Source organism: Pinus tabuliformis, chromosome 7 (assembly GCF_031772625.1).
Source record: "Pinus tabuliformis cultivar Carrire ecotype Pingquan chromosome 7, CPIR1, whole genome shotgun sequence".
NCBI lineage: Eukaryota > Viridiplantae > Streptophyta > Pinopsida > Pinales > Pinaceae > Pinus > Pinus tabuliformis.
In genome coordinates this window covers 1244973345-1245117523 of record NC_142293.1, presented here as the reverse complement: position 1 = coordinate 1245117523, position 144179 = coordinate 1244973345, and positions in this window count along the sequence as shown.

Sequence of the window (144179 nt, the reverse complement as noted above, 5' to 3'; positions counted from 1 at the left end):
AAGAGAGAACCAACTAGCATGTATGGCCAACCACTCCTTCGAGGCAATCCAATGTAGGATGCCAGCTAAATCTTATGCTATTTACCTCAAATAACAACGGTTGTAGTTTTAGATTAGGACATTAGCACAAAGGGGAACCATGACATTTCATGACTACAGGAATTTTATTGATCTTTGTGATCAAAGTACACTAGAGGTTAGGGCCAAAACGGGTGAGTTTTATTTGCACAACATGACCCTCACAAACATGAATGTTTGGGACCCTAATGCCAAGCTAGGAGATCTACAATTAATGGCTTTGGAATCATGGATGAACCATGAGGAGTCAAGAGCTACAAAGATGAAAAGGATATTGGCCAGAGAGAAAACTAAACCTCTTTTGTTCATAGGTTAACAATCAAATCCAGTGGCCCTCATGAGTATCGATAATTTGATTGCAAATGATCCTCAACTGGCACCCTGTTATGAAACCAGCTCACAAAAAGATAGAAAAGAGAGATCCACGCCTTAGAATTCAGCCTCTTCGAGGGGGCAACCTCCTTTACATTACATAAATGAACAATTCTTGGATGATACAAATGACAAAACCTCCTTTCTATATATAGGAGTCTAAGGAGTCACAATATAATCCAGCCGACCTAACAATAATAATATAAAGCCACAAAAATAACAATAGAGGGATTCTATGGGGCACAGAAATAACAATATGGGGGTAATAGGGGCACAACAATATAAATAGGGGTATAACTACAATAGTAATGGGTAATCACTAGTATTATAGGGACCCAACATGCCCCTCTCCTTCAAAAAAGTGTTGTCCTCAACGCTTGAGCAGTTCTGGATACTTCTGCATAAAATTCTCATCCTCCCATGTGGAATCTTCAGCGGATAAGTTCTTCCACTTGATAAGATACTCTGAAATTGATCGATTTCGTAGCTGTCGAGTTCTTGTTTCTGTGACTGCTTCCGGTTCCAATATAATTTTTCCTTCCTCGTCAAGTTCTGGCAATATTGTTTGAATTGGGAGCTTGTCACCTATAACCTTCTTTAAACATGAAACATGGAAAACTGGGTGCAATCGAGAAGCTGCAGGAAGCTCCAATTTGTATGCCATAGTACCAATCTTTTCCAACACCTTGTACGGACCATAATACTTTGGTGATAATTTATTATCCTTCTTAGCTTGCTTTAGGGACATTTGCTTATATGGTTGTAGCCGTAGGAATACCCAATCACCTACATCAAAACTTCTTTCACTGCGATGTTGATCTGCCTGTTGTTTCATTCTATTTTGTGCCAACACGAGGTTATCCTTTAAGAGTTGGAGGACTTGTTGTTGATGTTCGATGTGATGTTCCACTGCCTGAACCTTAGAATTTTCTCTTAAATATGATGTGATGGATGGTGGTTGATACCCATAAAGTGCCATAAATGGGGTCATTTTTGTTGCTGTATGGAAGGAAGTGTTATACCACCATTCAGCCAGAGGCAACCATTTGACCCATTGTGTCTGTTTATCAGATACAAAGCAACGAAGATATCCTTCCAAACATTTGTTTACTATCTCAGTTTGCCCATCAGATTGAGGATGATAAGATGAGCTATGAGCTAACTGAGTACCAAGACAAGAAAATAATTTGTCCAAAAATTTCCAGTGAAAATGGGATCTCTGTCACTTACAATAATCTTTGGGTTTCCATGTAGCTTTTGAATTGTTTCCATAAATGCAGTAGAAACTGTACTGGCTTTAAATGGATGTGATAATGCACAAAAGTGTGCATACTTGGTAAGTCTGTCAACTACCACCATGATGACACTCTTTCCCTCAGACTTGGGTAAACCTGTGATAAAATCCATTGAAACCTCCTCCCAACGTTGGCTTGGAATGGATAAAGGTTGTAATAGACCCGGTGTCTTAATTGTTTCAACTTTATTTTGTTGGCAAACCAAACATTCCGCCACAAACTTTTGAATATCTGATTTAAGGCCATCCCAAAAAAATTCCTTCTTAACCCTGTGGTAAGTTTTTAAAAATCCTGAGTGCCCTCCTAAGGGAGAAGTGTGCAATTCCATAAGAATCTTTTGTTTTAGCTGGGAATTCTTACAGAGGTATAAGCGATCTTTGTACCATAACGAATCATTTTGCCAGCTAAATGTATCAGAAGTACTGGAATCTTGTTGTAGCTTTCGAATAAGTGCCCACACTTCTTCGTCATTCTTCCATTCCTCCCTTGCTTCGTTTATCCAATCTGGTTGGATAATAGAAATGGCACACAACAATGCTTCCACATCCTCATCCTTTCTTGAGAGTGCATCTGCCACCACATTTTGCTTCCCTTTTTTGTAGATGATTTCAAAGTCATAACCCAACATCTTTGTGACCCACTTTTGTTGCTCTTCAGAGGATAATCTTTGTTCTAAAAAGTATTTAAGGCTATCATGATCCATTTTTACCTTGAAGTGTCTTCCCATTAGGTAGGGTCGCCATTTCTTAAGTGCATGGAGTATTGCCAACATTTCCTTCTCATAAATAGCTTTGCTTAAAAACTTTCCCTTGATTGGACGACTTTCAAAAGCAATGGGTCTTTCATCTTGCATTAGAACAGCACCAATTCCATTTCCTGAAGCATCACATTCCACAATAAAGGTTTTTGTGAAGTCCGGTGTAGCTAAGACCGGTGCTTGGCACATTGCCTCTTTAAGATGTTCAAAGGCCTTTGTTGCTTCCGAGTCCATGAAAATGAATCTTTCTTCAATAATGTTGTTAGAGGTGCTGCTATTCTCCCATAATTCTTAACAAACTTGCGATAATACCCTGTCAACCCAAGAAATCCTCGCAGATGCTTTATGGATGTGGGGATTTTCCATTCCTTAATGGCTTTAATTTTGCTAGGGTCTACCTTAACTCCTTCATGAGATACAATATGACCCAAATATTCCACCTCCTGGACTCCAAAGAAACATTTGGATCTTTTTGCATATAATTGTTTCTCCTCCAATAGTTGTAGCACCCTGTCAACATGTTCAACATGATCCTTCCAAGACTTGCTGTAGATTAGTATATCATCAAAAAATACTAACACAAATTTTCTAAGGAATGGTTTGAAAATTGAATTCATCAAACCTTGAAATGTTGAAGGTGCATTGGTAAGGCCAAAAGGCATGACCAAAAATTCATAATGACCCTCATGAGTTCTAAATGCCGTTTTCGGAATGTCTTCAATCTTCATTCTGATTTGATGATATCCCGAACGAAGATCCAACTTGGTGAAGTAAATTGATCCATGCAATTCATCCAGTAATTCATCAATAACAGGAATGGGGAACTTATCTTTAATAGTGAGCTTGTTGAGCTCCCTATAATCTGGACACATGCGCCATGATCCATCCTTCTTGTGCACCAATACTACTGGAGCTGAGAAAGAACTTTGACTCGGTTGAATTATACCAGCCTCTAGCATTTCTGCAACCATACGTTCAATTTCACTTTTTTGGACATATGGATATCTGTACGGCCTGATGTTTGGAGGAACACTTCCTGGAATCAGATGAATAGCATGATCATGATCACGCATAGGTGGGAGACCTTTGGGAGTCTCAAATACCTTGGAATGATTGTCCAGGACTTTTTGGAGATCTGGAGAAATAGATGATTCCAATGTGGAAACATCTAGCGAACATAATTGTGCAATTACACCTCTTTGCTCCTTTTTTAGAAGCTTTGTCATGCCATTAGAGCTGATTATCTTTCCTGGTTTCCCTGCAATACCCCTTAATTCAACTTCCTTTCCTTCCACAGAAAATTTCATGAAAAGTTCTTGAAAATTAAAAGCTATTGTACCCAAGGATTGTAGCCATTGGACTCCTAGTACAACATCAGCACCTCCCATTGGAATGGAAAGCATTGGGCTAGTCAATACATATTCTCCCATGGATAGCTTGATATTATGGCACTTTCCAGAACAATTTATTGTTCCTCCATTTGCAATCATCACTTGACACTCTGGTGCTGGATATAGGAAGCAATTCAATTCTTTTGCTACCCTACAATGAATAAAATTGTGGGTGCTTCCTGAATCAATCAACACTATTACCTTTTTCTTCTTGATTTGTCCTTCTATCTTGATGGTTTGAGGAGTGGTAATTCCCGCCAATGCATTACAAGATATGGTCGGATTTATTTTTTCTTCATCTAGGCTTTGTTCCTGGAATATATCCTCTTCTTTTGACCTTTCTTGCTCCTTTTCTTCTTCCTCTTCACAATCTATGTAGAATAATTTCTTCTCAGCACACTTATGACCTTTTGTGTATTTGCTATCACAATTGTAACAAAGCCCTTTTGCTCTTTTTTCTTCCAATTGTTGTGGTGTCAACCTTGTAGGTTGTGGAAGACTATGGGCAACAACACTTCCGTCTTTATAGTTGTGAATGGTATGCTTCCTAGTTGCCATAATTTTGCTTTCCATTTTTCTTGCTAACCTGAATGCCTTCTCTAATGAATCAGGTTCCCAAAGGCGCACATCATGTTGGATATTATCCTTTAAAGACCCTATGAACACATCAATCCTATGCTCCTCTGGAATATCTTTTACCCTTATGTTCAATTTTTGGAACTCCTCAATGTGCTCCATTATTGAACCCTTTTGTTTGAGACTTATCAATTGGCTAAAAAAAGTGTTGCTTTTTGTATCCTCATAATGTGCTATCAATTCTTCCGTAAAAATTGCCCAAGTGATAAATTTTTTACGAGAACAAAGCCATTGATACCATACAAACTGATTTGGTTCCAAATATAAAGTTTCCATACGTACCTTTTGTGTGTTTTGCACATTATTGAGATCGAAGAATTGCTCCATCTGTAATATCCATGTGGCGGGATCCTTGCCATCAAACTTCCTCATATCGATTTTTGGAACATGGTGAGTCTTCGATCCAACATTAGAGTCTATGGAATCATGATTAACATTTCTTTTGTTCTCATCATGAGTTTCCTTTACTACCTTTTCACCATTAGTAAGTATTTCTTGTAGAAAATTTGTCAAATCTGTCTTCAAATCTGCCATGTCTGTCTTCAAATCTGTCATGTTTGTCTTCAAATCTATCTTCAAATCATCCATCTTAGCTTCCATACCCTTTATCTTAGATTCCACGTCATTTATCTTAGATTCCATGCCATTTATCTTAGATTCCATGCCATTTATCTTAGCTTCTGTTAGCTTTTGTGAGCGTGACATATGTTGCACTTGTTCTTGTAATTTTGATATATCATGTAGCATTTCTTCCTCTTCTTCATGAGTCATGCTAGAGCTTTCAGGTTCCTTACTAGGTGTTTGCATTTTCTTTCCTCGGGACATCAGTTACCGATAATAATGCTTTACTATGCCCTTTGAATTCCGTTAAACCAAGCTTACACAAAAATTAAAAAAAAACTACACACCTTTGTTCACTTTATAGAAGCCCGATATTGAATCTGATGTATCTCTGTAATTTCAGATCATCCAATTCTGAGGTTGCAACCTGTAGTAGCCTTCTGCGTCCTCTTTCCAATGCCACAATTCTGAGCCCAATTGGATTCTCCAAGGAAGAGTTATGTGAAATCTCCCACAGTGACTTTCTTTTAGACTGGTTCAGTAGAGCGAACTTGTACGACGTGCCACGAGTCACTGTTTCAACCTTTGAATCTGAAACACATAGACAAGAAACTACACTCTGTCCTCTTTCTGTACCTTTTTACGAAATTTCAATCCGATCCTCAGAGAGAGAGTTATGAAGATTTTCCCCAGATCACCTGTTTTGAATGTAATTCAGGAGTCTGCAAAAAGGCCAACTTCCTCAGATCATATCACCGAAAATATCACGTGAAAAGCTCTGAAATTTGGACCCGAGGTTCAGCGCCAATTATTCGCAAATGGGTTTTGTTTGCGACTTCTGAAACGTCACAAAAAAAATGTTATAGCGAAAATTCCACGATGACCTGTTTGGAGCAGCGAAACCCTAGAATCCAAAGCTCTGATACCAAATGTTATGAAACCAGCTCACAAAAAGATAGAAAAGAGAGATCCACGCCTTAGAATTCAGCCTCTTCGAGGAGGCAACCTCCTTTACATTACATAAATGAACAATTCTTGGATGATACAAATGACAAAACCTCCTTTCTATATATAGGAGTCTAAGGAGTCACAATATAATCCAGCTGACCTAACAATAATAATATAAAGCCACAAAAATAACAATAGAGGGATTCTATGGGGCACAGAAATAACAATATGGGGGTAATAGGGGCACAACAATATAAATAGGGGGTATAACTACAATAGTAATTGGGTAATCACTAGTATTATAGGGACCCAACACACCCAGATATCTTGCTACCCGAGAGCAAGCAATTTCACATTTTGAGGACATGTTTAGGCTACTAGGAGATGATAATATGCATGCATACCTAAGGAGATGGAACACACTACCACACAGCTTAAAGATAAGAGAATATCACTCCCTGCAAAGGTTGAGAGAGGCACTCAACATGACACCTATGTATAAGCAATATATGCAAAGGGTAAAGGTCAATTGGATAGGCCTAAAACTCAGTCCACCACTACTCTAAGGGATGCTAGAAGGGAGAAAAGAAGAAGAAGAAAAGAGGCAGTGGGAAGAAGTAGAAAAGAAAGCAGGATTCTATGGACAATAAGAGGATACCACAGCATAGGCATGGGATGTCAGAGAGGCTACCATAGCCATGAAGGATATGGATATTGACTAAGTTGCTCAGAGGATAGGAAACACTTTCAATAGGGGGTTGAAGATGAGCCTCATCATTCGGTAATCATATGGGACTTAATTCACCTCCTAGCTTAGTCAAACCAACTATCCTCATAACTTACTGCATACTTTTGATTATATTTTGTTTATGAGATGAGTTAGAGTTGGATATTTTTCTTTGTGGTCTAACGTGCATTTAATGCAGGAGTAAAGGATAAAAGCAAGGAATTTTGGCAAAGACCAAGGTAAAAACTTGAATGGGACAAGGGAGAGGGATTATAGGAGGTAAATCCTCCTCATTTACTACCCCTCCATTCAAATATTCCTCCATCAGCTCAAAGTGAAAACAACCAAATCATGAGGACCAGATGGCAGCCGATAAAGTGAAATACAAAGCACCAATTTATCTCAATTTTGGGAGCTGAGCCTCCCTAATTTTAAGGAATTCATTGCGGACTTCAGATGTATAAGTAGATAGGCTTAGGGCCTTAGTAAGATTTGGATTTTTTAATGTAAAGTTCTACTCTATTTCTAAGTTGCAAGACTTGTGACAATTTTTTATGTTATCCATTTTTTTGGTAATAAGAATGAGTTTTGTTTTGAGCCAAAACTGAGTTAACTTACAAAGCTGAAGCTCTTGGGTTAAGGCCCAACCCTAGCAGCCAAGGATCCTCTTTATTGTACATGTATGCTAGTATAGATTCATAGTTTAATTGTTCATTTTCTTAGTAGATGCATTTCCATTATAAAAATATAGATTAGATTTGTTGTGTGATAGTTTGCTTCCATTTGTGCCTTCTTCCAAGTAGTAGGTTATCAAGGAGAAAAAGGATCACCATAAGGTTGTCAGTAGGTGTCTCAGCCTCACATCCTCCCTCTGGGACCATGACTTAAGGAAGAGACCTTTCAACAGCCCCAAAAACAAAAAATTTCTAGTTCTTGTATGAGCTTTGAAGTTTGTTGTCTTTGATTGAGAATTTGGTTCATGTTGCAAGGCATATTTCATTGTCATCTTTTTCCATCTCCATTTCTGCAATACGATCTCACTCATGCTTTCATTCCCTTCAGAAACTTTCTTCATGCATAATATAGGCAATTGGTTCATGCTTTTCTAGGTTATGAAAATGTATCTTGTTGCATAGTTCTTGGAAGACACACATGTTTTAAGCAGAGTAGGTACTTCAGGAGGAAACCCAAACTTCATCACCAGTAGCCACCTTCCACTTCATCCACCATAGCCATCTCTTGTTTCACCATCACCCTCACTAGTTTTTCATCATTTTTCATTGAAATTCCCCTAGATACATTGAGCGAATCTAGCCATCTCTTATCTTGGATATTGACTCCTGAGTGCTCCTAGACCTTCTAACACCCCATTCCACTCATCACACACCTTTCCCAAGCTTCCCAACACCTCCAACACCTCACAATTACCTCTCAGTTGTATCTTGTAGGTTTCTTGTAATTCCTATAGGATCATCCTGTAGGTTTCTAGTACATCTTGTAGGTTTTCCTGAAATGGCCTGTTTTGAGGCCGAATTGATGGGAAACCTCTAGGAAGTCACAAAAAGCCTCCTAGGACCCTTCCACACCATCCAACCACTTCATCAACCTTCTAGCCATCCTCAATCACCTTCCATCCACCAGTCACATCGAGAAGAACAATTAATTTGCATACTTGATTTTGCCTAAAAAAAACCAAAAAGTGAAAACAAATTTATTTTTGTTTTTTCCTTGCACATTAGTATGGTTTGATGCTCTTTACTTCTCTAGCTTAGATAGTAGCATTTTTTTAGTGTTGATTTATCAACACTGCTTAGCATGGCTGCTTAAATGGTTAATTAGGATATTGTGTGATTTAGCACTACATGTTTTTTTCTTCATTACTGCAGTCAAGTAGATCTTTTAGAGTAGATTTTCCCTTCTTCCATCAAAGAATCAAGCTTCTTCTGACTCTATATAAATCTGGCTTGGAACCCCTGGGTTCGCACACTGGGCGAACAATGACAATAGGCAGGACCATCACTTTTACTTGTGCATACAGTACTCTCACCTCCAAGTTTGTATGAACCCCGGGTTGATAAGTAATGTTGGTAGCCTAGAAGTTGCAACATCCTTACTGAAATACTAGTGCTAATCAACTCATTAAAAATATACAACAAGATCCCAGTACATCTGATACATTTAGCTATAAAAATGTTTTATTATGGTACAAGGATTAGTTATACCTATGTAAGAACTCACAACTCAAACAAAAGATTATTATGGAATTGCACGCCTCTGCCTTAGGAGGGCACTCAGGATTTCTAAAAACCTACCATGGGGTTAAGAAGGATTTTTTTTGGGATGGCCTTAAATCGGATATTCAAAAGTTTTTGGCGGAATGTTTGGTTTTCCAACAAAATAAAGTTGAAACAATTAATACCCCGGGACTATTACAACCTTTATCCATTCCAAGCCAACATTGGGAGGAGGTTTCAATGGATTTTATCACAGGTTTACCCGAGTCCGAAGGAAAGAGTGTTATCATGGTGGTAGTTGATAGACTTACTAAGTATGCAAACTTTTGTGCATTATCTCATCCATTTAAAGTGGGTATAGCTTCTACTACATTTATGGAAAAAATTCAAAAGCTACATGGAAACCCAAATATTATTGTAAGTGACAAAGATCCCATTTTCATTAGAAATTTTTGGACAGAATTATTTTCTTGTCTTGGTACTCAGTTAGCTCATAGCTCATCTGATCATCCTAAATCTGATGGGAAAACTAAGATAGTAAACAAATGTTTCGAAGTATATCTTTGTTTCTTTGTATCTGATAAACAAACATAATGGGTCAAATGGTTGCCTCTAGTTGAATGGTGGTATAACCTTCCTTCCATACTGCAACAAAAATGACCCCATTTATGGAACTTTATGGATATCATCCACCATCCATCACATCATATTTAAGAGAAATTCTAAGGTTCAAGAAGTGGAAGATCACATCGAGCATTAGTAAAAAGTTCTCCAACTCTCAAAGGATAACCTCACCTTGGTGCAAAATAGAATGAAACAATAGGCAGATCAACATCGCAGCGAAATAAGTTTTGATGTAGGTGATTGGGTATTCCTACAATTACAACCATATAAACAAATTTCCCTCAAGCAAGATAAGAAGGATAATAAATTATCACCAAAGTATTATGGTCCATACAAGGTGTTGCAAAAGATAGGTACTATGGCATACAAATTGGATCTTCCTGCAGCTTCCCGAGTGCACCCAATTTTCCATGTTTCATGCTTAAATAAGATTATAGGTGACAAGTTTCCAGTTCAAACAATATTTCCAGAACTTTATGAGGAAGGAAAAATCATATTGGAACCTGAAGTAGTCAAAGAAACAAGAACTTGACAACTACGAAATCGATCAATTTCAGAGTATCTCATCAAGTGGAAGAACTTATATGTTGAAGATTCCACATGGGAGGATGAGAATTTCATACATAAGAATCCAAAACTACTCAAGCGTTGAGGACAACACTTTTTTGAAGGAGAGGGGCATGTTAGGTCCCTATAATACTAGTGATTCCCCCATTACTATTGTCTTTGTATCCCTTATTGTTATTGTTATGTCCCTATTGTCCCCATATTGTTATTATTGTGCCCCATAGAATCCCACTATTATTATTTTTGTGCATTTATATTATTATTGTTAGGTCGTATTTGGTTATATTGTGACCCCCTAGACTCCTATATATAGAAATGAGGTTTTTTCATTTGAATCATCTAAGAATTGCTCATTTGTGTAATGTAAAGGAGGTTGCCCCCTTAAAGAGGTTTATTTCTAAGGTGTTGATCTATCTTTTCTATCTTTTTGTGGGCTAGTTTCATAACAAACAATTTCTGTGAAAATTGTGTATATGGGAAGCATCATCGGGTGAGTTTCCCCTCTGGTGGTAAGAGGGAAAAATATATATTAGAGCTTGTGCATAGTGATGTGTTTATACCTGTGCTGGTTCCATCACTGGATACGTTTGTGTATTGTGTATCATTTATAGATGACTTCTCAAGGAATACATGGATATATTTCCTCAAGAAGAAATATAAGTCTTTGAAAGGTTTAAATAATTTAAGGCCCTAGTGGAAAACCAGACAAAGAAGAAGCTAAAGGTGTTGAGGACAGATAATGGTGGAGAGTTTTGCAATAAGGAATTTGAAGAGTTTTGTAAGAAGTGTGGTATAGCACGACAGAAGACTACTCCATACACACCTAAGAAAAATGGAGTTGCATAGAGAATGAACAAGATGTTGATGGAAAGGGAAAGAAGCATGCCCAGTGGTGCCGACTTAGAACAAGAATTATAGGTAGAGGTAGTGGAGACTGCATGTTACCAGGTCAACAGATCACCTTCATCAGCATTGGAGGATAAGACTCGACAAGAGGTATGGACTAGTAAGAAACCTTCTCTTTCACATATGAGGGTATTTGGATACGATGCATATGTACATGTTCCAAAGGAGAAAATAACAAAGTTGGATAGTAAATCTGAAAAGTGCATTTTTATTGGGTATAAGGATGGTTTAAAATGTTACAATCTTTGGAACCCAATAACAAGGAAGGTTGTGTACAACCGAGATGTGGTTTTTAGAGAGGTGAAAGATGTTATTAAACATGAATTCCTACCAAAGGAACCTGAGAAGATAGAGTTTGAGCTAAAGGAGGAAGAATCTAACTCTACAACAGAAGAGGAATTAGAAGATGAAGAGCCACAAAGTTCGGTTGTGAGAAGATCAATTTGAGAAAAAGTCAACGAAAAAGGTATAGTCCATCTGCTTTCTCTTCCAATTTTACTTTATCTATTACTGATGATGATCCCAAAACTGTGAAGGAAGCAGTAGATTCAGAGGATAGAAAACTCTAGAAAGAGGCCATGGTTGATGAAATGGCATCTTTGCACAAAAATGTGGCTTGGGATCTGGTGGAATTGATGGCTGGAAGGAAACCCATTGGAAGAAAATGAGTGTTCAAGAAGAATATGAATGCAGAAGGAAAGGTGGAGAAATATAAATCTCGGTTGGTAGGAAAAGGTTATTCCCAGGTGCGAGGAATTGATTTTGGTGATTTTTTTCCTCTTGTTGCCAAGGTAGCTTCTATTAGATTATTTTTAACTATTTTTGCTACTTTTGATTTTGAGGTAGAACATATGGATGTGAAGACAACATTTCTTCATGGGGATCTGAAAGAAGAGATCTCCATGAAACAACCTGAAGGATTTGCAGTGAAGCATAAGAAAGAACTGGTATGTAAGTTAAAAAGGTCTTTGTATGGGTTAAAATAGTTACCAAGGATGTTGTTTCCGAAATTTGATATATTTATACAGGGGCTTGGCTTCACTTGAAGCAAAGAAGATCACTGCGTATATTTTAAATTAATTGGTGACCGTGTTATTTATCTAGTCTTGTATGTGGATGATATGCTGTTGGTTGGAAATGACCAAGAAATTATCAAGGATTTGAAGACCCAATTGTCCTCCAAAATCGACATGAAAGATATTGGTGCTGAAAAATATATTTTGGGCATGGAAATTAAGTGAGATCAGGCAAAGCGGAAGCTTTGGTTAAACTTGAGGAAGTATGTCGAGACAATACTGTAGAGGTTTAATATGTAGGATAGTAAACTGGTGAAGGTTCTTGTTCTTGTAGGTGTAAATTTATCTGTTGAACAGTGTCACAAGCCACAAGAAGTGGAAGAGGACATGTCATATGTTCCATATGCAAGTGCAGTTGGTAGTCTGATGTATGCAATGGTATGTACTAGACTAGACACTGCACATATAGTGGGAGTATTGAGTAGGTTTATGTCAAAACTTGGGAAGGAGCATTGGACAAAAATGAAGTGGGTCTTCAGGTATTTGCATGGCACTAGTGATTATGGTTTGTGCTACCAAGGAAGACCAAGATTGGACAGAGTTTTAGACATATGTGGATTTGTTGACGCAGACTAGGATGGACATATGGATCAGAGAAGATCTACATGTGGGTATGTGTTTGACCTATTTGGAGGTGCAATCAGTTGGATGAGTAAGAGACAGTCTATAGTGGCACTACCAACTACAGAGGTAGAATACATGGAAGGCACTCATGCAAGCAAGGAAGTAGTTTGGTTGGAGAGATTGTGTTCAAGTATAGGGTTAGTACAAAGAGCTATAATGATAGATTATGATAGCCAAAGTGTAATTTTCTTGGCAAATAACCTTTCTTATCATTCAAAGACAAAGCACATCGATGTTCAGTATCACTTTGTGAGGGATATGGTAGAAGACAAAAAGGTGTTGCTGGTAAAGGTGGACACTTTAAAGAATACTGCATATGCATTGACAAAGTTTGTGAGCACTGAGAAGTTACCTTGGTGTAAATAAAAAATGGGCGTTGTAGGGCTAGATCAATGACTAAGCTCTCCTGTGGAAATAAAAAAACAAGTGGGAGAATGTTGGGTTGTGTTATATTCTTTCCATGACTATCCCTAGTAGTTAAGCTGGGGGGTCAGCGGAGGGGGTATATCCCCCCTTCATTGCGTCAGGTGTTGTGGTATCCCCCCTCTATGTGCCCTGGGGAATTTTTTTTCGACCCTATATTAGGTGGGTGGACCTACCTATGGTTTCGTGCATTGATTTCGCACATGGTTTTGGGCACAATGGTTTTCAGCCCATGGTATTTTATAAATATGGTCAAGGGAACTACTGTTATGTTCTAATCTAGGGTTAATGGATTATTTAGCATGTATATATATGTATTATAACATTGAAAGGAACATAACGAAAAATCAATCTAGTAGTACTGATTTTGAGATCCAGGGGAAAATCTTTGTATTTTCTTTATGTGTTATGCTCTTGCCATTATTTATTTTTATTTTTTAGATTTCGTATGCAGATAATTTATGTACGAGGTTAAAAACTAGGGTTTTTCCATGCATGGCATAGAGGATTGCCTAGATTAATAGTGGATTTGCCTAGCCTTTCCATTTCTTGATTAACCATGTTATTGTGGGTTCATTTCTTTATTTTTTAGCCTCGTTATTATGTTTCCTTTTGCTTCGGTTGACTTACTAGTTCCTAGAAGCCATGCTTTGGAAAATGCTCTGGAATCCCTATAACAAATTGGGTTAAGTTACTAGTCCTGGAAGCCTTGGATGGAAAAACACTTTAGAAGCGCCTGGTGGGTTGATTTACTAGTCCTAGAAGCCCTGGTTAGACAAACACTCTGGAAGTCCAACGATATCTGTGGGTTGGGTTACTAGTCCTGGAAACCTTGGTTGGAAAAAATGCTCTGGAGCCCTAGAAGGTTTAGGTAAAGACCAATCTGGTAATGATTTTGTGATGTCTGGCGCTGAGGTGGAATCACTATTTTATGTATTGAGGTGGTTTGGCCTCTGGACGCCCTCGATGGTTTTTGATTGGTGTGTTTTATGAGATCCCACATTCATGCTTGGAATATGGCACGGGGGTGACTGGATGAAGAGAGATTTGGCTCAACCATGTCTATGGTCGGGTGGATTGTGGAAGTCCCACAACTTGTTGGCCTTTGCATCATTAATATGAGATTATTTCTCCTTGTTATTTCATGGGTATTATACTTGTTTATATGTGGATCATATGGTTGTTGGTTTCTTGGTATTTGTATTGTTATTATGGTGATTATGAACATGTATTATGACAGTAGCTATGCATGGCTCTCATCATGTTTTAACTTGTAAATGATTGAACAATTTATCAATGGCCTAATGGATGAAACTGCAGCTAATGTGTTGATGCATCAATGCTTCTTAGTGATTCTTAGATGAGTATGAGACCCTTATGCTCAGATCTATTGTTTACACCTGTAGATTACATATTTGTGATACGTTTGATGAAATTTCCATCATGGCTAGTAGGGGTACATTCAAGGACTTGTTTAAGTAATTACATTGGTATAACCATTCCATTGTCATGTTTCTATTCTAAATGTTTCATTTAGTTCTCAGAAGTGACTCGAGCTCCAGGCCTTCAGACATGGCTCAAATCTCGAGGACATAGGCACAACACTGGGCAGAAAAGTCCATGGATGCTAGCATACCCATGCTATAGGAGTGTCCAGATCCATATGGACGCATGCATGCCCATATCAAGGGAGTGTCTAAGAGTGTAATGATCTAAGAACTCAGTGGAACCTAAGGGATGGTTACCTAAGAGGTTGGGATGGTTTTGTGAGAGTCTTATTGCTGATGTGGAAGTTCTGTATGATTTTGTTTCGTTAGTTCCACTTCCTTAAGGTGACTTAGGAGTTCAAATCATATCATAGTAACTTCTCGTCACATGTTTACCCGGGTTGTCCAGTTACATGGGTAGACGTGGGAGGAGGGTCTTACAACCCCTATGACCAAACTGTGACTCAGATCAAATAACACTCAATAAATAACCCTAAAGTTAATATCACACACAAGCCAAGAGATAAAGAAGGGATCTTCCCACAATTCGAGCCTACTTGATTAGGGCACAAGTTTATAGTGAAGATGTTGTTGGGACAGTTGCAAAAATATCTAGTTAAAGACCCTTTTAAACCTAGTTTAAGTACCCGTATTAACCTCAAGGTATCCTCTAAGAGGATTGACTGAGTATGCCTAAAATAGGCCTTGGGTATGGAGAGGAAAAATCCCTCCTCATTACCTTGTGTAGAAGCTCCTAAAGAAAGGCCACTATGGTTAACGCCAACAATAACACGTCTTGGCAAGATATTTTTCAGCCAAATTAACATGAAAGGGAAGGGAAAAAAAGTTTGAAACCCCCTTAAGAGATTCCCCAAAATGAGGTGTAACCCTCCCAAATGATCCCCAACTGTTACGATAAGAATTCTAGCAACACCAGTTGCAATACATCCAAATTCTTTAATCTACGCCACCAATATTAGTGAAGCAAGTTACGTCACTATGATAGTCTCAAGTGTGACCTCATGATTAACCTTTGTGTTAGAAGGGATTCCTAGACTGTATCACTAAAAATGGATTTATCCTCCCTACCACAAGATGATAAGTTTGTGTCCTGATCTTGGTGTGGTTTACCTCACACTCCTAGTCCAAGACGCTAGCCTAGACTAATGCTGGTGTTCTATCAGTAAAAAGAAAACATGAGCCAAATCAACTTTATTAAAGAATTAATTTTATGAGGTCGTTGTTTACTCAATAGGAAAATTACATGAAACTGAGATAGTGTGATAAACTATTGTTAGTAAAACCCTAATGTATAATTCACTTTTCAATTTTATGAAAGCTAATTATAGAAAAGTAAACATTATTTTTCCCATTATAGTGAAAATAACTTCTTTTAACTCTCTCACTATTTTTTTATGAAATTCACTAATTTTATAGTAACATAGACTGAGAAAACAATCCAAACAAAACCACTCAAAAGAGAGCAAAAATAAGACTCCCAAGCAAGAACACAGGACACTAAAATGCTCAAGACTTGGGATCTTGAAAAAAAAATAGTTCAAAGTTAATAGAAAAGAGAAAATGAAGAGAAAGTATTATGCAAATCAATTAGGGATGTAGCTCAATGTATAAGAAAAAAAATGAACTGTAAAGGTTAAATCCATAAACCGTAACTCGAGGACAAGCTAACAAGAATGAGAGAAAATAAATACTTTTAAATCTAATTGAAGAAACAGGTTCGAAATACTTGAAGAAACCTTTCTAGTGATGATTTTCATAGCAACAACAAGATAAGAACAAAAACAACACCAAATGAAAGAAAAATTAAGAAAAATAATCGCTTGAATTGGATGAAAACTCAACAAAGAGAAAACAACCAAAACAAAACTAAATGAAGCAATCAAATGCATATTTGATACTAGATATCAAGCGTAGGAAAAGAAGAAAAAAAAGAGCTAGAAAGAGAGACCCAATTCTTAAGGACAAGAACCCCAGAGACAAGCATAAGAAAGCTTCAAGGAAACCATAAAGTTTTACTAATGAATGGATCATGCTCACAATGAAGAAACAAGGTTGGTTCTAATATTATTATCAAATACTAATGATAGTAGTACATAGATCTAGAAGGATTAAAGCTTATTCAACCAACCAAAGTTTGAATTAAAACAAAATATGATTAACTAAGAACACTAGGACTCAAATGAAGATATATTAAATAAAAGGAATCAAATCTGAAATATAGTAATAAAATATCTATACTTAGAAAGACATTGAAAGGACATATCTGAAAGATCAGATCAATTTTCGGAAAGGAAGTACTAAAAAGGCCCAATTTTAGAGTATCTTCACTTTAACAAACTTAGCAACCCATCCAAATCATCGATCTGAGTATATGTATGACCAATTAAAGAATATTACATTTTTCCTATAAGCCCCTACAAGTGAGTGAATACATAAATTAAAATATAAAGGATATATCTAAGTGATATTAGGGAAAATTTAAGGTTAATTAGAGAAATAACAACCCAAAAATGTCACAATCAATTAGAGAAGCCAAACCAAGAAATAGAAAAAAATAGGCGACAAAGAGAAGGGATGTAAAAGATCCAGGACTTGCTCCCTAGTCAAGTTTCCTAATCTGTTATAGGAAAATTTCACTTGAATTAGCAAGCTACTTTTAACCCAATATATCAAATGATGATCTACCTAGATGCGTTTGATCATGGAGAGGGATCAAAGGATTTATCCCTAGTTCCTTTTGACATAAGCAAGCCATTCCACACTGATACAAAATGTTATAAAAGAATGGTTTGATGGTTGGTACTAGGCGCCCTCGTAGATCAGTGATGTCTCTTAAGAGTGATGAAAAGAGGAATCTGATCCTACTAGAAGATCTTGATTCTTCTTGTAATAATAAAAATCCCTACATACATGAACCACTAACCAAACCAAAAATAGCCTTCCACAATGGGTTGATCTATCTAAGAGCATCATGTAGAAGTATAAAACATCATGAGATCATATATATAGGAAAGGAACATTTATATATTAATAAAAAATGGTAATACAAAGAGCTTATCCATCCAAGCAAGAGAGTATTATCTTTAAGCCTATAGTATAACCTCCTTCTCCAACTGTAATAAAAGATATCTCGTAACTTAGGCTCAAGATCTTAGATGCGAGGAATTATAATTCTCTCAGTCTCTTTAAGATTTGAAACTCACAATTAGCTGACCCTTTGGAATCACTAGAATAAATAGGTCTATAAGCCTCCCAAGGAGGATGAACCTAGAGAGTTTAGATGAATAGAAGTTAAGAAGCTTCTTTAAAAATACACCCAAGCCAACTCAGAGATATGATTCTCTAAGATGATCCCATAGGGAAAGGAAGACTCTAGTAGCTTAGCCATCATCCCTAGGATGGAACAGAAAAATGTGGAAGGTTCTTTCTAGGATAACAAGGATTCCCAATGAAGACATATATATTCACCCTGATCAGCACTAGATCCCAGTAAAGATGCATAAAAATATATAGAAACAAGGGCCAGACATCAACAAAAGGGTCATCAATATAACGGCTCATGTATATTGACTATGAGGAGGAAACTAGGCTGGGAACATCAAGGTGGTCCACAACTCTTGAGGCACTGATGATAATGTCATACGTAATTGGGGGATATTATTCAAGCACAAAGACCTCCCATGCCATGTCACATCACAAGTTCAAGAGTGCCCAACATGTGCATACATTTGGAGGCATGTTTTCCATAATATTATGGGTTAGCCACATTGAAGGATTTATTACTTACCAATTATGTATTTTATTTTACATTTTTGTACCTTCTTGTCCCTTCCATGAACTAGGGAGGTGGTTGGAATGATTTGAGGAGCAAGTTAGACATTTGATACCTAACATATCACCATTGGATTTCATATTAGTGGATTTTCCCATTCTTTAGGTCTTCTTCTTATTAATGCTTCAACATTTGACCTTGGAGAGCTACACATCCAACTTATAAGAGATCTAGGAGGTTCAAAATTCATAAATTGAGAATATAGTGGTGTATCTACCCTCTTAGAAGCATTTGGAGGATAGATGTTGCATCTCCTAGGTCTATTTTTTTTGTAACATTGTACATGTGGTTGACCACATTTATTTATGTATTATTTATTAGCAAGGAAAAGTTTAGGGGCTAAGCTTCGTAGATGTGCTAATTTTCTATATTTTTCAAAAGAAAAAGATTCACCAATTTCCATTTTTCTATACGAGATTCATCCAATTTTTTAAGCATACAATTATTTTATCTAAATAATCATAAATTTATGATAGAGAAATTTTAAAATTATCGTAGATTTCAATAATTTTATAAAAATATCACGAAATAAAAAAAATATTTTGCATACTAGTGACTGTAAGATTTGTCAAGGTTTATAAACTTAAAGATAAATTTTAATCCTTAAAATTTTCCATCTTTATTAGTTCATTGAAGAAAATAGTTATTTACTCCTCCCTAAGCTACATATAGGGATTTCACATGGGATATTACTACTCTATTATAAGGTAAGTTGACCTAGACTCTATAAACAGTAGTGCTTCGTCATATGTACTCATGGTTGGGTTTTTGGAGATTTCACTTCATGAGTCTCAATTTACATATGTTCCTTGGAGCATATGGATGTATAAGTCTATTTTCTTTGTGAATGTTAGTTTCAATTCTTGAATCTTTTATATCTTGGATTCTACTTGGTGCATACATATTGATTGTGAATTTTGAAGTCTTGTACAAGATAACTAGAATAAACTTTTAAGGGGAATTTCTACTATAGGAGGGAATATATTTTTGGGTAACTTATCTCTTGATTCCGTTGTTGGTTTGAAAATTATTTAACGTTTTTATTTGTATATTCATTTTAGTAAACCTAGAAAGGGTATTGAGTATGTTTATGAAGCTATAGGAAATCTTTTTAGTGAAGGTTTATCCCTTGAGGAACATTTATTGTAATGCCTTAGTATTCATTATTAATATTGATTATATAAGAGATAATCTCTCCCACAGGACTCAAGTACCTTAATCCATATAATTAAATGAAATAAAGAAATTTTGAAGAGGTGGTTTCTTCTTGACCCTATAAGAACCCCTTTGATTCACCTTAACTACATTTCCATTTTCTAATTGGAAACAATATATACTTCCTTCCCTCACCTATTTTATATTCTAAATAATACAAGAATTATTATTTAGAAAAGATACTCTCATTTCATCTTGTGCCTCATTGCTGAGATTTAATAATCTTATTAGGCATAGCTACCTTAAGTAGGAGGAAAGCCATGTTGGAATGTGTCACTTTGGAAGGAAATAATGTTTAGTGTTATGTCAAAATAATTTATAATATTATGTAAAACATTAATCCAACTTAAATGATAGACTACAATACTTTTTTTAATCATTTATTAAAGTAAAAGGTGAAATTATATTTATCCCACATATATTATTGGGATTAAATTCCTCCATATCTCTTGGTACAGAGGTAAGAGAGACTCATGTATCATATATAAAAAAGCTAAAAGTGGTTATATTTGTAAAGGGTAAAAAAATTGGAGATGCTCTCAAGTGTAATACAATATATTTCTAAATAATAACGAAGACCATACCTTGCGGTGGATGTTTCCCCACATTACAATTTTACCACATATATTTGGTGTACTCCTTTCTTATCATGTATATTTCTTACTTTGATTAAATGTTGTTGTTATATGGATAGGAGGGCAGAATAGTAAAGTTCTTGTGTTTTAATGTTGTTGTATGTTTATTCGTATGTCTCAATATTTTAACATAGTATCATAGCTAGTTACAATGCTCTACCTCTTTTAGTAATTTATTGAAAACAACATTTTATTCAAAATGTTTTGAGCTCTTCTTATTTTGTAATTTTGACATCAAATATAGTATCTATTAAGGATTTTCTCCTACATCTATGGTTTTTTCTACAATATTGACACTTTTTTTTTAAACTAGGATCTTGTAATTATCTCTGATACAAAGGAATCAACTAATCTTGACAATTTTTTCATTAGATTTGGCTTTGGTTCACCTAGATTTGAATTAATTCTCCTAGCTTAGCCTACGAAACTTTTTTCTTAATAACCTAAAGTTTTTGAGCACATTTTTATGTTTTCTTCTTTTTACCAAGCCTATTATTTTACCATAAGCTAGAATTTCTTCTAAAGTTAATACCTTTTGATCGAAGAGAATATTTTCTGTGAAACCTTTTTGGTGGGTTTTTTTTTTTCCTTTGTTTAGATACTCAGCCCCTTCCCTCATTATATTCACATCATATCGACCTGTATATCTATGGAGATGAGTTTAGCCATCAAATCTACCACCTTTATTTAATTATTTTTATCCGACGAGCATATAAGTTCACATTTTGCAAGTGTAGTTCCTTGAGATGTAAGGTGGGTGAATTCCTCTATAATATCATCTTCTTAGGAGTCAACAAACTAAAAATATAAATTATTTTAATAATTTGGAATGGTAGCTTATTTCTCCATCTAATTAGTATAATGCCACCACATATTGAAGGATCCATGCTTGAATTAGAGGATGAAGTATAGCTTGAAATAGTGAATTATTAAGGTTGTACTTTGACACAACTTACTCCTTTGGAAATTTAATGGTGAATGATTTATTAACAAGTAGCACAACTCAAGTCCTTGGGTATTTGAAAAAACATGAGAGTCATGCTTGCTTGATATATGTCGTTTCATTGCTAGCCTCTTAGTATCTGATCTTCAACATATCCTCCCATATGTGAACTTTCATAATACTATATGTGGATTATGAGAATTGAGTTATCTGTGTGGGTTTTATCATTTCATAACAAAGTCATGAGAGCATTGTATAGAATTTTTTTGTGCTAGATAATTTCTAGTGTGATCTTGATATTCCAGAGTCTATGTAGAAAATTGTAAGTAGGGTAAGTTACTTCTATATTTCTCATAGGTAAGAAAAAATCATTTTATTCATCTCTTCTTCTAGTATATTTTTTCTTTATGCAATATTTCCTATTTTATTCATCATAATTACTTCAAAAATAACATTTCTTACTAAGTCAATGGGTCTTAAATATCTCCCATGGAAGAGAGATGATTAATATTCTTAGGAGTAAGAATCTATGGTGGTTAGTTAATGGTGAACATAAGAAACCTATTGATGCTAAAGACTTGGTTATATGAGAAGAATGATGTGATCATGAAAGAGGTATCATTGTTCAAATTGTTTCAAATTGTCTTTAGGTACATATTGAGGCTAATGATATCCCAGCTAAGATATTATAAGTGTTAATGTTTTTATTTGATAAAAATAATGATGTATTTCCTTACCACTTTCAAGATAAAATCCATGAGTTCAATCTTAAATATTTTTATAGGATAGAATATTTTGTTGTTGAATGAAAACCATAAATGAAAGGCTATATAATTTGGAAAATATTACACGAAGGGTGATACAACACTAGTAATTCTTCTAGAACATAAATTCCATATTATTTTTATATGTTCTTCCAAACTAGAAATAGAGAAATTGAAATTTATAAATGATCTATGACACCTAGCTTTGATGATTTTCATAAAGGTTTGATCAGTGAGAATTAGAGGTTTATTACTTCAAGACAATTAACTCATAATAAGTCTCTAATGACACATTATAAAGGAAAAAGAATCCTAGTAATGTTTGAAATAAAAATACTAAATCACATAGTAAAGGATCTTCCAAGAACTCTTCTAATGATACTTGTGATAATGCCAGTAGAAAGAAAGTTCTTAGTCCTTGTAAGTATTGTTGAAAAACCAAGCACCCAAAAGATATTTGTTTTAAATGAGATGTGATCTTTGTAAATCCAAGAAGAAATCCTCTATTGAAAAATAGGTTGCTCTTTGTGCCCATTTTGTTAAACCAAGTGAATATTGTTCTTTTATGCAATGGGTTATGGATTCTAGTGCATGTAACCATATGGCTAGTACTAATTCATCATTGCCTTCTGTTTTGTTGTACAACAACCCCCCATTTCATAAAAGTTTTCTTGAAAAATCATAATATGAAATGGGTCCCTTTTAAAACTTAGATGTGTGAATAAATTGGTATTAACCCATCTTTTGAAAAATACTCATCAAAAGGTCGAATGGAAATGATATATTATAAACCTTTTGATTAATAATACAATAGGTCTTTTAAATAATTACAAAGCTCTTTATTATTACGATAAAGCGATCGCAAGATTGCATATCGTAATAATAAAAAAACATATATAAAAGACCCATTAACTACTCCGATCCGAAAGGAAATCACTATAAGATATTAGGGAAAGGCAAAAACACATCGTATATAGAAAACACCTCTCCAATTCCTCCAATGCGATAAAAGGCATTGCCATCGGTAATCGGTCGTAACAACCCAATACATGACTTGTGACACTTTCAGATCCTCTGATGCGATGAGACGTATCGCCATCGGCGATCAGAAATTTTGCAATGACATAACTACCATGCCCGAACCCATCCCCGATTGTGATACATTAAATGAAGGCACGTGTTTCGAAACATATTTGAAAGGCTTGCATGCATTGTATCACCTTTTGGTGATCGAGGGATATTTTGGGCTATTATTAAAACCTTCCCATTCACGTTACCAATCATTGATTGCGATTTAATTCTGATTTTCCGCCAAAAATCTAAGCCACGGTTGAATGGATCATTCATCATATAAATGTTATGATGGGTATTTAAAAGCTTCTTTACCATGATTGACAGGTTAAACGACCAATTAATGAAGCAGTTATGCCGAGATTTTCCATTTAGATTCTATCTGCGGCAGTTTCACTATAGTCTTTGATTATTCGCTAATTGATATAATTCTTTCATATTGGCTCATACTACCTATTCTCTGTATCATGCTAGTTTCATTCTTTGTGCAGAATTCCACCGAAATAACAAGTTTTAAGCGAATGGGAAAGAAATCCAAGAGATCCGTGGCGGCAACGGCCCCTACAGTAACAGTGCAGCCAACCAGTGATCCAGGACCAAGTAAAAAAGGCCTAATCTCAAACACTACATGTCTCAGTCTTGGAAATACAAGCTGGCAAAGCATCTATAATTTAATTTAAGCAGAGGATCCTGAAGTGTCAGAAGAAGCTACTGTAGACTCAACTAATAAATCAGAAGCTTCCTTGAAAGACTTAGCTGACTCATATTTTCACAAGATAGTAGCACGGGAGAAAATTCCCTCATACATTGATGCAGTCAGATGGGTGGTTGAAGAAATCTCAGTTTCAAATAGAACGTTTTGCACAGCAGATGGAAGATTTTTTGGTTCATTTCAGCTTGATGACTTAAGGAAGATGTACCATTTACCCAAACCCAAGAAGAAATACAACAAAGCATTTTGGAGAAATTTGCAGTAGAGAATGAGACTGAGTCGGCCCCAATCAAACAATGGAGATAGAATCACGCAAAGAAAAAACATGAATCATTAGGTAAGTACTCTGTGGATTCATTATCATCTCCTTACTGTTATGCTGGGGCAATGATGGGGAATGCATGATTCAACAAAGTTTACTATGGAAATGGTTCCTTTAATGGAAGCGACAGTTAATAGTTATGTGATGGATTGGGCAAACATGTTTTCCAATAAATTAGCCACTGCAATTGTTGACTTCAGAACATATGCACGTAAAACCACCAGAACAATTCCCCCTTTTTATTATAGTGCTTATATTATGGATACACTTTTCTTTAATTCCGAATACCCGGTACTCGGGTGGAGATGGACTGCACAAGACCCTAAGCCAATCCACAATTATCATCAGATGTTATTGAAGGTACACTATAAAGAACACTTGTACCAAATCTGTAATAGTTTCATGTTACCTATCTATTATGCCATTTTTGATAAGCCTACCCCAAGGATTTCCAACGAGGCAACAATTGACTTTACTGCTGTAGGGAATTGGTTTGGGGAAGAAAAATTCACATATAAAAGGGTTTATGGTAGCCTCGCAAAACTCCATGTCCTTCCTTTGTATATACCTGATAAGCTGTTGGCTCAAGAGTTGGCCGACTAGATAACCACAGCAGGAAAATCCAAAACTCTTAGGAATTATAAAAAGCAGTCATGGCCTACAGTTCCTTTGAGGTTCGGTGTTTACACTCCACATGATTACAAACATGCAGAGAAAGAGACTGAAAAAATAAACATGCTCAATCTTGCAACCATCCCCAACAGGAAATACGACCCAAGGAAAGTTGCCTATAATGTGCTTGAACAAGCCAAACTTACAAAGTTTGACCATGAAAAAGATCAATTTGATGACCTGTTTTCTTCATCAGGATCATTATTTCAGGTAAAGACATTGGCCAAAATGAAATATAAAGATGAAGGACTGGTAGAATTTAATAGGCTCAGAGAACAGAGGTTGCAAAATCTACCTCTGGACTTATTAGCTACTACCCCAACAACTCATTCAAGCGAGCCTGAACATCAAATTATTGACAAACCTCACGCCACAGAGAAAACCCCTGAAAAGGGAAAAGAGCCAGAACACGAGACAGAGCAGAAGAAAGAAAAGGAACAGGACAGTGAATATATTGACCTATATAGGTAGATTGATCCCAAACTCCTCAAAGAGTGGCAACAATTTGACTCTATTATAATCAATCCTGAGACTTCACATGGGTTCGGCACACCTCAAGTAACAGTCGGTCAAGAAACAACAAAAACTACGGTTCCAATTGAAGGAACCAACGGCCTATCCATCAGAAAAGATGCAGAAATAATTCCTAAAGATCCATCCGATCAAATTGTTTTGCATATAGAAGACATACCACCATTAGATGTCTTTTACAGTCCCAAACACAAGGTTGTGTGAAAAGACAGAGAAAAAGGAGGAGACTTGATCAATATTCCCTTTTACCAGAACAAATAGAGATGCTTAATGTGGTGTGGAAGGAAGAATTTAACCCTTCCGATAACCTTACAAAACTTTCTCAGTATGATAGAGCTTATTCTGTAGCCACCATGGATAAAGCTTCAGAAGTAAGCAATATACTTAAAGAAAGAGATCAAACAATTGTTTCATTGCAGTCACAAGTGTCCGAAGCACAACAAAAAATAGAATAGTTAGAACAACAACTATCAACACAGCAGTAGATGAATAATCAATTAAATAAGCAATTGCTCAAGGAGAAGTAGAGGATAGACTTAAGTGTAGTACAAAAACAAAAGGAATTATCCGAAGCATTAGCTAGGTTGAAGACAATGAACAAACAAATGAGTAAGACTAAAGATGAGCAAATCACTCAACTGTCACACCAAGTAGAAAAGTTAAAGAGTCTTCCTCAGCCAGTAGAATTCAGGTCTGAAGCTCTGCAAATGAGTAAAGCATTGATTACATAGCTAAGACTGCTATGTCATAACATTTCTCTAGTTGAGCCCCTTTTTGAGATTACTACATCAATAGTTGACAAATCAGTCGATGCCAGATAGGATTTAGAACAGGCCTATGAGACTTTAACCAACTTTCTTGCTTGACAAGACACCAGCGAAGGGAAAGCCACAAATCTGCCTAAAATTCGAGAGTCACCCAAAGAAATCCTTTTTCTAGAATGGCAGTCACAACTGATGAAAGTAGAGAGACAAACCTCAAGATGTAGATTATCAACCAGTAACTTAATTAAGTTAATCAGTGACACTCTTTATCTATCTAATATGATTTCACAATTCTCTCCAGGTAAATTGGCATCAGCCAAAGCATTGGAAAAAACATGCAATCAAGAATTGGAGAAGAATGGAAGCTTAATCCCCGACATCCAAAGTTTAACTTGAGATACCTTTTTGTTTTTCTTAATTAAACCATACATTCAGAGGGCCACACTCAAATGTTTAACTAATGCCATCTTTTGCATGATTCTCGAAATCCATGATGCCACATACTCAGCTCAACTACATTCTCGGCTGAGTCACCCTCCAGAATTGCAACCAATGCTTGCTATCTGCCAGCTTAAGCCAAAGGGAGATCATCCAAAACAATGAATCATGCTGCTGACTGCAAATAAGCTGATTTTGAGGAGATACTCATAATTTAGTTGTACGAATTAATAGCATTTTTATTTTGTGATTAGTTAGCCTAATTAGTATTTATAGGCCCTTTCATGCATTTAGAAGGGGTCCACAGTTTTTGTATGAACTCAAATCAGTAAGTCACACTATTGTTCTTCTAATCTATTTTTATGAAGACTGGGCCAGTATTCTGAATTTTAACGAAGAAAGCTTTGATGATATGTTCACTATTGCCTTATTGTGGAAGTGTTTCTAAGTTAGAAGAAGGAATTTGAATGCGATTAATATCAGGAGTGATTCAAATAACATATGGTGCTATTATCTATGCTCTTGCCTCATTCTTGCATGTGAATCAACATTTATTTAATATTGCTATCATTGGATATATGTATGTATTTTAACAACAATCCTTATACTTATCACTATTGAATGTATAAGGAGTGTTATTCTTTCAATCATATTTATGTCTATGATATATATGAAGAATAGTGTAATAATGTTTTCTTGATTATTTTATTCAAATACTTGAACAAAGTAATTATCATATGAATAAATGTCTTTGTTTACCAATAGAGTCATCTATATGCCTGTTTGTGTATAAAGATCATCAAAAGTTACACTAAATCAGAAATTTCCCGGGATAGGATAGTTGTTCATAATTTTACTTTTAGATTAAATAATTAATCTGTTATCATTAGATATTAGAGAATCAACCACTTATCCATCCTATTTACCAATCATTGGGAAAGTAGTACCATTATTTCCAATCGGAGCCACCACACCAAACGGAAAAGGAGCTGCCTTTAAGGTCCGGACCGGGTGGTTTTCCCCAATGTTGTTGCAGCGATTTTCGAGGCATCAACATTTTTTGTGCTAGAAGGAGGGCATGAACTGTGAATGGAAAGCAAACCCAAACCTATAACCCATTCTGAGAGTAGATCTCCCTCCACCTCACCTCGGACCTCCCAGTTGCATACTGGAACACCAGTATTCAAACGAGAAGAAGAGGAGTCAACCACAACTACTCAAACCCGTCATACTTCAGAATGATTAATTCCTGAGTCCCCTGAAGTACAGTCTCTTATCCAGAAGCTTCAAGGCTTTTCAATATCACCACAGAAATCTGAGGTATCTCAAGGCAGTCAGACTTCGCAATTCAATCTACCTCACCCTCTCACCAGACTTCAAAGTGGAAAGCTCGGTATTGAACCTATGAGTTACCTTTACCCAAAAGGAAAAGGGTAAAAAAGAACAATGAAGGATCTGACAGTGAGACTTTCTCATCATCATCCTCCATCTCATCTTCTCCAGTGTGAAGTCAGTCGTCCACCCCTCCATTACACATTGTTGTTCAACAGGGATCAGGAACTTCAACATCTCAACCTCAAACCTCAATATCAACTCCTTCCCAAACATCTGGAACTTCATCAGAAATATCATCTGCTATTAGTTTTCCAATGGCTTAGAATCCATGGAGTAGTCCTGGTGCGGTCAATATGCCTGCACCACTACACCAATTGCCAGATTCTCCTGAAAAATGGTTGCCAAAATTTAATATAGATATAGGGACACCAGTCGAGGATCATATTAACAATTTCATGTTATCAGTTAATTTGAAAGGAGTAACAGAGGAAGATGTTTTCGCTAGGCCTTTCCTTTATACCTTACAAGGATCAGCTGGGTCCTGGTATTTTTCCCTGCCCTCTGGATCCATTACTAGTTGGAATATTTTCCAAGAATAGTTTCTGACTAAGTATGGCGATGATAGATCTTTAGCAACGTTAATTAATGATCTCTCGAATCTTAGGATATATTCTAAAGAACCTATTAAGGAATTCAACTCACGATTCAATAAACTCTTGAATAAGAATCCAACCGCCTCTAAACCAAGTGATAAAATTAGAAGCGAATGGTATATAATAGCCCTACCTTCAAATATAGCTATTTTTGTAGATAGAGCTGCAAAATCAACTTTAGCTGAGAACATGAAAGAGGCGATTTCTGTAGAAAATTGCATCATTGCTTTAGAAAAGAAAGCTACTCTTGAAGATAGAAAATCCAAAAAAGTTTCTTTTAAGGATGAATCAAAGAAGAAAGCCCCTAAAGATCCATATGATATGGAGGGTCTACAAAAAGTCCTTAAGACTATGTCAAATGAAATGGTTGAAATCAAAAATCAAGTAGCTGAAACTTCAACAAAAAGGCCATTTATAAATTTTAAGAAACCTGAATCAAAACCACCAAATGCCATCTCTAACACAGACTCAGATCCCGAAGGGGAAGAAGAAGATGAAGCAGTCTTTCCATCCGAGGAACTGAAAGAAGAAGACACTGTTGACTACCATGGGATGTGGGATTTTATTTTACCTATCTCCAATATAGAAAATGAACAAGAAGCTTTTCCTGTGACTACCAGAAGTAAGGGTACTTCTGAACCTGTTCAGGCAACTTCGAAGAAAAGGAATGAAAGTACCACTACTACCAAGGAAAAGGTTTCCACAAAGAAAGCTACAACAATGCCATCCCAAAATCAGCCATCATCTCTAAATTCACCTTCAACATCTAAGACATTAGTAGTTACAGATTCTATGGACTACAATATTATCAAAGATATGAAGTAGACTAAGGCAAATATTACTATGTTTGAGCTTAGCAAACTCAAACATCAACAGAAATTACTTCTTAAGGAGCTAAATGATGTACCTTCTTCACCCCTCCCTAATGCTGTATTGTCCAAAGCCGCTACTGATTCAGGTCAACCACCCCCTGGTAGGGTAGAAGCTACTGTTGCAGTTTTAATTGGGGATAGATCAAATTCTCATACTCCTCCTTTAGTCTTGACCTATGAGATCTATAATATAAATCTACACAATTGTTTGATTAACTCAAGGGCTTCCTCTAATATAATGCCAGCTTCAGTTTGTTCCAAACTGAACATTGAACCCCAAAAATATGCAATTCATATTGTACAGTTGGATAGAACTAAGGTCCAAGTTTTAGGGGAAATCAACTCAGTAACTATCAAGTTATCAGCTGATCCAAGATTGGTTCAGAGAATTGATATTTTAATTGTTGATATACCTAAATCCTATGGGTTGATTTCAAGTAGAGATTGGTCTGAAAACTCCATGTTTATATGTCAACCGATTGGTCCCATATGTGGTTACCTTATAAAGGAAAGCCAAATAAGATCAAAATCGATTAGGAAAAACACATGACCCATACTATTACCGAATTCAAATAGGAAAATCAACCAATAGCATTCAATAACAATATTTTGGGGAATTACTCATCTGAATCATTCTTTGGCAATTTCATTGCCCAACCATCTCCTTTCCCAGTTAATAACTTCACATCTCAAATCGAAAACTTCTCACAAAAAGATAGGTCAATATGTGTTAATATTGTTGAGGAAACTATAAATAAAATTGTTGATAATTATTTATTTTGCTCACTATACTTTGATGGGTCTAAATCTAGTGAAGGTGCAGGAGCAAGATGTATTTTAGTTAGTCCTGAGGGAGAAAAAACTATGTTATCATGCAGATTGGAATTTGAATGCACAAATAATACAGCTGAGTATGAGGCCTTAGTTCAAGGACTTTACAAAGAAATTGGTCTCAAAGTTCAATATCTGAAGGTGTTTGGTGATTCAGAAATTGTTATCAAACAAGTTAGAAACTCAATTCATTGCCTTTCTGGTCATCTCAAACACTATCAGTCTTTGGTACAGGAACTCATATCTCAATTTTTAGCATTCAACGTTTCTCCCATCCCTAGGTCCCAAAAGGTAGTGTTATAGACATTTTTGTGCCTTACAGCATTGAGCATGAAATGTCCATAATCTAAGGCATCCAAAGTCCCTAAACATGTTGTTCCTACCCCTAGAGGAACAAGGCTAACAAACCACAACAATTCACAGAAGTTCTCCACCCAAAAACTGCTCAGAACAAGTCAATTCAGGATCATTTCAGTGGCTACACTAGCTGTCTACGCTGAATGTCAAAGCCAACACTGGCTACCTGCATTGAATGTCAACTGGAACAAAGGCTACCTGTGCTGAACGAGAGTGGACAAGTGGCAGGCTCATTTCTCAAGGTTTCAAAACCCATGAAGCTTCCAAAATGACACTTGCCTCAGGGAATTCGACTGGTGATGAGTAAGAGGTTCCAAATCTCCAAGTGGAAGCAAGAACCTCCAAGTGGACTCAAGAACTGACAGAGGGAGAGGACATTAGTCAGATCTCAAGCTGACTCATCCTCTCTCCAAACATCTATATATGGATCTCTCCTCCATGAGATCTAGAGGCTAGAATTTTATTATTGCAAAGAATTGCTGTTGGTTTGAGACTGGAATCATTGGGTGCTTAATTCTTTGAAGGGGCTGAAGATAGGAATTCCATTTGCTGGGAAGGAGATGCTGGATTGGAGCCCTCTGGGTTGTATCTCTTCTTGAACCTTGTTATTCATCAAATAAAGCTATCTTGGTCTCTCCTATATGCTGATGTATTTTGATGTATGAATGTATTAGTGTATTTGGTTTATTTCTAATCCTAAACTAGTTATGAATGTGAACATCTGTCTTTGTGTAGTGTTCTTCTCTTGTCTCAAGTAGCTGTTCTCTTGTCGCAAGTAGCTGTTCTCTTGTGATCTTGCAGGAAGTTGTAGCTGGATAAGCAAGAAGGCAAGTAGCTGTGAACACCCAAAGAGAAGGGAGATTGGATCGAGGGACAAACGGAAGACACCAGTAAGTCTATTGATCTCTCTTCTTTCACATTTCATAAAGGAAGAAACCAGTGTAGCTGTACTCGTTTGTTGCTAAGGCACTGTCACACCTTAGGTGGATAGGATCGTCCTGCATAGGCATTTTTCCCCACAATAGGTAGCAACTGACTTGCTAGCTAACGTTGCCTCCAAACTCCTACCATCCGAAGATTATAGCCCAGACAGATTTTCAGTAGAATTAATTTTTAGACCATCAATTCCCGATAATGTCACCAATTGGCGAGTGTTCAATCACGATGAAGACATTTTAAATTTCTTGACTTCAGATAAGTCCTATGATGATCAAATCATTGATGAAAGTGATCATGACCTTCAAATGAATGAAAAACAAGAAGAAAACTCAATACCTAAACCAGTGGTCAAACTTGAGGATCTTTATGATATTAAAGATAGGTTTAAACAGGTGACCAATTCAAAACTCCAGAGTTCTACTTTAAGATTTGAATTGATAAACCTAGGTACTGAGCAAAACCATCAAAACATCAATTTGGGATTAGGACTTTCTTTAGAAGAAAGAACAACATTCGTTAGATTGTTACGAAAAAACGAATATGTCTTCGCCTCGAAATATGATGATTTGAAAACATACGATGCATCGATCATTCAGTGTACTATTCCGATGCTTTCTGAACAAAAACCAGTGCAACAAAAGTTAAGGAAAATTCATCCTAACCTAGAGAGTCAAATAAAGGCTGAACTAAATAAACTCTTGAAGGCTAAGATAATGTTTCCTGTCAGACATTCAAACTGGGTGTCCAATATGGTGCCAGTTAGAAAGAAAAATGGTGACATCAAGATTTGCATCAATTTCAGAAATCTTAATAAGGCAAGACAAAAAGATAACTTCCCTTTACCTACCATGGAGCAGACACTCCATTCAGTAGCTGGTTCTAAGTTAATGTCTTTTTTAGACTATTTTTAAGGATATAAGCAAATTTTGGTCCATCCTGATGATAGGCTTAAAACTACCTTCAGAACTAAGTGGGAACTTATGCTTACCAAAAAATGCCTTTTGGACTTATCAATGCAGGAGCTACATTCCAAAAAGCAATGGACATAGCATTCAAAGGATTGCTCAATAAATCAGTAGTTGTCTATTTAGATGATATTACTGTATTCTCTAAGAAAAGGTCTAATCATTTACATGATTTAAAACAAATCTTTGAACGCTGCAGAAGGTATGGTATCTCTCTTAACCCAAAGAAGTCCTTTTTTGCTATTAATCAAGGAAAGATTTTAGGCTTCATTGTTCTAAAGGATGGTATCTATATTGATCCAAACAAAATTAAAGAGATTTTTGATATTCCATTCCCTCATAATAAAAAATCCATGCAGTCATTTTTGGGTCAAATTAACTTTTTCAAAAGATTTGTTCTAGATTTTTCCCAGATTATTTTACTATTGCAAATGATGAGTAAGAAAAATTCGATATTTAAATGGGGACCTGTAGAAAAATAGGCATTTGATTCTATCAAACAATCAATCATAAATGCCCCTGCTTTAAGCACTCCCATTTTTTCAAATCATTTCATACTATATACCCTTGCATCTACTTCGTCTTATGCAGCAGTATTGACTTAAATTAATGATCAAAACTTGGAAGCAACAATCTCATTTTATAACCAAAATCTTCAAGGTGATGAAATAAATTATTCAGAAGTTGAAAAACAAGCCTTTGCCGTGTACAAAGCCATTAAACACTACATGCCTTTCCTCTTAAAATCTCACACAAAAGTTATAGTTCCTTTCTCAACAGTAAGACAATTACTAGTTCAAAGGGAATTAGGAGAAAAGAGAGCAAATTGGGTCACAACATTACAAGAGTATGACTTAGAAATCAAACCAGCAAAGATTTTCAAAGGCCAAGGTTTTTTCAGGTTGTTAGCAGGAGTATCCAATATTCAATAACCTGAAGGTACAGAAGATACTGAAGAAATCAATTAGATATGTATCACAGATTCTAAATCACAATATGCAGATCTGATTTTCTATTTAAAAAATGGATACGCTCCTTCTAATCTTTCCGATAAAAACAAACATGCCATTAGATTAAAAGCAAAAAACTTCATAATTGTAGATGATGTATTATTTAGGCAAAATTATGATTCAATTTTATTAAGATGCTTAGAAAAACCTGAAGCACAAAAAGTTTTGCAGGAGCTACATGACGGACCAACAGGAGGACATTTTGGAGTTGATACAACAACTCATAAAATCATTCATGCTGGATATTATTGGCCCACCTTGTTCAGAGATACTCATGAATATATAAGGAAATGCCAAAGTTGTTAAGCATCCAGTGGAAAACAAAGAAAGCCAGCTTTCCCTTTGCAACCAGTCAACATTGAACAACCTTTTGAGCAATGGGGATTGGACATCATTGGAGAAATCACTCCCCATTCCTCCAAACGACATAAGTATATCCTTACCGCCACTGATTACTTTACTAAGTGGGTTGAAGCAATTCCTTTAAAGACAACAAATTCTGAGGTAATCATGGAATTCATAGACCAATTCATTATTACCAGGTTTGGTGTCCCAAACGCTCTTGTTTTTTATAATGCATCTTATTTCTCTGGAAATTCTATATTTGAATTTTCTATCAAAAGGGGATTTAAATTGAAGTATTCTGCAAATTACAACCCTCAGGGTAATGGTTTGGCAAAATCCACCAATAAAAATCTTATTAAGATTATTAAGAGAACTATTGAGCAGAATCATAAATATTGGCATAAATCTTTGATATTTGCACTATGGGCTGACAGAATAACACAGAAGGCCTCTATAGGCACTTATCCATTTAATCTAGTATATGGAAAGGAAGTTGTCATACCAGCAAATTTAGTACTTCCATCTCTAGCTTTGGTGCAGTTTATTGAAGAAAGTCCCTCATCTTCTATTCAACTAAGACATGATCAAATTTTAAAATTAGAAGAAGAAAGGGAAAAAGCCAAAATTATACATGCAAAACATCAGAAAATTATCGAGTCATCTTTTGATACAAATTCAACTAGTTCAAAACAGTTACAAGTTGGTGATCTAGTTTTGAAATGGGACAAAGCCCATGAAGATAAAGGAAAACACACTAAGTTCCAGAAAATGTTGCTGGGACCATTTCAGATCAATGAGAAGATAGGCCCTTCTAATTTCATATTGCAAGATCTATCACGAAAGAGAGATTATCTTCCTGTTAAGGGCCTTATCTTGAAAAATTATTCAATTGAGGAGGTAACCCCTTCTCCCTTTGTAAATATTCAATTTTCAGCAAAATTTGTGTACATAGCTAATTTTCTAGAATTTTAGGAAAATAAAATTGTATGAAGCCTTCCATTGGTTTTTACTATATTGAAAAGTTACTCAAAAGAAATAATTTTGATATTTAATTTTGACAAATGGAAGCCTTAAACTAAAGCAAAATTTCTAGGAAATTAGGTATATTTAGATTCTGAAGCCCCATTCTATTTTTGGGAAATCTTCTCAAGATTTAGAAATACTGTAAATCATTTTAATGTTTTTAAGTAGCCTGAAAATGGTTATCAGTACAAAATAGAAACTGATTCAATCTTAGCATCTTCAACTCTTACCCTGTCATCCATCTTCTCTTAAGGAGAAAATTGTTCATCCCATTCATCAAAGTTATAATTACTCAGAGTGTAATTCTAAAATATGTATGATATAAAAGACAAGAGGTCTTATTACAAGCCTACTTACCATGATCATTAGGGGAATAATTCAATTGACATTACCAATACTGCATATCAAAACAGGGTAACGGCTTATAATTATAAGACAAGGGGTCTCATCACGAGCCAACTTGTTCAGATAAATTACAACCAGTGAATGGAATTGTCAAACAACTGGCCACCAAACCAGGACAATGGCTTTTAATCTTACAAAATAAGGAAAAAGGAAAAAGTAATAAAAAATGTGGAGACATATTTATGAATTCATTCTTTTTAATTATACTCTCAAATGGATGGAATAATGAATGATCAAACGGTTAAAAGGTATCCCTCTCGAGACTATAGACATTTGCTGGCAGCAGAGGCTCTACCTATGACAGAGGAGTCATTATAAAGCTAAGTTGGAAAAGTTTTTGTTTTATCATTATCAACTAATTAAGGCTAATTTAAAACATAGAATGTATTTAATTTAACACGGGAAGAAAATAGCAAAAAGAGTTATCATTATATTCAGAATTTATGATTCCCTAGTTATATTAGAATTTTTCCTAGTCAAAGTTTCTAGATTAAGAAAGTTTAAATATTTTAACATTTCTCAGAGATAACTGTTTCTCCCAGTGAATCGCCAATTGTTGTGTTGTACAACAACCCCCAATTTCATAAAAATTTTCTTGCAAAATCATAATATGAAATGGGTCCCTTTTAGAACTTAGATGTGTGAATAAATTGGTATTAAGTCATCTTTTGAAAAATCCTCATCAAAAGGTCCAATGGAAATGATATATTATAAACCTTATGATTAATAATACAATAGGTCTTTTAAATAATTACAAAGCTCTTTATTATTACGATAAAGTGATCGCAAGATCACATATCGTAATAATAAGAAAACATATATAAAAGACCCATTAACTACTCTGATCCGAAAAAGGAAATCGCTATCGGATATCGGGGAAAGGATAAAACACATCATATATAGAAAACACCTCCCCCATTCCTACGATGCGATAAAAGGCATCGCCATCAGCAATCAGTCGTAACAACCCAATACATGACTTGTGACACTTTCAAATCCTCCGATGCGATGAGACGTATCGCCATCGGCGATCGGCGATTTTGCAATGAAATAACTACCATGACCCGAACCCATCCCCGATTGTGATACATTAAATCAAAACGCATGTTTTGAAACATATTTGAAAGGCTTGCATGCATTTGTATCACCTTTTGGTGATCGAGGGATATTTTGGACTATTATTAAAACCTTCTCGTTCACGTTACCAATCATCGATTGCGATTTAATTCTGAATGTCCACCAAAAATCTAAGCCACGGTTGAATGGATCATTCATCATATAAACGTTATGATGGGTATTTAAAAGCTTCTTTACCATGATTGACAGGTTAAATGACCAATTAATGAAGCAGTTATGCCGAGATTTTCCATTTAGATTCTATCTGCAACAGTTTCACTATAATCTTTGATTATTCACTAATTGATATAATTCTTTCATATTGGCTCATACTACCTATTCTTTGTATCACGCTGGTTTCATTCCTTGTGCAGAATTCCGCTGAAATAACAAGTTTTAAGCAAATGGGAAAGAAATCTAAGAGATCTGTGGCAGCAGCGGCCCCTACAGTAACAGTGCAGCCAACTAGTGATGTAGGACCAAGTAAAAAAGGCCTAATCTCAGACACTACATGTCTCGGTCTTGGAAATACAAGCTGGCAAAGTATATATAATTTAATTGAAGCAGAGGATCCTGAGGAAGTGTTGGAAGAAGCTACTACAGACTCAACTAATAAATCAAAATCTTCCCTAAAAGACTTAGCCGACTCATATTTGCACAGGGTAGCAGCACAAGAGAAAATTCTCCCATACACTGATGTAGCCAGATGGGTGGTTGAAGAAATCCCAGTTTCAAATAGAACGTTTTGCACAACAGACGGAAGAATTTTTGGTTCATTTCAGCCTAATCACTTAAGGAAGATGTACCATTTACCTGAACCGGAGAAGAAATACAACAAAGCCTTTCTGGAGAAATTCGTAGCAGAGAATGAGACTGAGTCGGCCCCAATCAAACAATGGAGATAGAATCCCGCAAAGCACAAACATGAATCATCGGATAACTACTCCGTGGATTCATTATCATCTCCTTTCTGTTATGCTAGGGCAATGATGTGTAGGATGTGGGGAATGCATGATTCAACAAAGTTTACTATTGATATGGTTCCTTTAATGTAAGCGGCAGTTAATAGTTATGTGATGGATTGGGAAAACATATTGTCCGATAAATTAGCCACTGCAATTCTTGAATTCAGAACATATGCACGTAAAACCACCAGAACAATTCCACCTTTTTATTATAGTGCTTATATTATGGATACTCTTTGCTTTAATTCCGAATACCCCGTACTCGGGTGAAGATGGACCGCACAAGACCCTAAGCCAATCCACATTTATCATCAGATGTTATGGAAGGCACACTATAAATACCACTTGTACCAAATCTGTAATGGTTTCATGTTACCTATCTATTATGCCATTTTTGATAAGCCTGCCCCAAGCATTTTCGAGGAGGCAACAATTGACTTGACTACTGTAGGGAATTGGTTTGGGGCAGAAAAGTTCACATATATAAGGGTTTATGGTAGCCTCACAAAACCCCATGTCCTTCCTTTGTATATAACCGATAAGTTGTTGGCTCGAGAGTTGGCCTACCAGATAACCATGGCAGGAACATCTATAATTCTTAGGAATTCTAAAAGGCAGTCATGGCCTACATTTCCTTTGAGGTGCGGTGTTTACACGCTACATGATTACAAACATGTGGAGAAAGAGACAGAAAAAATAGACATGCTCAATATTGCAACCATCCCCAATAGGCAATACGACCTAAGGAAAGTTGCCTATAATGTGCTTGAACAAGCCAAACTCACAAATTTTGACCATGAAAAAGATCAATTTGACAACCTGTTTTCTTCATCAGAATCATTATTTTAGGTAAAGACACTGGCCAAAATGAAATATAAAGATGAAGGACTGGTAGAATTTAATAGGTTCAGAGAACAGAAGTTGCAAACTCTACCTCTGGACTTATTAGCTACTACCCAAACAACTCAGTCAAGCGTGCCTAAACAACGAATTATTGACAAACCTCCCGCTACAGAAAAAACCCCTGAAAGGGGAAAAGAGCTAGAGCAGGAGACAGAGCAGGAGAAAGAAAAGAAACAGGACAGTGAATATATTGATCTAGATACGCAGATTGATCCCAAACACCTAAAGAGTGGCAACAATTTGACTCTATTATAAGTAATCCTGACACTTCACACAAGGGTTCGGCACACCTCAAGTAACAGTCGATCAAGAAACAACAACAACTCCGGTTCCAATTGAAGGAACGAGTGGCCTATCCATCAGCAAAGATGCAGAAATAATTCCTAAAGATCCATCCAATCAGATTGTTTTGCAGATAGAAGACATACCACCATTAGATGTCTTTTACAATCCCAAACACAGGGATATAGTGAAAAGACAAAGAAAAAGAAGGACACTTGATCAATCTTCCCTTTTACCAAAACAAACAGAGATGGCTAATGTGGTGTGGAAGGAAGAATTTAACCGTTCCGATGACCTTACAAAACTTTATCAGTATACCGGAGCTTATTCGGCAGCCACCATGGATAAAGCCTCGAAAGTAAGCAATCTACTTAAAGAAAGAGATCAAACAATTGTTTCATTGCAGTCACAAGTGTCTGAAGCACAACGAAAAATAGAGCAGTTAGAATAGAAACTATCAACATAGCAGCAGATGAATAATCAATTAAATGAGCAATTGCTCAAGGAGAAGCAAAGGATAGACTTAAGTGCAGTACATAAACAAAAGGAATTATCCGAAGCATTAGCCAGGTTGAAGACATTGAACGAACAAATGAGTAAGACTAAGGATGAGCAAATCGCTCAACTGTCACACCAAGTAGAAAAGTTCAACAGTCTTCCTCAGCCAGCAGAATTCAGGTCCAAAGCTCTCTAAATCAATAAAGCATTGATTACACAGCTAAAACTGCTATGTCATAACATTTCTATGGTTGAGCCCCTTTGTGAGATTACTGCATGAATAGTTGACAAATCTGTTGATGCTAGACAGGATTTAGAACAAGAAGATGAGACTTTAACCTACTTTCTTGCTTGGCAAGACACCAATGAAGGGAAAACCGCGAATCTGCCTAAAATTCTAGAGTCACACAAAGAAATCCTTTTCTAGAATGGCAGTCACAACTGATGAAAGCAGAGAGAGAAACCTCAAGATGCATATTACCAACCAGTAACTTAATTGAGTTAATCAATGACACTCTTTATCTGTCTAACATGATTTCACAGTGCTCTCCAGGTAAATTGACATCAGCCAAAGCATTGGAACAAACATGCAATCAAGAATTGGAGAAGAATGGAAGATTAATCGCCGGCATCAAAAGTTTATCTTGGGATACCTTTTGGTTTTTCTTAATTAAACCATATAGTCAGAGGGCCACACTCAAATGTTTAATCGATGCCATCAGTTGCATGATTCCCAAAATCCATGATGCCACATACTCAGCTCAACTACATTCTCGTCTGAGTCACCCTCCAGAATTGCAACCGATGCTTGCTATCTACCAGTTCAAGCCAAAGGGAGATCATCCGAAACAATGAATCATGCTGCCAACTACAAATAAGCCGATTTTGAGGAGATACTCATAATTTATTTGTACCAATTAATAGCATTTTTATTTTATGATTAGTTAGCCTAATTAGTATTTATAGGCCCTTTCATGCATTTAGAAGGGGTCCTCAGTTTTTGTATGAACTCAAATCAGTAAGTCACACTATTGTGCTTCTGGTCTATTTTTATGAAGACTGGGCTAGTATTCTGAATTTTAACGAAGAAATCTTTGATGAGATAGCACTATTGCCTTATTGTGGAAGTGTTTCCAAGTTAGAAGAAGGAATTTGAATGTGTTTGATATCGGGAGTGATTCAAATAACATATGCTACTATTATCTAGGCTCTTTCCTCATTCTTGCACGTGAATCAACATTTATTTAATCTTGCTATCATTGGATATATGTATGTGTTTTAACAGCAATCCTTATACTTATCACTATTGAATGTATAAGGAATGTTATTCTTTCAATCATATTTATGTCTATGATATATATGAAGAATAGTGTAATAATGTTTTCTTGATTACTTTGTTCAACTACTTGAACAAAGTAATTATCACACGAATAAATGTCTTTGTTTACCAATAGAGTCATCTATATGCCTGTTTGTGTATAAAGATCATCAAAAGTTACATTAAAGCAGAAATTTCCCGGGATAGGATAGTTGTTCATAATTTTACTTTTAGATTAAATCATTCATCCGTTATCATTAGATATTAGAGAATCAACCACTTATCCATCCTATTTACCAATCATTGGGAAACTGGTCCCATTATTTCCAGTCGGGGCCACCACACCAAACGGAAAATGAGCTGCCTTTAAGGTCTGGACCAAGTGGTTTTCCTCGATGTTGTTGCAGAGATTTTTGAGGCATCAACGCCTTCTGATGAAACTCACAAGCATACATCAAAGAAAGTTTCCATTAGCGATGGTAAACAATTTTCAATACCAGGTTACAGTAATTCTAAAGTTATTAATGATGCATTTAAAGATGTTTTACATGTTCATGGCATCCCCATCAAATTGCTTTCTATTTATAATGCATGTCAAAAAGGGTATAAGTTTGAAGCATGAATAGACAAATATGTCCTGAAATATATCAAAAACAAATTCAAATTAGATTATTATGGAAATATTAATGATGATTCTATTTTATATAAATTTATTGGCTTTCATTCAACTAAAAATCAACCATTTTATTCTAATGTTTCTCGTGCATGAAAAATCATATCACTTGAATTACAATAAAATGAAAATGTTATTTAAATGGTAGTTAGATTACCTCTTATTTCTTCCAATAAAGGTGTTTGTGAAGCTTTTGTGCTTTGTAAATGTCATATGGCAATGTTTGATAAAGGTAAATCTTGATGTGCTAAAGAAGAATTTTAATTAATTCATAGTAAGAAGTGGTCTAGTTGAAACACCCTCTATGTATCATGTTTTCTATTTTATTACTATTATTGATGATTATAGTAGAAAATATTAGGTTTAGTTTTTGAAACATAAAAGTGAAACCTTTGGTAAATTTCAAGAATTTAAATCCATGGTTAAAAATGAATCTAGTAAAAGTATTAAGACAATGTGCATTGATAATGGGGAGGGGGGGAGGTTTGATTTAGCATAAAATAATTGTATAGTTATATAAACATGAAATTCAACACCAAAATATTTTTCCATATATGCCTCAACAAAATGAAATTGTTGAAAGGAAAAGTAGAACATTGGATGAAATTACTAGATATATGCTTTATACATAGGGATGACATAAAATGTTTTGTGTTGAAGCCATTTGTTGTGCTAAATATATTTTATTATATCTTCCTACTATGGAAAATTCACAAGTTACTTCTAAAGAAAATGGAATAGAAGAAAACTCGACATAAGTAGATTTAATATATTTAGGATTGAATGTTGGGTCCATATTCCCAATGAAAAATAGAAAAACTTAGAGCCCAAGCCTCATAAATATATTTTCATTGGTTATAATTAGGATTCTAATGCTGACAAGTTATTTGATTCAACTACCGCAAGTATTATCATTTGAAAAGACGTTTCTCCTTCCTTGAATATTATAAATCTCATGTTACCTTGAATTTTTTTCATCTCCAATTACCGCCATCTCAGTTACCCGTTCTTCCAAATTTATGCATAATCTCAATCCTAGTTCAAATACCTCTTTATATTATCCTACTGAATGTTCTAAAGATAATATAATGCTACCTACTGCTACCCCTCTTCCTGTTTGAGCCTAGGAAATTATTAAATAAGTAAGTTATAAGATAGGTATTCCTTTCAACACTTGTTGAACTAGATCCTATTTGACACTGATGACTAAAGTTTTGGTTTTCTATGATCCTTATACATATGATCAAGCTAGGGGAAAACATGAATGAAAAAAATAAATGATTGTAGATTATAACTCATTAATGAAGAGCAAGACTTGGACTCTTGTTCCCCCTACTCTTGGACATAATTTAATTAGATTTAAATGGATATGTAAGATATGGCTTACTATAGAAGGAAAAGCTTAAAAACATAAAGCAAACTTAGTGGGAAAAAAATTTTAATGAACAAGAAGGTATTGGTTATAATTAATCTTTTGCACCAGTTGCTAAAATGAGAAATATAAGAATTATTCTTTCTCTTGTTGCATATTATCAATGGAAGATACACCAAATTGATGAAAAGAGTGCAACTTTTTAATGATGATATTTTCTAATACATTTGTAGGCAGCAACTGCCTATTTTTCTCACCATGGAAACTTCAAGTTTGGTATGCAAATTAAACCATTCTTTAAATTGTCTTTAGTAAGAACCTAGATCTTGGTATCAGAAAATTGATAGCTATTTATTGAATAATGGTTTCAAACATTGTATAAGTTATCCAAATATGTGGGTAAATTAGTTTATTTATGAATTTCTCATAATTCTATTATATGTAGAAGATCTAAGAATAATTAGAAACTAGGTTGCATTTATACAAGAATTATAAAATAATTTTAGTATCAATTTGAAATGATATATTTAAACATCTTGCACTATTTTTTAGGTCTTCAAATTTTGACATATCTTTGATGGTATATTTATTTTACTACATAATTATGTGACATATTTACTTTATTGGCTCAATATGAATTATTATAGGCCTTCACCAATATAATTTTCTTCGATGTAAATATAGCTATTGATTGTACTAATCTTATATATGATACTCTTGGTAGAGTCTCATGTTTGTTTTGTTTTTGACACCCTTTCCATCCATTTTTCCTCTTTTCATCATCGATATTAACTCAAATAAGTAGTAAAATATAGATTTTGACATGGTAAGTTACCCAGATGTCTTATTTTTAATTTTTACTAATGTGCCTTATTATAAAGTTAAAAAATTTAAATAGCTACATAATTAATATGATTCTGTAGTTGTTTCATGATTCCACAACTATCTCCATGGTTTTCCAAATTCCAGTACACCAGCCAGGCAAGGAAGCACATTCGAAGATGGGGATTGATCTCCTCATATTCACCCGAGCCAAATCATGAAGGAAATCTCCCAGTGGCACAGTCAAAGAAGCAGTTCAATACATGGATAAGTGGAGCAACGAGAGTTTAGATAAATCATGACTCTCCAATTTTCTTTCCAAATAGAAAATCATAGAGAAATGTTATTACTCTGTTATAGATTAGAATTCAAATTAGGATTGTTTTAAGTTTTATAAGGCGTACAAGTCTCAATCTGTTGAGCATGAATTCTATGTATATAAGTCTGTAAATAGAAAGCAGAGGTGCATATGTAATCTTTGAATGATTGTTTAAAGTTTTATAACTATGTTCCTTTTAATTGAATAAGTATTTTCATCAACCTCATGCGCAGTTAGCTGTTGAATTAAAGTTCTAAAACCTAATTTTTTTGGAGGGCCCCTACAGATAGTTGAGGTTCAATATTTTACATTTAGCTCAGTCATTTCATTTTCATTATTTCCATAATTTCATTATTGTAGCTTCAGTTTATTTGTGTTGGCCTTTTACAATATTTCTTTTGTTGTCTACCAATTCCAATCATTTATATGCTTTCTAAAATTGAACCATATATATAATCTTCTTCTTCTCATAAAAAATACATCTGTTAGATCACATTCCTTCTATTTTTTATTTATCATTTCAAAATTAAATTGTTAATTACAGTATGGAAATCTTAGCACAAGATGCTTTATAAATTCATTCTTGAACAAAAGTTATTCTTTTCTAAAGCATAAATAATTGTCTTTCTAAAACATAAGTAGTTTATTCATAGATTTTAGAATAAATTTCTTTTTAGTTTCCTTCCAAAAACAAAAATGATCTTAAAGAAGTTTTCAAATAATTTACAAAGTATTTTTGCTTTTTGATTACCTTGCATAGTAGTTCTTTTAAAACTAACAATAGTCAGTTAAGTAAGATCATGATAGCTTGTTTTACTTTTCTTTTCAGAGTTGATCGTAGGAATTTACTTTTAAATCTTCAATTTCATAAAGAACATAAGAATAAATAAAATCCTTAAAACAAACAGAATAATAATTTTAATAAACTCAAAAAGGATTCTACTATAAATCGTGCACTTGCGCTTCACAAGTTTACCAACTCTAATCGATAAGTTATGTAAGAAATTTAAGAACATTAAATTCACTAAACATTTTGGCATCATTGTTAGGGAAGTGTAAATACAAGTCTTGATTTGTTTTAAATAAGATATATATATATCTATATATATCTATATATATATACATATATATATATATATATATATATAACAAACAAAAAATAAAAAAACATGATATGCATAGGGAAAGAGACATTAGGGGTAGATTTTTAGGTAGAGGAAAGACCTTAATTCCAACAACACCACTTACGCCACCATGACCTCATAGTGCCACACCACCCACACAAACGTGAATTACATCCATAACAGGCAAACATAAACTTCATGAGGTATTAAGATCTGAAATCCAACCTAGAGATTCACCAACTTCATCAAGAGAAGCCATTATAGAAGAAGATCCCATATCCCCAACAATAGGAATAATTTTTATATCTTCAATTGAAGAACAACTTCTAGCTCAAGAGTTGGAAGTTCCTCCTGAAGAAGAGGAAGAAGAAACCTACTTCAAACCATTGATAGAAGAACCAAAGGAACTAGAGGAAGTTGAAAACCTAATATTACAACCAAAACCAGAACCCCATATTAGTTATGAAGAATATACAATGGTTGGAGAAGGGTTAGGAGAGGTACATAATTTGAATGGTGAAGAACCTAGGACTGGAGGGGGAAGAGGAGGTTGAAGAGGTGGAGGAAGAGGAAGAGGAGAGGATATAAATTGAGAACCCTTTGGACTTCTAATCCTCGATGAAGATACAACTGTAACAATGAAAAATATCTCACCCTCTATCCTTCCAAACTTTCATGGATTAAGGAGTGAATATCTTGAGACATTTCTCTTTGAATTTGAAGTCCTGTGTAGATCATATGATTAACTACACGATTCTCAAAAGTTGAAATTATTCCCTACAACCCTTAAAGGTGCAGCATTAAAATGGTTTACGAGTTTAGGAATAAACTCCATAAGAACATGGAAACAAATGAAAACTACATTATTAGAGAAATATAAGGATTATTATATGCCCCATAACATTAAAGATTAAGTCTTTAAAATGATACAAAAAGAAGATGAAAATCTTGAAGATTTCTTCGAAAGATTTACCTACAATGTAAAAAGGAAAAAAATGAATAATATAGCTGAGGAAACTTTCAAAGCTCTCTTATTGAAATCCATTAGAGATGAGTGGATTGATCTTCTCAATCTAATGGGTAAGGGAGACATTTCTTAGTTGTCACTAGGAGAAATTTGTGAGTTGTGCATACACATTTCAAGAACTTGTGTTATTTGTGCGGAAAATCGTGATACAAAATAATTTCCCTCCATACCATGTCTTAAAGTTGTTTATAAAGAAGGAGTACCAAATCGGGTAGATCTTCTCTGTTTTATTTCTAAAATACCTTGGCAAAATCCACAACCAAATACGACTCAAGGTTTTAATACTCAACCATTTTCACAATCTTCAAAAAATAATTGGACTACCCCAATTCATTGGAAATATTGGCCACAACCTTAGTCACAAGGATGGAAAAACCCTTATGGAAAATTCCCTCAATATCTTCAATATCCTCAATTTCCACAATTTCAACAATCATATCCTACTTTTCCTCCACAATATTATCCTCGGCCTATTCAACAAACTCAACCTCACAATTTAAATCCATAACTTTCATTACCATTTCCTCAAAGACCAAACCAATTTCTTGCCCAACCACTCTGAAATCTAAATAATAATAAAATGCACAACCTGTTTGCAATATCGAAGGAAAAAAATTTCAAACCTACATGATAAATCCACTAGGTCTAAACAATGCTCAACTTAGATCTGGTAGAATATTAGAAAAGAAGTCCCCCTTAGTTGTTATTAAAGAAAGTGAAAAGGAAAAGATATTTGAAGAAGAAAATTCTCTTAATGAAAAAAGAAAAAACTCAAAAAAAAGTTACTCCAACACATTCAAATAAATCAACTCCTATTATGGAACAAACTTCAGTATTTGTTTCAAGACCACCTTTCCATGAAATATTAAAAATTCATGAAGGGGTATAAAAATAAATTTTATTGCCTGATTATGACATGTTAGATGAACTGAAGAATGCTTTCATAAAGATTCATTTGCTTCAAGCCATTAAGGAAATACCAATTTTATAAAAAATAATTAGTTACTTGAGCATAAAAAGACCTGGAAAAAAAATAAAAGAAATCAAAAGAATCCAACTTGTTAGAAAAATTGTAGATATGATGATGGGTAAAGCAACAATTTAGAAATATCTTGATCTAGAAAGTCCCATTGTGAAAACACACATCAATGGTGTGGAGATCCCAAATACATTGGTTGATCTAAGATAAGCCATAAATATCATGAGTAAACAAACTATGAATCAATCAAAACTTTCTAATCTTCAATATACACCTACATTATTACAATTGGCAGATAGATCTGTAGTCAAACCTAATGGTGTATTTGAAGACATATATGTATCCTTATATTCTTGGGAATACCCTGTTGATTTTATGATTTTAACACCCAATAATAACTTAGGAGGGCATCCATTGATTCTAGGAATACCATGGCTGGCTAGAGATGATTCTATTACAAGTTGTAGAGCTGGTGATATGTTCATTTCTGACGGGAGTACAACAAAGAAATTCACATTGTATACACAAGAAAAAACAACAGTAGAGGTTGAAAAGGAAGAATGGATAGATGATGAATTTTATATAAGACCAAAATTTGCTACTTCACAAATAGATGAAGAAGATCAAATTTTAAATTTAATGGAAAATAATGGATAGTCATCATATTGTGAATCTAGTCAAAATTTTCAAAAACAATGCAATATTGAATATTTATCATCTCGTCAACTATCCTTTCATTCTATGGAAAAATTTGGCAATTCTACAGTTGAAATGTTCCAAGGAAAAACTTTGAATATCAATAATAATTTGGAAGAATTTCAAAAGAAAGAATTAATCAAGATGTTTCAAGAACATTCATTTGCTTATGCATGGGAATATGATGACATGAAGGGAATTGATCTTAATACTTGTATACATCATATCTACATTGAAGAAAATGCCAAACCAATTCGACAACCTCAAAGAAGAATGAATCCAAACCTATGGGAGATATTTTAGAAATATCTACAAAAACTATTGAATGTCAATTTTATCTATCCAACATGAGACAGTCAGTGGGTTTCACCCTTAGTAATTGTTCCTAAAAAGAATGGAAAATGGAGAGTGTGTATTGACTATAGTGAATTGAATAAAGCCACTTTAAAATATCACTTTACATTCCCTTTTATAGATCAAGCTTTAGACCCATTGGCAAGAAAGAATAATTTTCGTTTTTAGATGGTTTTAGTGGGTATAATAAAATCCAAGTAGCCCCAGAAGACCAATATAAAACTACCTTTACCTTCCCTTGGGGAACTTATTCTTACCAAGTACTTCCTTTTGGATTATGTAATGCTCCTACAACATTCCAAAGAGTAGTATTAGGTTTTTTTTTTAATCTAATTCATGATTGTGTGGAAGTGTATATGGATGATTTTACCGTTTATGGAAATTATTTTGAAGAAGCTCTTAAAAATTTGGAAAAAGTTCTCATTAGATGTAAAGAGGAAAATCTCTCAGTAAGCCATGAAAAACGTTTTATGATGTTTACTGAGGGAATTTTTTTAGGACACCATATTTCAGGAAATGGAATTAGAGTGGACACATTTAAAGTAGAAGTTATTTCTAAATTATCAATTCCAACCTCTCAACGAGATGTTAGAATTTTTCTTGTTTTAACTGATTATTATAGAATATTCATAGAAAACATTAAAAAAAATGCATCTCCACTTTTCAAACTACTCACAAAAGACTGTGAATTTAATTGGAATTCTTATTGCCAAAATGCCTTTGAGTAATTAAAAGAGAAAATCTCTGAAACACCCATTCTTAGAGGACCAAATTGGAAATTAACTATTCACATTTTGACTAATGCCTCATACAAAGCTTTACGAGTTTTACTACGACAAAAAGACTTAAGTCCATATCCCATTTATTACACTAGTAAAAATTTGATCCCTGCACGGTTAAATTACACTATCACATAGAAGGAGTTTTTAGTGTTTTTTCATGCCATCAATAAATTTAGACATTATATTATTGTCTATGAAACTTTTGTACATACTAACCACTGTGAAAGTAGATACTTAATGAATAAATTAATCACTAATGATAGAATAACTAGATGGTTTTTGTTGCTGCAAGAGTTTAACATTACTATTCTGGATTGAACTGGAAAATAAAATACAATTGCTGACTTTTTATCAAGGATTCAAAATTATAACCATGACATTCTTGTAGAAGATATTTTTCCTGATGAATGCCTTTTTGCGGTATCTACTAAATCTCCATGGTTTGCAAATATTGCTACTCTTTGGCTATAGGAGAATTACCATCATACTTGTCTCCTCGAGAAAAAGGAAGGTAATTCAAATTAGTGCATCTTATTCATATATAACTGAGGAATAGTAAAAAATAGGGCCATATCTGATCATCAGAAGGTGTGTTAGAGAAGATGAAGTACCAGAGATACTGAAAGCTTGTCATGATGAGCCATGTGGAGAATTCTTCGCTGAGAAATGAACTTCTTAAAAAGTCCTTCTCTTAGGATACTATTTGACTTCCCTTTTTAAGGATGCCAGGGAGTATGTTAAGAGATGTGATAGTTGTCAAAGGAATCAAAAACCTGATCCTTCTTATGAGATGCCTCTACAACCTCAGGTACTTATTGAGCCTTTTGAAAAATGGTCTCTAGATTTTGTTGGTCCAACCAATCCACCTTCGAGAAAAAAAAGGTACATTCTTGTTTTCACTGATTATGTTGCAAAATGGGTAGAAGGTAAAACACTTCTTTTTTCTACTAAAAATGTTGTAGTTTCATTTATTTTCGAGGATATCTTTACTCCTTTTTGTGCCCAAAGAAAAATTGTAACAGATCAAGGTACTCAATTCACATCCATGTTGGTACAGAAGATAATGGAGGAATACAAAATCAAACATCAGAAGTCTACTCCATATCATCCTCAAGCAAATGGACAGGTGGAGTCCACCAATAAAGTCATTGAAGCAATTACCACCAAAAGTGCGCATTTTCATAGAAGATATTGGGCAGAAAAGCTTCCAGAAAATTTATGGGCATACCATACCACATGGAGAAATACTACAGGGCATACTCCTTATCAGCTTATCTATGGAAAAAAGGTTTTGTTTCCTATTGAGTTTCAAGTCAAAAATTTCAAGACAACAGTCATATTGGGTCTTGATCCTTTAGAGGAATAAAAACAAAGAATGGAGCAATTGAATGAACTTGATGAGATAAAACAAGAAGCAATCCAAAGAACCAATCTAGTTCAACAATAGAGATCTGGATGGCATGATAAATATTTCAAAGAGAGAAAGTCCCATCCAGGAGATTAGGCATTACTATTTGATTCAAAGTTCAAATCTTTCCAAGGGAAATTTAAAACTCATTGGCTTGGGCATTACGAGATTGAAATAGTCTTTGATAATGATGCAGTTAGGATTATAACTATTGATGAAGAAAGGACTAGTTTTCTTGTGAATGGTCATTGACTGAGAATCCATCATAAGCCATTGAAGATAGCTACAAATCAAACTAGAACTATTACCTCAAAACGAGTAATCGAACCCAAAACCCCCCAAAAAAATGAAGAAACAACACAAAAATAAAAAGTGATGATTATGCATCACCATTTTTTCAGAGTAAATTTTCAATATTTTTTAAAATAAACAGTGAAAAACAATAAAAACATTTTGTTTGGTGCAAAAAACACCTTGAAATCGAAACAGGTTGATGCTGAAATAACAACTTTTTTTTTCAGGGTACATTTTCAACATTTTTTAATAATGATGTTAAAAATAAAATATCATGACTTTGAAAAACTTTAAATTTCCAATTATTTTTAAGCATGACATTAAATATAAAATATCGCGTCTTCAAAAAGACTTAAAATTCCAATGATTTGTAAGCATGAAATTAAATTTAAAAGATCATTTTTTTGAAAAAGCTTAAAATTCCAATAATTTTCAAGCATGGTGCTAAGAAAAAATAGTTATAATCGTTTTTTACCATAGCACTAAAGATAAAATATTGCAACTTAGAAAAAGCATTAAAATCTTGACAATTTTTCAACCATGGAATTAAAACCAAAGATTATGACTACAAAACAATCTTAAGTTTTCATAATATTTCAAGCATGACATTATGGAAAAATTTTATGACTAAAAAAACTTAAAAATGAACACCTGAATGAAAGAGTTATTATACCAAGAGTAATTTTTTTTTAATGCTAAATGTATAGCGATTTTAAAATATTAACCTAAGACAACTTGATACATTGCAAAAAAATTAAAAATCAACTATCAGATTGGCACATAGTGTAAGTGAGCTCAATCCATTGTAATGAAAACTTAAAGACCAACCATGAAATTAACACATTGTGGGGAAAACTCGATTCATTATAACGAAAAAAATAAAATCAACTATCAAGTTGCACATTAATAAGATTGGGTTGCTAGACAACCATCAACACAAACCCTACAATATATATATATATATGAAAGATACAAAAGAAAACAAAAGTTCAAATAATTAAAAAAATAATAATAATAACAAGTAATAAAAAACATGACACAAAAAATCAAATATAAAAAATATGTATATATATATGCAAAAATTCGAATATTGAAAAAAATAAAAATTTAAAATAATAACATGTAATAAAACATAAAAAAACATGGCAAAAAAATCAAATATAAAAAATATATAGAAATGACATAACAAAAAACTATAAAATATAAAAAAAAATTAACCATACCATGTAAAATTAAAAAGAGAAAAAAAAATGAAAAAAAAGAGTAAAATAAAATAAAAACGAAATAAAAAAAGTTGAAATTAAAAATTAAAATTAAAAATTAAAAAATAAGAAAAATAAAAAAGTTACAAACATAAAATTAAACATTAAAAAGAAATAAAAAACTTAAAAAAAAAAAAAAAAAAAAAAAAAAAAACTCGGTCACCATGAGGCCCAACCGGCTAGGGATGGCAAGGGGATGATTCATGACAAAAATTAAATCAAAAATCAAAAAATATATAAAAATAAAAATAAAAAGGCAAAAAAAACCATAAAAATGTTAAAAAAATAAATCAAAATTAACTTTTAAAAATAAAAATTTTAAATAAATAACATATATATATATATATATATATATATATATATAATTTAAGAAAAAATAAATAAATAAAAAAGAAAAACATTTTTTTAAGTTAAAAATAAAAATGAAAAACCTCGATTAGGGTGTGTGTCGGTGGATGGAAGTGCCTACGGGTAGTAATGAAGAGTATAGATGACATTCATACCACCACCCCCCACACACTCAAGGTGATGGGTGCGGTGGCCCTTAGCATGAGTACATGCAAGGGAGGTGGGAAAGGTGGCAGAGATGACAAGAGTGAGGTGGGATGTATAGTAATTAAGGTGAGATAGATGGGTAAGAAATGTAATTTCGCTTGTGGAGGAAGGAGGAGGAATAGTAGAGAGGGAAAGCGACGACAACAATGACATTAACCTTGGAGCAGAAACGGGTATGTATCTTGGCTCTTCACCTCCTTTGCAATGTCGACTTGGTTTGATTCTTGTTGGGGGGAGAGGGAGATACTTGGGAAGGGGAATTGGGAGAAACGCAGAGGGAAATGGAGGTGTTGTTGTGTAGCTCTAGTCTGGCTATGCATCCTTTTTGAGAGCCTGTCGGGATTCGACCTTACCGGTGGCTGTGTGGACCTTGATTTTGGAGGTAATGGAAACCTGGGTTATACATACTAGGAGATGGGTATTGCTAATTGTTGGTGTCAGGTAGGCAGAAATTCGGCATCAGAGACTGAGAGTGGCAAAGGGAAGCTAGTATGTTGGGTAGGAGGCTAGACCAGTGACTGTAAAACTGATAATCCATGGGGAATTGAGATTAATTACTGTGCTAAGAGACTAGATAGGACCCTTGTGTGGGATGTCGAGAATGCAGAGGACAACGAAATGCTTATGACTTACTAGGTAGAGGGGAATGGGATCAGGCTGAGGTTTAGCTCAGTTGGATGGCCTTGGATGGGGTTTGTTAACCACACTAAGTATGTGAAACAATACGGAGGGAGGGGTGAAAAGCTAGAAGGGATAGGGAGCCCGAACCTTGCTCAGGATTGACACTCCACCCATCTTGCCTCTAGTAGTGCTAGCAAATGGAAAAGAGCAATAAAGAGGGAGAATGATGGCATTGGCAATTACATTTGAGATAATAACCATGGATATAATATGTTACAGTGTATGCGGTTAAAAATTCTTCAGAGTGAGCAAGTTTCGAGCAGTGGAGATATGGCTCGACCAACGTGAGGACAGGGACATGGGTGAAGGGGCCGGGAGCCTAGGAAGGCCAAGGACCCAAGCACGTCGGAACACCACAAAGGAAGGAAATCAATGGAGAAACTCATCAGTGAAGCAACTGTGGCATACCTAGAGCAAACATATGAAGGCATTCAAACTTTGCTAGAAGAGTGGGAGGAAGAAATCAAGCAGGGCAATGAGACAGAGGAGGAGATGGAGAATTGGAGGACATTAGTCCCGAACCATGGAAATACTAGAGGAAGGATAACCGAATTCAAGCAGAGATTATACCTCTATTGGCTTATGAAAAGCCTGATGGGTAAGGCCATGGAACAAATCTCAGTGGAGATGGCAATCTCTCTCCAAGGGATGTCGAGTTACAAACAAGATTTACAGAGAATTCAGTTTCAACTCCACAAATAAGACATTAGATTGGATAGAATTGAAAGGCATTTTCCTTGCATCCTGGAACTGTCTGAAATGTCGGGAGAAATTGTAAAGGATCCAGCACCTGTGGAGTCAACATCGGGGGAGCAGAAGGGCTAGTCAGTTTACCATGTTTACTTTTGTTATATATGCGGTTAGCATTTAATTTTCATTATGCATGTATAAGGATAGATAGATACATAAAGTCTGGTCATGAAGCAAAGACATACATAGCTTGGCTAGAAAGATTGAAACTTTATTGTTTTTAGATGGCTTACAAAGAGGATAGGTGGCCAATAGACTTGGTTTCCCATTGGGCAAGTTGAGGCCACCTAGCCAACCTATATGGTGTAAACTTGCCGATTATAAATAGAAAATGAATGGTCCTGCCAAGCTTATCATAAAAAAAACATCAAAACCTCATTTAAAAATAAAATATTACCAAAAAAATGTAAATAAAAAAAATAAATCAAAACAACTAAAATTAAAAACTATTTAAATTAAAATAATAATAATAATAATAATAAAATTAAAATATTCAAAAAATAAAATATAAAACAATCTCCCCTCCATCCTCCCCACCACACCACCTCCCTTCCACTCCCCCTCGCCACCCTCCCTCGCTCCCCCTCGCACGCTGCCCTCTCCTACCTTCCCCACCCTAGCCCCCCTCTATGCCCCTCCCCACCCCACCACACCCCTCCCTCACTACCCGCTCACCGCCTCCCACCCACTCCCTCGACCCCCTTCACTCTTCCCTCCTCCACCTCCCTCCCCTCCCCACTTGGCTCTCTAGAATCAACCTACAGTAGTTTGGTCATGGCTAGGGGCCCGGGCGAGCGGGGAGGGTTGAGGAGGGAGAGGAGGGTGGGGGAGGGGAGGAATGGGTGGTGGTGGGGTGTGGAGGGCAGAGGAGGGGAGGATGGAAGGGAGGATGTGGGATGGGAAGGAGGGTGGAGTGCGATGTGGAGGGGAGTGAAGAGGGGGGAGTGGGTCTAGGACGATGTCGGCTGGGAGGGAGGGTGGGGTGCGGTGGGGAGGGGAGAGGGGTTCGGGTCGAGCAAGTGGGGAACAACAGGGGTGGCCTGGCGTGGGTTGGGGAGCGAGAGAGGTGGGGAGGGGGTGGTCGGTGGTGGGGTGCGGCGAAAGGGAGGGCAAATTTTTTTATTTATTTAATTTTATTTTTATTTCTATTTTTTTAATATTTTAATTTTAATTTTTAATTTTTTTTTTAATGTTTTATTTAATGTTTTATTTTTTAAAATTTTTATAACTTAATTTTTTATTTTACTTTTAAATTTCAATATTTTATAATTTGTTTTTTTAATTGTAATTTTCTATTTTTTAAAATTGTAATGAATTTATTTTTAATTATTTTTTAATTTATTTTTTTCTTTTAATTTTATTTTTTGTTATTTTTATATTTTTTTAATTTTAATTAAAAAAAAAGTAATTGCTGAATTTTTTATTTTGTTTATATATATACATATATAATTTTTTCTTTAATTTTAATTTTTTTCCCTTAACTTTTATCTTATGTTTTTTTATAATTATTTTAATTTGTTTTTTTATTGAGGTTTTTTATTTTTTTTTTCTTAACTTTAAAAAAATGGTTTGAGATTTTTTTTTTTTTTTTTTCGATTTTTTCTTTAACTATATTTATTTTTTTGAAATTTTTTCATTTTTTATTTATTTTTTTGCCTTTCTTCCCTTAATTCTTTATTCCAATTTTTTATTTTTATAAGTTAATGTTGGTTTTCTTTTACATTTTTATAGGGTTTTTTTTGTTTTTTTGGGTATTTGATTCTTGTTTTCATGTCTTTTTATTTTTATTTTTATGTTTTATTACGAACATGAAAATCACCAACATTTAAAAAAAACTATCCATAGTTAATACATTAGAAAATTTAAAGTGTAAAAAATAAGCCCTGTAAACAAAAAGGGTTGATGCTCATGAACACTTCAAAATCAAGATGAAAATCAATAACGAAACAAAAATGTTAACATTACAGAAAAAAAAGTTTAAAGTGTCAAAAATAAGCTCTCTAACAAAATGTGTTGATGTTGCATTAACACTTTTCATAATTAGCATGAAAATCACAAACATTAAAAAAAATGTTCATACTCAATATATAAAAAAAAATTAAGGTGCCAAAAATATGCTCCAAAAAAAAGGTCTATTATGAGTCACCATTTTTCAAAATCGAGTGATTTTTTGCTTACTCAAAATAACGGCTACTAGGTAATTTTCTCATTTGATCGGTAACTATGTTATTGATCAAGGAAGAATTGAGCAAATATTTTCAAGATAATACTGATTTAAAGTTGGTGAAGAAGGATTTTCCTTCCTCTCCAACTTGATCTCCAAAAGTATTTTTCTTTCTAAAAATAAAAATATAATATATACATATACATACGTACATATATATATATATATATATATATATATATATATATATATATATATATATATAATAAAAAATGTATAAACATGAAGATGAATAATGTTTGGCATGTTTATACAGAAAATATAAGGTGAAAATCAATTTTTCGCACTTTAAATTTTTCTCATATCTGTTCTAAGTTTTATTTTTTTTAATTTTTACAATTTAATTTTTTATTTTACTTTTAAATTTCAATATTTTATAATTTGGTTTTCTAATTGTAATTTTTTATTTTTTTAAATTGTAATGAATTTATCTTTAATTATTTTTTAATTTATTTTTTTCTTTTAATTTTATTTTTTGTTATTTTTATATTTCTATAATTTTAATTTTAAAAAAATAATTGCTAGATTTTTAATTTATTTTATTTCTTATTTTTTATTTTGATTATTTAAATTATTTTATATATATATATATATATATATATATATATATATATATATATATTTATTTTAATTGGACTTTTTTTTTAATTTTAATTTTTTTCCCTTAACTTTTATTTTATTTTAATTTTTTTTTATAATTATTTTAATTTGTTTTTTCATTGAGGTTGAGTTTTTTTTGTTATTTTCTTAACTTTAAAAAAATGGTTTGAGATTTTTTTTTATTTTTTCGATTTTTTCTTTAACTTTTTTTTTTTTTTTTATTTTTTTATTTATTTTTTTGCCTTTAATTCTTTATTCCAATTTTTTATTTTTATAAGTTAATGTTAGTTTTTTTTTACATTTTTATAGGGTATTTCTTTTTTTTTGGTATTTGATTCTTTTTTTCATGTCTTTTTATTTTTATTTTTATGTTTTATTACCAACATGAAAATCACCAACATTTAAAAAAAATTATCCACAACTAATACATTAGAAAATTTAAAGTATAAAAAATAAGCCCTCTAAACAAAAAGGGTTGATGCTCATGAACACTTCAAAATGAAGATGAAAATCAATAACGAAACAAAAATGTTGACATTACATAAAAAAAAAAGTTTAAAGTGTCAAAAATAAGCTCTCTAACAAAATGTGCTGATGTTGCATCAACACTTTTCATAATCAGCATGAAAATCACAAACATTTAAAAAAAATGTTCATACTTAATATATAAAAAAATTTAAGGTGCCAAAAATATGCTCCAAAAAAAAGGTCTATTATGAATCACCTTTTTTCAAAATCGAGTGATTTTTTGCTAACTCAAAATAACTGCTACTAGGTAATTTTCTCATTTGATCGGTAACTATGTTATTGATCAAGGAAGAATTGAGCAAATATTTGCAAGATAATACTGATTTAAAGTTGGTGAAGAAGGATTTTCCTTCCTCTCCAACTTGATATTCAAAAGTCTTTTTCTTTCTAAAAATAAAAATATAACATATACATATACATATACATATACATATACATATATATATATATATAAAAAATGTATAAACTTGAAGATCAATAATGTTTGGCATGTTTATACAGAAAATATAAGGTGAAAATCAATTTTTGACACCTTAAATTTTCCTCATATCTGTTCTAAACCCATTTTCTTTATATCCCACTCTTTTCTTTTCAGGAATAAAATAGCTACATAATTACTGAGTTTCTACAGCTCTAACAGATTTCTGCAACCAATTTGACAGGAATTTCTAATGAAACAATTGAAAGAGAGATTGACTCCCTCCACTACAAAGCACTTGAAGACAATATAAAGGACAAAAACCAAAGGTTAGAAAGCAATAATTCAAAGGTATGCAACTCTTTAATTTGATAATAGGGATCAAAAACATTAAATGTATGAATAATATAGACATCATACTACCAAAATTCAAAATCATTATTACTAAGAGTTGATAGTATCATGTCAAATTGGATCTAATCCGCCATTCACTCCTCATCATTATACTTACGCTCCAACCCACATCTTGATTTTATTGATCCAATCACCCAAATCATGCTCATTCATTCTCTCAAGGGTTAGATTTTTTCGTACTTCTTTATACCCTTACCACTTACACTCGCATCATTCATACTCTCATCCTCATCACTCGAAAACCCTTTGAAACCCTCATACCCTATCAAACAAAACAATCTTAAGACAACGATTCTCGACTATGGGGGTTATAGTCAGAACATAACCAGCAAGGAGAAAAGTTTTAGAAAGATATCCACAGACAATATAATTATTGCAGAAAGCGTAGTGGTTGAAGTTTGTGGAGAAATTCGATGGTTTCCACAATGAAGTAACCAAATCCTTTGCCAGAGCTTTTGATGGGGTGGAAGTCGAGATAGGGGACATAAAATTTATAGTGACAGAGTCCTTTGTTGCCGAAGCTACTGGATTGCCTTGAATTGGAGAAAAGTGGTTTAAAAACAGAGGTATTGAGAGGGAGGACTGGAAGGTTTTTCTGAAGAACCCTAGCATGGACACAACCATTTTCAAGAAGAGCATTCTGAGCACAACATTGAAAAGTAAGTGGAGAAATTTACTTCTAATAATTCAAAAATTTGTTACTTGCGAAGGGAGATTTGGATGCATGTTTTTCTATCATATTCAACTGTTGATGAATTTTATTGAGGATAATGAACTAAATATTCCATATTTCTTACTAAATAGTTTAAGGAAGATGTCAGGGAATGTTCAAAATAGAATTCAGTTTATAGAGAATACCATGTATCACCATGGTCTTGTTAAAATCCTCAATGAATTTCATCTTAAAAATATGGGTGATAATTGGGAAAGCTTTTTAGTGAGGAATCATTTTAAGGAAGATGTTGAAGAACATCCAAGTAGCAACAAAGCCAAGAGAGGGAGAAAAAGAAAAATTGAAGAACTAGTGGAACAAGAACAACAACAATCATAAGAGCCATTAGAGGATGACATTCCTCTTGCAGAAATTTTAGAGAATATAAACAAGAAAAATGTTAGAAGGAAAGTCAGCAAAAAGGCAGAGAGCACACCCAAAATAGAAAATCCTAAGGTAGAAAGGAAGAAAGAAAAAATTGAAATGCCTTCTGTAACAAGCTTACGAAGAAGTACCGGACTCAATCTAGCAACAAAAGAATTGCTTTCAAAAAGTAAGGAACATATCGACTTAGAAGCAGAGGAAGATTCCCGGGTTTCTCCGCCAACTTTCATCTAACCTCCTTAGAGCCCACACTGAAGAACACCTGAAATTGATCCTGTACAATAGGAAACTTATGATTATATTGAGTCCCTAGATAAAGAGACATGCCAAGAACATCATTTTTAAATCCAGAAGAAGTCTAGTTTAGTAAACCACAAGAACCTCGAGTGATAAATGTTTTCAAACAATAAATTTTTTGGATGGAGACACTAAACATGTACATTCAGAAGGAGAATCAAACCCTAAAGGCATAGAGTGAAATCCAAATAGCTAAGAGTGACAATCTTCTTTTACACCTAAGTTTGTGGTATAAGAAAAATAAGAAGCTGAAGCAAAAAAACAGAGCTCTACAAAGACAAGTCATAAAGCTGAAGTACAAGATTCTCGTGAAAAAGCCAAGGATGGCAGTGGTCAGAAAGAAAGGGAAAAAGATGAAATTGGATGTACTTGCAGAGGTCTCAAAATAAATGTAGTTATTAAATAGGAGACATCAATTTTGTGTTCTACATGAGGACATGCAAAAACCTCCGCATGGGGGAATGTAGAGTCTCATGATTGTTTTGTTTTTGACACCCTTTCCATCCATTTTTCCTCTCTTCATCCTCTCTATCAACTCAAATGAGAAGTAAATTATAGATTTTGACATGGTAAGTACTCATATGTCTTTGTTTTCATATTTATTAATGTACCTTATTATTAAGTTAAAAGATTGCAATAACTAAAGAATAAATACGATTCTGCAGTTATTTCACGATTCTGAACCTATCTCCAATTTTTTCCAGATTCTAGTACGCTAGCCAAGAAAAGAAGCATATGGGCAGATGGGGATTGATCTCCTCATGGATCTCATCCTATTCGCTCAAGCCAAACCATCAAGGAAATTTCCTAGTGGTGTAGTCAAAGAAGCAGGTCAATACGTGGATAAGCAGAGCAACGAGACTTCAGATAAATCATGAATCTCTGATTTTCTTTCCAAGTAGCAAATCATAGAGAAATGTTATTACTCTGTTATATATTAGAATTCAAATTAGAATTGTTTTAAGTTTTATAAGGCATAAAAGTCTCAATCCATTGAGCACAAACTCTATATATATAAATGTTGGGTCCCTATAATACTAGTGATTACCCCATTACTATTGTAGTTATGCCCCTTATTAATATTGTTGTGCCCCTATTGCCCCCATATTGTTATTACTATGCCCCATAGAATCCCTCTATTGTTATTTTTGTGGCTTTATATTATTATTGTTAGGTCGGTTGGATTATATTGTGACTCCTTATACTCCTATATATAGAAAGGAGGTTTTGTCATTTGAATCATCCAAGAATTGTTCATTTATGTAATGTAAAGGAGGTTTCCCCCTTGAAGACGCTGAATTCTAAGGCGTTGATCTATCTTTGCTATCTTTTCTTGAGCTGGTTTCATAACATTTGGTATCAGAGCTTTGGATTCTAGGGTTTCGCTTCTCCAAACAGGTCATCGTGGCATTTTCGCTATAAATTTTTTTCTGCAACATTTCAGAAGTTGCAAAAAAATCTCATTTGAGAAGAAATCACGCTGAACCTCGAGTACGAATTTCAGAGATTTTCACTCTATATTTGCGGAGATATCGTCTAAGGGAGTTGGTCTTTTTGCAGACTCCTGAATTACATTCCAAACAGGTGGCCTGGGGAAAATCGTCACAACTTTCTTTCTAAGCATCAGATTGAAATTTCATAAGAAGGTGCAGAAAGAGGACGGACTGTAGTTTTCTTGTATATATTTTCAGAGATAAAGGCTGAAATAGTGACATGTGGCACTTCATACACGTTCACTCTACTGAACTAGTCTATAATCAGGCCACTGTGAGAGATTGGGCATAACTCTTTCTTAGAGAATCCAATTTGTATCAGACTAGTGGCATTGGAAAGAGGACACAGAAGGCTACTACAGGTCTCAATTTCAGAACTGGATGATTCAAAATTATAGAGATACATCAGATTCAATATCAGGCTTCTACAAAGTGAAAAAAGGTGTTTAGTTTTTTTTTTTTAATTTTTGCGTAAGCTTGGTTTGAAGGAATTAAAAGGGCATAGTAAAGCATTATTATCAGTAATTGATGCCCCGAGGAAAGAAAATGCAAACACCTAGTAAGCAACCTGAAATCTCTAGCATGACTTATGAAGAAGAGGAAGAAATGCAACATGATATAGCAAAATTACGAGACCAAGTGCAACAAGTGTCACTTGCACAAAAAGGAACAGAATCTAAGATGGATGGTTTAAAGAAATATGTATAAGCTAAGATGGATGGTTTAAAGAAATAGGTATAAGCTAAGATGGATTGTTTAAAGAAAGGCGTAGAAGCTAAGATGGACGATTTGAAGATAGATTTGAAGACAAACATGGAAGAATTGAAGAAGTTGCTACAAGAAAGGGTCACTAATGGTGAAAGGGTAGTAAAGGAAACTCATGATGAGAACAAAAGAAATGTTAATAATGATTCCATAGACTCTAATGTTGGATCGAAGACCCACCATATTCCAAAAATCGATATGAGGGAGTTTGAAGGTAAGGATCCCGCAACATGGATATTACAGATGGAGCAATTCTTCGATCTCAATAATGTGCAAAACACACAAAAGGTATGTATGGCAACTTTATATTTGAAACCAAATCAGTTTGTATGGTATCAATGGCTTTGCTCTCGTAAACAATTTATCACTTGGGAAATTTTTACGGAAGAATTGATAGCACATTATGATGATACAAAAAGCAACACTTTTTTTAGCCAATTGATAAGTCTCAAACAAAAGGGTTCAATAATGGAGCACATTGAGGAGTTCCAAAAATTGAACATAAGGGTAAAATATATTCCACAGGAGCATAGGATTGATGTGTTCATAGGGTCTTTAAAGGATAATATCCAACATGATGTTCGCCTTTGGGAACCTAATTCATTAGAGAATGCATTCAGGTTAGCAAGAAAAATGGAAAGCAAAATTATGGCAACCAGGAAGCATACCACTCACAACTATAAAGACGGAAGTGTTGTTGCCCCTAGTCTTCCACAACCTATAAGGTTGACACCACAACAATTGGAAGAAAAAAGAGCAAAAGGGCTTCGTTACAGTTGCGATAGCAAATACACTAAAAGTCATAAGTGTGATGAGAAGAAATTATTCTACATAGATTGTGAAGATGAAGAAGAAAAGGAGCAAGAAAGGTCAAAAGAAGAGGATATACTCCAGGAAAAAAGCCTAGATGAAGAAAAAATAAATCCGACCATATCTTGTAATGCATTGGCGGGAATTAACACTCCTCAAACCATCAAGATAGAAGGACAAATCAAGAAGAAAAAGGTAATAGTGTTGATTGATTCAGGAAGCACCCACAATTTTATTCATTGTAAGGTAGCAAAAGAATTGAATTTCTTCCTATATCCAACACCAGAGTGTCAAGTGATGATTGCAAATGGAGGAACAATAAATTTCTCTGGAAAGTGCCATAATATCAGGCTATCCATGGGAGAATATGTATTGACTAGCCCAATGCTTTCCATTCCAATGGGAGGTGTTGATGTTGTACTAGGAGTCCAATGGCTACAATCCTTGGTTACAATAGCTTTTAATTTTCAAGAACTTTTCATCAAATTTTCTACAGAAGGAAAGGAATTTGAATTAAGGGGTATTGCAGGGAAACCAGGAAAGATAATCAGCTCTAATGGTATGATTCGTTAGATGTTTCCACATCGGAATCATCTGTTTCTCCAGATCTCCAAAAAGTCCTGGACAATCATTCCAAGGTATTTGAGACTCCCAAAGGTCTCCCACCTATGCGTGAACATGATCATTCTATTCATCTGATTCCAGGAAGTGTTCCTCCAAACATCAGGCTGTACAGATATCCCTATGTCCAAAAGAGTGAAATTGAACAAATGGTTGCAGAAATGCTAGAGGCTGGTATAATTGAACCGAGTCAAAGTTCTTTCTCTGCTCCCGTAGTATTGGTGCACAAGAAGGATGGATCATGGCGCATGTGTCCAAATTATAGGGAGCTCAACAAGCTCACTATTAAAGATAAGTTCCCCATTCCTGTCATTGATGAATTACTGGATGAATTGCATGGATCAATTTACTTCACCAAGTTGGATCTTCGTTCAGGATATCATCAAATCAGAATGAAGACTGAAGACATTCCGAAAACATCATTTAGAACTCATGAGGGTTATTCATTAATTTTTTGGTCATGCCTTTTGGCCTTACCAATGCACCTTCAACATTTCAAGGTTTGATGAATTCAATTTTCAAACCATTCCTTAGAAAATTTGTGTTAGTATTTTTTGATGATATAGTAATCTACAACAAGTCTTGGAAGGATCATGTTGAACATGTTGACAGGGTGCTACAACTATTGGAGGAGAAATAATTATATGCAAAAAGATCCAAATGTTTCTTTGGAGTCAAGGAGGTGGAATATCTGGGTCATATTGTATCTCATGAAGGAGTTAAGGTAGACCCTAGCAAAATTAAAGGCATTAAGGAATGGAAAATCCCCACATCCATAAAGCATATGCGAGGATTTCTCGGGTTGATAGGGTATTATCGCAAGTTTGTTAAGAATTATGGGAGAATAGCAGCACCTCTAACAACATTATTGAAGAAAGATGCATTTTCATGGACTCCGGAAGCAACAACGGCCTTTGAACATCTTAAAGAGGCAATGTGTCAAGCACCGGTCTTAGCTACACCGGACTTCACAAAAGCCTTTATTGTGGAATGTGATGCTTCAGGAAATGGAATTGGTGCTGTTCTAATGCAAGATGAAAGACCCATTGCTTTTGAAAGTTGTCCAATCAAGGGAAAGTTTTTAAGCAAAGCTATTTATGAGAAGGAAATGTTGGCAATACTCCATGCAATTAAGAAATGGCGACCCTACCTAATGGGAAGACACTTCAAGGTAAAAACGGATCATGATAGCCTTAAATACTTTTTAGGAAAAAGATTATCCTCTAAAGAGCAACAAAAGTGGGTCACAAAGATGTTGGGTTATGACTTTGAAATCATCTACAAAAAAGGGAAGCAAAATGTGGTGGCAGATGCACTCTCAAGAAAGGATGAGGATGTGGAAGCATTGTTGTGCGCCATTTATATTATCCAACCAGATTGGATATTTGAAGCAAGGGAGGAATGGAAGAATGACGAAGAAGTGTGGGCACTTATTCGAAAGTTACAACAAGATTCTAGTACGTCTGATACATTTAGCTGGAAAAATGATTCGTTATGGTACAAAGATTGCTTATACCTCTGTAAGAATTCTCAGCTAAAACAAAAGATTCTCATGGAATTGAACACTTCTCCCTTAGGAGGGCACTCAGGATTTCTAAAAACTTACCACAGGGTTAAGAAGGAATTTTTTTGGGATGGCCTTAAATCAGATATTCAAAAGTTTGTGGCGGAATGTTTGGTTTGCCAACAAAATAAAGTTGAAACAATTAAGACATCGGGTCTATTACAACCTTTATCCATTCCAAGCCAATGTTGGGAGGATGTTTCAATGGATTTTATCACAGGTTTACCCAAGTCTGGGGAAAGAGTGTCATCATGGTGGTAGTTGACAGACTTACCAAGTATGCACACTTTTGTACATTATCACATCCATTTAAAGCTAGTACAGTTTCTACTGCATTTATGGAAAAAATTCAAAAGCTACATGGAAACCCAAATATTATTGTAAGTGACAGAGATCCCATTTTCACTGGAAATTTTTGGGCAAAATTATTTTCTTGTCTTGGTACTCAGTTAGCTCATAGCTCATCTTATCATCCTCAATCTGATGGGCAAACTGAGATAGTAAACAAATGTTTGGAAGGATATCTTCGTTGCTTTGTATCTGATAAACAGACACAATGGGTCAAATGGTTGCCTCTGGCTGAATGGTGGTATAAAACTTCCTTCCATACAGCAACAAAAATGACCCCATTTATGGCACTTTATGGGTATCAACCACCATCCATCACATCATATTTAAGAGAAAATTCTAAGGTTCAGGCAGTGGAACATCACATTGAACATCAACAACAAGTCCTCCAACTCTTAAAGGATAACCTCGTGTTGGTGCAAAATAGAATGAAACAATAGGCAGATCAACATCGTAGTGAAAGAAGTTTTGATGTAGGTGATTGGGTATTCCTACGGCTACAACCATATAAGAAAATGTCCCTCAAACAAGCTAAGAAGGATAATAAATTATCACCAAAGTATTATGGTCCGTACAAGGTGTTGCAAAAGATTGGTACTATGGCATACAAATTGGAGCTTCCTGCAACTTCTCGATTGCACCCAGTTTTCCATGTTTCATGTTTAAAGAAGGTTATAGGCGACAAGCTCCCTGTTCAAACAATATTACCAGAACTTGACGAGGAAGGAAAAATTATATTGGAACCAGAAGTAGTCACAGAAACAAGAACTCGGCAGCTACGAAATCGATCAATTTCAGAGTATCTTATCAAGTGGAAGAACTTATCCACTGAAGATTCCACATGGGAGGATGAAAATTTGATGCAGAAGTATCCAGAACTACTCAAGCATTGAGGAAAACACTTTTTTGAAGGAGAGGGGCATGTTGGGTCCCTATAATACTAGTGATTACCCCATTACTATTGTAGTTATACCCCTTATTAATATTGTTGTGCCCCTATTGCCCCCATATTGTTATTACTATGCCCCATAGAATCCCTCTATTATTATTTTTGTGGCTTTATATTATTATTGTTAGGTCGGCTGGATTATATTGTGACTCCTTAGACTCCTATATATAGAAAGGAGGTTTTGTCATTTGAATCATCCAAGAATTTTTCATTTATGTAATGTAAAGGAGGTTGCCCCCTCGAAGAGGCTGAATTCTAAGGCGTTGATCTATCTTTGTATCTTTTCTTGAGCTGGTTTCATAAAAATAATCTATACACAGAAAGCAGAAGTGTGTATGTAATCTTTGAATGATTGTTTGAAGTTTTATAACTTTGTTATTTTTAATTGAAGAAGTATTTTTGTCAACCTGCTATGTAGTTAGTTGTTGAATTAAAGTTCTAAAACTTGTTCTTTTATGGAGGGCCCCTATTGACAGTTAAAGTTCAATATTTTATTTTTATCTAAGTCATTTATTTTCATTATTTCGATAATTTGATTAGTAGCTTCAATTTATTTGTATTTGTTTGTTTACAGTCTCTCTCTTGTTTTCTACCAATTTCAATCATTTATATGCTTTCTAAAATAGAAAGATGTACATAATCTTCTTCTTTTCATAGAAAATAAATTTGTTAGATCACATTCCTTATATTTTTGCATTATCATTTCAAAATTGAATTGTTCATTACAGTATGGAGATCTTAACATAGGATGCTTTATAAAGTCATTCTAGAATAGAAGTGATTCCTTTTTATAGCATAAATATTTGTCTTTCTAGAACATAAGTAGTTTATTCATAGATTTTCGAATAACTTTATTTTTAGTTTCTTTTCAGAAACAAAATTTATCTTAAAGAAGTTTTCATAGAATTTAAAAAGTAGTTTTTCTTTTCCATTACCTCGCACAGTAGTTATTTTGAAACTAATGATAGTAAGTTCAATAGGATCATGATAGCTTGTTTTACTTTTCTTTTCAGAGTCGATCGTAGGAATTTAATTGTAGATCTTCAATTTCATTAGGAACATAAGAATAAAGAAAATCCTTAAAACAAACACAATCATCATTTTAATAAACTCAAAAATTCTTCTAGGATATATAGTGCACTTGCACTTCGCAAGTTTACCAACTTCAGTCAACAATTTATGTAAGTAATTAAAGAACATTAAATTGACTAAACACTCTTTACTTTCAACTTGTAGGAAGTTTGATATACTTGACACACATACGGCCCAATATCTCCTTTGATTTTAGTATGGTCTCAAGGTTTATGCACAATCCTCATGAAATTTATTCATATATGACAAATAAAATTCTCATATATTTATAGGGGAAAATGAATTATGGTGTTTTATATTTGAGTATGGATACACTTTATATTCATGGTTGTAAATATTCTTATGGATGACCTATTATATGGTACATATTTCATCTTGTTTCAAGTCCAAATTTATGGTTTAGTAAGAATTTGAGAACTATCTCTCTTCTCGTCAAGCAAAGTACATGGTAACTAAGGAAGTAGCCAAATAAGAATTTTAGTTATGGTATGATTTTATAAAGCTTGAACTAGTTCATAATAGAGTTAATATGTGAAAATAAAATTCAAATTCAACTTGCAGATAATCTAATGTAATTCTCCAAAACTGAAGACATTTATCTTGATGCTTATTACATTCAAGACATTATTGTGAATATTGTTATTTATTTGGAGTATTATCCAATGGAGGAACAAGCAACAAACATCTTCAATAAATCCATGACAAAGGTGAAGTTTATGTGACTATGATTTTTTTTAGGAATGTGGAACATTTTCATCAAAGGGGTGTTGATGTAATTCCATCTTCCTCCATAAGTGTCCCTTCTCTCTAGTCATAATCAAAGGGTTGCGGTGGAATATGTCACTTTGGAAGGTCATAATGTCTAATATTAGGTTAGAAGAAGTTGCAATATTATGTGAAAGATTTATTTTACATTCATCATAGAGTAAAATAATCTTGTTATTATTTATTATACAAAGAGTTGAAATTACATTCATCCTGCAAGTATCATTGGCATGTCATTCCTCCATATGCCTTGGCATATAATATAGGTAAGACAAAGCTATGGATAATATACAAACGAAGGAAAAATTATTATCATTCTAAAGGGTAATGAATTTTTGAAGTTTCTTTGAATAACAAAGACTCTACCTTTCCATGGATGTTTGCACATATTGGTGTTTTACCATGTATATGTAGTGTACTCTTGTTTCTAATCTCTCTTTCTTAATTTCATTCAAAGTTGTTGTTATATAGATAGGAGGATAGTCTAGTATGGTTTTTATATTTAATATAATTATATGTTTATTCAGATGTCTAACAAGACAATCTAAAGTAGAGAGGGTATGTTGCTTAAGATATAGTGATGACTATCCTATTAGTTTCTATTTGGGTTATTCCTTGTGCATTATATAGTTATTCATTAGGTACAATTCAGAGGTAAAGTTCTAGCCATTTTTCTTTGCTAAAGTCCATTTCCCATCAATTTTTAAGACTATAATTCATGAAATTTTTGTGAGTATGCATTATCGTAGATCCGTTCTCACATGCACAATCCAAAAAGAGACAAATTCCTTACTTATTACATATTGTGAAGACATTATTGGGCATAGAAGTGAGCACATCGATCAAACTTGAAAATCTTTTGTAGAATTTCATTTTTGGGACTAAACCCTTGACATTGGTATTAGGGATGATCATTATTCAACACAATTTTTTCCTTGCATTGAAGATATAGAAGTAAAGAAAAAATAAAATTACCCTCATGGTTTACTAGTTTGTTTGCTATTACTAATTTCTCAAATATCCTATTGTTTGGTTTTTACAAGCCAAGTGTATATGGGTGGTGAATTCCAAGTTTTTGTGGACATGATGATTTGATCATACTACACATCTTATCCTTCATGGAATTCATTTTATGTTTTGACATTATTCATGAAGATATTGTGATGAGCTTTTTTTCATGTAGTCTAAAAATTAACGTAAAGGGATGGTTTGAACATCTTGGTAAAGGAAGGAATCCCATCTTTTGCAAAAAATTGAGGCATTTTGCAAGAAATTAAGCCTAAATTTCCATGAGAAATGTATGTCCATTATTAAAAGGATAAGGAAAATTTATGGTGTGATGAAAAAGTAAAATCTTATTAAAGAAGCTCCCTAATCTCCTCTTGAAGTTACTGAAGACATGGAAGATATTTTTTCACTTCCAAAAGCAAAGAAAAATGATTAAGACTCTTTTGAAATTTCCATTTAATATCAAAAACATGAAGAAATAATTGTTGAAGAATCAACTTGTTTACCATTCAGGAACTTTATATATTCCTTGAAGGTGATAGTCTCATGCATTCATTTCTCCTCCAGATGAGTTACGGGTTTGGTAAGATTTGAACGCTCTCAGACTTTTGAATTCTATTATCTTTCCTTTTATGATATTCAAAGCGATACTATTGAAGAAATTCCCTAATTAATGGTGAAGTGGAAAAGTTATTAATCCCACCAACTAATGAAGAGCATAATACCCTAAGGTGTAATGTTATGGACATTAGCTTTCAGTATTTTATCACTATATGTAGTGGGATTATTGGAAACATTATGGAGATCCTATTTATGATGAGTATAGTGATTTGTTCATGGAGAAAATTCTATATTGTGAATACTATGCGAAAGCTAACATTAAGAAGGAGAATTTATAAATTTTACATGTTATTTCTAGCAGAATATCCCTATTGTGATGCATATTTTTGAAAATCCTTTTAAATATATTTATGCATATTTTTGTCCATACATGTATTATCATCCCTAAGGAAAATTTGTTTTGGTACTTTTATCCGTGTCATATGGGTTGCACATATTTTTTTCAACAAAAGATGTGTGATGTTAAAAATTTTGAAATTATGCAATTTTTTTAATGTAGGAGATGTAGTTGAGTGACTAGAAATTCTATGGTATAGTATAGTTTTAAATGTATAAAATTCCATATACCCTTGATTCAATATTGTTCTTCTATTTTGCAAGCATCCCTAGATGGGAATTTTTTTTTTGATGTAAAAGATTATATGGTCTAGCAAACATTTCTTGGCAAGTAGTTCTGTAGACAAATATAGCCATGAAAAAAAGTATTACAAGCCTTATATGAATATTAACATTTTTTTTGAAGCTATAATTTGTCTTATCTATCATGTAAATCATTATTGATTTATGGCCATGACATTTTGATTGATTTTTCTAAGTCTTGTAAGCATTTCTTTCTTATGAGAAGCAATGATGATGTTGTACAAGAAAATATTGGGTTGTAAGATGAGGTTTATTGTAGTAATTATGTGTGCACCAACCCTATCTAACCTTTGATAGAGGATACTTGTAGTGGTGAATGGATTTTTTTGGCATGAATTTGATCATGCACATAGTTTTGTGTTACATTCCAATCATCGTTTAATGTACATTCTCACGTGTATTTTCTTTACTTTAGATGTATCCTTGTTTTAAGTGATGGAGAAACATAAGGGAAAAATTTATTGTATTGATTAATGCTAAGATGGTTGCACTAAACTTATGATTTCTCACAACATGCTCATTTTGTAATGTTACAGTAGCCGAGAAGAAAGAATAAATTCTTTGAGTTTTAAAATAGAATGAACACATTGAACATGTTAGAATTATACTTTATATTATGTTGTGATGGGAATTGACATCATATGTGTTGGGTAGTGATATTAAAATTCAAGCTTCTGTGATCCATATCATAATGTATAAAGATTTTTTCAGAAGAAATATACATTGAAGATTTTGGTCAACATGTTTCGTACCAACGAGTGTGGTTCATCTTCAGGACAAAAATCTTCAATGTGACTTCTTCCGAAAAATTCTTTATACATCATATGTGTTGTTTTTCAATCACAAGTTTTGAACTAATAATCTAATGGATTGGTAAATATGTTATTTAGGGACGTTGAGGTGGATACATATTAACACATTTTTTGTTCATGATATACATCATTGCTATTAAGTATATGTTGGGATATTGAGGTTCTTATGCGCTCCCTAGGTGAGCACAATTCTAAGTTGGAACTAGTTTTGACCCCTCATTTTGCATGAAACTTATACTAGAGAATTTATTCACTATTATTGTGATTGTACTCTCAAATAATTTTGGACGAATAGGGTATTCACTTAATTCCATGAATCATTGATGAAATTTATTATGATGTTATAGAGGTTTTGATGAGGTATTTCTTTCTTATCATTGCATCACACTTAATCATAGAATGCTTTAGTCTCCATTGCTTGATAGATGAGTATACATGATTGTGTATAGATCCCTTGATGCAGTGCCACAACATTTTCAGATAATTGAGGATTACATTGGCTTCATTATGATATTTTACATGTTCACATCTCTGACAGTAGTTCAAAACTCTTGACATACTCATCATATTACCCTAATTAGTTGGGGGATATTCTTAATGTCCTATACCTATCATGCCATGGAATATCATAGGTCTCAAAGTGCTTGACTTGTTGACACATTTGGAGGCATGTGCTACATAATTTTATGGTACATACACCTTCGAGTATTTTTTACTTATCTACTACAACTTTTATTTGGATCATGTATATCTTCTTGGGCGTTCCTTACACGGGAAGGGGTTTGACATGATTTAATAAGGAAGTTACACATTGGAAACCTCACATATGACAACTGTGTATCTTTTTATGGGATTCATCCACACTTGAGGGATTCTACTATTCATTTATTAATATATTTCACCTTAGAGAGATAGATATTCACCTTAAAATAGATATGATTAGTTTTCATTGCCCACATTACTAAGTTAGAGGTGGATTTACCCACTTAAAGGCCTTTGGAGGGTATATGTTTCACTAATGGATCATCCTCTATCCTTTTTGATGAAGGCATCCCACTTTCTTGGGTTTATTTTGGTTGGAATATTGTAGATATGGGTTGACCACCTCATTATGTTATAAATTTTTGAATAGTTCGTTGGAGTAAATATCTCACTAATCTTCACGAGGATACATCTAAGGATTTCACATGTAGATATTGCTTTCCTATTTTAAAGGAAGCTAAGGTAGACACTATATAAAGAGCAACGTTTCCTCATTTGTACTCATGGTTGAATTTTTGGAGTTTTTTCTCATTGGAGCTTAATTATCATAACTTTCATGAAGCACGTGGATGTCTAAGTCTTCTTTTCGTGTAGATGTTGTTGTTATTTCTTGAATATTTCTTCTTGTTTTTTATTCCGTGCATAAATATTAATGTGAATTCTAAGTACTCTACAAGATAACTAGATCAATCCATGAAAGGAAAATTATACCATTGGAGGGAAGACATTTTGGGGAAACTCTTCTCCTTCTTCCTTTGTATGTTTATGAAGTTGTAATTCATCATGTTGGTGAAAGTTTATCCCTACAAGTCCACTTATTATAGGTCCTCAGTCTTCATTATTAGTCTTTACTAAATAAGTGATTATTATTAACCTTAGGTTCTAATATCTTGTTCCCAATCCTTCGATAAAATAGACTAATTTTGAAAAGGAAATTCCTTCTCGACCCCATAAGCCCATTTTCATTTACCTTGAATCCATTAACTTTGATGGATTTGAGACCGATATATATTTCCTTTCATCGCCTATTTTATATCCTAAATAATACCAAAGTATCATTTTATTAAACCTATTCTCACCCCACCTTGTACCGCATTGCTTAACTTCAAATCTAAACTAAAGAGGGTAAGGTGTTTATATGATAACAATGATTTTCAAATTATTTCCCTCTTGGGTTGTCTCTTGTGGATGAGGGTTTGGGTTGTCTCTTGTGGATGGGGGTTCTTATCATTAAGTATAGTTTGAGAAATAACACCACTTAAAAGACTTGTGATCTTATTACTTGTGCAACAATGCAAAGCCATGACACTTGTCCAACATTTAAATTGTTATGGTAAACCTAGCATTAAAAAAACAAATTTAGTTATTGAAAATGACCTCAAAACTAAATCAACATATAAATTTATTGAAATATTTAAAATATTATTAAAATAAGTAAAATATTATTAAAAAATTATATACATATAAAATATTATTAAAAAATCTTATATATATAAGTTATTATTTAAAGATTGATAATAATATTTTTGTTTTTACATTTAATACTCCTTAAAAGAAAAAAGCAACATTCCATAACAATTACAAGCGTGCCTCCATTCAAACCTAAACTAATAAAAAAGTTCACGATATCATTTCATTATTTTTATACAAAACAATAAAATTTATATTAGTAAAATAATTATAATTCCAAGAATTAGTTACATAAATCGTCTCACCGATAGGCTTGAACTTAATGAAAGTGGATAGATTAAAGGTCAAAATTACTCATTTCCCATTTGGGAGAGTGTAGGTGGTTCGAATATTTTCATTTCAAACTCAAATGGTACCTCTTTAACGTTAAAATGAAATTCAAAATTATTTGGCGCGCATAGTTTTATTAATTAGTGTAATTTTAATTTTAATTAAAATTTATTTATAACGCATATGTTTATTTAATAGATGATGTAAATTCTTAAAAAATGCATAGTATAGACATACATACGATATCTAATATTTAATTTTATTATTTAAAATTTTAAATAAATAATTATAAGAGCTGGTCAAATAAATTAACTAACTAGATGACAGGTTGCACATAAATTAATGGGAGCGGGGATTAGTTAGATTAAGGCAAGGTGCCCAAAAGTTCAGAAAACTAACCGACTTGATAAAATCCGAAAGCTAGGTCTCATTAACAAAGGGTCCACTTAGGCTGACTCGGCCTACAAGATTTAAGATACTGGCGTGAAAAGGAAGCATCTTCCAAGGGGTTACCTCCCGATCACATAATGCACTTGGCTATATAAGACCATTTCCTCCTCACAAGCCTAAGCATAGTTTGCATCTGCTCGTCAAGTATTTATGCGGCTGTCTCTGTCTAACGGGGAACTTCTTCATTGAGTGAGACCGAAGAAGAGTTCTCACATTTTTCATAAGTTTTTTTAGGTTTAGTGCTTCGTTGCAGCGGTCTTCTTCATTGAGTGAGACCGAATAAGAGTTCTCACATTTTTCATAAGTTTTTTTAGGTTTAGTGCTTCGTTGCAGCGGTGTTCGGAGGTAGAAAACCCTAAAATGGAGTCTGCTGCGGCATCAACTAGTTTAGCAGTGCCATTGTCTCTTCAAATGGAAATGAACTCTGTAAACAGCAGGAAGCGAAGCGCTGAATTTTCGCAACCTGTTGAAATTTCAGAACCTGGTGAAATTTCAGGACCTGCTGAAATTTCAGAACCACCAAATGTTGCTGAGGAAGTGGACTCGGATACCACTTATGCGTTTCGCGGGGTCACAAGGTAATTTATTTAGGGGCCTTCGGTTTTTGTTTTGTTTCGTTACTTTCTACGTCAGTGAAGTTGATTCTTCATGGTTTTATTCAATGATCTGGTTCGCTGATTCTTCCTGTTTTTTTTTAATGGTCTGGTTGCAGGCATAGATGGACTGGCAGGTACGAAGCTCATCTATGGGACGGTACCTTCACAAAACCAGGTGCCAAGCGCAATGGTAAACAAGGTACGCCCCAAGTTTTTTTTTTTTTAAATTTACTGAATCGAGTTTTTTTAATTCGATAATTTGACTGCGTTTAAGGGTTTCGTTTTAGATATATTGTGCTTCGTTTGATGCTTTTCCGCCATTTTTTCAAGTGAAGCTTTTCTGTAATCTATACGTGGTCCAAATTGGATATTTTATGTTTTATTATTAAATTCACTCAGTCTAATGTTTTGAAAGGGATATTTTGGCGCCTTTTTAGAGTTTCATTTTAGATATACTGTGAAGTTTTCTGTAATTGAGTCGCTATTAGGGTTTTGACTTTAGATTTATTGCGCTTACATTGATTGTTTTGTGCAATATTTTCAAACGTTGTTCTTCAGAAATCTATTATATATTGTGTTTACATTGATGGCTTTCTGTAAATTTTTCAAGTGAAGTTTTTCTGTAATCTATACGTGGTCCAAATTGGATATTTTGACGATCTTTTACGGTTTCATTTTAGATATATTATTGTGCATACTATGATGGTTTTCGGTAAATTTTCAAGTGAAGTTTTTCTGTAATCTATGCATGGTACAAACTCGATATTTTGACTCACTTTTAGGGTTTCATTTTAGATATATTGTGCTTTGATTGTTTTGTGCAATTTTTTCGAATGAAGTTTTTCTGTAATCTATGTGTCGTACACCCAGACTGGGTGTTTTTGATACTAATAAATTTGTGCGTTTGCCTGTCACATGTACTGCTTCGGCATTGCTATGTTGTGTCCAATATTACAGTCTATTTGGGTAAGTACTATTTTCTCTATTTTCTATCAGTAAAACATCGAAAAATCAAGTTCAAGTGCTCTATTAATTGAAATTTTCATTCGTTTTACTGTCATTTCATGGCGCTGAAATTATATAATTCCATATGTACTACTAGGTGGATATGCTTCGGCTGAAAAGGCAGCGAGATCTTATGATATTGCAGCTCTTAAGTACTGGGGTTCAGCTGCTAAAACTAATTTTCATGTATGACTCATTGCATTTCATCCTGTTGAATTTTATTCAATTTTCTCTATAGAACCTGCTCCTCTCAATAGTTTGAAGAATAAGATAGAATAAGAGCTGTTGCACCTATGATTAACCAGATTTTTATTTTTATTTTTTTGTAGCCTGTCAATTATGAGAAGGAGATTAGAGAAATGGAAGATAGTACGAGGGAGGAAGTTGTAAACATGCTAAGGAGGTAGCCATATCTTTACTGTAATTAACCTTTCAATGTTTGCATTGGATAATTTTGAGGTACAGACAGGTTCAAAGTCATTTTCTTTGTTGTTGTCATTTGTTTGCTACAGACAGAGCGCCGCATTCTCTAGAGGGATCTCCAAGTACCGTGGAGTGACCAGGTATTTGTGAAAACCATGAAAAGATAAAATCATAATTGCTGCAATCGATTTGTATTGAATGTAATGTTTGATGCTTATCTTCATGCGTCATTTGCATGTTATTTTATATTGATCCGGACTTTCATTCTTTACTTGCAAAGGCTTAAAGACAGATGGCAAGCACGGATAGGACGAGTGGCTGACAATAAGGACATGTATCTGGGAAGTTATGGTAAGTTTTTCATTATTTTTTTTAATCTATTTGTAGGCTTGAATATATTGTCATTTAGGGTTGTGATTTGCAAATGTTGCAGAAAATGATTTCTATGTATATTTTAATTTTGACAGATACAGAAGAAGACGCTGCGAGGGCATACGACATTGCCACTATAAAATATAGGGGGAGAAATGCCGTAACTAACTTTGATATTAAACACTATAACGTCGAGATGATCCTGTCTGCAGAATCAAGTCAGCCGAAGCGTGTAAAACAAACACGGAAATCTACTACTCCACTTTTGCCAGACAGACTGTCCGATAACAGCAATGGTATCAGCCAGCAAATGGATGCAGTTAGTTCGAACGTTATTGTGTCCGCTGCGGAGGAGCAGAATCGGATTGAAGCTCCTGGACAAGAAAACGCTGACGTTTTATATCAACCACAGGCGAGGCGCATTGGTATACATCAGCAGCCAAACCAGCCAACGCCGTTAGGCCCAACTATTCCTCAGCAGCCAAACCAGCCAACGCCGTTAGGCTCAGCTATTCCTCAGCTGCCAAATCAGGCAACGCCGTTAGGCCCAGCTATTCCTCAGCTACCAAATCAGCCAACGCCGTTAGGCCCAGTTGGTGAAGTCGGAGATCAAAACGGACCACTGTACGTCGTAGATCCATTCACAGGGACAACATTCTGCATGCCCCGGAGGATGATATTCCCATTTTGCGAATTCCCGTATGTAAATATGCCTCCGATGCTCCCTGGAAATATGCCTTCCATATTACCAAATCCTTACATGCCCCTTTTCCACCCTCCCATTGCACAGATTGAGAATGCCCCCACTTCCCATATCGCAAATATGAAGTGATGCAATCAGCAGAATAACTACGATAAGGGGCTGGAGAACTCGCCATCAATTCTCCAAGTCTCTAAAATTTCCACTTGCTAATAAGTAGCAAATCTTGTTTCGTCACAAGATACCTAGAAACATTTTTATTTTTTTATCTTATATATTACAGGTTTTAGATTTAAGTATATGCTGAAGTACTATTTTGGTATCGATCAATGGTTGCCTTGAATTGATCTTTCGGGTATGCTTTATTGTTAGCTCATGTGAGAGATTCTTCTGGATGTTTTACTCATTTACAAAATGAGTTTTTGGAACTATTGCTATCTGTGCAATACCTGTCAAGTTTTTGTTATCTCATCTGAGAGATACCTCTGGATACTTTGCTCATTTACAGAGTGGGTTTTTGAAACTATTGCTATCTGTGCAATACCTGTTAAGATATTGTTATCTCATGTGAGAGATTACTTTGGATATTTTGCTCATGTAAGGAATGGGTTCTTGAAACTATTGCTATCTGTGCAATGGCTGTTAAGTTTTGTCTCATGATGTCTGGTTCATTGTTCTGCATATATCATTGATTGAATATTGCATTTACTATTTGCTTAACGATTACACACATTTTATGATAAGGATTTAGTCTGCTTGGTCTTACAAAGAAATCGTGAATGCCCAGTAGCAATGGAATGTGAGAATAAGTTTCTAGTAACATTGAAAAATGAGGGATTTTTACGCGTAGTTTTTTTTCATGGTATAATTGCGTAATTTTTTCTTTCCTTTTAAAGCTTGAGCAGCACTCTTCTGTACGTACCTGGATAGAATTCGCGTGACTGTTGCCTTTGCATCTCTCCGCCCCTTCTCGTCACCGGCATTTCGATCTTTTTGTCAATCGTCAGTTGTATGTGATTTAGGTTTCTATTTATTCGAAAGTAGTTTGTATAGTTTTATTTAGTTGCAAGTGATTTAGGTCTCTATTTATTCGATAGTTGTTTGTATATATTTATTAGAAAGTTGTTTGTATAGTTTTATTTTGATGGTAGATTTTAGGAAATTTTTAAGATCTTATGAATTTTGAATTTTGAAAATTTCAATATATTTTCAAAATCTCTATTCACAAAATCTTATCAACCTTCTCTGTGTGGAAAATGAGAAATGGCTTTATCACACTTTTCTTGATAGTTACTGTCTGCAGCAGCATAATTGTCAGCGCCCACAAATTTTCCAATAGTTTTTTTTATTAATATTGGTTTTGTTGTTGTATTGCATTTGTTCTTCATGTTCCTTCTGTTTGCATGGCTTTATCACACTTTTCTAGATTGTTACAGTCTGCAGCAGCATAATTGTCAGCGCCCACAAATTTTCCAATTGTTTTTTTTATTATTGGTTTTGTTGTTGTATTGCATTTGTTCTTCATGTTCCTTCTGTTTTCCTGGTTGTCAAAGTATTGTTTTACGTGTTATAATGGATTTGTTACTTCTCTTTTCCGGTTTATGAGTTATCTTGACACCCTTTGGAATGGAATTTATAGTTTTTCTTCTATTGGTCAGTCGTCTTGACTCTCCATTATAGAAGTTGTGGTTTGAATTGATGCTATATCATTTTAGGGTTTTTATTTGATGGTAAAATACATCTTCAGTATTGGCTATGTCATTTTAGTAATTTTTGTCTCATCCAATTTGAGTTACTATTTAGTTATTTGCGGTGTCATTTTGGTTGATTTATGAATATGTCTGCGATCACTTATTTTTTTGTAAATTTGTGACACAATCATGTGTATGTTGTTACATTTTTTTTTGTGACATCCAAATTTTTATTCTGTTACTGAAATTGTTTATTGGATTTTGAATGTTTTGGTTAGTTTTCTTATTTTTCTTATCTCCCTGTTAACATTTATGTTGCATTGTTTCACTGGCTAGTAATTTGTTTTTGTTTGGTTGGATTGATAGATATAAGAATTTATTGCTTCAGCTAGCTTTTTTAAATGGCATATGTTTGTTGCACATGACCTGCATGATGTAATGGCTGGGAGGATGGCTTTCACACCCCCACCCAAGTTCGAATCCTGGGAGGTTGTAAAATGGTGTAAAAAAGTTGTAAAAATGAGAGGGTCCGGCCGAAGCTTACAAAAAAAGTTGTAAAAATGAGAGGGTCCCGCCGAAGCTTACAAAAAAAAAAGGGGCATATGTTTGTTTTTACATTTATATTCTCTAATAGAGCACTAACCTTCTTTTGGTAGAAGATAAACATTCTCAACAGTAAAAAAAGTTGTGAGTGGGAAAGAAATATCATAATTACTTTCAATTGAAGCATACCCACTAATTGAAATTCAGTACTTCATTATAAGCGGAAAAGAAAGACCATATTTACTAAAAACATGAAATTTAGTATTTAGTGAGTGTGGGGAAGATTTTAGGTACTAAAGCAACCTTGTTGCTAAGTCCAGGATAGTATAACTAAGTTAATGAAGCATAACATTCTTGATATTATATATATTATATATTAAAGAAAACTTAGTGCTCAGTTATTTAGATACTAACTGTTTTTTAGAAAGGTCTTTAGTATTGAAACAAGGTTAGTTGAGAGATAGAGGAGGAAAAGATATTGTTATAGCAGTTAAAAACTTACAAACAATTTAGAATAAAATCACACAATATAGCTACAACTCACTAAGTAAAAATGATATAATAGAGCTGCAACTCACTAATTATAGTTGCAACTCATTAAATAAAACTGATATAACAGAGCTGGAATTCAATAAATCACTAATTAGAATTCGCTGGATTGAGTACATCAATAAATAAACAAACTTATGAAAAGTCACCTAGAAAAGCTATATAATATTAATACAACCTGTACTAATTTTCTCTCTCATATATATTATCTCTTTATAAATTATTTTTAGCATAAAGTATTAAATACCTTATGAAAATTAGAAATTAGTACCAAATCAATAATAAAATAACCTTTTTATACCATATTTATTATTAAAATTTTATTTACTATATAAATTTTAATAATAAATTTTATGTTATAAAGTACAAAGAAATTAGGCCCTCAACACATTAGTCATATGCCATCACCCTCATCACTTGAATTAGTTCCCATATGTTTATTGAGATTATAGATGAGACTGAGCTTGGAAGGGGTATGAAAGTCGACTCAAAAATGGAACACCTTATGTCAAGAAACCCAGAGTGACTAGCTCTTCGCAGAGAATATTATATAGGAAATATAGATTTTTACCTTTATGAAGCCTTTATGGAGAGATGGGAATACGAAGGACATACATCACTTAAAACTATGATAGTGTGCTTCGAATTTAAATGAGAATCATACATCCAAATCATAAGCCAAAATAGCTATTTTCCAATTCTAAAACGGTAACTTGGCTGGAAAAGATAACGACACAATTGCATCTCACTATCGATAGTTTTTCGTTGAGTTACTAACCTAGCCAAATGACGTTGAAGTGTTGTGACAGGCTGAGGCCAACCCTTTAGCTAAGGCCACAACTCCGTAGAAGTAAAATCTCGTAAATTGTGAAAAAAATGTAGTTAATTAAATGGAATAGATAACTTTCATCAATGAAAAGTGGTCGTCGCTATATGTCAAGACATAGAATAAATATTACTTTTAATTCATTTTACATGTATTTCCAACTTGGTGTATGAGACCCCCTTGTTTGTGGGACAAGGGACCCACCTCCGCGCAGCGATTTGACTGCTAAGTCTACGAAGGCATACATACTCTACCCCACTCTAGTTTTGAACCTGTGACCTCTTAGGAGGAAACACATGCTCTTAACCATTAGGCCCACTCGAGCTATATAATATTTACTTCAGTTACCTTAATAAATATAATTTATTATTATTTAAAAATATATATAATATAACATTAAAATAATGATCATAAGAGTTAAAATACAGATAAAATAAATAGTTAAATAAAAAGGAAATAAATAAAAATGTAATAAAAATATATAAGTTTAAATAAAATACATTACATAGTTTATAAATATCGTTAAACCAATAAGTTACTATATGATATTTACTTCAGTTACCTTAATAAATACAATTTATTATTATTTAAAAAATATATAATATAATATTAAAATAATGATCATAAGACTTATCGTTGTTGTCATTTTCACTTAGAAACACTGTGGCAAGCTTTTGTTTTGGTGTCATAGCGGCACTAGTTGCACTCTACTAGCTGGTGAATGATGAGGTCGTCACTTTTTAGTGGAACAATTTTACTAGCTGGTGAATGATGAGGTCGTCACTTTTTAGTGGAACAATTTGGTTTTTATGGATCTGGTCACAATATTATAATGCATTGATCACATTGATCTAGTCCTAGTGGTTATGGAATGTGTTAAAGATATGTGTTACTGGTTGATCAAGTGGTATGAGCTTGTGTAATATTGTAACCTATGTCATATGTGTGCATAATAGCACATTGATATGTTGGTTAATCTATAGACTTGAGAGCGGGTTCAGTTGTGTAATTATGAGTGCGTATGGAAAATTGTTATGTAGGAATTTACAAGGTAAGTTCCTCAGACAGAACACCAAAGGACACTACTCACAAACAGATCACAGATCAATACACCATTACTTTTGACGTGGTTAAAACCCTCAAAGAGGGAAACAGTCCACGGCTTGAGCCAACACGGCCACTTTAGGCAATTTATTAATAAAAGAATGAAATTTTACATAAGCTTCTCTCATGAACGGTTAACCTACAAATGACTCTCCATGTTATTTAAATAGAGATCATGGACCAATTGGGTGTTAAGCCGTAGATCAAGTGTTGGTAATACCGAGGAGAGAATGAACCGTCGGATCACTACATATCGTGATCGTCAGATTGTAAGTTACAAAATGTACATAGTAAAGAAACACACTTTACCTCACTCTATACTAGACCAAGTTATACTTAACTATTTCCTATGTCAGAATATCCTAACATCCCCCCTTAAGAACAACTTGGGATAGGATTGAAGGATTTACAAATATGACACAATAGGAGAAGGAAGGAGGCACTAGAGCCTATCCCCCCTAGTGATGACTTCCTAAACTCCAACCATAAATCGAAGTTTAGTGAACTTCGCCTCTGTGAGAGCCTTTGTAAAGATGTCTGCAACTTGATCATCTGTTGAACAATATTGCACTTCAAGAACATGGTCGTGGATGAGCTTTCTGATGAAGTGCATGTGCAGTTCAATGTGTTTGCTACGCTGATGTTGGATTGGATCTTTGCATAGTTGAATGGCACTTTGATTATCACACCAAAGTGTAGTCGGATGTTGCTGCTGAAAGCCAAACTCTGACAGGATCTAACGAAGCCACAAGGCTTCCTTACTAGCTTCTACGGCACCACGATACTTTGCTTCTACTGAAGAAAGAGAAATGGCACCTTGTTTCTTGCAAGCCCATGTAATAGGTCCTGAACCAAGAGTGAACACATAACCTACAGTAAACTTTCGATCATCAGGGTCACCAGCCCAATCGAAATTAGTGAAACCAACCAATAGAGGAGATGCTTCGGCACTGAAATGAATCTCAAACTGAACTGTACCTCGAACATAATGAAGTATTCTTTTAGCTACTTTCCAATGACTTTCACGTGGGTTTTGCATAAACCAAGCAACAAGGCCAACAACAAAGGAGTATGGGTTAGATACAAAAGTTTTCCTACAAGTTGATGGTATGAGGTAGCATCAACTTTAGGAGAAGTATAAGTGACTGAAAGTTTGACTCCAGACTGAAAGTGAGAAGGGGCTGGCTTACAATCTTCCATGTGAAATTGGCGTAGAATATCACAGGCATACTTGGACTGGGAAAGGGAAATACCTTCCTTGGATTGCAAGACTTGAATACCAAGAAAATAATGTAAGTGTCCTAAGTCTGTCATTTCAAACTTCCTTTTAAGGCTAGACTTCACATGGTTTATAAGGTTGGGATCACTACCAGTCAGGATACGATCATCAACATAAAGAACAAGAATGATAAGAGACTTGCCCACTTTCTTGGTGTAGACAATATTGTGAGAATGACACCTAGAAAAGCCATTTTATAAAAGAAAGTTATCCATTTTGCCATACCAAGCTCAAGGAGCTTGTTTGAGACCAAAAAGGGATTTCTTAAGCTGACATACAAGACTGGAGTCTGTTTGTATAAAGCCAATAGGTTGTTCCATATAGATTTCTTCATGCAAGTCCCCATGCAAGAAGGCGGATTTAACATCCATCTCATGGACTTCCCATTTCAAAGAGGCAGCAAGGGAAAGAACAAGGCGGATAGAGTTCATTTTGGCAACAGGGGAGAAGGTTTCAGTATAGTCAATTCCTTCAACTTGTGAAAAACCCTTAGCAACAAGACGAGCTTTATGTTTATCAACTTTCCCATCTGGTCCATACTTGGTTCTATAAACCCGCTTGCATCTAATAAGTTTTTGTCCCTTTGGTAGAGGAACAAGATCCCATTTATCATTTGCCAATAATGAATGATATTCTTCATTCATAGCTGCTTCCCAATCTGGATGGCCTAAAGCATCTGCAATGGTGTCAAGGTCATAATTCACTGAAGCTTGAGCCAATAAAGAAGAAGCTCTCTCGAACTGAGAACGTGTATGTCACTGATCTGTAGGATCACCAACAAGATCACCTGCTGCATCCCAAGTAGCACGGACCCATTTTGGAAGCTGAGGAGCTGAAGGAGGATCCTGAGAAGGTGGGGGAGGATTTTCATCCTCGTTTTCATCATCTGAAGAAGAAATATTATCAAAAGTAGAAGAGATAGGGAGAGGTGGCACATCCGCCGAACTAGGCTCATAGGCCGATATATTTTCAGCAAACTTTACATCTCTTCTAATGATAACACTTTTGGACTTAAGTGGAATAAGTCTATATCGTTTGACATCTTCAGAATATCCAACAAAAATACATTTTTCACTCTTGGGTTCTAAAGCTTTATGTTTCTCATCTGGAATATGGGCCCATGCTTCACTTCCAAAAACACGAAAGTGACTTACATCTGGTTTAATTGAGCTCCATGCTTCTTCTGGAGTGATATTCTTTAGAACCTTAGTAGGAGTGCGATTTATTATGTAATTTGCACAGTTAATTGCTTCTGCCAAATAATTAAGACTAAGTCCTTTAGATTGAAGCATACAATTAGCCATTTCCTTTAAGGTGCGATTCTTCCTTTCAGCTACACCATTTTGTTGTGGAGTATATGGAACAATATGTTGCATTTGAATTCCATTCTCAGTGCAAAAGTTGATGAATTTGTTGTTAACATATTCTCCACCATTATCAAATCTTAGCTTAAGAATTTGATGTCCAGATTGTTTTTCAACAAAGGCCTTAAAGGCCAAGAACATGTTAAATACTTCACTCTTGAGTTTTAAGAAGTATACCCAAGTGCGTCTGGAGAAATCATCAATGAAAGTTAAGAAATACTTGTAGCCAGAGAATGAAACAACTGGAAGTGGACCACATAAATCACTATGCACGAGCTGTAAAGGGGCTGAAGCGTGCCAAGAGGCATGTTTTTCAAAGCTATCCCGATGATGTTTTCCGAGTACACATCGGGAACAAACACCATCTCTACAAGATACCAGTGGAAGACCTGTCACCATATTTTCTCTACACAGATTCTGAAGAGAGCGATAGTTTAAGTGACCAAATCGCTCATGCCAAAGTTTGCTCACTTCATCGTTATGAGCAACCAATACTGAGGGAAGATTTGATGACCCAAAGTTGTGAAACTTATACAACCTTGTAGAATCATCAGCAATGCCAGTAGCCATGTAGGAATTTATAGGGTAAGTTCCTCATATAGAACACCAAAGGGCACTGCTCACAAACAGATCACAGATCAATACACCAGTACTTTTGATGTGGTTAAAACCCTCAAAGAGGGAAACAGTCGACGGCCTGAGGCAACGCGGCCACTTCAGGCAATTTATTAATAAAAGAATGAAAATTTACATAAGCTTCTCTCATGGATGGTTAACCTACAAATGACCCTCCATGCTCTTTAAATAAAGATCATGGACCAATTGGGTGTCAAGCCATGGATCAAGTGTCGGTAATACCGAGGAGAGAATGAACCTTCGGATCACTACATATCGTGACCGTCGGATTGTAAGTTACAACATGTACATAGTAGAGAAACACACTTTACCTAACTCTATACTAGACTAAGTTATACTTAACTATTTCCTATGTGTCAGAATATCGTAACATGCTAAGTGTGTATGGAGGATTCAAATGGAACTTGAGCATGATCTCCAATTATATCAATGGATGTAGTGTGAATAGATGCTAGTAAACAGAATGTGGAGAAATAGAGCTTGTTGATTAGTGAGTGCACATTTAATTGCCATTAAATAGAGATTGATTGAGAATGACATGCACAGTGTGATGGATATTTTAGTTTGAATTGTAGAGTGATACATTGCAAAGATCATATGTTAGAGACAATGTGCATGGATCAAAACACCAGAGTGATTGAGAACTCAAGATAAATAAGTGGAAAATTATGGACATGGGATTGTTGAGGAGACATTATTTATTTTACACGGGCTACTATGAATTTAATTATATTTTCATTGTTGTGTATTGATGTCATAAGTCTAGTAACATCTGATATTTTTCATATGCTATGTAATGTATGAGGTCTCTTTATTGCTAGCCTTAATGAGTCTTTAAGTCAAAAGCTTGCTACTAAGGCTTTCCATTGGTATACTAGTCTAATATATGTATGGATGAGCGAGAGTATATGGATTTGATGTCTTTTCTTGTGTTTACTATGTTGTGCGATGTTGTGATTTGAGTTTGATGAGTAGTGAGAGATGTATGTATGATGTCGAGTTATAGAGTATGGAGAGTATGTTGTTGAGTATTGCTTGGTCATTAAGAATTTTTCGGAAGAAATCACATTGAAGATTTTGGTCAACGCGTTTCGAACCAACGAGTGTGGTTCATCATCAGGACCAAAATCTTCAATGTGATTTCTTTTGAAAATTTCTTTATACATCATATGTGTTGTTTTTCAAACACAAATTTTAAACTAATAATCTAATGGATTGGTAAATATGTTATCTAGGGACATTGAGGTGGATACATATTAACACATTTTTTGTTCATGATATATAGCATTGTTATTAGGTATATGTTGGGATACTGAGGTTCTTATGTGCTCCCTAGGTGAACAAAATTCTAAGTTGGAACTAGTTTTGACCCCTCATTTTGCATCAAACTTATACTAGAGAATTTATTCACTATTATTATCATTTTACTCTCAAATAATTTTGGACGAATAGGGTATTCACTTAATTCCATGAATCATTGATGAAATTTATTATGATGTTATAGAAGTTTTGATGAGGTATTGCTTGCTTTGTTGCATCACATTTAATCATACAATGCTTTAGTCTCCATTGCTTGATAGATGAGCATACGTGATTGTGTATAGATCCCTTGATGGAATGCCACAATATTTTTGGATAATTGAGGATTACATTGGCTTCATTATGATATTTTACATCTTCACAACTGTGATAGTAGTTCAAAACTCTGGACATACTCATCATATTAACCAAATTAGTTGTGGGATATACTTAATGTCATGCCATGGAATATCATAGGTCTCAAAGTGCTTGACTAAAGAGGCATGTGCTAAATAATTTTATGGTACATGCACCTTGGAGTATTTTCTTAATTATCTACTACGACTTTTGTTTGGCTCATGTATATCTTCTTGGGCTTTCCTTACACGAGAAGGGGTTTGACATGATTTAATAAGGAAGTTACACATTGGAAACCTCACATATGACAATTGGATATCTTTTTATGGGAATCATCCACACTTGAGGGATTCATCCACACTTCAGGGCTTCTACAGATCATTTATTAATATATTTCACCTTAGAGAGATAAATATTGACCTTGGAAGAGATCTGGTTAGTTTTCATTGCCTACATTACAAAGTTAGAGGTGGATTTATCCGATTAAAGGCCTTTGGAGGATATATGTTTCACTAATGGATCGTCCTCTACCCTTTTTGATGAAGGCATCCCACTTTCTTGGGTTTATTTTGGTTGGAAATTGTAGATATGGGTTGACCACCTAATTATGTTATATATTTTTGAATAGTTCGTTGGAGTAAATAATTCACTAATCTTCACGAGGCTAGATATAAGGATTTCACATGTAGATATTGTTTTCCTATTTTAAAGGAAGCTAAGGTAGAAACTATATAAAGAGTAACCTTTCCTCATTTGTACTCATGGTTGAATTTTTGGAGTTTCTTCTCATTGGAGCTTAATTGTCGTAACTTTCATGAAGCACGTGGATGTCTAAGTCTTCTTTCCTTCTAGATGTTGTTGTTATTTCTTGAATATTTCTTCTTGTTTTTTATTCCGTGCATAAATATTAAATGTTAATGCTAAGTACTCTACAAGATAACTAGATCAATCCTTGAAAGGAAAATTATACCATTGGAGGGAAGACATTTTGGGGAAACTCTTCTCCTTCTTCCTTTGAATTTGATAATCATTTCATGCCTTGCTTTGTTTGAGCATTTTAAGAACATTGAGATGGGAATAATGTATGCTTAAGAAGTTGTAGTTGATCATGTTGGTGAATGTTTATCCCTAAAGGTCCACTTATTATAGGTCTTCAGTCTTCATTATTAGTCTTCACTAAATAAGTGATTATTATTACCCTTAGGTTCTAATATCTTATTCTGAATCCTTCGATAAAATAGACTAATTTTGAAAAGGAAGTCCCTTCTCGACCCCATAAGCCCATTTTCATTTACCTTGAATCCATTACGTTTGATGGATTTGAGACTGATATATATTTCCTTTCATCACCTATTTTATATCCTAAATAATACCAAAGTATCATTTTATTAAACCTATTCTCACCCCACCCTGTACTGCATATATATTTCCTTTCATCACCTATTTTATATCCTAAATAATACCAAAGTATCATTTTATTAAACCTATTCTCACCCCACCCTGTACTGCATTGCTTAACTTCCGATCTAAACTTAAAAGTGTAATGTGTTTATATGATAACAATGATTTTCATATTATTTCCCTCTTGGGTTGTCTCTTGTGGATGGGGGTTCTTATCATTATGTATAGTTTGAGAAATAACACCACTTAAAAGATTTTTGATCTTATTACTTCTGCAACAATGAGAAACCATGACACTTGTCCAACATTTAAATTGCTATGGTAAAACTAGCATTAAAAAAACAAAATTAGTTATTGAAAATGACCTCAAAACCAAATCAACATATAAATTTATTAAAATATTTAAAATATTATTAAAATAAGTAAAATATTATTAAAAAATTATATACATATAAATTATTAAAAAATAAAATATTATTAAAAAAATCTTATACATATAAATTATTATTTAAAGATTGATAATGATATTTTTGTTTTTACATTTAATACTCCTTAAAAGAAAAAAGCAACATACCATACCAATTACAAGCGTGCCTCCATTCAAACCTAAACTAATAAAAAAGTTTACGATATCGTTTCATTATTTTTATACAAAACAATAAAATTTATATTAGTAAAATAATTATAATTCCAAGAATTAGTTACATAAATCGTCTCACCTTGCAATTAAATCAATGAGATAGGCTTGAACTTAATGAAAGTGGATCGAGTAAAGGTGAAAATTACTCATTTCTCATTTGGAAGAGTGTAGGTGGTTCGAATATTTTCATTTTAAACTCAAATGGTCCCTCTTTAACGTCAAAATGAAATTCAAAATTATTTGGCGCGCATAGTTTTATTAATTAGTGTAATTTTAATTTTAATTAAAAATTATTTATAACGCATATGTTTATTTAATAGATGATATAAATTCTTAAAAAATGCATAGTATGGACATACATATGATATCTAATATTTAATTTCATTATTTAAAAATTTAAATAAATAATTATAAGAGCTGGTCAAATAAATTAACTAACTAAATGACAGCTTGCACATAAATTAATGGGAGTGGGTATTAGTTAGATTAAGGCAAGGTGCCCAAAAGTTCAGAAAACTAACCGACTTGATAAAATCCGAAAGCTAGGTCTCATTAACAACGGGTCCACTTAGGGTGACTCGGCCTATTAAATTTTTGATACTGGCGTAAAAAGGAAGCATCTTCTAAGGGGTTACCTCCCGCTCACATAATGCACTTGGCTATATAAGACCATTTCCTCCTCACAAGGCTAAGCATAGTTTGCATCTGCTCGTCAAGTATTTCTGCGGCTGTCTCTGTCTAACGGGGAAGTTCTTCATTGAGTGAGACCGAAGAAGAGTTCTCACATTTTTCATAATTTTTTTTTAGGTTTAGTGCTTCGTTGCAGCGGTATTCGGAAGTAGAAAACCCTAAAATGGAGTCTGCTGCACTATCAACTAGTTTAGCAGTGCCATTGTCTCTTCAAATGGAAATGAACTCTGTAAACAGCAGGAAGCGAAGCGCTGAATTTTCGGAACCTGTTGAAATTTCAGAACCTGGTGAACTTTCAGGACCTGGTGAAATTTCAGGACCTGCTGAAATTTCAGAACCATCAAATGTTGCTGAGGAAGTGGACTCGGATACCACTTATCCGTTTCGCGGGGTCACAAGGTAATTTATTTCAGGGCCTTGGGTTTTTGTTTTATTTCGTTACTTTCTACGTCAGTGAAGTTGATTCTTCATGGTTTTTTTCAATGATCCGGTTCGCTGATTCTTCATGTTTTTTTTAATGGTCTGGTTGCAGGCATAGATGGACTGGCAGGTACGAAGCCCATCTATGGGACGGTACCTACACAAAACCAGGTGCCAAGCGCAATGGTAAACAAGGTACGCCCCAATTTTTTTTAATTAAATTTAATGAATCGAGTTTTTTTAATTCGATAATTTGACTGCGTTTTAGGGTTTCATTTTAGATATAGTGTGCTTCGTTTGATGGTTTTCTGCCATTTTTTCAAGTGAAGCTTTTCTGTAATCTATACGCGGTCCAAATTGAATATTTTATGTTTTATTATTAAATTCACTCAGTCTAATGTTTTGCAATGGATATTTTGGCGCCCTTTTAGAGTTTCATTTTAGATATACTGTGAAGTTTTCTGTAATTGAGTCGCTATTAGGGTTTTGACTTTAGATATATTGCGCTTACATTGATTGCTTTGTGCAATATTTTCAAACGTTGTTCTTCAGAAATCTATTATATATTGTGTTTACATTGATGACTTTCTGTAATTTTTTCTTATGAAGTTTTTCTGTAATCTATACGTGGTCCAAATTTGATATTTTATGTTTTATTATTAAATTCACTCAGTCTAATGTTTTGAATTTGATATTTTGGCGCCTTTTTAGAGTTTCATTTTAGGTATACTGTGAACTTTTCTGTAATTGAGTCGCTATTAGGGTTTTGACTTTAGATATATTGCGCTTACATTGATTGTTTTGTGCAATATTTTCAAACGTTGTTCTTCAGAAATCTATTATATATTGTGTTTACATTTATGGCTTTCTGTAAATTTTTCAAGTTAAGTTTTTCTGTAATCTATACGTGGTCCAGATTGGATATTTTGACGATCTTTTACGGTTTCATTTTAGATATATTATTGTGCTTACTATGATGGTTTTCGGTAAATTTTCAAGTGAAGTTTTTCTGCGATATTTTGACTCACTTTTAGGGTTTCATTTTAGATATATTGTGCTTTGATTGCTTTGTGCAATTTTTTTCTATTAAATAATTTATGGTTTTTCAGTAATCTATGTGTCGATATATTACACTATGATGGTTTTCGGTAAATTTTCAGAGTAGGGTTTCATTTTAGGTGTGTTTTTGATACTAATAAATTTGTGCGTTTGCCTGTCACATGTACTGCTTCGGCATTGCTATGATGGGTCCAATATTACAGTCTATTTGGGTGAGTACTATTTTCTCTATTTTCTATCAGTAAAACATCGAAAAATCAAGTTCAGGCGCTCTATTAATGGAAATTTTCATTCGTTTTACTGTCATTTCATGGCGCTGAAATTATATAATTCCATATGTACTACTAGGTGGATATGCTTCGGCTAAAAAGGCAGCGAGATCTTATGATATTGCAGCTCTTAAGTACTGGGGTTCAGCTGCTAAAACTAATTTTAATGTATGACTCATTGCATTTCATCCTGTTGAATTTTATTCAATTTTCTCTACAGAAGATCCTCCTCTCAATATCTTGAAGAATAAGATAGAATAAGAGCTGTTGCACCTGTGATTAACCAGATTTTTATTTTTATTTTTTTGCAGCCTGTCAATTATGAGAAGGAGATTAGAGAAATGGAAGATAGTACGAGGGAGGAAGTTGTAAACATGCTAAGGAGGTAGCCATATCTTTACTGAAATTAACCTTTCAATGTTTGCATTGGATAATTTTGAGGTACAGACAGGTTCAAAGTCATTTGCTTTGTTGTTGTCATTTGTTTGCTACAGACAGAGCGCCGCATTCGCTAGAGGGATCTCCAAGTACCGTGGAGTGACCAGGTATTTGTGAAAACCATGAAAAGATAAAATCATAATTGCTGCAATCGATTTGTATTGAATGTAATGTTTGATACTTATCTTCATGCCTCATTTCCATGTTATTTTATATTGATCCGGACTTTCATTCTTTACTTGCAAAGACCTAAAGGCAGATGGCAAGCACGGATAGGACGAGTGGCTGACAATAAAGACATATATCTGGGAAGTTATGGTAAGTTTTTCATTATTTTTTTAATCTATTTGTAGGCTTGAATACATTGTCATTTAGGGTTGTGATTTGCAAATGTTGCAGAAAATGATTTCTATGTATATTTTAATTTTGACAGATACAGAAGAAGACGCTGCGAGGGCATATGACATTGCCACTATAAAATATAGGGGGAGAAATGCGATTACTAACTTTGATATTAAACACTATAACGTCGAGATGATCCTGTCTGCAGAATCAAGTCAGCCGAAGCGTGTAAAACAAACACGGAAATCTACTACTCCACCTAGTTCGAACAATACTGTGTCCGCTGCGGAGGAGCAGAATCGGATTGAAGCTCCTGGCAAAGAAAACGCTGACGACGTTTTATATCAACCACAGGCGAAGCGCGTTGGTATACCTGAACGGTCATATCAGCCAACGCCGTTAGGCCTAGCTATTCCTCAGCAGCCAAACCAGCCAACGCCGTTAGGCCCAGCTATTCCTCAGCAGCCAAATCAGCCAACGCTGTTAGGCCCAGCTATTCCTCAGCTACCAAATCAGCCAATGCCGTTAGGCCCAGTTGGTGAAGTTGGAGATCAAAACGGACCACTGTACATGGTAGATCCGTTTACAGGGACAACATACTGCATTCCCCGGAGGATGGTATTCCCATTTTGCGAATTCCCGCATGTAAATATGCCTCCGATGCTCCCTGGAAATATGCCTTCCATACTACCAAATCCTTACATGCCCCTTTTCCACCCTCCCATTGCACAGATTGAGAATGCCCCCACTCCCCATATCGCAAATGTGAAGTGATGCAATCAGCAGAATAACTACGATAAGGGGCTGGAGAACTCGCCATCAATTCTCCAAGTCTCTAAAATTTCCACTTGTTAATAAGTAGCAAATCTTGTTTCGTCACAAGATACCTAGAAACATTTTTATTTTTTTATCTTATAGATTATGGGTTTTAGATTTAAGTAGTTGCTGAAGTACTATTTTGGTATCGATCAATGGTTGCCTTGAATTGATCTTTCGGGTATGCTTTATTGTTAGCTCATGTGAGAGATTTTTACTCATTTACAGAGTGGGTTTTTGAAACTATTGCTATCTGTGCAATACCTGTTAAGATATTGTTATCTCACGTGAGAGATTACTTTGGATATTTTGCTCATGTAAAGAATGGGTTCTTGAAACTATTGCTCTCTGTGCAATGGCTGTTAAGTTTTGTCTCATGATGTCTGGTTCATTGTTCTGCATATATCATTGGTTGAATATTGCATTTACTATTTGCTTAACGATTGCACACATTTTATGATAAGGATTTAGTTTGCTTGGTCTTACAAGGAAATCGTGAATGCCCAGTAGCAATGGAATGTGAGAATAAGCTTCTAGTAACATTGAAAAACGAGGCATTTTTACGCGTAGTTTTTTTTCAAGATTACTTTTTCAAAAATGATTCATGGTATAATTGCGTAATTTTTTCTTTCCTTTTAAAGCTTGAGCAGCACTCTTCTGTACGTACCTGGATAGAATGTGCGTGACTGTTGCCTTTGCATCTCTCCGCCCCTTCTCATCACCAGCATTTCGATCTTTTTGTCAATCGTCAGTTGCATGTGATTTAGGTTTCTATTTATTCGAAAGTAGTTTGTATAGTTTTATTTAGTTGCATTTGATTTAGGTCTCTATTTATTCGAAAGTTGTTTGTATATATTTATTAGAAAGTTGTTTGTATAGTTTTATTTTGATGGTAGATTTTAGGAAATTTTTAAGATCTTATGAATTTTGAATTTTCTAAATTTCAAGATATTTTCAAAATCTGTATTCACAAAATCTTATCAATCTTCTGTGTGGAAAATGAGAAATGGGCATGGCTTTATCACACTTTTCTTATTGTTACGGTCGGCGGCAGCATAATTGTCAGCGCCCACAAATTTTCCGATTGTTTTTTTTAATTATTGGTTATGTTGTTGTATTGCATTTGTTCTTCATGTTCCTTCTATTTGCCTGGCTTTATCACACTTTTCTTGATTATCGCACTTTTCTAGATTGTTACAGTCTGCAGCAGCATAACTGTCAGCGCCCACAAATTTTCCAATTGTTTTTTTTATTATTGGTTTTGTTGTTGTATTGCATTTGTTCTTCATGTTCCTTCTGTTTTCCTGGTTGTCAAAATATTGTTTTAGGTGTTATAATGGATTTGTTACTTCTCTTTTCCCGTTTATGAGTTATCTTGACACCCTTTGGAATAGAATTGATAGTTTTCCTTCTATTGGTCAGTCGTCTTGACTCTCCATTATAGAAGTTGTGGTTTAACTTGATGCTATAGCATTTTAGGGTTTTTATTTGATGGTAAAATACATCTCCAGTATTGGCTATGTCATTTTAGTAATTTTTGTCTCATCCAATTAATAGTGGCCCTATGTTATGTTGGTTATAGTGTTTATAGCCTAAAAGCTATGTGTTTAATGTTTGCATTACTGTTTAGTTATTTGTGGTGCCATTCTGGTTGATTTATGAATATCTTTGTGATCACTTATTTTCATGTGAATTTGTGACACAATCATGTGTATGTTCTTACATTTTTTTTGTGACATCCCATTTGTTATTCTGTTACTTAAATTGTTTATTGCATTTTGAATGTGTTGGTTAGTTTTCTTATGTTTATTATCTTTCTGTTAACAATTATGTTGCATTGTTTCAGTGGTTAGTAATTTGTTTTTGACACCTAAATATTTGGTTGGATTGATAGATATAAGAATTTATTGCTTCAGCTAGCTTTTTTAAAGGGCATATGTTTGTTTTTAATTTTATATCCTCTAATAGAGCACTAACCTTCTTTTGGTAGAATATAAACAATCTCAACAGTAAAAAAAAGTTGTGAGTGGGAAAGAAATATCATAATTGTTTTCAATATTGAAGCATACCCACTAATTGAAATTCGATACTTAGAGTGTGAAAGAAAGATCATAGTTACTAAAAACATGAAAATTAGTATTTAGTGAGTGCAGGGAAGATTTTAGGTACTAAAGCAACCTTGTTGCTAAGTCCATGATAGTATAACTAAGTTAATGAAGCATAACATCCCTTGATATTATATATATTATATATTAAAGAAAACTTAGTTGTCAGTTATTTATAATAATTATTTTTTAGAAAGGTCTTTAGTATTGAAACAAGGTTAGTTGAGAGATAGAGGAGGAAAAGATATTGTTATAGCAGTGAAAAACTTACAAACAATTTAGAATAAAATCACACAATATAGCTACAATTCACTAAGTAGAAATGATATAATAGAGCTGCAACTCACTAAGTATACTTGCAACTCATTAAATAAAACTGATATAATAGAGCTGGTATAATAATATTATATAATATCACAAAAAAAAGTTCAAGGGGGTTCACAGATTTTTCATTTGCCTATTAGTTAAAATACACATAAAATAAATTGTTAAATAAAAAGGAAATAAATAGAAACATAATAAAAATACATAAGTTTAAATAAAATACACTACACAGTTTATAAATATCATTAAACCAATAAGTTACTATATGATATTTACCTAAGTTACCTTAATAAATACAATTTATTATTATTTAAAAAATATATAATATAACATCAAAATAATGATCATAAGACTTATCGTTCTTGTCATGATACAAAGATTGTTGCAATCTTGTCATTTTCACTTAGCAACACTAGCTGGCGACACTAGTTGCACTCTACTAGTGAATGATGAGGTGGTCACTTTTTAGTGGAACAATTTGGTCTTTATGGATCTGGTCACAAGATTATAATGCATTGATCACATTGATCTAGTCCTAGTGGTTATGGAATGTGTTAAAGATATGTGTTAGTGGTTGATCAAGTTGTCTTGATGCCTAGGAAAAGTCTTTTTAATGGTCAAAACATAGACTTGGAAATGGTTAGAAAGAGTGTGGTATGAGCTTGTGTAATATTGTAACCTATGTCATATGTATGCATAATAGCACATTGATATGTTGGTTAATGTATAGACTTGGGAACATGTTCAATTGTGTAATTATGAGTGTGTATGGCATATTGCTAAGTGTGTATGGAGGATTCAAATGGAACTTGAGCATGATCTCCAATTAGATCAATGGATGTAGTGTGAATAGATGCTAGTAAACAGAATGTGGAGAAATAGAGCTTGTTGATTAGTGAGTGCACATTTAATTGCCATTAAATAGAGATTGATTGAGAATGACATGCATAGTGTGATGGATATTTTAGTTTGAATTGTAGAGTGATACATTGCAAAGATCATATGTTAGAGACAATATGAAAACACCAGAGTGATTGAGAACTCAAGATAAATAAGCGGAAAATTATGGACATGGGATTGTTGAAGAGACATTATTTATTTTAGACGGGCTACTATGAATTTAATTATATTTTCATTGTTGTGTATTGATGTCATAAGTCTAGTAACATCTGATATTTTTTGTATGCTATGTAATATATGAGGTCTCTTTATTGCTAGCCTTAATGAGTCTTTAAGTCAGAAGCTTGCTACTAAGGATTTCCATCGGTATACTAGTCTAATATATGTATGGATGAGCAAGAGTATATGGATTTAATGTCTTTTCTTGTGTTTACTATGTTGTGCAATGTTGTGATTTCAGTTTTATGAGTAGTGAGAGATGTATGTATGATGCTGAGTTATAGAGTATGGAGAGTATGTTGTTGAGTATTGCTTGATGTGATATTTTTGTTGAGTGTGTTTCATGATAATATTTGTTTATGAGAATAGAGATTGATTATGTGTTGTAGAATGGCATTTGAGTCAATAGTTTTTGTATTCAGATTGAGTAGAGAAGTATGAGTGTGTCCAGTTTGAAAATATGATGAAACATAGCCTACAAATGATTGTATTGAGAGTATCAAGCCCTAGTTTAAAAATGTATGAAGCTTGGTCAACAAGATATGAAGTGTTGATCTTTTAGTAGCTTGAGAGGTACTCCAAGCCCTAAGATTTAGGGTTTGGAGGGCACAGTGCCACAAGTCACTTGTCGGCTTGGAACCCAATGTTGGGGTTTTGCACCCATCATGATTTGGGCCAAAAACATGGATGCATTTTGAAATGTGAGGGATGAGGATGATATCTCTTATTGAGACGAATTCGATGCAATGTAGATCATCTGATTTTGAGTTGTAGAAATGGAGATATGAATTCTTGAAGTATATGGTTGCCTTTGAACATGAGAAGTCTAGCTTTGCTTGATGTTAATAAGCCATATGACAGTTCTATAAGCCCTAATTGAATGTTCGAGGAAGCTCTTTTATTTGTTATAAATACAAGGTGAATTAGGGTCATTTGAGGCATCCAAATGTGAAACACAAGCATAATAAGAGCTCGTTGGAGGAGAGAAGAAACAGACATACCTATCTCTTTTAGGGACGTAGGTAGGAGACCATTTCAACAAGGAAGAAAGGTTGCGTAGGAGGTCTTTCATGACTGTTGAAGGGAAAATTTATGCTTATAGGGATGCCGAGTAAGTTGAGGACAAACACAGGTCTATTGGGGCAAGAATTAAGGGAAAGAAACTTTGATTTTACAGGTTATGGGTACAAGCAGGATGTTGTGTGAGGTCACAAGTCCTAAAACCATAGAAAAGGGATTGCATGGGACTATTTTGGGGCTGATTTGTGCCCTAAACATCAACGTGGAGGCAGGAGTTTCAATTTAAGGAAAGTCATAGTTATTAAGAATTGTTTGGGTGCATATTTTAGGGATATTGAAGTCTTCCCTGATGCCCTAACCAGGACAGAGTTATAAAAATAGTGATACAACATATTTGGGGCAATTTTGCCTTGTGTTCGATCCATGTTTTAGGGTTAGTTTTGGATCGGTTTTATGAGAAGCCTATAAGTGCCATGTGTTGAGGCCAATTTTTGTAGTTGGATACATCAACTAGGAGAAAAACTTATACTGAAGAGTTGGGAGCCATTGGAATGGTGGAGGGCAACATGTTGGCTACCCAAAGTAGCTTGTGACTAGTAGTCCTAAAGGAGGTGTGATAGCTGAAGTGAGGCAATAGTGATAGGAGGAAACCTTCCTGGAGTCTCTACGAGTTGTCCTTTGAAGGACTAAAGGGAAGCTAGAGAGAAAATCGAGAGCGAAGGAGCTATAGGAAAATATACAACATAGAGTTGGAGCAAGATTGTCATTTTATCTTGTATTACATAGAAAGTTGTATTATTCAAATTTGCTTAGTATAAAAAAGATTGTGTTGTACATTATTGTATATATATATATATATATATATATATATATATATATATATATCTATTATACTTGAACATATGTGATTTATTGCTTTATATTTTTTGTTGTGCAAAGTAGTTCCTCTTGAGATTCTTGGTTTGGTAGTGTCAGAGATTCTAATATTGTAAACTAGACCCAAGATTGTGGAAATTCAAAGTGGTGTTAAATTGTGTCTCAACTACTTTGGAACTCAGTGAATCAAAAAGCGCATATTGAAAGTACATATTAAGACGGAGTTGATCACATTGTAGGTAACAATGTCAAAGTTGTAGGCTAGTATTCGATATGAGGACAAGTTGGAGGGGTTGTCCAACTATATTCCATGGAAGGAAAGGATCAAGTTCAACAAGAAAGTCATAACGAAGCCAATGACCCAAAGGAGATGGAATTTTACGTGGATTTGAATATGAGAGAAAGATTGATCATCCTTGATAGTGTGAAGGATCCCCTAATACCTCTTTTGTCAAGGAAGGACACTTCACATGAGATAAGTTGAAGTCCACGAATATAATACAGGGTGAAGGAGTGACTTCATAGGTCGTGAGATTATCTCATGTTAAATATGATCTTTCTACCATTGGTGTGACTATTTTAGGGAATGATATGGTGGGGATCACCTTGAAAGGGTTCATTGAGAAATGGAAGCCCTTCATCAAAGGGATTGTTTCCTTAGAGAAATTTTGAGACTAGGTTAGGTTGTGGGATGATTTCATTTATGAAGAGTTGTGACATGAGGCTCTTCATCTAAGAAGAGGGCTTCAGAGGATGACATGAACTTGCAACACAAATGAAGGGTAAGTAGAAGAAGGACTTGAGTAAACTCAAGGGTTTCAATTGTGGTGAGATGGGTCATTTTTAGTCAAGATGTCTGATGAAGAAGAAGGAAGATGACAATAATAAGAAAGGAAAGTTAGCCACTTGTGTTACCACTTCTTCTAAGATAGATGCTCTCACTAGGAGATTGGAGGAGGAGGAATTTTCAATGATCTCTCATTTCTTGCAAAGTAATATCAATGAGGATGGATGGTAGTGGACAGTGGTGCAACAAAAGATATGAGAGGGTCACAAGAGGCTTTTGAGACTTTAGCTGAATGGAGAAAAGTTGCACATGGTGTTGGGCGACAAGAGTCAGAAAGATATCTAAGGATCAGGAGTTATTCCATTCAATATGGAGACAGGACATGTGATGCAAGTCTAAGATGTACTATTTGTGCCAGGGCTTAGATATACTGTTATTTTTGTCTTGATGACTGGGAAGAAGGTGTTTGAGGTCTTATTCTGAGCTAGGAATGAAGGAATAATTCTCTACTCCTTATTGGGCTAGATCTAAGAGTTTCACATGGAAAATATTATTTTCCTAGTTTAATGGAAGTTGAGGTAGATCCTATATAAAGACTACACTTTCCTCATTTGTACTCATGGTTGAATTTTTGGAGTTTCCACTCGTTGAAGCTTAATTAACATATCTTTATTGAAGCACATGGATATATAAGTTTTCTTTCCTTATGGACATTGTCGTTAATTCTTGAACCTTTCTTCTTGATTTTTTTTTGGTGCATAAATATTGAATGTGAAAGCAAGTGTTTTACAAAATAAGTAGATCAATCCATGAAAGGGAAATTTTAGCATTGTAGGGAAGACATTTTGGGGAAACTCTTCTCCTTATTACTTTTCTAATTTGATAATCATTTGATGCCTTTGTTTTTTTGTGAATTATATGAACCTTGACATGGGAATTAGGTATGTTTATGAAGCTATAGTTGACAATGTTGGTGAAAGCTTCTCCCTTAAGGTCCACTTATTATAGGGCCTTGATCTTCATTATTAATCTTTACTAAATAAGAGATTATTATTATCCTTAGTTGTTAATATCTTATTTCCAATCCTTTAATGAAATAGATTGTTGAGTCCTAAACTTGCATCTTTCCTATACACTTTCCTAGACTCTTTCCATTCACCTGGACCTCCTAAGCTATCAACATCATTGCATATAAATCATAAAAGAGCATTTAAAGTGGTTTTTAACTATGTTTTGTATCTGTTGTTTGAATTAGATTTTTTCTCATTAAGTTGCAGAATCTTGTCAATTTCCGCAGATGCTTCAACTTTCCACAACCGTTTTTGTTAAAGTCCATATTGGAGGTGTCTTCAGGAAAATCAAGCCACATGGGAAAGTTGGAAATAACGTGGACATGGACCAAGTCCTATTGTCTCAGTCGGATTCATCAGAAGAGGTCGTGGTCAACTGTGGTCAAGCGGTCTTCAACAGAAGAGTCCTACGGCAACAGAACTCCGTTTCCAAGCATGCGGAAGATCTTCATGGCCGTTTCTAGATTTCTGGAGGCACGATGACACATGTAGGCTACCCACGATGTAAATCCAACAAGACGCTTTCATTAGATTGCATCATCTCGGCAACCATGATGCTAGATCTGTGGACACTGTCATTCACGTGTCTCCTGTCAGTGCAGTTTTTAGGAAAACAATTATGTAAACGTTTGGTATAAATAATGTGTTTCTATATGCATAGTAGTTAGTCTTTTGTAATGTAATTTTGCTATTAGAACGCCCATTGTGTCGTGACATTGTTTCATTGTTATGACCGCGTTCTGAATATATGAGAAGACTCTGTTTCTGAGCATAATTCTTGGTTGATAGTTGTTGCTTGAGGTTGTGCAGAGGGTCCCTGCACACGCCGAGGTTTTGTTTCATATTGTTGTAGAGTTTCACGCTGTGTTTTTATGTTTATTATGCCATAGTTATTCTCTTATGTATATTGCATTTCCTATGGTACTAACATTTCATTTTTGTTCATAATTTTACATGCTTTACATTGCTATTAATGCTGATTAGTGTGTATGTTCTATATTACAGTAGGCAGCCTAGGCATTTGCATATAGATTTCACAATGACTAATGACATGGAATCAGTCTTTCTGCTGACTTACTTTTCTTAGCTTTTAATTCCAGTTCTGTTTTGTTTATTTTAGTTTTGTTCATTGGCTTTATTAGTTAGCTTAGATATTAAATTGCCCATATCATTGTCAGTTATGTCTGAAAATCCATAACGAGACTAATGGTGAGGGATTGAAGTATGAGTGTGTAATTTAATATTAGTTTTATTTTTCTGCAAATTAGATATCAGATTGCTCAAGTTGTTGATGATTACATCCGAAAGCCATAGCAAGACTAACTGGCGAGGGGTCAGACTATGAATTGATGTGATTTGATTTTAAGTTTACTTTTCTGCAATTAGATATCAGATTGCTCAGGTTGTTGATGATTACCTCTGAAAGCTATAGTGAGACTAACTGGCAAGGGTTCAGAATATGAACTGATATAATTTGATTTTAGCTTTACTTTGCTTGCAATTTTTGGATTTCTTTGAGTATAGTTTATTTTGTATTTAGGCTGCAGCAGGGATAATGGTTTCATGATCAATAGTTCACTGTGTAGGAATAGTTCACTGTTTGATGAATAGTGGTACATTTTCATTTTCTTTTAGGAATTAATCTCAGCATTGCATGTTCTAAGACCTTTTGAAGTTTGAAGTTTTGGAAATCATTTTAAAGGACATAATTGCCTTGAATATTTATATCGATACTTGTCTTTTAGAATTTCCATTTCTCATTAGGAGATAAACAAAGATAAAAACCTCCAAAACAAATAAAAGAATCAAAAAAGACAAAAAGTAAGAAATAGGTTATCTTGCAGATATAGTGCGCCACACTTCAACAGTTTACGACTTCCGGATTGACAATTAATATAGCAATTTAGGACACTCTAAATTGACCAAAAATTTTGGCGTTGTTGCTGGGAAAGTGTAACTAGGTAGCCAATTTCTTAAAAAAAAAAAATTCAAAGAAGGGAAAAATCGATAACTTCTCAAAGTATGCTCTCCTCTTGCACCTAGTGTGATCTAGAGGATTGGAAAAGAGAGTTATTGGTTCAATAATTTCTTGAGGATGCTCTCTTCTTGCACCTAGTGTGATCTGGAAGATCGGAAAGAGAATTATTATCCTGACTTGAAGATAAAAATAAAAAAAAATGACATGCATAGAGCAAGATATTATAGGGGAAGGTTTGTAGCAATGGTCAAGAGTTGAATTTTTACAACTCCATCTACTTTAAGGCATAGACAAGATACACCTCCATCATCTCCAACTCACACTCCCAACCTTAGGATTCCCGGAATTCAAGGGGCAACAACTGAATTAGGAGACTCTCCCACACTATCCATCAAATCTGACCTAGGGAAAGAAGCTTTCTTCACTTCTACAGGGGAACATATTGTAATCAAGGAAGTAGAATCACCTGAAGAAGAAGAGGGAGAAATTCCTCATCATTCGCCATTAATAGAAGAACCAGAGGACTCTGAAAACTCTGAGGAAACTATCATGATAGAGGAAGTAGTAAACAGATTTGGAGGAGGAGGTAGAGGTAGAGGTAGAGGAGGAGGAAACAATGGAGGAGGTAGAGGTAACAATGGGGAAAATAGGGATGGAGATAACTCATTTGGATTTCCTATAGTTGATGAGGAATCTCATACAACAATGAAAAACATCTCACCATCTGTCCTCCAAAAATTTTATGGGCTGTGAAGTGAGGATCCTGAAACATTTCTATTTGAGTTTGAAGTCGTGTGCCGAACTTATGACTATATGGAAGATTCTCAAAAACTCAAATTGTTTCCTTCAACATTGAAGGGAGTTGCTTTGAAATGGTTCATGTGATTAGTCACTCAATCTATTAGGACTTGGATTGATATGAAACAAACATTTTTGGATAGATATCTGGACTATTGCATGCCCACGAACCATAAGGATGAGGTATTCAAAATGGTGCAAAAAGAAGATGAAAACTTGGAGGATTTACTTGAAATATTTCAATACAACTTAAAAACAGCAAAAATGAGTAACTTAGATGAGGAGACCTTGAAATCCCTTCTATTAAAAGCCATTAGAGATGAATGGATAGATATTTTAAACATGATGGGAAAGGGAGATATGTCTCAACTTCCACTTCATGACATAGCAGAACTATGTGTCCATCTCTCAAGGGGAAAATCTAAAACGGGAAAGGGCCTACAGATCCTTATCTTATTAGAGCAAACAAATCTGCAATTGGATCAATAAGTAGGGTAGATATTGGCAATATGATTGATGAGTTCAAAATTGATATTCTAGGGAGCCTTAGTGAACAACTAGATACCCTTAAAATACAAAACAAGCAGAAAGCAGAAGCTGAAGCCTTGGCCATATTTTGTCGAAAATGTAGGAAAAAACGTGCTTTAAGGGAATGCCCCTTAGATGCAAAAGTTGTAGAAACATGTATGATTTGCTCGGAAAGCCATGAGACCAAGGATTGTCCTTCGATTCTTGGGCTCAAAACTGTCTTTCAAAAAGATTCAAATTCAGTAGAATCTCTCTATTTTGTTTCAAGGAGACCTTGGCAGGGGCAACAAAATCAAGGGTTTAACAACCCCATGAACTTTCAACCCCCGCCAAATTGGAATCCTTGGCAACAACCTTGGTCCTAACCTCAAAATCCATATCAATCATGGGTACAAGGTATGCATAATCCTTATAGGAGATTTGCTCAATTTTATCAATATCCTCCATCTTTCTAAAATCAACAAGTTCCACAACTTCCAAACCAAAACCCACAACTTTCATTTCCATTTCCACAACAACAACAACCCTCTCAACAAAATCCAAACTCTCAACTCTTGCTTCCATTCCAACAAAATACAAATCAACTACGAGCCTAGCCATTGCCAAATCCTAATAACAAAAATCCCCAGAATGCTTATATGGTAGAAGGACAACAATTTCCTACCTATATGATTGTTCCTCTGGTAGAGTTTTAGAAAAACCTTCTACAGATGCTCAAAAGCAAAATACTTCTGAGGAAGATTCTCTTAAAGTCAATAAAGGTTCTGAAGCATCTCTTCACAACCCAAACACTCAAAAAGAAAAAGAAAGAGAGTCAACCTCCACAACTCCTATAGTTGAGCAACCTGCATCTTCATCCACACCTCCTTTCCCTGAAAGATTACAGATCGACAAAGGGGTGGAAAAACAAATCTTGTTTCCTGACTATGATTTCCTAGATGAATTAAAGAATGTCTGTATCAAGATTCCCTTGCTACAAGCCATTAGAGAGATTCCTATTCTAGTAAAATTAATAAAGGAGTTGAGTCTTAAAGAGGAAACCAAGAGATACAAGAAGAATCCACCTGATAGGAAAAATGGCAGATATCATGATAGGAAAAATTACCATGCAGAAGTATGTAGATCCCGGTAGTCCAATTATCAAGACACATATAAATGGAGTAGAAAATCCAAATACTTTGATTGACTTAGGGGCTACTATCAACATTATGAGTAGACAGACTATGGAACAGCTTAAACTTCCTAATCTTGTTTTTACACCTACCTTGCTGCAACTTGCAGATAGATCAATAATCAAACTAGATGGTGTATTAGAAGATATTTCAGTCCCCTTAGATTCTTGGGAATATCCAGTAGATTTAATGATTTTGACCCCTAAGAGTAATTTAGGAGGGCACCCACTCATCTTAGGAAGACCTTGGCTAGCCACAGCTGATGCTTTTATTAGTTGTAGATTTGGGGATATGTATATTTCTAATGGTAGTTCAACAAAGAAATTCAATTTGTATCCTCCAGAAAAAGCAATTACAGAAGTAGGAGATAATGAATGGGTCGATGATGAGGACACTATACAACCTGTCTTTACCATTTCTGAAATCAGTGAAGATAGTCAAATTCTAAACACATTAGAAAACTTTGAAAAGTCTTCAAAATATGACCACACACAATTTCAGTTAGATTCTGACATTGAGTATTTATCATTAAGAAAAATGTCTCTTTACTCTATGGAAGAGTTCGGTAGTTCCACCATTGAGATTTTTCCAAGTAAAACATTGAATATCAATAAAAATTTGGAAAAGTCACAACAGGAGGAGCTAACCAAAATCTTTGAAAAACATTCTACTGCATGTGTATGGGAGTATACTTATATGAAAGGTATTGACCCTAAGACTTGCATTCATCACATCTACATTGAGGAAAACAGTAGACCAATCAGAAAATCTCAGAGAAGGATGAATCCAAACCTTAGGGAGATAGTGAAAGAAGAGCTCAAAAAACTACTCAATGTAAACTTCATTTATCCAATTTCAGATAGCCGATGGGTTTCTCCTTTGGTTATAGTACCTAAAATGAATGGTAAATGGAGGGTACGCATTGATTGCAGGGAATTGAATAAATCAACTTTGAAGGATCACTTTCCTTTTCCCTTTATCGATCAAGTATTAGATACACTAGCAGGCAAAAAGTACTTTTCATTTCTGGATGGTTTTAGTGGCTATAATCAAATTCAGGTAGCACTTGAAGATCAAAATAAGACCACATTTATCGAGTGCTTCCTTTTGGATTATGTAATGCATCTGCAACATTCCAAAGAGTAGTGCTAGGAATATTTTCTGATCTAATCCATGATTGTGTAGAGGTTTATATGGATGATTTTACAGTTTATGGTAATTCGTTTGGAGAGGCATTAGAGAATTTGGAAAAATTCCTTATAATATGTAAAGAAACAAACCTTTCATTAAGTCATGAAAAATGCTTTATGATGTTTACTGAAGGTATTGTTTTGGGACATCACATTCAGGGGATGGGATTAAAGTTGATAGATCAAAAGTTGAAGTCATCTCCAAGTTGCTTATTCCAAATTTTCAAAACGATGTTATAAGTTTCTTGGGATTTACTGGGTACTATAGAAGATTTATAGAGAACTTCACTAAAATAGCATCTCCACTCTTCAAATTTCTTACAAAAGACTGTGAATTCAAATGGGATCTTGATTGTCAATCAGCATTTGAAACTTTGAAAACAAGGATATCTGAAGCACCCATCTTGAGAGGGCCAAATTGGAAACTTCCTTTCCATATTTCTACAGATGCTTCAAATATAGCTCTAGGGTTGTGTTGGGTCGAGAGGATTTAGTTCCTAATACCATTTACTATACCAGTAAAAATTTAACTCCCATTGAGTTGAACTACACTGTGATTGAAAAAGAGTTCTTAGCTGTTGTTCATGCAATCAATAAGTTTAGACATTATATAATAGGTTATGAAACTTTTATTCATACTGATCATTCTACGATTAGATATCTAATGAAAAAACCTGTTACTAATGGCAGAGTTACAAGGTGGCTCTTAATTTTACAAGAATTCAATATTACTGTGTTGGATAGACCAAGGAAACAAAATACAGTAGTTGATTTCTTGTCTAGGATTCAGAATACTAAAGAAGATTCTCCTGTAGAAGACAAGTTTCCTGATTAGTATTTATTTGCAGTAACTACTAAGACTCCTTGGTATGTAGATATAGCTAACTATTTGGTTACAGGGAAACTGCCTCCACATTTATTTCCTGGTGAAAGAAGAAAGATTATTCAGGAGAGTTCAAAATATTCATGGATTTCTAATGAATTGTTTAAAACAGGGCTAGATCTTGCGATCAGAAGATGTGTTAGGGAAGATGAAATGCCTGATATCCTCAAAGCATGTCATGATGAACCATGCGGTGAACACTTTGCTGAAAGAAGGACAACCTATAAAATCCTCTCTTTAGGATATTATTGGCCATCCCTTTTCAAAGATGCAAAACAATATGTCAAAAGGTGTGACAGCTGCCAAAGAGTAGGGAAACCTACCCTTTCAAATGAAATTCCATTGTAGCCACAGGTACTCATTGAACCCTTTGAAAAATGGGCTTTAGATTTCATTGGACCTATTAACCAACCATCTAAACAAAAAAAGTATATATTGGTATGTACTAATTATGACACTAAATGGGTAGAAGCCAAAGCATTATTTTCTTCTAATGAAAATTCAGTTGTTAATTTTCTTTATGAGGATATTTTAACTCGCTTTGGTGCTCGAAGAGAAATTATGACAGATCAGGGAAGTCAATTCACATCCAACCTGGTGGAAAAGCTGATGGAAGAATACAAAATCAAGCACAAAAAATCTACTCCTTACCATCTGCAAGCAAATGGCCAAGTGGAGTCTACAAACAAAGTTATTGAAAGAATCATCACTAAAATTGTTCATCTACACAAAAGAGATTGGTCAGAAAGGCTTCCTGAAGCCTTATGGGCCTACAGAACTACATGGATAAATACAACGGGACATTCTCCCTATGAACTAGTTTATGGGAAAGAAGTCTTGCTCCCCATAGAGTTCCAAGTCAAAACTTTCAATATGGCAGTTCAGTTGGGGATGGATCTATCAGAAGCCCAAAAGCACAAAATGGAGTAGTTGAATGAGCTAGATGAGATCAGACAAGAGGTAATTCTAAGAACTGATCTAGTTCAATATCAAAGAGCTAAGTGGCATGACAAATACATCAAAGAGAAAAATTTTCAAGAAGGAGATTAGGCATTGCTATTTGATTCCAAGTTTAAAAATTTTAAAGGAAAATTTCAAACCCATTGGATTGGGCCATATGAGATTGACAAAATCTTTAGCAATGGAGCAGTAACAATCGAGACCATTGATGAATATCAAACTCCTCTTATTGTGAATGGCCACAGATTAAAGATCTATCATAAGCCACTCTCAAAAGAGGAATTTGTTAAAATGTTTCAAGATAGTTCTGCAATAAGGTTGGTGAAGAAGAATCCTTCTTCTCCACCAGCCTAGCCTTTGTTCCTTTCTGTTTCCGAGTAAAAAAAAAATATGTATAAGCCTGAAAACCAATCACTGATTGGCAGTCTTATACAGAAAATACTGGGCGAAAATCAGGAACTCCGGACGCCCTATATTTTCCCAAAAAGAAAATCTTTCTCTCATTTCATAGTTTTGTGACACTCCACTTTAGTTCATTCCAGTTCATTACACCCCACTTCATTTCATTCCACTCCATTTCATCCATTTCATTTCATTCTGCCAATATTTTTTTTTTTCATGACCATTTTCATTCAGTCAGTTATCATCTATCCATCTCCATTCAGTCAAATGATTGATGTGTTAGTTTCTGCAGCTGAAACTAGTTTCCGCAGCGAGAAGCAGTTTCCGCAGCCACCACTCTGTTTTTCAAAAATTGACAGTTATATATTAGTTACATAATCATGAAATCAAATGCAGGTATGGCCGAGGACATATTATGAAGACATGAGGCACTTAAAATCATCAACAAGGAGCAGCTGGTCGAATATTAATGAGAAGAAAATGGAAAGAATTCCAAGGTATGAGTAGAAATTTATTTCAAAAAGTGTTCAAAGCACATTTTTACATAGTATAAAACCATAGCTCCATTATATGCAATGATTGCATTGATAACTCCATAAACATTCCATGATCTCCATACGATTCCCCCACAATCCTTGCATTCATTTTTAAACAGCCTCATAATCAAGCCTCCGGTTTTAACTTGTGTTCGGTTGTACTTTGATACTCCACCACACACGTGGTTGATTTGATCACGGCTTCTCTCCACCACACAAATTCCGCAGCCATTTCATAAATGTGTTTACGTCCACTCCACAGCCATTCAGTTTAAAAAATCTACCAGGTTCACTTTACTCCTCTACTATTTCATTGAAGTCCCGGTTGCATTTCCAGCTTATTCATATCAGTCTTTGCTCCATTCCGTGAATTCATCTCTGCTACCAGTTCTTTTTTTTCCATTTACAGTCACTATTTTCTTCTCCAAAAACCCTGTTCATCACTGTAACCCAGTCGTCTACCTCCACTAAAACCCTTACTCATGCAGACATATTTTAAAAAACAGAACGATGGGTCTATTGTTGAGGGTGGAACCAGAAGGGCCTAAGTTTTTGGAAGGATACCCGCAAGTGAAAAACATATTGAAAAAGGTAAGGTGGCTACAGTTTATTCAAAAATTCAAGGGCCACAACAAGGAGATTAGAAAGACTTTTGTGAGGTCGTTTAATGGCCTGGATGTAGAAGTGGGAGACCTCAAGTTTACAGTCACCGAGGCATCCATAGCAACTGCTACAGAACTTCTGTAGGAGGGTGAACGCTGGTTCAAGAACAAGAGCTTTGACGAGAAGGCTTGGAGGGTTATCCTATGAAATCTAGGTATGGACATAACTGTTTTTAAACGAGGAATCCCTGTCAATGCTTTAGAAGAGAAGTGGGCAAGTCTATTGTTGATTATTCAAAATTTCATCACCTGTGAGGGACATTTTGGATCAATGTATATGTTTCACACTTGGCTATTGATGAACTTCCTAGAAAACCAAACCCTCAATCTGCCATACTTTTTACTGAACAGTTTGAAAAGGATGTCTGTAACCATCCAAAAGAATCTAGGGGATGTAGAACCACACTTGTATCATCATGGCCTTGTGAAAATCTTGATAGAAAAACAATTAAAAGAAAAGAAAGACACATGGGAGCAATTTCTAGTCAGAAATTTCTTTCAAGATCCACAAGAGGCCCCTGAAAGTAGTACATCAAAAAGAAGCAGAAGAAAGAGAACAGGTGATAAAACTCAAAGTACTCCTACTAACATAGTTGAAGAAACTAGTAGAGAAGAAAGACTATCTAAAAGGAGGAAGGAAAAGACTGAGGGTAAGAAGCCAACCAAATCAAAAGAGAAAAGAAGCATTGAGGTTGTGCAACAAACCCCAGAACCTTCCTCAGAAGAAGACCATCAAGTCTTGTCTGAAAGACTAGTTCACCTTCAGGAACAGTCAACTGTAGCCAAGAAGAAAGGAAAAGAAAAACAGAGTAGGGAGGAAAAAGACACTAGTCCACAACATGTAAGAAGAAGCTCCAGGATAAAAGGGAAATTAAGGACAGTGCAAACCAAAGGACCCCACTTTATTGACTTGGGATGGGAAACACCGGAGCAGCCTCCAACAACCTCTCTTGACCGCAGCCCACACCATACTTCCATTCCACAACTAGATTTTGACATGAGTCCTTCTCGGCCAAATTTGGAAATCAGTCCTTCTCAACAGGATTTTGGGGTCAACCTAAGGAAAACTACACCTGAGATAGACCCAAATCAGCAAGAGATGTATGATTATCTAGAATCCTTGGAAAAGGCAGCCACAGGCCCAAGCACTTCATCCACTCAGCCTCACACTGCACAAGAAGCTCTAGTCCAATCACTGAAACAAAAGGTCTTTGAATTGGAGGTTTTAAATAGACATATTAAAAATGAAAATGAAGCATTAAAGGAACAAAGCAGATTGGACAAGATTATTCATGACAACACTATGTTACATCTGGGGCTATGGCAGAAAAAGAACAGGAAATTGAAGAAGAAATGTAAGAGGTTGAGTAAATCACTTATCAACCTCAAATTCAGATGCTTGACGAGGAAGCCTAGGATGGTAGTAGTACCAAGGAAGAGGAGAAGAGGGTTGGATGTGCGGGTAGAGGTGTCATAGCATATGGATTGAAGAAAGGATGGTCAAAATTTTGGTTGCATGGGGACATGCAACACCTTCACAGTGGGGTTATGTTGAGCCCAAACTTGCATTTTTCCTATACACTTTCCTGGACTCTTTCCATTCACCTGGACCTCCAAAGCTATCAACATCATTTCATATTAATAATAAAAGAGCATTTAAAGTGGTTTTTAACTATGTTTTGTGTTTGCTGTTTGAATTAGATTTTTGGTCATTAAGCTGCGGAATCCTGTCACTTTCCGTAGTCGTTTTTGTTAAAGTCCATATTGTAGGTGTCTTCAGGCAAATCAAGTCACATGGGCAAGTTGGAAATAACGTGGACATGGATCGAGTCCTATTGGCTTAGTCGAATTCATTAGAAGAGCCCGTGGTCAACGATGGTCAAGTAGTGGTCAACGAAAGAGTCCTACGGCAACATAACTCTATTTCCAAGCATGTGGAAGATCTTCATGGCCGTTTCTAGATTTCTAGAGGCACGCTGACACCTGTAGGCTACCCACAATGTAAATTCAACAAGCTCCTTTCATTAGATTGCATCATCTCGGCAGCCATGATGCTAGATCCGTGGACACTGTCGTTCATGTGTCTCCTGTCAGCGCAGTTTTTAGGAAAATAGTTATGTAGACATTTGCTATAAATAATGCATTTCTATATGCATAGTCGTTAGTCTTTTGTAATGTAATTTTGATGTCAGAAAGCCCACTGTGTCGTGACATTGTTTCGTTGTTATGACTGTGTTTTGAATATATGAGAAGACTCTGTTTCTGAGCATAATTCTTGGTTGATAGTTGTTGCCCGAGCTTGTGCAGAGGGCCCCTGCACACGCCGAGGTTTTGTTTCATATTGTTGTACAGCTTCACGCTGTGTTTTTGTTTTTATTATGCCATAGTTATTCTCTTATGTATATTGCATTTCCTATGGTACTAACATTTCATTTTTGTTCATAATCTTACATGCTTTACATTGCTGTTAATGTTGATCAGTGTGTATGTTCCAGACTATAATAGGCAGCCCAGGCATTTGCATATAGTTTTCACAATGACTAATGACATGGAATCAGTCTTTCTGCTGACTTACTTTTCTTAGCTTTTAATTCCAGTTCTGTTTTGTTTATTTCAGTTTTGTTCATTGGCTTTATTAGTTAGCTTAGATATTATTGCCCATATCATTGTCAATTACCTCTAGAAGCCATACCGAGACTAATGGTGAGGGATTGAAGTATGAGTGTGTAATTTAATATTAGTTTCATTTTTCTGCAATTAGATATCAGATTGCTCAAGTTGTTGATGATTACCTCCGAAAGCCATAGCGAGACTAACTGACGGAGGGGTCAGACAATGAATTGATGTGATTTGATTTTAAGTTTACTTTTCTCCAAATTATATATTAGATTGCTCAAGTTGTTGATGATTACCTCCGAAATCCATAGCGAGACTAACTGTCGAGGGGTTAGACTATGAAATTATGTGATTTGATTTTAAGTTTACATTTCTGCAATTAGATATCAAAATGCTCAGGTTGTTGATGATTACCTTCGAAAGCCATAGCGAGACTAATTGGCGAAGGGTCAGAATATGAACTGATATAATTTGATTTTAGCTTTACTTTGCTTGCAATTTTTGGATTTCTTTGAGTACAGTTTCTTTTGTATTTAGACAGCAGCGAGGATAATGGTTTCATGATCAATATTTCACTGTGTAGGAATAGTTCACTGTTTGATGAATAGTGGTACATTTTCATTTTCTTTTAGGAATTAATCTCATCATTGCATGTTCTAAGACCTTCTGAAGTTTGAAGTTTTGGAAATCATTTTAAAGGACATAATTGCCTTGAATATTTATATCCATACTTGTCTTTTATAATTTCCATTTCTCATTAGGATATAAACAAAGATAAAAACCCCCAAAACAAATAAAAAAATAAAAAATGACAAAAAGTAAGAAATAGGTTATCTTGCACATATAGTGCGCCACACTTCAACAGTTTACGACTCTCGGATTGACAATTAATATATCAGTTTAGGACACTCTAAATTGACCAAACATAGACCAAATTTAAAGAAGGAATTTTTTCTTGACCCCGTGAACCACCTTTCATTTACCTTGAGTCCATTACCTTTGATGGATTTAAGAATGATATGTATTTCCTTCTATCATATTTTTTATATCCCAAATAATGCCAAAAATATCATTTTTTTAAAGCTATTCTCAATGCACATTATGCCACATTGCTTAACTTTCACAATTCTACCGAGGATACTTGCCTTGAGTTGGTTGAGAGTCGATCTAAATTGAAGAGGGTAAGGTGTTTATGTAATAGTAGTAATTGTCGTATTTTTTCCCTCTTAGGTTATTTCTTGCTAATTAAAATTATTATCATTAAATATAATTTGAGAAGTAACGCCACTCAAAGTAGTAGTGATGTTATTGATTTTACAACAATTCAAAACCATGACACTTCACCAACATACCAATGGCCACTAGTAAACATGTCATAAACATAATATGAAAAAGTATAACAAAATTGATTATTAAAAAAAACCTCACTACTAAATATATCATTAGCATATAATTTCTTTATAGCTTAATATATATAGACATATAAATCATTATTTAAAAATGAACAAATGTTTTACATGTATCCCGATTACAATAGTGCCTCTTTCCAAACATAGATAGTGCTTAAGTGATAGTGGTATTATCCTTGTATTTTCCCTCTAGTTTATTCCTTGTGAATTATATATTTTATCATTAAGTATAATTTAGGAGGTTAATTTTTGTTATTTTTTCTTGGATAAAATCCATTTCCCATAAATTTTGAAGACTATGCTTCATGAAATTTTTGCGATCGTGCCTTATTGAAGATATCTTCTCACATGGAGAGTCTATTAAGGGAAAAATTACTTACACCTTAAATATTGTGAAGACATTATTGGGCACATAGTCAAGCACAATGATCAAACTTAAACATATTTTGAATAATTTTATCTTTGGGACTGCACTCTTGACATTGGTATTAGGCATGTTCATTATTCGTCACATTTCTTTTTCCTTGTATTGAATATCTAGAAGTAAAGAAAAAATAAAATGGCCCTCATGGTTAGATGGTTTGCTTGCTATCACTAATTTCTCAAATAACCTATCTTTACCTCTTGTGAAGCCAAGTGTATGTGGGTGGTGAATTCCAAAGTTTGGTGGACATGATTATTTGATCATACTACACATCTTATCCTTCATAGAGTTAAGTTTTTGTTTTGACATTATTCATGAAGAAATTGGGATGGTATTGTTTTCATGTATTCTTAAAAGGAACCTAAAGGAATGTCACTTTAAAATATTGGCAAAGGAGAAACCTCATCTTTTGCAAAAAAAATTGAGCAGTTTTGCAAGAAATTTAGCCTTACTTATCATGAGAAAGGTACGTGCATTATTAGAAGGATAAAGAAAATATATGATGTGGTGAAAAAATAAAATCTTATTGAAGAAGCTCCTCAATATCCTCTTGAAGATGATGAAGACATGGAAAATATTGTTGCAATTCCACTTGAAAAATACAATGATTAGGACTTGATCCGAATTGGATCCATAAAATACTATCTAAGAACCATGACTGTATCAAGTCGGGACAAATCTCTAAAGAATTCCAAAACAACGATCAAAAACATCCTGAACTAGGGGCAATCGTAGCCAATGTGGAACGACGAGGACCTTGGTCAAAGCACGATGACCGAGGCACATGGAGACTGCACGGGAGGTCAAAGTAGCCCATGGGAGCCCTGGATCGGGAAATGTAGGTGGAATTTGATGCGCGATTAGCACTTAGCACTAATCGCACATTGTTGGGTGAACAGGACCGTAGTGGAGGAAGCCTGAGCACTCGGATGCATGGGGAACCGGAGAACCGCGGGCAAAAGGCAAAAAGTGCTAATAGGACAAAGGGGGGACCCATGCTCTAGAAACCGGTGTTATTGATCGGGGTGCCCTCAAATGGTAAGTGGTTTTCGATGAGAGCGGAGCAATTCCATTCATCGATCAACGTGTGGCAAGCGTAGGTGAGAGAAAATTGCTATTGATCACGCGCTAACGGTCGAGCAAGTCAACCACGCGAAATGTGTGTATGGCGTTGGATGTGGGGGACCCAGATCAAATGACCGAGATTGCGCCCGATGGAGGAAGCGGAATTGACGAAGGATTAAGCCGTTATTTAGAAGGAATTGGAGTCCGTTTGACCGCCACGGTGGAGAAAGACTTCATCCATGATGGAACTGAAGAATTCAACCAATGAAGCAGGCTCGCACAGTTACAGGAGGACATGTGGCCACTCGCTGAGTGTTGATGATGACGTAGAACACGACACTCTAAGCACACCTACAAAAGGTGAATAGATAGAGGTGAAAGAGGAACGAAACAAACATGGCAACGTATGGCTCCAAAGCCATGAACAAAGACAGAATACACAGTCAGTCCGAGAGACGAAGAGAGGGGCAGAGAACCCTGAAGATAGAGAGTCTAGAATCCAGAGAGGAGGATGGAACATAGAGAAAGAAGACAGTGAAGCAAACGTAGAAGACGAAAGACAGAGGGTCGAGCTGACTAGAGGCAGCTTCGAGCACTAGAGGATTGAGAGATTCAAGCCATCCCATAGAGGATCTGTCTGGGCTGAGCACCACATTAGGCTCTCCATTGTGGACCAAAAGGTCACAGAGCTGGTAGGCAAAAGGAGTTTGTGTACTCCAGTGGCTTGGGGAATCCAAGAACCACACTACCAAGTAAATATGTTTCAGGTGACTAATATTGAGCTCCTGCATTTGTAATTCTCTGCTTAAGGACAGAATAAACTAAGGCCACTATAGAAATCTGGACAGGAGATGTAGCCCTGGAGGATCGGGTGAACTCCTTATTAATTTCTTGTGTTCTTGTATTGATTACTGTATTTCTCTACTATATTTCCATTTAAATGACTGTGTATTGGCAATCTGATCGATCCGTTGCTTCAATAACACAGAACACACACCAGCACATGAGTCTGTAATGCCTTTATTCAATAAATATTTAACTGAGGTCACTCATAGGGTGATTATCAGATCAGGACTATTCTCACATTTCCATTAAATACTTAGAAAATGAAGAAGAATTATTTAAGAATCATTTTATTCTCCCATTGAGGACATTTATCTATTCCTTGAAGGTGATAGTCTCATGCCTTTATTGCTCCTCTCAACAAGGTTATGGGTTTAGTAATATTTGAACCCTCTTAAATTTATGAATGTTATTATCTTCCTTTTTATGATATTTAGGTTGATAATATTGATGAAATATCCTAAAATGACAATGAAGTGGAAAACATATGTATCTCACCATTTGGTGAAGAGAATGATATTGTAAATTGTAAAATTATGGACATTACCTTTCAATATTTTGATCATTATATGAAGTGAGGTTAATTGAAACATTATGGAGATCTTATTTATGATGAATATAGTGATGTGTTCGTGGAGGAAATTGTAGATTTTGAATCTTGTGGGAAAGGTAACATTAAGAAGGAAAATTTAGAAATTTTACATGTTATTTGTAGCATTATATAGCTATTTGTGATGCATATTTCAGAAATCCTTGTAAATATATTTATGATAACTTTTTCCATCCATGTATTCTCAACTCTAAGGAGGATTTCTTCTAGAACTTTTAGCCATGTCATATGAATTGTGCATATTTGTTTCAGCAAAAGGTGTAGATGTGTGATGTGAAAAATGTAGATATTTTAGAATGATCTTGTTCCTCATGTCTTGGTGAAATTATGCATGTTTTTTTAGCTAGGAGATGTAGTTCCGTGACTGAAAATGATATGGTATAGTAGAGTTTTAAATGTAGAAATTCCCATCCACCCTTCAATATTGTTCTTATCTTTTGCAAGTGTCTCTAGATGGAAATGTTATTTTTTATGTAAAAATTTGGATGGTAAAAAACATTTCTTGATGAGTTGTTTTGTAGAAAAATCTAGCCATAAAATTTTTTATTCTAAGCCCTATATAAAGGATTAGTATTTTTCTCTAAAATTGTATTTTTGGGTTATCTCACATAAATAATTATAGATTTATGGCCACAACATTTTCATTGATATTTCTAAGTCCCCTAAGAAATTTTTTCTTAAGAGAAGTAGCGATGATGTCATACAATAAAATATTGGATTGTAACATGAAGTTTATTGCAGTAATGATGTGTTCAGCAACCCTATATGAGCTTTTGATAGAAGAGGATTGTAGTTGGCAATGGAATTTTTGGCATAAGTTTGACCATGCACATGGTTTTGTGTTTATTCCAACCATCATTTCCTATATATTCCAACATTTATTCATTCACTTTAGATGTATCCTTCTTTTAATTGATGACCAAACATAACAGAATAAATCATTGTATTTATTAGATCCTAAGATGGTTACACTAAACTTATGATTTCTCATAACATGTTCATTTTGTAATGTTAGAATGAGGTATAAGAAAGAATAAACTCATTGAGAATTAAAATAGCATGAATAATTTGAACATATTGAAATTAGATTTAATATTATGTTGTCATGGGAATTGATGATATATGTGTTGTTTTGTAAGCACAAGTTATGAACTATGGATATAATGGACTAGTAAATATGTTGTTAAGGGACATTGATATGGATCCATATAGAAACATATTTTTTATTGATGATAAATGTCATTGCTAATACACATATGATGATATTTTAAGAATCTTATTCACTCCCATGGTGAGTACATGCTTTATGTTGGAGCTAGTTGTGACCCTTATTTTGCACAAAGCTTATAATAGACAATTTATTCACTATCCTTGTGATTTTAATCAGAAAGAGATTTGGATGACTCGAGTATTAACTTGGTTCCATGAATCCTTGATGAAATGGACTATGATGGTTTATATGTTTTGATGAAGTATTACTTTCTTACCATCACATCACATTTAATAATATAATGCTCTAGTCTTCATTGCTTGGTATATGAGTATAGAAAATTATGTATAGATCCCTTGGTGGAGTGCCATAACATTTTGGTATAATTGAGGATTGCATTAGATTCATTATGACACTTTATATATTCACAACTCTCAAGGCAGTTCACAACTCTTGGCGTACTCATCATAATACCCCCAATATTTTAGGGATATTATTTATGCACTAGACCTCTCATTCCATGGAATATCATAGGTCATAGAGTACTCAACCTATTCACACATTCCGAGGCATGTGCTACATAATTTGATGGTACATACACCTTGTATGATTCCTTACTTAGCTACGGCAACCTTTATTTCACTCATGTATATCTTCTTGCGTCTTCCATACATGAGGAGGGGGTTGACATGATTTGAGAAGGAAGTTACACATTGGTGACGTCATATATGACCATTGCATCTAGTTTTATAAGGGTCATCCACCCTTGATGTATTTATACCAATCATTTAATCTGGATTAGGTCATTATATTATTTTTCATCCATCTCGATGCATTAATAGTAGAAAAAGTGGTGGAATCAGCTCATGGGACTGTTTTTAACGACGAGATGTGGTTTGGAAAAAGGGGGTTTGAAACCTTTTAAGAGTGTTTTGAGGCATTAAAAGATTCTTTTTGGGGTTAAAAATATATCACTTTATTGCTTCACCTTTCCAATCTATTCTACACACAAATATCTTTCCAATGGTGCAAGAAGCACAATAATCGGAGTGTGTGTGTGAAAGTTGTGCCACTCAAAAGTTGACCTTCATTTTTTCACCACCATGGTTTGAGAGGATGTCGTGTGAGCCCCCATTATTCATAGAAAAGGGGCAAGCCATATGATTGTGATGTAAAATACACTAGAAGATTCTATATTGTAACTCTCGTTAAGAGCTTATGTAGTTAAACTTAACCACTATTAGCCTATCGAGTTGTGTTATAAATGGGCCACCAAGAGGAAGAGGCATTCCATTATTTTGAGCGCATTTGTTCCATAGATGAGCAAAAATAACCAAGAGAGCTATGAGTTAGAGCACACAAATATGATTTGTGCATTGTAGCCACCCATGGGCCATAGGCCATACTTCTTTGTACTTGCAACCAAATTTCCAAACAGAGAAAGAGAGTAGAGTGGCCTCACCTTCTAGATGGGTTTTCTCCTAAAAGGGTTTCCCATAGCATTTCTCTTTCTCTATGTGTGTGAGCTTTTATTTTTTCGTTCTATATTTTCTACATAATTTCCATTCTAATGCATGGACTAGTTACAGTAAAATCTATAGGTTTAGAAGTTTAATAAAACTGTAATAGTATATAATTTTGTATTTTTAACTTGTGATGTACAATCGAGTGGAATATCCATAGTATTTTACGGATCATAATTTATTAATAAATTTAACCTTTGAGAAATACGTATTCACCTTACAAGAGATATGGATAGTTTTCATTCACTACTACGAGAAGATAATTATGGATCTATCTACTTAGAGGCTTTTGAAGGATAGAAGTTTCACTATAAGATCATCCTCTTGCATTTTTTATGAATAGATTCCACTTTCTTTGGTCTATTTTGGTTGGAGGATTATGCATATGGTTTGACCACCTAATTATTTTATATATTTATAGATAGTTTGTTGGAGAAAATAATTCTCTACTCCTTATTGGGCTAGATCTAAGGGTTTCAAATGGAAAATGTTATTTTCCTAGTTTAATGGAAGTTGAGGTAGATCCTATATAAAGACTACACTTTCCTCATTTGTACTCGTGGTTGAATTTTTGGAGTTTCCACTCGTTGAAGCTTAATTAACATATCCTTCTTGAAGCACATGGATATATAAGTTTTCTTTCCTTATGGACATTGTCGTTAATTCTTGAACCTTTCTTCTTGATTTTTTTTTTGGTGCATAAATATTGAATGTGAAAGCAAGTGTTTTACAAAATAACTAGATCAATCCATGAAAGGGAAATTTTAGCATTGTACGGAAGACATTTTGGGGAAACTCTTCTCCTTCTTCCTTTTCTAATTTGATAATCATTTGATGCCTTTTTTTTTGTGAATTATATGAACCTTGACATGAGAATTAGGTATGTTTATGAAGCTATAGTTGACAATGTTGGTGAAAGCTTCTCCCTTAAGGTCCACTTATTATAGGGCCTTGATCTTCATTATTAATCTTTACTAAATAAGAGATTACTCTTATCCTTAGTTATTAATATCTTATTTCCAATCCTTTGATGAAATATACCAAATTTAAAGAAGGATTTTCTTCTTGACCCCATGAACCACCTTTCACTTGCCTTGAATCCATTACCTTTGATGGATTTGAGAACGATATGTATTTCCTTCTATCATATTTTTATATCCCAAATAATGCCAAAAATATCATTTTTTTAAAACTATTCTCAATGCACATTATGCCACATTGCTTAACTTTCATTATTCTACCAAAGATACTTGCCTTGAGTTGGTTGAGAGTCAATCTAAACTGAAGAGGGTAAGGTGCTTATGAATAGTAGTACTTGTCGTATTATTTGCCTCTTAGGTTATTTCTTGCTAATTAAAATTCTTATCATTAAATATAATTTAAAAAATAACACCACTTAAAGTAGTAGTGAAATATAATTTAAAAAATAACACCACTTAAAGTAGTAGTGATGTTATTGATTTTAGAACCATTCAAAACCATGACACTTCACCAACATACCAATGGCCACTAGTAAACATGTCACAAACATAATATGAAAAAGTATAACAAAATTGATTATTAAAAATAATCTCACTACTAAATATATCATTAGCATATAATTTTTTTTTAACTTAATATATATAGACATATAAATCGTTATTTAAAAATGAACAAATGTTTTACATGTATCCCGATTACAATAATGCCCCTTTCCAAACATAGATTAATAAAACGACTCAATGTTTCATTTTATTGTAAGATAGACTTCAGCTTAATCAAAGGTAACGAACTCTCATTTGGAAGAGTGGAGGTCGTTGGAATAATTTCAATTTAAATTCAAATGGTATTCCTTTAGTTCTAGATTGAAATTCAAAATTATTTAGGGCACATAGGTTTATAAAATACTGTAGATTTACTTTTAATTAAAATTTATTTGTAACGTATATGTTTTCTAATCGATGATATAAATGTTTTAAAAAAACGCATGGTGTGGACGTACAAAAAATTTAATATTTAGTTTTATTATTTAAAAAAATTAAATAAATCATTATAAGAGTTGGTCACATATATTAACCAACTAAATCACAGATTGAACTTAAATTAATGGCACTGTGGTCCATTTGGATTAAGGAAAGGTCCCTAAAAGTTGGAAAACTCACAAAGTTGATGAAATCTGACGGCTAGGTCTCATTAACATTGGGTCCACTTAGGCTGAGTGGACCTACAAAATTTAACACACTACCTCATACTTGCGTAAAAAGGAAGCATCTTCCCACTGGTTACATCCCGCTCACATAATGCATTGGTTACATCCCGCTCACATAATGCATTTAAGAAGGAAGTTACACATTGGAGACCTCACATATGACCATTCGATCTAGTTTTAGGGGATTCATCCACACTTGAGGCCACTGATCATTAATTAATGTATGTCACTTTAGAGAGACAAATATTAACCTTAGAGGAGATATGGTTAGTTGTCATTCCCTACATTACGAAGTTAGTCGTGGATTTATCCACTTAGAGGCATATGGAGGAAAGATGTTTCACTAATGGGTTATCCTTTTCCCTTTTTATGAAGACATCTTCTTTTTTGGGTTTATTTTGGTTGGAAGATTGTACATATGGTTTGAGCATAGGATTATTTTATATATTTTTGAATATTTGGTAGAGGAAGTAATTCACTAATCAGGTTGAGATGGGCATAAGGTATGTTTATGAAGTTATATTTGATCATGTTGCTGAAAGGTTCTCCCTCAAGGACCACTTCTTATAGGTCCCTAGTCTTCATTATCATTCTTCACTAAATAAGAGATTATTATAACCCCTAGAGTCTAATATCTTATTCCTAATCTTTCGATAAAATAGACCAATTGTGAAGAGGAAGTTTCTTCATAGCCCCATGAGCCTGTTTTCTCATTTACCTTGAATCCATTACCTTTGATAGATTTCAAACCAATATCTATTTCTTTACATCGCCTCTTTTATATCCTAAATAATACCAAAATTGTTAGTTTATTAAGCCTATTCTTAGCCCACCTTGTGCCTCATTACTTAAATTTTGTAATTCTACCAGGGATACTTGCCTTGAGTTGGTTGATAGTCAATCTAAACTAAAAAGGGTTGGGTGCTTACATAATAATAGTGATTTTCATATTATTTCCCTCTTGAGTTGCGTCTTATGGATTGGAGTTCTTATCATTAAGTATAGTTTGAAAGACAACACCACTTAAAAGATTTGTGATATTATTACTTTCACAATAATACAAAGTCATGGCACTCGACCAACATGTCAATTATCACAACTTAATATATCATAGACATAACATGAAAGAAAGATAACAAAATTATTTATTGAAATAACTTCAAAACCAAATATCTCATCAACATATATATATAAATTATTATTTAAAAATGAAAAAAAATATGTTAAATACTCTTAAAAAAACACATTTAATAGTATTAAAAAACAAAAGGTCAATTACTATTTTTTAAAGATCAATTACAATAATAATGTCTCCCTTCAAACATAAACTCAACTACCCATTACAATAATGTCTCTATTCAAACATAAGCTACTAAAAATATTAGCGGTTTCAATTCATTATTTTTATTATATATATATATATATATATATATAAAACTCTAATTTATAAAAATTAGTTACATAAATTATCTCACTTTGCACTTAAATCAATGAGACTAGACTTCAACTTAATCAAAGGGGATAGATTCTCATGTGAAACAGTGGAGGTCGTCTAAATAATTTCAATTTAAACTCAAATGGTCCTTCTTTAATTTTAGATTTAAATTCAAAATTATTCAGCGGGCATAATTCTATTTATTAATTAGTTTAATTTCAATTTTAATTAGAAATTATTCATAACATACATGTTTATTAACCACTTATATAAATGTTTTAAAAAATGCATAGTATGGATATACAAAGGATAAATGATTCTAAGAGCTGGTCACATAGATTAACCAACTAAATTGCACTTAAATTAATGGGAGCACAGGCCGTTTGGATTAAGGCAAGGTCCAGAAAAGTTGGAAAACTAACCAGTTGATAAAATCTGAAGGTTGGGTCTCATTAACAACCGGTTTAGCGGGCCTATAAAATTTAACCCATTACCGCATACTCGCGTGAAAAGGAAGCATCTGCCAACCGGTTACCTCCCACTCGCATGCTTATATAATACCCTTTTTCACACTCCAAAGCATTGTCTGTATCTACTCGCCAAGTATTTCTGTGGCATATCTGTCTAATTGATAGGGGCTGGAGAACTCGCGATCAATTCTCCAAGTCTCTAAAAAATTGCTACTAGTTAAAAAACTCGCAAATCTTGTTTCGTGACAAGATACCTAGAAAGCTTTTTTTTTGTTAATATGGATTATATGTTTTAGACTTAGTATTTACTGAAGTACTATTTTCAATGGGTGCTTTGAATTGATCTTTCAGTTATCCATTATTTTTTATTTCATGTGAGAGATTCCTTTGGATATTTTGCTCATGGGCTGAATGTGTTTTTATAGCTATTGCTATGTGTGCAATACTTGTTAAATTATTGTTATCTTGTGTGAGAGATATTTATGGATATTTTGGTCATGTACAAAATGGGTTTTTCATACCATTGTTGTTTGTGCAATTCCTCTTAATCTATGTTGCACAATTTTCTAGTAAGCTCGAGTATCCGGTACCCTTAGAAGTTTTGCCCAAATTTACACGAAGCCTAAGCGGAAATAATATAATATATTAAAATTTAATGTATATTAAAAATAAAAATAAAATATTTAATTTATTTCCATCTAAAATTTGCCAATGAAATTCCATTTTGCAAGGAAATATGTAAAATATTGAACTTTGAAACGCTGCAAAAATTTGGATAGAATGGCATTCCATAAATGGGTTGTTTCTCTTAGTTCCAAACCCATATCTAGATCTAAACCAACAACATACCCTTCCCTTCGCACAGTTCCATGAGTTGCAGCATCTAATACACCTAAGTTTGCACTTTATTGTACTGAGGCTCCCAAAACGTCAAAAATTTGTTGCAGTGAAGCTCCCGAAAAGCTCCAAAGTACCGGTTAAAGTTCCCAGTGGTTTTGGAGCGTTTCCTACCAGCTCCCAAGCTCCTAGGAGTGGGGCAGCTCCCAAGCTCCGAGAAGTGGGGGAACTTAGGGTACGTGCTCTGGAATGCCTGAGAGCAGTACCGGTGTAACTATGTTGTTATGTTATTGATATCTCATGTGAGAGATTGATCTGGATATTTTTCTCATACCTTTGGATATTTTGATCATGTACAGAATGGGTTTTTGAAACTATTGTCCTTTGTGCAATACCTGTTAAGTTATTGATATCTCATGTGAGAGATTAATATGGATATTTTGCTCATGTACAGAATGGATTTTTGAAACTACTGCTATCTCTGCAATAACTGCTACGTTCTGTCTCATGATCTCTGATTCATTATTCTGCATAGATCTTTAGCTGCATGCTACAATTATTATTTGATTAATGATTGTGTATGTTTCGTTGTTGCGTCAGTTGGACAAGCTTTATGATAAGGGATTAGTTTTCTTACTCTTACAAAGCAATCATGAATGTCTACTTGCAATCTAACCTTAGAATAGTTATCGAGTAACATTGAAAAATGGGGCATGTTTAGGTATAGTTTGTTTGTTTTTTTCCTTTCTTTCGATATTGTTTTTTCAGAAATTATTCATTATGCCATATGTAACTGTGTCTGTTGTTTTCGATCTTGAGCAGCACTCCTCTGCCTTTGCGTCTCTCTGCCCCTTCTTAAATCTTTCTGTCAATGGTAAAGTTTTAGGGTTTTTATTTATTCAAAGATTGTTTGTATGGTTTTAGTTTGATCTAGTTATTATTTTTGTATAGTTTTAGTTTGATGTAGTTATTATGAATATACTTGACCTTATCTCTTCAATTTCAAAATATTTGCAAAACTGGCAATGTTTCAAGCTAAGCCTATTCCTCATCCAAATAATCCATTCAATAATTTGAGAAAATCTTGTCAACCTCCTCAACGTGGAAAATGAGAAAACGGCGTGGCTTCATCCCACCTACTTAGATTGTTGAAATATGCAACATAATTGTTAGCACCCACAGGTTTTCCAAAAAAGTTTGGTTTTGTTTTTATATTGCATTTGTTGTTGGTGTTCCCTCTATTCTCGTGGTTGGAAAAATATTGGTTTTGGTGTTATTGGTTTTTAAGAGAACCTCTAGTATGGAAATTATCGCCTTTTTTCTTTTGGTCATTCATCTAGACTCTCCATTATAGAACTTATGGTTTGAATTGATGCTATTTAGGGTTTTTATTTGATGGTAGAATTCATATGCAATATTGTCGATATTGGCCATGACGTTTTAGTTTTTTTGTCTACTGCATTGAATAGTAGCATTGTGTTCGGTGGGTTATGGTGTCTATAGCATAAAATCCACGTGTATATTGCTTGATTTACTACTTAGTTATTTGAGGTATAGTTCTGGTTGATTTGATCACGTATTTTCCTCTGGATTTGTGACACACAATTTCTATGATAAACAATTTGTTATTCTTTACTAAGTATCTTAGGGGATTTTGGCTGTGTTGGTTAGCTTTGATATGTTTCTCATCTTCTTGTCAATATTTATGTTATATTTTTTCTATATATAATTTTTTTACATTTATATCATTAACTTTGTCCAACAATTAAATTTTTCTTTCCTAGAAGATCAGGGTTTTTAACACTAAAAATATAGTTCAGATAAAATCTCACAATTTTAAATTTTAATGTCAAACAGATCGACCCAAACTAATCATCTTTATATGAATATATTATATATTTCAATATTGAATCATCCTTATGTGAATATTTTATAGATTTCAATATCCAAGCTTAAGCAATGGTTTGAAATTCAGTACTTAATTGTGGTGGGAATGATCATAGTTACTAAAGCATCAAATCCAGTGCTTCAGTATGGGTGGGAAAGATCTTAGGTACTAAAGTAAGCTTTGTGCTAACTCAATGATAGAATAACTAAGTCAATGATGGCATAAGTTTCCTCGATTTCTATGTGAAAGATTTAATATAAAAATCAATAAAACATAACTTTCCTCGATATTAAAGCAAGTTTGTGGCAAGTTATTTGATAGTGTAACTTTTTTTGGGAAAGGTCTTCAATATTAAAACAACTCTATTTGAGGAATAGAGGAGCAAAAAAGATTGTTACAGTAGTTAAAAGTTTATAAACAATTTAGAATAAAATTACACAATATAGTTGTGACCCACTAAGTAGAATTGACAGAATAGAGCACTTATTAAAATTGACTGAATTGCTTGAGAATACTAGACAAAAGCTTATGGAAAATCACCCAGAAATATCTTTATAATATTAATATAAATCGTTCTAATTTTAGCTCCGAACTATATAGTAATCTCTTCATAAATTTGTTTTTTCATTTAAAATTGTGGAATACAATATAAAAATTAAAAATCATCCCAGTGTCAATACTAAACAATAATAGAATAATTTTTTCGTTTTTCTCTTTTATATAGTAAATTTCTTTTATAAATAAAAACTATAATAAAGCCATATACCTATACAATTATATTATACTATATAAATTTTAATTAGCGTTTATGTTATAATTTAGTAACAATAAGAATTAAACTTCATGATCACTTGAATTAGTTCCCATATTATGCTTCATAGAGATTATAAATGAGACGAAGCTTGGTAGGGGTAGGAAAGTCCACCCAGAGAAAGGGGATGCCTGAAGGGTCAAGAAACTCAAAGTGACCAGCTCTTCTTAAAGAATATTATATAGGAAACATGGATAATTAATTTTTGGAAGCTTATGAAGAGATGGGAATATGGAGAACGTGCCAAAACATCATTAAGGTGCTTTGCATTAAAAAAACACGCATCCAAATCAAAAGCCAAGATAGCTATTTTCCAATTCTAAAAAGGTAACTTGATTGGAGCACTTAGCGACACAATTGCATCTCACTACCGATAGAATAGTGAATAAAACTCGATATTTAGCGCAGTAGAATTACAAGAATTTTGTGATTGTGATTGTCAAAATGCATTTGGTGTATGGAAATGGATTTGGGAGTATTGAAGTTTTTTAAAATTGTGGTTACCAAAATGAATCAGGTGATAATGTTCCTCAAATAGTCTCAAGTTTTACTTTATAGAATTAAGGATAAATATAAAGCAATAATGAGTCTGTCTTTTGAAATATAGCTATAAAGTAATGGATAGGTTTAATTGTTTTAGGGTAAGTGATATTGTAATTTTGATTTATCTGTTTTTGAAATTTAGTTCTAAAATAATGTTAATTTTTATTTTTTCCTAAATTTAAATTATTTGAAATTTATTTTTAAATATATAATTAAATTTTAACAATTTCAAAAATGTAAAATATGTAATTTATTCTATACATATCTAATAATTAGTATGTTCAATTATCTAAAAATATTTTTATCTAAATAAATTTTGCTAATTTGTAAAAAAAAGTAAATTAATTAATTTAATATTTTTTTTATCTTTCTAAATGGATAATATAGTGATTTTCTTTATCCTAGTTCATCTATAACTTTGCATACATATACATTTGCCCATTTTCGTCTTTTTAATTGGAAAAGTATTCTTAAATGGTGTTTATGTGATTTTGTATCTGTTAGAGGTTTAGATGATTACTTCATTGTCCTTATTATCTATTTTGGAATTATCATAGTTGTATATTTCTTTTGTTTAGTGCACCCATGACATTATTGTCTAGGAAGATTCTTCAATGTAGTGATATTTTTCTCAGTGTTAATTTATGTTTGGCTACTGATCATTGACTCAAGTTAATGGAATTTACAGAGTTGGAAAGCTACAAATGAATAATTGTTGGGCTGTTAATATGCCATTATTATTATCACTTTTGAACACTTATTCCACCTATTTCTATTATTCTTCATCATGTCATTTATTATAATTTATTATATAAATCCATTTTATGATGATTTATACTTCTATGAATGAATATTATTTATTCTCCTTTATTTCTAATAAATTGATGATTATGCATGATTTTATCAATGATAGTTTTAATAAATCAGTTGTAACATTATTCACCATTTTTACCCTCCAACATAATTTCCAGATTGAAGATTTGATCATTAAAAGTGTCAACTCAGAAATTCGCTAGAATAAGAAGTGACAGTTTTGCGGTTGAGATTCTGAGCAAATGAAGCAGAATCTGGAAAATCCGGAACATGGGTTTTGTCCAAAACGGACCCAAGTAACTTTAGTGAAGAACGGTTTGCCGAAATTCGGCTTGTACTGGGAGAAACGCAAGGTTCTTTGAGCACGATTTTCTCAGATTTGTTGTTGCGGCCGTCCTCCAAATCTCAGCTGCAAAGCCAAATTCGTCTTGCTCTTGTTAAAAGCTGGATGGAAATATATCTTCTTGTTTATCAATTGGTTGGAAACAATCCAATTTTGTAATAGAAATCATGTTGTAGTTATCTCTACTATAACTGCTCTCTGATCTCTCTCTATTTAAATGAAAACAGAGATCAGAGATGGGATGATTTGGGAGGGGATTGGAATGATGGAATTGAGGATGAATTAGAGATTCAGAATTGAGGATGGCAGAGAGAATGGATAATGGATGAGAGATTGAGAGACTTCTTGTTGTAATCCACTATAACTCTGCTTTGATATTTTAATATAAATCTAGTTGCCATTCCATCTTTGATCCTGAAGTAACCCAGCAGCATCCGCTGGCGGCTAAGGGCCCAGCCTCTGGTGGAGTACGCTGCTGCTGTGTATCATATCTTTACAATTGCTACTGTGTGATGGTTTGATTTATTTTCTATTCTTTTGAATTGCATTATTTTATAGTTTCATGTTTTTATAGTGTGCTGTTAAAATATTTTATGGAATTGTTTTATTGCACAAGTTGAGATTGAATCGCGTGGCTGTTATTTTCCATCATAACAGAGATTATTATCTTTTTCAACTTATATTTTTATGCTATTCATTTCAAATGTAAAGCTTCGCTGTTCATTTTAGATTGTTGGTTATTCGATTCCACTAATTAGAGTTTGTTGTTCAAATTTATTAAATATGGTTCGTTATTTAATTATTTAATTATAAGTTTTCTGTCCATTTACTTCACTGTTCAGTTTGGTTGATTAATTGCAAGAGTTTTCTTTTAAATAGTTTTCCTAGTTTACTTTTAATGGCAGATTTAGTTTAATTTCTATTTCCTTTTAATTGCTTTAAAGCAGGACTGTCAACTATAGAGAACATTGGTTATTGCTTCCTCGTTCCCAAGTTGATTGTCTTGTTCTAGTTTGATTACAATTGCATCAATCTCTAGAGGAATGAGTTATTGCTACTGTATCCTCAATTTATGATTGTTTGAGTGAATGATTTAGTTTAAGAACATTTCAGTTTCTTGCTATTCCATTTCTTAGTTGTTGTTCCATTTCCTATCTGTCGTTCTATTTCCTGTTATTCGCATTATCTTTGCTTTGGTGTGTAGAACGATCTGAAACTGTAGTGGGCATTGGCATTTGCTGTCTAGTCCCCAGATTGATGATCTGTTCCTTGATTACTTTTGGTTACATCAGTTTCCAAAGGGATGAGTTATTGCTACTGGACCCTTGATTGATACATTGCTTATTTTTCCGAATGCATGATTTAAGTCTTAAAGTGCTTTGTTGTAAATAGATTTTATTTCCAGCTTTCATTTACTTTTGCATTTTAAGCACTATACTACAAAACATTACTCTTGAGTAAATAGCCGCCTCAGACTGAGTACACTCTTGAAATAAAAAGTCGTCCCTGGGTTGATAATTAATGTGAAGGTAATTAGGAGTTAAAAAGACACCTTTTTATCGCTCCACATTTTGGCGCCATTACCGGGGAGAGTGTAGCCATTTCTAAAGAGTAGTGTGAATCTGATGAGTGCCTGCTAGGGAAGAGTTGGATCTTAAAAACGGAAGGTAAGAACCTGCGTGCGGAGCATGTGAAAGCCCTGCTCCACTGTCCGCTTTCCTAACAGATTTGCTGTTGCTTTGTTGTGTAGAAATAAATGTTTGAATTTTTGTGTGAATGACTAGGAAAAAATAGAAATTTTGAAAAATAAATCACATGATTTCACTCAAGTGGTGATGTAAGCACCACCCATTTCACTAACTAATTGACAGGAACATTGGAAGAAGGAGCTTCGAAGGAACACATGAAGAACATCTTCTGTTATGGTAAGAAACTGCCCAACATTTTTTTTGAATTTCCTGCTCAACTAATTCCACACCCTCACCACAATAAACCAGTACAACATGCTTACAGTGTTGGACTGCCAAATTTACCCAACCTTCCCACCCATTCTATCTCACATGTGCCATTAGAGAAAATTTACAATGAGATTCAGAATGTTTTAAATTCAAAAATTGTAGAAGCTATGGAAGAAAATGAGGTTTCTTGTAGGTTGCACCAACAAACCATTTTAAAAGCTCAAGAACTTCATGGTATGATGGGAAATCAAGAAAGTAACGGATATATTGAAGATTGGTTTCACTCCATCACGTGTTTGCATCATCACTCCATACTTCAACAATTTTTGATACCATCTTTTCAAGGGAAGTTGGCTTCTCATACCCTAATTTTTATCAACATGCATTTTTCAAATTTGGCCATGTGCATACGTCAAGCCTTAATTCTAGAATGGTTCCACTGAAAGTACTCTTATACATAAACATATTCGATTCTCAAAGAAGAGTAGGATAGTGGAGAAAATAAAATAAATAAACAAATAAAACAAACACATCTTTTTTTTTTTAATTTTTGTAAAGCTAGTTGTTTTTTGTTGCAACATGCTATGGAAATCAACATCGGTGATAATTTTTTAATTCATTTGTGTATGTAGATGACTTATAATGAAAATAATAGTTCTACAAACACTTATATTCATTTTTATCATCAATATGAAAAATGGTTAAATATCATTTTTTTGGCTTTCGGACTTGATGAGATTTCCGGAAAAACAGTGGGGACAGTCATGTTTTGAGGGACCAAAAGTGAATATTTTTAAAACCTGTTTCTATCCTAGGTAGCCCTTGATGTCTACTTTCTAACCCAATTTGAACCACTCAATTTGGATTTGAAACGAAAAAGTTAGAAACAAAACATTGACAGGGTGTCTAATGGGCAGCTCAAGAACAGAGTTGGGACAGTCAATTTTTGGAGGCATAAATGTTTGAATTTTTAAAAATTGTTACTATGGTAGATTCCCCTATGAATCTAGTTTACAATACAATTGGAATCACTCATTTTTGATATCGTATGGGGAAGTTATGATCAAAATACTGACTGTCTATCGTAAATCAGCACCATTAAAACTATGTCTTTCTGGCTGTTCCTTACAATATTTGACCTATCAATTCTTCTTTTCCTCAAAACATGTTTTTATTGGAGATAAATAAATGAATCTATGTTCATTTCCAATTTGAATCATTTGAATCCGACATCAAACGAAGAATCTATGCTTGAAATATCAATCGTTGGTCTAGATTGGGTAATAAAAAATGACTCTATTATGCAGGTTGTTCTAGACAATTTTGACATATCATAGCATTGAATTTTTAAAACATGTTGCTACTGGAGATAACCCTTTGAATTAGCTCTCATTTTGCTTTGGAATCACTCAATTTCGACGAAAAACAAAGAAGTTGTGATTAAAACACTGCAGGTTAGCATGATTGGCCACTGCTCTCCCGCAAGTGATAGATAAATTTTACTTTGTTATTTTCTCAATGGATTTGTTATACATGGTAATTACTTGTTGTTTTTTGCATAATTCTTGGATTAGGGAAGCTCTATCACCTCTTTTTCTCCATGATTTAATTTTTTATTGCAGGTAGACAATTGTTTTTTGCAGGTCCTGGGAAAATAAAGAAGGTCAATTTATGGACGAGTGATTTTTCAAAGAAATTTTTATAAAACAAAGGAATTTCATCCAACTCATTACCCAACGGATTCATAATAGAACAAATGAAGAATTGATTTCAATTTGAAGATTCATGTCTTATCACTGCTGCCAAAACATTCTTTAAAGAGATCATTTTTTTGATATAACATCATATTAGCTGTTGTAACTTAATTTAGTTATTTACATATTGTTTTTAAATAAAGCGTTGTTTCTTTTCTGATATTTCTTATATTTTGTGTTTTAGGTGTTGCTTCATTCTAACTGTGACCCATCCTCAGCATCAATACAGTGAACAACTAATTCATTCTTTACGTGCTTGCATTTCATGCTTGTGCATTTTGATGTTCCTTTTCTGAAGGGACAGCGTTTGTGTGCACTTTTGTCGTTTCTGCTATTTATTTTTCAAAGGGACAACAATTTCGTTTTACTGTTCCTTTTTAAAAGGAACAACATCTTTTTGGTCAGCAATTCATTTTGATGTTCATTTTTCACGGTTCATTTTGCCGTTCCTTTTCCATGATTCATTTTGTTGTTTCTTTTTCACTTATTGTTGTTCCTTTCCAAATGGAACAACACTTCCGCACTTTCACGTTTTTCTGTTCCTTTCCGAATGGAACATCACTTTTGCATTTTCACTTTTCGTTGTTCCTTTCCGAATGGAACAACACTTCTGCACTTTCACGTTTTGTTGTTCCTTTCCGAATGGATCAGCACTTCTACACTTTTACTTTTTGTTGTTCCTTTTCGAATGGAACAACACTTCTGCACTTTCACATTTTTGCTGTTCCTTTCCAAACGAACAACACTTTCACATTTTTGTTGTTCATTTTCAAAGGAACAACATTTTCGCATTTTTTGTTCCTCTTAAGGAACAACACTTTTTCACATGCATTTTCTTTGTTGTTCCCTACACAGAACAACACTTTTTCACATGCATTTTCTTTGTTGTTCCCTACACAGAACACCACTTTCTTTTTGAGTGTTTTTGCTGTTCATTCAAAAGAGCAACACTTTGGTATTATTTTTGAGAGCAACTCTTCCTTCCTCTTGTGGAATTATTCCTAATTCATCTCAACCACATTTTACTGATTCCATTTTATGGCATGAAGTACACTACTTTTATGAGGACAAGAATTATGGATTCTTTTGAAGCGAGTTAATATCATTCACGTTATGATCTTTAACAGGATAGCTCCTTGATGATAGATTCTTTTCAAAAGGGACACAATTATTTATATATTACTTTACTGCATTGTTTTCTGCTGTACATGATACTGATTGATCATCTTAATACCATGCTGGTTCCATCCTCCCTAGTTATAATCTTCTCTGTCTGTAATAAATGAGATTATGGGTATATTTTTTTATATTGACATGTTCAACTTCTTCCGCCATCCCTGCTCTTAAGGAGTACTGAGCCTCCCTCTTTTTATCATTAAAATATGTAATAAAAACAAAATTGTGTTCGCAGATGGAGGATAGGGGGTCTCATTACGAGCCAGCCTACCATGTTCATAAGGTTGTAAGAAAGTGACATTCCCATTATGGCCACCACACCAGGGTTATGATCCATTGGATAGCCAAATTATCCTTGGAACAGGAGGTCTCATCACGAGCCGGCCTGATCACTTTTGCTACATCCCAGTGAATGGCAGTGTGATTATCTGGTTACCACACCAGCACATTGATCTCTTCTGTAGAACAGCACTGTAACTCTCCATTTATAAATTGAGGATCCTGGCTCATATGGGTTAAAAAGCAACCCTGCCGAGGCTATGGACGCCTGCTGGCAGCAGAGGCTCTGCTTATGGTATTGAAGTTATATCTTATCGTCAATTATTACTATAATACCCTTTTCTTATTTTTTCTTTTTATCAGAGAAGTTATTTCCTTAATTATTTTTTCCCTATTTTGAACCTTTATGCATGAGAAATTGTTTTATGATCAATCGCATCATTTTCAGCTAGAATACTATCAGTAAAGCATCTTTTTGGCATATTGTTGTTCTTTTTATCTTTTTCATAACTTATCATCAATCCTAAGTGCCCTATCTCTTATTCATAACTATCTTTACATGCTCTGCTCTCATTATAACCATAACTCTCGCTGTCCTATCATTGATAAGTGTGCTCTGCTTCATTTACTGATACATTGTTCATTCCTGTGCCTTGCCGTCAACATAACCCCTCTCATACGCTTTATGGTCATGGAATTCATTTTCTAATTGGAGGGGGGGAATGTATGCATTATGGGATTGCATGCGCTATGATTACTACACCCTGCCATAAATTGTTGATTTGACAAAAGCTTTTCTGACTGAAAGCTTTTCATGCATCTTATCTATTTCTATTCAAAGTTAACACTATGGATTCAAGAATATTGTATGCAAAATAGTGCTTTGTTTATAGGAGAACAATAAGTATGGGCAGAATTCTATTCCCAGCATGACCACACTATTGCAACTAACGAAAGAGGCTCGAGCGACTCGTGAACGTGAACAATTCTTCCGACTTGATGTGCTTACCTGGATCCCACCTTTTGCATCACTTTCAGTGCCAACTCTGCCTACATCAGTTTCAACAAATGCCAGTACATATATGTCATTCCACATTTTTCTTTTTGGAGCTAAAACTTGAGGTAAAATAGCATAATTTTCTGATTTATTACGAATTTAGGAGAATTCAATGAAATCCATTTTGAGCATTATTTATCATTCTTCATTCCACATCTTTAGCACTTCCCCTTTTTCAGCAGCATATTATTTTTCAGTTTGGGGGAGTGTTGCTTTCATTTATTTATCTCTTATGACCATGTCATTCATATTCTTTATCATCCATTGCTATTCTTATTCATTCTCAACACCTCCCTTATTCCATGTTGTTTTACACCAAGCGTAGACTTCAACAGATAGTAGCAACCACCTCTATTTGTTTTCTAGCATCGCATGAGGGCATGCTAATTTTTCAAAGAGGGGGAGGAATTGCTACGCATGATGGATGTTTGAATTGCTACGCATGATGAATGTTTTCTATTTTCTTTCTCATTTAAGGCATACAATTTCAGTGTAGAAATTGATTTCCATAATATTTTTAAAGCTATGAACTCAATTCTTGTGATTTTTGGAAAACACAGACGTATCATTAATAAAAACCCAGACAATTTCAAGATAAATTGGTTCATAAAATTTCGGAAATCATGCACTCTCACATACAACCATTTTGTTTATATCTCATGATCTGTGCATCAAAACAGTCTGATTTTTTGGATCATAAAGGAATTCATATATTATAAATTTACTTGCCAAATTTCAACAAAAGCTGGTTTGTAGTTTTTGAGAAAATGGTTAATGAAGTTTGCTATTACTTATATCATATTTTGTTGCAACTTCATATATACATATAGTTGAATATCAATATAAAAATTGTTATCTAAAAGTGAATATTCATTAATTAAGGAAGAATTCATTTGTTCTATCCATTTCATGAGCTGAGATGAACATATTTTTTATTGCTTGGTTAACACATGGGTTTTTATCTTTGGGTTGCATGAGGACATGTAATATATTCAGTTTTCGTTGCATGAGGACATGCAACATATTGAGTGTGGGGGTATGTTGGGCCGTTAATATGCCATTATTATTATCACTTTTGAACACTTATTCCACCCATTTCTATTATTCTTCATCATGTCATTTATTATAATTTATTATATAAATCCATTTTATGATGATTTATGCTTCTATGAATGAATATTATTTATTCTCCTTTATTTCTAATAAATTGATGATTATGCATGATTTTATCAATGATAGTTTTAATAAATCAGTTGTAACATTATTCACCATTTTTAGCCTCCAAGATAATTTCCAGATTGAAGATTTGATCATTAAAAGTGCCAACTCAGAAATTCGCTGGAATAAGAAGTGACATTTTTGCGGTTGAGATTCTGAACAAATGAAGTAGAATCTGGAAAATCCGGAACATGGGTTTTGTCCATAACGGACCCAATTAACTTTAGTGAAGAACGGTTTGCCGAAATTCGGCATGTACCGAGAGAAACGTAGGGTTCTTTGAGCACGATTTTCTCAGATTTGTTGTTGCGGCCGTCCTCCAAATCTTAGCTGCAAAGCCAAATTCGTCTTGCTCTTGTTGAAAGCTGGATGGAAATATATCTTGTTGTTTATCAATTGGTTGGAAACAATCCAATTTTGTAATAGAAATCATGTTGTAGTTATCTCTATTATAACTGCTCTCTGATCTCTCTCTATTTAAATGAAAACAGAGATTAGAGATGGGATGATTTGGGAGGGGATTCGAATGATGGAATTGAGGATGAATTAGAGATTCAGAATTGAGGATGACAGAGAGAATGGATAATGGATGAGAGATTGAGAGACTTCTTGTTGTAATCCACTATAACTCTGCTTTGATATTTTAATATAAATCTAGTTGCCATTCCATCTTTGATCCTGAAGTAACCCAGCAGCATCCGCTGGCAACTAAGGGCCCAGCCTCTGGTGGAGTACGCTGCTACTATGTATCATATCTTTACAATTGCTGTTGTGTGATGGTTTGATTTATTTCCTATTCTTTTGAATTGCATTATTTTACAGTTTCATGTTTTTATAGTGTGCTGTTAGAATATTTTATGGAATTGTTTTATTGCACAAGTTGAGATTGAATCGCGTGGTTGTTATTTTCCATCATAATAGAGATTATTATCCTTTTCAACTTATATTGTTATGTTGTTCATTTCAAATGTAAAGCTTCGTTGTTCATTTCAGATTGTTGGTTATTCGATTCCACTAATTAGAGTTTGCTGCTCAAATTTATTAAATATGATTCGTTGTTTAATTCCTTTAATTATAAGTTTGTTGTCCATTTACTTCACTGTTCAGTTTGGTTGATTAATTGCAAGAGTTTGCTTTTAAAGAGTTTTCCTAGTTTACTTTTAATGGCAGATTTAGTTTAATTTCTATTTCCTTTTAATTGCTTTAAAGCAGGACTGTCAACTGTAGAGAACATTGGTTATTGCTTCCTCGTTCCCAGATTGATTGTCTTGTTCTAGTTTGATTTCAATTGCAACAATCTCTAGAGGAATGAGTTATTGCTACTGTATCCTGAATTTATGGTTGTTTGAGTGAATGATTTAGTTTAAGGACATTTTAGTTTCTTGCTATTCCATTTCTTAGTTGTTGTTCCATTTCCTATCTGCCGTTCTATTTCCTGTTATTCGCATTATCTTTGCTTTGGTGTGCAGAACGATCTGAAACTGTAGTCGGCATTGGCATTTGTTGTCTAGTCCCCAGATTGATGATCTGTTCCTTGATTACTTTTGGTTACATCAGTTTCCAAAGGGATGAGTTATTGCTACTGGACCCTTGACTGATACATTGCTTATTTTTCCGAATGCATGATTTAAGTCTTAAAGTGCTTTGTTGTAAATAGATTTTATTTCCAGCTTTCATTTACTTTTGCATTTTAAGCACTATACTACAAAACATTACTCTTGAGTAAATAGCCGCCTCAGACTGAGTACACTCTTGAAATAAAAAGTCGTCCCTGGGTTGATAATTAATGTGAAGGTAATTAGGAGTTAAAAATACACCTTTTTATCGCTCCACAATAATGATATGGGATTCATATCTTGATAGTCCGCTTCAAATAGCCAAAGCTTCATCGCATCTGAGGAGTCCCTCCTCAAATAGCTAAAGCTCCATCACACCTAAGGAGTTAGTTGTAGAGAAGGGTTAAGAAAGGTTAAACCTCAGTATGCTATGGTAGTTCTATGGAGTTCTCTTACTTATCGAACACTGATACTAAAATCAAATATAAAGCTATGAAAATGCTACTCAATATCCCTCCATCTAGATAGAGAACGAGCATTCAAGGCCTTTAAGGAGCGAGCCAATATGGACCAGAAATATGTCTGATCACCCCGCAATATGGGCATCTCCATCCCTTCTATTTGTACAAGTATATTTACCCACCTTCATAGACGCATCTATCAAATCCCAGTATGATATCAAATATTCCATGCGATCCCCGAGTGGATCTCTGACTAGAGGCCCCCCTTTATTTTTTGATGCACTTTGTATTGAAATCTCCTCCTATTATGCAATTTTGACACCTCCCTCTCAATCTTATCTCTTCTATAGAGACCCTGAGCTTTGCTTTCTGCCTATACGGAACGAGAGTGTACACATTTATCACAATAATTCTTTCATTGTTTACCTTATTATTTAATACTACCAATATCCAAAACTGGCGCTTCACACTCTTGACAAAGGAATAGTGGGAAGGGGACTAGAAAATGGAGAGACCTCCAAATGTACCTCTTGAATATTGCACAATACCCACACTATCTCTCCAGAAATCTCCAGCTAACTTGCAGACCTTTTGTTCCTCCATTTTACTCTCTTGCAGAAAATGATCTAAGGGAGTTCTTGTTTAAGCATATCTTTTATAGCTAGGGATTTAACGAGGCTCCCCAAACACCTAATGTTCCAAGATAAAATAATCATTTTGAGTTAGGAGTTTGTGACAACCCACCCTCTTTTCTGGTTTTACCTTTAGTCCCTTTGTTTTAACATCTTTGTTATTATGGGTTGATTTCCCAGTTTTTTATTCTTCTATGCTTCCTTCTCCCTTACGGTTTGATTTTGTGCCTTCCTTTTCTTCATGAAATTTTATTTTCTTAACTACTACCTTCGTCAGTCCAAACGAGATTCTCAGCCATATGCCTTGTTAGTACCTTGACAATCTCCTTCCCCATATTTGATGGACTTTTTTGTTGAAGAGGGGTCTTCAGAATGGGCGACACCCCCTTTTCTGGTATCGAAAATAAAGGACCATTCCTTGGAGGAGTGTTCTCCTGTGTTTCTCAATCCTCCATTTCTTCTTCTCTATCCCCACTATGAACTATCTCTTGGACTTATCCATGACCTTCCTCATTCTCGCTCGACTCTTTATCTTTATCCAGCACATTAAAGGGGTTTGATGATGCTTTAATCATGTTATCTCTTTTATTCATTTGAGTTTTAATTTTTACAACAGAGCCGTTATTCCCCTTCCTTTTCTGAGTTTGTCATTGACCTTCGTTAGGCATAGATTGTTTAAAATTGGAGGGTAGAGGCTTCTTCAAACAAACGCAATGGAAATGACCATATTCATGACAATGCCTGCATTTAAAGGATATTTTTTCATAGTCCAATATATGTCTATGTTTTCAATCTCGTAAGGTTAAGTTAACTTTTGTTCAGAGCCCTTTCTCTAGGTCCACCTCCACAGATATATTTTCATAGGAAAATTGTGACCCCTTGGTTCAACTTTATCTATATATTTTCCAACCCCAATGCCAATTTCCCTAATGCAATAAGCACTCCAACATGACAGAAGGAAGCGAGGGAGATACATCCAAGCTAGAGTCACTATTGGGACATCTTCATCTGGATTGAAGTGAGGTGTCCACTTATTCAAATACATCCCTCAAGACCCAAGAAAATATGGATCATTACGAAATATCACATCTCTATTCTCACAGAGCTCAAACAAGAATGTGAAAATCCCATTTGCAACTATGAATATTGCGATGTTACCTTTCAGCTTAGGATTCCAAGAGCTCTTGTTCGATGCCTTGATCAATATCAATGAGGGCCACATGCCCAAAAAATTTCCTATCACCGCCCTTTTTGAGTAAGCCAAGGTGGCACACTTAACCCCAATTATAGAGCAATGTATCGAACTTCCTCATTTCTTTACACAAATTTGGGTCGATTCCAACATATTTTCGACACTTACGCAGAGAGGCTACCAAAGCTTGGAAGGTAGTTGAATCATATTCCGAGAACATGGGAGGCGAGGTGGAAGGGCCCCCAATTTAATATGTCTCTTCACATATTTTTGGTTTTGATCATTGACTAATGTAATGAGATTTTTTTGGGTGTTCATTTATGTTTGGGCACTGATCATTAACTCAAGTTAATGGATTTTACAAGTTCGAAAGCTACAAATGAATAATTATATGGGAGTCATATCTAGATAGTCCTCCTTAAATAGCCAAAGCTTCATCGTGTCTAAGGAGTCCCTCCTCAAACAACTAAAGTTCTATCACATCTAAGAAGTTAGTTTCATAGAAAGGTTAAGAAAGGCTAAATCTCAGTATGCTATGATAGCCCTATGGAGTTCTCTTACTTATCGAACACTGATACTAAAATCAAATATAAAGCTATGAGAATCTTGCTTAATAGGCTCCCTCCCTCTAAATAGAGGATGATCATTCAAGGCCTTTAATGAGCCAATTACTATGGACCATAAATGTATTCAATCATGTTGCTATATGGACCTCCCCAGCCCTTCTATTTGTCTAAGTATTTTTACGCACCTTCAAAGCCACATCTATCAAATCCCAATCTGATATCAAATCTTCCATATGATTCCTGAATAGATCTTGGACCAAAGATCCCCCTCTTTTTTCTAATGCAAAGCACTGTATTGAAATCTCCTCCTATTATGCAATTTTGACACCCCCGTCTCAATCTTATCCCTTCTATAGAGTCCCTGAGATTTTCCTTCTGCCCATACAGAATGAGTGTAGACATTTATCACAATAATTCTTTCATTGTTTACCTTATTATTTAGTACTACCAATATCGGGAATTGGCGCTTCACACTCTCGACAAAGGAATAGTGGGAAGGGGACTAGAAAATAGAGAGACCTCCAAATGCACCTCTTGCCTATTGCACAATACCCACACTATCTCTCTAGAAATCTCCAGCTAACTTGCAGAACTTTTGTTCCTCCATTTTAGTCCCTTGCAAAAAAGATCTATGGGAGTTCTTGTTTAAGCAGATTATTTATAGCTAGGGATTTAATGAGGCTCCCCAAACCGCTAATGTTCCATGATAAAATAATCATTTTGAGTTGGGAGTTTGCAACAACCCACCGTCATTTCCAGTTTTACCTTAAGTCCCTTTGTTTTTAAAATCTCTATTATTATGGACTGGTTTATGATTTTTTTATTGTGCTATGCTTGCTTCTTCCTAAGGGTTTGATTTTTTGGCCTTCTTTTTCTTCATGAACTTTTAGTTTTTTCACTACTACCTTCTTCTTCCCAAACAAGACTCTCGGCCATATGTGTAAGGCCTTCGTGAGTGAAGTGCGACGGTCATCGGCGAGTCGTGCACGAGAGCGGGCGCGCGGGCGGGCGCACGGGCGCGCGAAGGAAATGTGCGACGAGGTGCGACGGTACATACGACGGACTTGCGACGGAGTGTGGAAATAATGTGACAATATATGCGACGTTGGGGACACTTATGTGACTAAGTGTTGGATGTGAAGCACATATATATGCGAAGTTAAAATTATATGAAGCCGACTTGTAATAAGGAGACATGTGGGCGTATGTGCACATTTGTGGGGTCGGCCATGGGGCTACACACCCCCCTTAAAACATATGTATGATGTATATAAATATGTGGAGCATGAGGCTCATTAATCCATCGAATCTCATTCACTTCTACGCATAAGGAGCAGAGGTAAAATCTGCGCAAGAGGGGTAAAGGACTGCGCATACCTCATGCGTAGGTTATCTTGAGTGCAAATTTGGAGTTTCTTATGCCGGTTGGAGTGTAGGAAAGTGTGCCGAGGTTCGGGTTGTTTGTTGAGGACTTGGTAGAGAGGTATAAGTGGCTCGGGTGAGCACTTCTCTTTGTGCAAGGGTGCACATGATTGTAAAAGGCTGTTCTATGCCTTGGTTGTAAAATATTCTAAGTATAGACTTGGAGTTTTGCCAAGTATACTTGATGATTGTATTATTGAAAAACTGATATAATATATTGTCGGGCAGACTCACATTACGGAGAGTTGCCCCTCCCCTTTATACTTGTTTCAATTGTTGTTCTCGGTTTAATTACATGATGATAATGAATGAGTATGGGCTTCATTAAGTATAAAGGATAATTGCATTTTACTTAGTTGCGAAACACAAGCTAAGTATGTTAATATGAAAATAGGCGTAGTCAACGAATGTTAGTATTGGTGAAAAGAAATCGTTCGGTGGTGCTGCACCTTGCTACAAGAGGTTGGAAGACTATTGCAGGTGCAGGGGCGTGACAGTTGGTATCAGAGCTAAGTTCGGTGAAGCTATTGGATGGTGGAGACTAGATCGCAAAGGAAGAAGAAGTTGTTAGAGATGGCAGGCGGATCTCAAGTTGTGTCTAGCCATGAAGCCGGGACTTTATCACTTATGGAAAGAATACTGCAGAGGATGGAAGCCATGGAGTCTTCTTGGGAAATGAGGGAGGACTTGCTCACTAAGGAGCAAGAGGCCAACTCGAAGCTAAGAGAACAACTTGATGAGCTCCGAACGCAGCATGAGTACACTGATCTTATGTGTACACAACTTGAGATAAGGGTCAAGGAGGTTGAAGAAGCAAGGGATCAGGGTCTTGCAGAGATCGTGAACTTGAAGGAATCTCTTGACAGAGTGAAAAAATCTCTTGATGAAGCCAAGGATGAGATAGCGGTGTTGAAGAAGGCCGTGAGGCATAACTCAGGTGGAGGAGTGCCTCATGTGAAGGTCAAGGAACCGGAACCTTATGATGGCACAAGGAATGCAAAGACTCTTGGCAACTTTCTATGGGACATGGAGCAGTACTTGGAATGGTTGAGTCTTCCTGATGGTGAGACACAAGTCAAGGTGGTTGCTCAGTTCTTGACAAAGGATGCTAAGATGTGGTGGCGAAGGAGGGTGGATCAGATTTTCAATGGCAGTGCTGATGACATCACTTCGTGGGATGACATGAAGAAGGCTTTGCAGACCCATTTCAGTCCTCAGGATGAAACGTGGGAAGCAAGGACGAAGATTAAGTACATGAAGCAAACCGGAAGCCTACAAGCATACCAACAAGAGTTTGCAAGTGCAGCTCTGGAACTTCCCGACATGGCAGAGAGAGACAAGGTGTTCAACTTCATTATTGGGTTGAAGCCTTGGGCACGCAATGAGGTGAAGAGGCAGAAGATTAGGACACTTGAGGAGGCTTTTGTTGTGGTTGATAGGTTGGTTGATCATTATGATGAGACTTCTGATGAGAAAAAGAAGTCAGACAAGCCGAAAGAAAAGAAGAAGGATGATGCTTCGAAATCGGATGATGGTTCGAAAACGAAGAAACCTTTGAAGTGTTGGATATGTGCAGGACCACACATGGTGAAGAATTGTCCCTCTAAACCGAAGGTGGCCGCTATTGCACAGTCTGATGGAAAGAATGAAGATGCTTCTGTGGGGATGTTGCAGATACTTGGTGCTTCTGCTACTACAGAAGTGGCCTCTAGAAGGGATCCTGAAAGGAACAAGTTGGAGTATGTTCGAATGAAGGTTGGAGGTGCTGATGTGCTCGCTATGGTGGATAGTGGGGCTTCTCACAACTTCATGGGCGAAGATACTGCGAGAAGAATTGGGCTGAAGTTTGTACCGACAAAGGCACAAATGAAGACAGTGAATTCTCCTCCTATTGAGATTCTTGGTATAGCTGAGAAGGTGGACACTACACTTGGTGAATGGACCGGGAAGGTAGACTTCACTATAGTGCAGATTGATGACTATGAGGCTGTATTAGGGATGGAATTCATGAAACAATTCAATGTTATGATTGTACCACATTTGAAGAAGCTCTACATTTATGATGGAAGGGAAGATGTACCCATTGGTGTGCCAACCATTGGTGTGACAAGGCCTGATTGTAAATTAGGAGTGATGCAAATGGAGGATAAGGAGAAGATGAACAAGTGGTTGTCTAGTGTTGAGGCAAAGCTTGTGGAGCAGTCATTGGTCATCAAGACACTTTCAGATAACATCTTGGATTTGACAAGAAGGCTAGAGCTGGTGGAGGATGATGATGATGATGAGGAGGAGGTATATGTGAGGCCGGATGTCTAGAAGGAAGACCGGGTTGCTTATCTACAAAGGATGGAGATTGAGGATCCTGATAGGTGGATCGAGTTGATTAGTGAGGGAGAGCCTTCAGGCTCTACTCCCTCTACATCTTCTTAGATGAGTAAGAAGATGGGCTCATTGTTAGCTGCTCATGGCAGTGAGTCCTTAAACATGTTTGAGCAGGTATGATTGATGGTGCAGGGGTGGCTTGGCATCAAGCATCATGACATGTTGCAGATGAGATGGATGGAGTTTCCATGGACCTGAGCATGGACTATGGAGATAGATTCTTGATGAGTCAAGGATGTGGCAGATGTTTGAGGAACAGCTGATGATGACATGAGGATTTTCACTCTTATGGTTTGAGCGTATGGTTGGACTGATCACCTGACTAGTTCAGACATGAGGTCCGGAAGTGTACATAGATGTGTTGGCATTATGCTGGAGTATCATGACGAGGTTCACATGATGACATATGGATCGAGATGACATCTTATGGAGAGCATACCGTGGAGGTACATACCTTGGTATGGTGAGCTTGGTGGCAGCTGGCCATTGAGCCGAGACATAGTGGAGAAGAGTCTCTACATATGTTGCAAGGATGTTTGCCTTGCGGAGTTCACATCACGAGTGAGTGATGATCTTGGTGGATGGCTACCGGATGGTATGTTGTTGAGGACGACAACGATTTCAGGTGGAGGAGGATGTAAGGCCTTCGTGAGTGAAGTGCAGCGGGCACCGGCGAGTCGTGCACAAGAGCGGGCGTGCGGGCGGGCGCACG